Source organism: Anolis carolinensis, chromosome 1 (assembly GCF_035594765.1).
Source record: "Anolis carolinensis isolate JA03-04 chromosome 1, rAnoCar3.1.pri, whole genome shotgun sequence".
NCBI classification, from domain to species: domain Eukaryota; kingdom Metazoa; phylum Chordata; class Lepidosauria; order Squamata; family Dactyloidae; genus Anolis; species Anolis carolinensis.
In genome coordinates this window covers 322,046,755-322,190,933 of record NC_085841.1, presented here as the reverse complement: position 1 = coordinate 322,190,933, position 144,179 = coordinate 322,046,755, and the positions used below count along the sequence as shown (strand labels likewise).

At 41.5% G+C, this 144,179-nt stretch overlaps 2 protein-coding genes across 5 annotated transcripts; one reads left to right on the top strand and one right to left on the bottom strand.

Annotated features, from left to right (window-relative positions):
- Nucleotides 1-78,478: 78,478 nt before the first annotated feature.
- Nucleotides 78,479-80,758, bottom strand: foxg1 (forkhead box G1). The gene has a single exon (XM_003214471.3). It carries the CDS (start codon nt 80,197-80,199, stop codon nt 78,751-78,753), a length of 1,449 nt encoding a protein of 482 aa, XP_003214519.1. The 5' UTR covers nt 80,200-80,758; the 3' UTR covers nt 78,479-78,750.
- A 1,458-nt stretch (nt 80,759-82,216) lies between these two features.
- Nucleotides 82,217-127,140, top strand: LOC134295487 (uncharacterized). 4 transcript variants are annotated; one of them, XR_010002083.1, is made up of 4 exons: nt 82,217-85,451; nt 120,122-120,377; nt 120,878-121,063; nt 123,804-127,140. XR_010002083.1 is itself a non-coding variant. In XM_062968230.1 (2 exons), exon 2 carries the CDS (start codon nt 123,924-123,926, stop codon nt 124,761-124,763), a length of 840 nt encoding a protein of 279 aa, XP_062824300.1. In that variant the 5' UTR covers nt 120,388-121,063; nt 123,804-123,923; the 3' UTR covers nt 124,764-127,140. The 4 variants fall into 4 exon arrangements, 1 of the variants encoding a protein (XP_062824300.1); XR_010002082.1 differs by lacking the exon at nt 82,217-85,451 and adding an exon at nt 95,147-95,999 and having other exon boundaries at nt 120,122-120,381; XR_010002081.1 differs by lacking the exon at nt 82,217-85,451 and adding an exon at nt 95,149-95,999.
- The last annotated feature ends 17,039 nt before the right edge of the window (nt 127,141-144,179 follow it).

Here is a 144,179-nt window from a genome sequence, read left to right as displayed (position 1 = left end):
TTTGGAAAGCTATTGTGCGTTCTGCAAAGCCATAGCTGGAACACTAGTCTACCCTGTTATGTTGCTTGAGATTATTTTGTAGTGGTCATAACAAGGTATCTAGTACATGATGAACTGTGACTATATTTATCCTGCTAGGAATGGAGTTGTGAGAAGAAGACCATGTTCCAGAAGTCTATATTTATTAAATAATATTTTTTCATATCTAAACCAGGGGCTCTAAAACCTTTTCAGATGTGGAGCCCTTTTTGCAGCAAAAGTTTATCATGGAGCCCCAAGAAATATTTATATATTATATTATATATAATTTATATATATCAGGTATGGACTGGGCCAGTGGCAGATGGATGGAGAGTGTTTGTGTGAACTAATTCATACAGTGCAAATTATTATTATTATTATTAATATTATTATTATTAATATCCTGCCTTTCTCCCCATAGGGACACAAGGCAGCTAACATCTATCCACTCTAAACAGTTTAAAAAGAGCAATACAAAAGTTTAAAAACAATTAAATAATAAAGGTGTGGGGAAAACACAATTAAAATACAGCAAATACATTAAATTGATCTTTAAAACTCATATCCGCCCCCAATCCAGGAATACTCCCAAACTGCAAACCTGTGTTTTCAGTGGGAGTGTAACCCCATCTAACACAGGCTGGCTTCCTATTCCCAGATCTGTCTTATGACTGACTAGGAGCACCTCTGTCTTGTCTCGATTAAGTTTCAATTTGTTTGCCCTCATCCAGTCCATTTTAGCTGCCAAGCACCAGATTAGCACAGGAACCGCTTCATTGGAATTGGGTGAAAAGGAGTGAGAGAGTTGGGTGGCATCTGCATATAGATGGCACTACACTCCAAAACTCTACATGACATCTCCCAGCAGTTTCATGTATATGTTGAACAGTATGGGGGACAGCCCAGAGCCCTGAGGGACCCCACCGTCCAATGGCCAAAGAGTCAAACAGAAGTCCCCCAGCACCACCTTCTGATAACATCCCTCCAGGAAGGAACAGAGCCACTAAAGAATGGTACATCCAAACCCCATCTAGGTCCCAGAAAGCTGACCTAGAAGGATACTTTTTTCCAAAAAAAAGGAAAGAAAGAACAATACAATATTTAAAATAAAGAACAATTTTAACCAACATAAACTTAGCAGTATTTCAGTAGAAGACCCCTGGGGCCATCTAGTCCAATCCCCTTATGTTATGCAGGAAACACACAATCAAAACACCCCCAAAAGATGGGCACCCAGCCAGAAGAAGAAGAAGAAGAAGAAGAAGAAGAAGAAGAAGAAGAAGAAGAAGACGACGACTCCTCTGGCACAAGCCAGTAAGGGTGATCCCAGTGGTTATTGGCAGATCTTGGCCTGCACTTAAAAACAATCTGTGCTGACAAAATTACCATCTGTCAGCTGCAAAAGGCCACCCTACTTAGATCTGCATGCATTATTTGCTGACAATTCTAGACATTTGGGAAGTGTCCAACATGTGATCAAATTAAAAAGCCAGCATGGTGATCTTGTTTGCTATGTACAAATCCTGTCCTAGGGGCCATTCAATCCAACCCCCTTCTGCCATGCAGGAAAAACACAATCAAAGCACACCCTGAGTGGTGGGAGGGAAATAGGGTTTTGGAAGCAAAGAAAGCAGGAGGAGAGGATCTGGGTGGTGAGAAAAAAAAGTCTGCACACCATGGGAGAAAGGCTCTGTCTGTGCCCCTGGAGTACACTGCTACTATTTCTATTTCCAGCAGCTCAAAACTTCAATTTCCCTGCATTTCTCAGGAGGAGGAAAGAGAAAGAGGTGGGAAGCAACATGGTGCTGCAGAGCCTCTCACTATCACCCACAGATCCCTAAGGGCTCCACAGAGCACAGTTTGAAAACCCCTGATCTAAACTATAGCTAGCCCTGCTATGCCACTGGGAAAAAAAACCTTGAAGAAAAATTAATGCTAGCCAAAAGTACAAGACAACAAATTCAAAACCATCCTTCAAGGGGCTCTGATGCAATCTGTTCCATTGTTGGTTATGGCAGGTGTTCAAATGGACAGCAAGAATCCTGAAGGTTTACACCTTCTGCAGGTCCAATATGGATTCCAAAATTAATATCTTGTTTCCCTCTGTCATGGTTTCAGAGTTCAGCTGAGAAAGGGCCATATATGTTCTCCAAAGAAACCATTAACAAAATTATTTATTTACAGAGTAATAATAGTAGTCATAGTAGTAGTAGTAGTGGTAGTAGTAGGAGAGCAATAACATTAAAAATAATATATATACAATCAGTTAAAAATAAAATTCACACTTACCGGTATATGTCGAATAGCTTGATCTTACTTTAACTGCTTATCTAAAGAATTCTTGGGATTTGTAGTTTGGAAGGAACTTAGAATTTTCTATTAGACAGAATGCACACTCGTAAATTATAACAATATACTTTTTTATTAGAACCCCTTGACAGTTTACAGTGATATCTGTGTAGTGTGTATACAGTCTTATGAGGAAATCGCTACCCTAGCTTTAGGGCTTATACTAGCAATTTCTTTTATCCAGTTAGTCTACAGGATTCCTTTATGTTTTCTCTGCTTTGTGGCTTGTTAAATAAATTAAATACATTCAGGTGATCAGAGACCTCCCCTTATCTACTCCACCATTCCCTTTTTTATCTCCTATCACCATTAGAACCCAAAATGATGGAGAAGCCATGATAGCATGGCTTCCAGCCACCTAAATAGAAGGCTTCCAATGACAAATCCACTATACCTCCCAAGCAGAAGGAATATTACTTGGCTTCTAAAATTTAATAGGGGTACATCATGATTGTGCAAAATTTATGGAAATGGTAGGAAGGAATTTTTTCCAAATATTTAAACACCTATACTGCTATTTCAAATATCATCTCAACTTGTGGTATAAATTCATTTATACTGTATTCCAAATTAACTAGGTTAAATGACAGCTCATTGGATGATTCATTTAAATACATATGCTTATGTGTCCAAATTCTGAAGATATCCTTTTCACATGATGAATGCTACCTCTGTAACATTACAAACTCAAATGCTTCTTCATATGACATACCTAATACTCTTGTATTCAATTGTATTTTGATAATAATAATAATAATAATAATAATAATAATAATAATAATAATAATAAAAACTTTATTTGTATTCCGCCCTATCTCCCCAATCCTTTTCAGTCAGTAATATATTTGCTCTCCATCCTGTTTCATTCATCACACAATTCATTGCAGTCTCCAAGTTTTCCATTGATTTAAATGGATGAGCTTTGGCATAAAATAGAGACTGTTCCTACATAGTGCCAAAGTAAAACAGTTTAAAATCAAGTCATGTTAAATTACCCCTAAGCGTACAGATGATTTGGTTATTTGTTAACTTAATTGTTCTCCAGCCCAAGTGAAATGTGCTGTATGCAAATTAAATAATACCAAGTGTCAGCACTTTAAAGAAATGCTCATTTAGCTTCCATTGAGGGTTTTTTTGCCTCCATTTTCTTCATTTGTTTTGCAAGAATATTTGTCTCCGCTTCTCCCAGGACAATACAGTGGGGAGACACTCAACCCCGCCTGTTCCTGCTGGCAAAGAGGGAATAGCTGTCAGCAAACCAATAATACACAGTGGTACAATATTTATATTATGGTTTTTTTCTGGGAAAGTGAATGGAGGTTTTCATTTTCATTCCAATGTGAAAATGGGCTATACACAGTGACATACTTGAGTCTGAAAAGCAAGTGGATAGAATTCTAAATGCTATAGTAATTTATCTCCCAGCTATCAGCTACTGGAAGAATTAATAAAAATAGAAAGCTTTTTATAAGTTCCAGTGAAGGAAATTTTAACTGAAGGTACACAGGGCAGTAATTAGTAGCATCTCACATTCAATGTCATTGGAGACCAGTCTGGTAGATCAAACACTTCTGTATGTGGCCTACTTATTTGGTTGCTGGCTCATAATTTTCAATAATGGTCCTGTTCTTGCCAAGGGAGGCAGGCAGTCGTCTTAAGCCACCAAAGTGCTCTGAAGATGGTGATGTTCAAGTACAACACTGTGTTTATGTAGTCCCCAAAGTGTATCAAAGCTCAGATCCACAGAAATAAAAGAAAAGTCAAACAAAACAAGCATTAGACTGCGTAAAATAAGGTATGGACAAGGCAAACAGGTGAGGCATTGTTTAGGTGGCTAAGGTAGATCAATATCTGCACTTGCAAGCCCGGAATTTTGCCCGCTTTCCTCTGGCACTATGCAGATCATCTTACGGCCTGCAGACAGACTGTCGCCTAAATCCAACTGACAGGCAACCTATTTCACCTCTTTAAAAGAAAAAAAGGGGGGCAAATCATACCCATCTTTATTCTTGAAGTGCACCGGAATACAAAGTAGCTCTGCTGATATTAAACCATTCCAAGGTCTACATACAAAACGGCGTCCCCACTTTCATTTTATGAAGATAAATCCATGTTCAAATTGAGCCAGGCTTTCTCTGCTCATTACCTCTTGTGAGCTATCTGTTTTGGAACAGACTGTTTTAGTGAAAGACATGCATTGTTCAGAGTGGACATTATTTCTGTGCCACGTGCTGTCCTGTGCACTGTCTTGAATGTGTTGTTTTGATTAATATCATTGTTTAGATAAGATTGCATCAAAACAACATGACCCCGTTCAGCAGACAAAATCACCTATATTACTGGAATTCATTGTGCACATACACTTATTTTTAAAGTCTCCTGGACCAAGACAGATGAACTGACTTATTTTATTATTTTAAAAATTCTTCGATAGGCTCTTTGGTAAAGATCTCTGCTTTGAATATGACTAGAATCTTAGATGTCTTGTTATTTGCATATTAGAATACTGTGGACAGTTGTAACCATCACATCTCCCAAAATGAGTCTCACTTATCCAACATAAACGGGCCGGCAGAACGTTGGATAAGCAAATATGTTGGATAATAAGGAGGGATTAAGGAAAAGCCTATTAAACATCAAATTAGGTTATGATTTTACAAATGAAGCACCAAAACATCATGTTATACAACAAATTTGACAGAAAAAGTAGTTCAATACGCAGTAATGCTATGTAGTAATTACTGTATTTACGAATTTAGCACCAAAATATCACGATGTATTGAAAACATTGACTACAAAAATGCGTTGGATAATCCAGAACGTTGGATAAGCGAGTGTTGGATAAGTGAGACTCTACTGTATAACTAGAGAAGACACATAACAGTGCAATCAAATACTAGGGGGATGTAGAAACATTGCAAAGTTTGGCACTGTTTAACATAGAAAATAGCAGAGAGAGACATGTCAGATTTCCATACAATTATGTTTGAAGTGGAAAAGTAGATGTGAAAAAGGATTTCTTCATCATTGTACTAGAACCTGGGCACTAGAAACATGGCACTAAAACTAGAATCAAAGTGCTATAACAGTGTAATGTAAATGAACCTGGGCTAGATAGGCCTTTAGTTTCATTCAGTACAAGGCTATTTATTTCTGTATACGTTTACATTTTATTTCAAATATCTATATCCTGCCTTTTAATTACAAAGATTCCTAGGATGGGTTTCAGTTGGTAATTTGGCAATCTTTGCCTTCAGGTTTACAATGTAAGCAAGATATGACATATGAAGGGAAAGAAAAGGAAAGGGAGGAAAGTGACATTAAATTCAGCAACAGCAAAGTCCAAGCATGATGGAGATGTGTCTGTTTGCTCTTCTCCCTCTGTTTCCAGACTAGTGTGCTGATGCATTTATCCATGAATTGTACAATGTGGATGTCAGTCCCAGCAAATCATGGGTCATCTTCTGAAAGTGTTGCTGCAAGTCAGGAAATAACCCTGACTCCTGTAAGAGATTAGTGCAAAAATAAATTTAGCAGAATCCCATAAAACATCATCCTTTTCTTTTCCTGCCTAGTTTCAACATTAGAGCTACTTTCATCCCATCTCAAAAATACATGTTGCTTAAACTAATGGCATCTTTACACTAGACTAGTGCTATATAACATTGCTCTAAGCCTTAGATCCACAAATTTTCTAACAAAAATACTGAAAAAGGATTAACTTGACCCATGTAATGTCAGCAATACTAAGGACCTCATCACAAAGAGATAAGGATTTGCCACACATCATGGCGAATCCACTGGGTCTCTGCAGGGGAGGGGTGTGGAACCCATACCTCCACGCCCTGCATCATCCCACTTGCCTGGGACCCCATTCCACAGGGCACAGCATTGCCACCTGGCTTCCCTTTGTTGATCCAAAGGCAACACAGGAAGCCTCCCATGTTGCTGCCAAGGTGGCATATGGTGCTTCCTCTCCCCTTTTGGCACAGAGTCCGGCTGGAAGTACACATACATCAAGTACTGGGCTGTATGTAAAATTGGAGAGCAAGTGGCATACAACGGGCAAATCAGCCCATCTGATAAGGTGGCCAGAGCTACATCATAAATCAGTCAAGGAATCATGGTGCATTTTACCACCTAGACAGGAATTACATGTGAAGTTGGAATAACAGGGTAATATGTGGCTATATTCATACTGGCACATCCAATTTAGTGTAGTGTGGGTTAGCTACAATTCAATAATGTCTTGTTAAAAAATTACCTTGCCAGTAGAACAAGTGAGTCATTCCCCACCTGTGCTTCTCCTCTATGTCATCTCTGTCCAATTCTATGCCCTGATCAACCTGAACGATACTGATGTAAAGCACTGCTACTCGTGACTGTTATTGAAATACAGTATTACATCATCTTTCTTTAGACTAGTGAATGCCATCTACGGTATATATACTGTTGGGCAGACATGGAAATTACTGAACCACTCTCTAAACACGGTGATTTAAAGGATGAACCCTCTGATACAATCAATTTTATATATCTTAATGCTCATGTCATTATATTTCCAAAGAAATATTTCACTACATTTTGAACACATGCTATTATGAATTAAAGAATTGCTTTATTCCTATCTAGACAAAACAAGCAGTGGGATGAGGAAAGGGATAGGCTTTTAAAATGTCGATGGGCCATCCAGCTCTCAAGAACCATTGTGAGCCACTTTGGGTCCCATTCAAGGAGAAAAGCAGGATATAAATAAAGATGATGATGATGATGATGATGATTATTATTATTATTATTATCATTATTATTATTATTGTGTTCTTTTCTTGATTTATTCAGTTCATAAAATCATCATTTCCAACCTCTAGTCAAGAAGCCAGTCTCTGAATCTTTAAAGATGGAGATTAAAAAAACTTCATCTCATGAGGCATTCTCAAGTGTTAACTAAAACCTGTAAGCTCATGAAGCTTGTATTCTTCAGCTTGGGACATAGTTTAACAACAATCCCCTTACTTAAAACATCTAGCCATTTGCAGGGATTCTGTGTTTTTCTCTTTCTCTCTCTCTCTCCCTCCCCCCCTTCTTAATCACCTATCTTAATGAAGAGTTGTGGAGAACTGGAAAGCTTTCACAGTACTGCTCAATTATAATTGCTCAAAATAAAGGTATATTTGTTATTATTTTCCATCAGTTCTGTTTTAACTTAAGATGGCCATATGAATGAGAGACCTTAAAGATACCCTGTCAGAGCTGTAGCTTTCTTGATCAAGTTTATTCACCCATAATGTGATCTTCCTCTTTTCCTACTGCTTTCTACTTTACCAGACAATCCCATCTATATAAAAAAGTAGTTCCATGATGGGAATAAGCATATCGCCTATCTGAGAGAAGATCCTGTCAATTTGTTGCTAAATATTACACAACAGTGGTTTTCTAGATTAGCAATTATATTTTAATGCAAATGAACACAAAGCTTGCAGTCCATGAGCATCTCTAATGCTATCTCTTTTGTAGTTTCATTTTCCCATTGAAATGTTTCCTCAAAAGGTTTATGTGAATAATTTTAATATCAACCCTGAAGTTCTATTTTAAAGGTGGAAAAACATACTGCTTTAATCTCCCGAGAGTAAAGGTCACCCTTGTCAGCTAATGCATCTCACATCTCTGAATAATGAGAACAAGCACACTGTTCTGAAGAGGAACTGCACAAGTTACAGATGTCGTAATCATTATTTTCTGCTTTACCTCTCTTTATAGCAGAGGAAATGTAATTTACTTGTCAGATTGAAATGTTTGATATAAATCTTTATCCTTCCTTTCAAACAAGTTTTTCTGAAACATTATATTATAAACAACTGGCATGTTTAATTAAACAACTATTTTATTCCCAGCAGAACAAAAGGGTATGATTATATTAATTTAGCACCAGGACCTGTGACCAAATTTGAAAGAAAACACATTCAGCTTCACAAGGTATGATTAGCCTAATTCTAAAACAAGACATGTGACCAGAATTTCAACCCAATATTACAAATCTGTTCCATATCTTGGTTATCAGTAAATAGTGGGGTGTAGGGAAGTATTAAAATTTATAAAATATAACATCCTCCTGTAATTAGCACTTCTAATCTTTAATTGGTTATCAAATGAAACTAGAAGTTATTGTGACAAAGAGAACCAATCTAAAAGTAAACTGAGGCAATTTCAGTAAATTCTTCTATTCTGTAGGTATGGTCTTCTTCTGCTTCAACACTGAAGGGGGGCATGGATGGTAAAATTAAATCTAATCTTGCATATTTTCCCATTGAACGAATAGGACTTTAAAGTGTTTAATTTTCATAGTAATACATACCATGTTTTCTATCTGTATGTATGCGCTCTTGTTTGTGCATTCGTTAGTTTTTCTACAGGAGTGGACAATTATGGGGAAGACAGGAGCCATTTTTCACCCACATAGTTCTACCCCAGCAGACTACAGCAGTACACCCAATACAATTAGAAGTGACCTTTCATTTTCAACTGTTCCACTGCTTTTATTTTGCACTTTAAAAGACTGGGGGGTATGTGGTGTGCATAGGACCATAGGAGCATACTATATTATGTGATGATCTTGAACCATTTGGAAGAGGTTTAAAGCATAAAATTGCCCTAGGTCTGGAGGTGTTGTAGGGGTCTCAAAGGTTGCAGTGTGGAACCCAGAGGGCTACAAGCAGCACTTGGCAAATACTTTACCCACAGTTGTTTTAGTGTTAGGGCCAACCCTACCATTCTGTTGAGTAATGTAACTGTGGAGGAAGAAATTGTAACTTCCTTTCTGTTCTTCATAAACTGTCTGTTCCTCTCTATTTAAAAATGTGTATGTCACACAAACTGTCTTGTATCCCTTAAACTAGCCTTCTTCCCAAACACCTCAGCATATTAATGTAGACTGTTGTACTGCCAGTGTCTAAGTAAAATTAAAAACCATCAGTTCCTCAGCCAACAACTGAAATAAAACATAGGGTAGACATAGGGTTTGTCTACACTGATCTAAAAGCCCACAGTGGCCCAGATGTCACTCCTGCATTCCTACATGACATCCAGAGATTTCTGGTCCTTAACACAGGGAAACGGGTTTGAATCAGCTTAACACCAGGAGGGAATGTTCTGGAGTTTTAGTGATATTCCAGAGTAACTGCACACTTATGACAAAGTGTGGGCAGCATGACCAGCTCTAATGTGAACTGGTCCACTGTCCATATGGTCCAGTGCCACTAGCTCCCTTACCTTGCAATCATCAGAGCAGGAAAAAGGGAAGTGATCAGGCCTGTGTTGCCCTAGTCGCCACTGCCATATGGGGGTTCCAGAAGAGTTCCTGGCCATTGTAGGCATCCTGTGCTGACATCAGCAAAGGTGTGCATGCAACCAGGAATAAGGATGGGGGATTACCAGGAGGTCTCCCTGAACTTTGAGACCATCTGGCAGAGAAAAGGAAGGGAAAATGACAGTGCAGTGGGCTGAATCAGTTTCAGCCAGCTGGACCATGTAGACCAGTGGTTCCCAAATTTATTTGGCCTACAACCCCCTTTCCAGAAAAAACATTACTCAGCGCCCCCTGAAAAGGGGGCATGGCTTAGAGGGGTGGCCGTGGCTCCTGCCCAAGAGGGTGGGGCTGAGCCTCTCCCCTAGTCCAAGATGCAGGGCTGGGAGGGGGAGGTGGGCGGGGCCACAAACAGACAGCCAGGACTGGGGTGGGCAGAGTTACGAGCTCTGAGGCAGGGCTGAGCTGTGCCTGATGGGGCTGAACCTCTATACCCCACCCCTGTGTTCTAACAAGCGCCTCAGGTGAGGTATACAGAGGCTCAGCCCTGTCTCGCGCTCTTGGGAAGAGGTCCCGCCCCCGCCCCTAGCCCCGCCCTTTAGTCCTAAAAGGCCTCTCAGGAGAGGTATAGAGGCTCAGCACTGTCTCAGGCTCTTGGCAGGAGGCCCCTCCCCCGTTCCTAGCTCCGCCCTCTGTGTCCCAACAAGACAGGAGAGGTAGAGATTCTCAGCCCTGTCTCGGGCTCTTGGGAAGAAGCCCTCTTTTCTAGCTCCACCCCCTGTGTCCTAACAGGCACCGCAGGTGCTCAGCCCTGTCTCCAGCACTTGGGAAGAGGCCCTGCCCCTCCTCTGGCCTCGCCCCGTGTCCTAATAGGTGCCATCACCGCCCCCCTGGATCACTCCATCACCCACCAGGGGGCGGTAGCGCCCACTTTGGGAATCACTGATGTAGACACTGCTGCCACTGCCAGTCAGTGCATGTGGCCAGCTCCAAGGCTAGTTTGGAGTATTGTTGCTCCAACCTGGTCACAGATTAAGTCACCTTTTGCAATGTCCATCCAGGCTGCCATTTTGTATAAATTCATTCTCCCAGATCTCCAATAAATCAGTGACTAATCTCATTTCTTATACTTCAGCAACAGAGCTGCAGCTGGCCTGGTTATTTACCCCTTCTTTCCCCCTAGCTAGTAAATAGTTATTGCAGTACCTCTAGGGCTTGAAAACTGCCTTTAAGGCATAGTAGAAGCATTAACAACCGTTTTTATTTCTTTCCATTTATTTTACATCCTTCTTGCAAAGTTGATAAAATATAAAAGTTAACCTTTACCCCTTTCCTGATAACTACTATAGAACTGTAGTTATTATGAGCTACAGTGACAAATCTGCAATGAACTTTCTTTTAAAATCATGTTTCTATGTTATTCTGCCCCGAGGGTACTCAAGGACAAAAATTTGCACCCTTCTAAATCTACATAGTTATTTATTTGTTTATTTATTTGTTTATTTATTTTGGGCATTTCTGTCCCACTTTTCTCTGGTTGGACTCAAAATGACTCAGAACATCCTTTAAAAAACTGTGTAACATAAACCATTAAATTAAAACAAGCCATAACCCCATAAAAATACAAATGATCCTAAATATATGCATAACACACAGTTTGTATGTATTCTAATCTTTTCCTCTACCTTTTGTTGATGGTTGTATGTATTGGCACAAAATCTCTAATGCTCATATAAAATTCTTCCACCAATAATGACTGCCCCATTGCAGCCAGGGCACCACAGATGCAATCTATGGGTGAAAATGAATCTTGTAGCACTTTAGAAACCGAGGGCCCCTTCTATCATGGATTCCTTCTATCATGTATGGTGGACGTGTGAGGAAACTCAAATTTTGGAAAGGTATACATTTAGAAGTTCAAAAAATACTTTAAAAGACCTTTCCCTTAAAACCAGAGTATTACCAACAAAATACCCAACAAAAATGCAGATCTTAACAGAAATGAGGACATTTTATTCATGTATATGAACACAGCGGCGAGAATTGTATTTTCTAAACACTGGAAATCACAGAATATTCCAAGCATTGAAGATTGGCTTGGTAAATTATAAGAAGTATATGATATGGATTCATTAACTTTTTTGGTTAGAAAACATAAAGGAAAACCAACAAAACGTACGGACTGGACATGTTACAAGGAATATAAGGAATACAAGTTGAAGAATCTATCAAAGGACTAACAAAATCTTTGTCGGAACTGACACACAATTTTACAAATCCACCCAGTAAAGAGTGTAAAGGGAATATAAGCGGAATCAGGAAGTGATTATCCGGAAGCGATGAAAATGGAAGACTGATGAAATACCCATCTTTATTTTTACCCAAAACCCCTCCCCTTCTCTTTTTTCACTTTTCTTTATCCCCCCTGTAATCCCCTCTCTTACCCCTCCCTCCATTTCCTCTTTTTTTTACACAATTGTATATAAAATCTTTCAATAAAAATTATTTTAAAAAAAGAAAAAGAAAAAAAGAAAGAAACCGAGGGCCCTTCTACGCTGATCATTTACTGCAGTTTGGATCCAGTTTGTAAGGAACTGGTCTCGCTGTGCAGGTGAATAGATTGACAGATCTGGAACTGGTCTGAGGCCAGGGAGGTGATTACATTAACCACAGAACCTGGCCTCAAATCATTCCACGGGAGCAGGGAGGGTCCCTATTACCAGGAGAGATGCACACCAGCACTCTGGGGGTGTAGGAAGTGGGAGAAAAGGGAAAGTGACAGGTAGGAGTGGAGGTAATCATCAATTACCTCTCTAAGAGATCAATTAGCCCTGTTAGCCAGCCATGCCCTTGGGACATTTTTCAGCAACCCCCTCATCCCTTCATTTCTACAAAGTGCTTTAGCATTTTGTGGAGCCAATTTTGCCTTGGGATCTGTCATATCTGCTGTAATGTAGATATCTGCTACAAAGGGCCTCAACCATCCTCTTACAGGAGACACAAAGCATCATTCTTAAGATACCAAGTCTATGAGCTCCTTTACTTTCCCTCTCAATCTCATTACTCATTACCCAAAGCACTGTTTCCTTTCTTTCTCAATTCCCTTATTCTAGATGGGACCCAAGGCACCATTCTAACTTCTTATAGTTGATATTTTTCAAAAGGAACAAAGAAGTTAAAAATCTAACAATAGATTATTATGAAGGAGAAAATGCAGCTAAAGCAAAGTGGTGATATCTTACAATTGTGCTATTCCTTAGGAATGCATTAATGTTTAAAATATTTCTGTTCCAGGCTCATGCAGAAGGATTTTGTAAAAGGAATGGAGTGTAGGAAACCAGCCATTCCTCCATATCACTGAAAAAATTCAACATGGGCAAATAGGACAGATCCCATCCCACGTGGTTTTAAGTTTTTCTCCCATTTCAAGGGCGCTCAGAAGACCATTTCCCCCCCCAGGTTCAGTTCCCTCAGTTTCAGCACACTTCTGATACAGTTTACTGACAAAATACTGGAAGTCTTTCTGCGACATATAATGAGCTCCATGCTACTTCATCTTTGATCTCTTTTAGAAGTGTGTGGAAATGAGGGAACTTGCATGTGATGAAGTCCTTAATCTACCAAAGTTTATGCAAACAACTTCATTTTCTGCAATATGCAAAGTCCATTTGCATATTGATCCTCAAGACTAAAACAGCTATGGAATTTGTAGAATTTCATATCTGTTGAAAAGATGAAGCCATGGCTTGTACGAGAATCAGAACTCATTAAATCATACGTATCTGGTAACATAACCTCCCCCTTGTCTTTCTGTGTATGTGTGTTTAATAATAAGCAAAACAACCATTACGAATTTGAATCTTCAGGTACCTATTTGATTATTAATGAGAAGCAAGACACTGTTAAGAGAAGCCCGCACTGAGTTTTCATTCCAATTAATCATCTTTGTTTATTTTTGTTTATTCAGATTAAATATTTTTTATTCAGATGTGTCAATTTTAGAACTGTCATTTACTTTGCAGATATGCAAGGTAGTTGTTGTTACTGCTTTTATCACAATCCCCTGAGTATGTTTGTGTTTTCATTATAAAACAGTAGTTGGGGAAGGGAAAAGCTAAGCACTAAATCCACTTTGTAGCAACATAGGGAAACATTGCAACACATTTTTTAGGAAGAAGGGGGCGTTAAGTCAAAGTTCTGGTAATCTTAAATGATTTATTACTGTAAAATATTTGACTTCCAAGTATTATCATGAGAAAGCCAAATAAAAATAAATTCAGAGTAATCCCTTTATCCATGGATACAATATCTGTGGTTTCTTATCTGCACTCCAAAAAATATCTCTCCATCCGGAAGTTTTTGTGGCCTTCTCTAAGTCCTCCAGTTCAATTCCATTGTATACTTCCAGCCCAAGTATAGTCAAAATATAGGGTTTGCTTTTATCGGTGGTTTCAGGTAATCACAGCAGATACAAGGATCATACTGTACCTTCATTTAGTAACAAAGTGAATAATAGAAACAAAGCCATGTCTGTATATATTGGTGTCTATAGTATGTCTTATATGGTATTTATATTCTAATCCTAAATCATTTTATTTGAAAGTGGACACCTCTTATTTTTCATAAGCCACCATCTGTGCAAAAACAGAAGTTCAAAGATAATGGTCCCAATGGGGTTTGGATTTTGATGCCTGCACATGGATGGCAGCCTTTCTTGGGGACAGCTATTAGATAGGAAAGATATGTTCCCATAATGGTCTGTGAGTCAGGTTACATGGAGAATGTCTCACTGCAACATTTCAGCACGAGTCACCGTTCACCCCTCCTCAACCCACACATTGCCACTATTATTTAATTTTATCTTGTCTACATATCAGTTTATGATGATTTCTCATTTTGCAGGCCTTGAAAAATTTTCCCTATCATGTTTCTCATCTTATAATCCTTTGCCGTCCAGGTACATCCTAATGCCTCATGTCTTCAAATCCCATTTTTCTCTCTCAGAAGTACAAACGAATCAGTTTATTTCTGTCATGAATAAGAACATGAGACATTTCAGATAAAATATATACTGATTACTAATTTATAACATTGCTCATGATCCTACAAAATAAGTCAAGTTTCCAGTGAGTTTCATGAATGTGTGGAGTTTTTAACTCAGCTTTTTCTTTTATCTTGTCAAACAGTATAATACCCAACTGCATTTCAGTTTGTCTGGTCTTCAAATATTTGTTGTGGTCCACACTTTTTAAAAATGTGGACCCTCTATTGAATCAAATCATGTTATCTTTGGATAGTTAGATACAAGAGATAGTATGTTATTGTTATATTTGAAGCATCCAATATGTTATCGTGCAACAGGTTTTTCCTCAGGACCTCAATGACAAACTTGATCTTACCTGTTACTTGTAACATGTATTTAAGGTCCACTAATACTATCAGTAGTTGCTCATAATAGAATTCCCTAAAGCAGAGCCAGTGATTTCCTACTGAAATGTAAGTCATATGAATATTGCTTTGTTTATTTTGTATAGGCCATATATTGATTTGATGTTAACATATTGCAATATAAGGGGAACTATGGCATATCTATTTTATATATGTAAATGTTCCTATTTATACATGTAACTGTAGTGCCAGAGACTTAACTCCTACTCAAATACCAAGTAACACTGAAAGGAACAGAGAACTAATTACCTGAGGAAGGTGTTAACACTACAAACACCAAAACAAGGAAATTGTCAAGAGTCAGACGCCAATTAGCGAACAAAAATAGAGTTTATTCAGCAGATAAGCCAAAAGGTAATGTTAACACAGAAAAAACCTTGAAACACTTCACTATCAGTGCTGCAAGAGCAGTTCAAACAAAAATATAATTCAGCAACACAAGCAGGTAAAAACAAAACTAAACAAACTTAGTGCAAACTGCACTTTCTGAGTCCAAGCCCTGCCAGCCGGCTCTGTAGTTTTCAAAGGAACAGTTCCCAAAAGAAAACACCAAATTGGTCAGGAAACAAACAAACAAACTAAGAATGCAGTAGACTGCTTCCACAATGTGGATAAAGCCGAAGGCTCCAAAAGGATGGTGAAAAGACGTCGTCCGGGATTCCAAGGTCAGGTCAGGAGATAACAGCGGTGTCCAAAGAGCAAGCCAGGAGTCAAAAGCCGATAGTAGTCATCAATCACAGGGCGAAGGCAGTAGCAAGGTCAAATTCCGATCCAAGGTCTGAAGAGGGTGCAGTCATCCAAAACAGGTCCACGATAAGACACAGCGAGAGCCAAGCTAGGTGATAACAGCAGATTCAAATCATAGTCCAAGTCCAGTCTTCATGGAAACACAGAGATCCCAATGGCGCCTCAGCAACACCTTGCCACACGCAAAGTGCAGTGGCCAAACATTCCCATTTTATTCCCCTTCCTCCTGGGTGACCAAACACTCACACCCAAACACCAGGTGTCCCAAATCTACTCAGAGTCTGAGCTCCACACAGCTAGAGCTCATGGATCTGGAGTACCTAGCAATTCGTCGGAGTCCCAATCATCCTGCCCACACTTAGCCCCATGAACACTTAAAGAACCATCCTCCCTTCTCCAAGCATCCCAATTGGGATCAGCTCCTGCAGAAACCCCAGGTTCAGAAGTATCCATAGACCCCAAATCCCCAGACATCTCTGGTGGCTGTGCCCATTCAGTGCCCGCTTCCCCAGCCACCACCTGTTCCTCAGCATCCATCTCCCCATCTGAATCTTCCTCAGAAGATCCCCCATATAGCTCTCTAAGTCACTTCCTGTGCAACTCCTCCAGTGAACCCTCATCACGAGGGTTTTTTCTTCCTCTTCGAATTCCATCCCCATCAACCATAATCCCCGAAGGCGCAGTCACAACAGAAATACTACCCGGGATACCTTGTAGTAACCTTTGTAACCTCGCAGAACTCTTCTCTGACACTACTCCAACTTTGTATGTATCAAATGGTCCTCCAAGAAACTTTAAATTGACTGTATTGTCAAAGGCTTTCATGGCCAGGATCACAGGGTTGCTGTATGGTCTCCGGGCTGTATGGCCATGTTCTAGAAGTATTCTCTCCTGATGTTTCGCCTACATCTATGGCCGGCATCCTCAGAGGTTGTGAGGTATAGAGAAACTCAGCAAGGAAGGTTTATATATATCTTTGGAAAGTCCAGGGTGAGGGAAGAACTTTTGTCAGTTGGAGGTTAGCGTGAATGTTGCAGTTAATCACCCTAATTTGCATTGAATGGCTTAATCTACTGGCTACTTTCTGCCTGGGGGCATCCTTTGTTAGCTGCCTCTGGTTCCCATGTCTCAGAATGTTGCTTCTTATTTACTGTTCTGATTTTTGAGTTTTTTAATACTGGTAACCAGATTTTGTTCATTTTCATGGTTTCCTCCTTTCTGTTGAAGTTGTCCACATGCTTGTGGATTTCAATGGCTTCTCTGTGTAGTCTGACATGATAGTTGTTGGAGTGGTCAAGATATAAACCTTCCTTGCTGAGTTTCTCCATATCTCACAACCTCTGAGGATGCCTGCCATAGATGCGGGTGAAACGTCAGGAGAGAATACTTCTAGAACATGGCCATACAGCCCGGAGAACATACAACAACCCTTTAAATTGACTTTTTGAATCATCAGACATATCCTGTCAACATATGGGACTACTGTGTTTTATTAAGAGGAGATTGATATCTCCCATCTGAAATGTATGTGAATACTGACATTTATTTACAATAAAGATAAGATTTGTACCTATATGTTGTGTATCTAAGTAAAAAACCTGTTGCATGATAACATATTGGATGCTTCAAATATAACAATAACATACTATCTCTTGTATCTCAGTTATAGATATGTTTTCTAAGTATATCTTTGAATAGTTGGCATTGTATATTACATAAGAAGAAGAATGTATGAAGATTAAAAATACATAAGACATAAAGATGGTAGTGTATCATTCTAAAAAGTATCCTAAGAATACAAGAAGAAAGAGCTCTTACATTCATATGTGGTAACACTTCCATTGAATGTTCCAGTTCTGGTGTGGAGAGTTTGTTGAAACAGAAAAATCACCAACCTTTTAGAAATTTGGCTCCTGCTTTGGGTTGCTTTACATATGCTAACAAATTACTATTACATGAAGACCTGAGCAATTTTCTTATATAGCAGCAAGAATAATTATTGCACAAAACTTGAGTAGTCAAATGCATTGCCAGTATAACAATGGGGGAGGAATTATGAGCAATTGCATTTCTTATGTACATTTGTTAAAAAATGTGAATGGACACAATTAATTTTTGCCATAATTTCTTAAACAGATAAATCTGATGTACCAATTTCTTGTGTAGATTTGTGAAAGTATCTGGTGCATTAACAAGTATTTTTTATAAATATATTATTATACAGCACCAGGTAGAAAACTGATAATACAGATTGCACATGAAAGATTTATTATTATTATTATTATTTGAAACACAACAAGATGAGTCCACAGCAGACCCTCTGCTGGCTGTTGTACTGGATTACACGCCGGACACTTCCCAAGTGTCTAGGGCTGTGTGATGTATTATTGTATGACACAGCAAACAAGATAGATATGCTGGGTTTCATATCACAAAATCACAAGTCGAACACTTCCCAAGTGTCTAGGACTGTGTGGTGTATTTTCGGATGATGCACGCAGATCCCAGTAGGGTGGCCTTTTGCAGTTGGCAGATTGTAATTTTGTCAATGTCTATTGTTTCCAAATGCCGGCTGAGATCTTTTGGCATGGCACCCAATGTGCCAATTACCACCGGGACCACCTGCACTGGTTTCTGCCAGTCTCTTTGAAGTTCAATCTTGAGGTCCTGATAGCGGCTGAGATTTTCCTGTTGTTTTTTGTCAATGCGACTGTCACCTGGTATGGCGACATCAATAATCCAAACATTTTTCTTCTCCACACCCATGATGTCTGGCATGTTGTGTTCCATGTTGTGTCAGTCTGGATTTGAAAGTCCCACAGTATTTTTGCGTGTTCATTTTCCACTACCTTTGAAGGTTTGTGATCCCACCAGTTCTTTCCTGCTGCAGGTGATACTTGTGACATACATTCCAATGAATCATTTGGACCACATAGTTGTGCATCTGTTTGGAGTCTGTCTGTGCAATTATTATTATTATTATTATTATTATTATTATTATTATTATTATTATGTCACAGCAAACAAGATAGATATGCTGGATTTCATATCACAAAATCACAAGTCGAACACTTCCCAAGTGTCTAGGACTGTATGATGTATTTTCAAATGATGCACGCAGATCCCAGTAGGGTGGCCTTTTGCAGTTGGCAGATCGTAATTTCGTCAATGTCTATTGTTTCCAAATGCTGGCTGAGATCTTTTGGCACGGCAGCCAATGTGCCAATCACCACCGGGACCACCTGTACTGGTTTCTGCCAGAGTCTTTGCAGTTCGATCTTGAGGTCCTGATAGCGGCTGAATTTTTCCTGTTGTTTTTCATCTGTTGTTGTTGTTGTTGTTGTTGTTGTTGTTATTTCTCCTTGAAATTGTTTTTATTGCTTATTTGATGATGCATGTGTGCATGTATTTACTCCTCTTTAAGACCTCAGAGGAGGCATCTACATAGCAGCATTAATACAAAGATTTTTGGAGATGGCCAGGAGCTCTTGTTTCTAAAGCTCTGTGGCCAGTTGCCATAGCAACAAAACACAACAAAGATAAGTTTTATCACAAACAGTAAAAAGGGGATGGTGACACTGACCCTGATAGTGGACTCGTTCAGATTAGAACTGGTCTAGCTGTCCACACTAACCCCCAAGCACAGATTTCACCTTATGGGCCAAAAGTCACTGGATATTGTGTGGACATCCAGAAGCTACTTTTGGGTTTCTGGCCAATATAGACAAGCCCTCAAATTTTGAATACTTCCAGACAAATATTTATTATTATTATTATTATTATTTATTATTTATTACATGCATTTATACCCCGCCCTTCTCCCCGAGGGGACTCAGAGCGGCTTACATTCTGCCACGAGGGCCAGCAACAAATATACTATAAAACAAAACAATTAAAACATGATAAAAAGTATACAAAAATTAAAACGCTGCATTTCTTCTGCTTCCTGGCTGTGAATATGTATTCCTTCTAAATGCTTAGATCAGTGGTTCTCAACCTGTGGGTCCCCAGGTGTTTTGGCCTACAACTCCCAGGAATCCCAGCCAGTTTACCAGCTGTTAGCATTTCTGGGAGTTGAAGGCCAAAACATCTGGGGACCGACAGATTGAAAAACACTCAGATGAAAAAACTACATATCTTCACAGTTGTGAATCTGTCCTAGAATTTTTGAATGATGATTAAATAGTATGTTACCTAATAATGGAATTAGTAATAAATGAAATCTGTGATTTTAAGTTAGCTCTCAGTCACATGGTGGCTTTCTGTACTGTCTTCATTCAGGATGTAACATACCAACAAAAATAAGCCTGTTTGAATTTATAATGTCACATTTCAAAACTTGTTGCTCATTCTTTCACTTCCAACATCGCTCTTTCGTTGGTTCATTGATTCTCTCTCTCAATTTCACTCACAAATTCACACCCATTATTCTCATATTCTTTCTTTCTCTTTTCTGTTTGACATAAGCTTCCATAGGACTCTTCAGGAGGCAGATGTAAGACACGTTTAGCTGACCATTCATCTATCAACAGGCACAACTGAATCTTTCTGTTCTTCTCAAGAAGTCAAGCTGAAATTCTTGAATTTGAACCAATGTAGACTAATGGCTTAAGTCCAAATATTTTAAATAGAATGGGATTGATTTTTTTGTATTCCATTTGGTTTCCACAAGGTCTTGATCCCATGCTGATTTCAACAAAAGGAAGTGAATGAACAGCTCTCAGATGTGCTGTACTCTGAGTCCTGAATGTATCTAGTCTTCCTTCTTTTCAAAAGCCAATACAAAATATAACATATCAAATAATGACAAGGAATTAACTATACAAAGAACAGTTAAATATGTTCCAGTGCAACAAGGGATTAAACAATAGAATACATCTAACTGTATTTAGAATAAGGGCATTTTGGAGATCAAGGTAACCTGTTATCATCTAGCTTTTTGAAATGTTCAGGTTAGTTTTTTAAAAGCTTTGTTGAAATTATTTGCTTTGGATTCTACTGAATCAATGGGCTGGAAATGTCTGTGCTGTTTTACCTGAAATGACAAATGTGAATTGTTCTTGTTTCTACACACACAATCACTAAAATTACAAATATATGAGTATAAATTATCATAACTTAAAACAACAGTGAACAATTTCACACATAGAGATCTAGCACAATATACCTTGTACATGTGCATTCAATTACAGATCACAATGAGCATTCGGTACAGCATTATCTTTGCAAAAAATAAATAAATCACAGCCATTTTTTTTACAAACTTTTCCTCATACATCTTATTTTCTCCTACATTACTACTGCTATATCTTTTCTTCCTCCTCCCCCTCCTCCTCTTTCGTCTTCTAAATAATATTGTGATAAGGCTAGTAGTAGGAAAGAATGCCATCCTTCCACTAAAAATGAACAGGATTTTGGGACCTATCAATAACCTAATCATCAATTCCACATCACTACTGGAATAATTTCATACAATTTTCAAGGATTATTTTTCTCTATATTAATAGCAAATAAGACTGAAATTTTGGACGTTTCTGAAAAATGTTGTATGCATATAAATTTTACTTAAATGACAAGTGCTTGCTTTATATAGTGTGTTGATTATATATGCATTAGAATAGCACTGAGCTTTAAAACTTTCTTTAAAAAATCATTGACATGTTTTCCTGCATTCTCACCCAACCATTCTGAGACTTCATCTAATATACTCATCTTTAAGTATCATTTCCATCCACCCATTTCTTCAACTGTAGCAGGTCATACTGGAAAATAAAAGAAGTACTATGCATATGACTGTTGTTGTTGTTTATTCATTCAGTCGCTTCCGAATCTTTGTGACCTCCTAGACCAGCCCACGCCAGAGCTTCTGGTCGGCCATCACCACCCCCAGTTCCTTCAAGGTCAAGCCAGTCACTTCAAGGATACCATCCACCCATCTTGCCCTTGGTCGGTCTCTCTTCCTTTTTCCTTCCATTTTCCCCAGCATCATGATCTTTTCCAAGCTTTCTTGTCTTCTCATTATGTGGCCAAAGTACTTCATCTTTGCCTCTAATATCCTTCTCTCCAGTGAGCAGCTGGGCATTATTTCCTGGAATATGGACTGGTTGGATCTTCTTGCAGTCCAAGGCATATGACAGTAGGAAGAAAAATTCTGGGAAATTCTAAAGTGTGTGGAAATTTAAAATACTTCTTTAGGCTGCCTTATTTCAGAGTAACACACTCCCAAGGAATTCAGTAAACTCTCAGACAAGTAAGTATAAAAAGAACTTGCAGAGAAAATGTTATGATTGAGCCTCATGGCTCTGTTACTGACAGACGTGGGCGTAAGACTCCTCGAGAGTCAGATACTCTCGAGGAGCGAGAGAGAAAAAGACTGCGAGACATATTTGCAGCACCATCTGACGAGGAGTCTTTCGAAGGGTTTACGGAAAGAATGGAGGAGGGGCTGGTTAGCTCAGAGGAGGATGAGATGGATTGGACTCGGGTAAGGGAGGAAGTGGGTGCCACTGGCCATGATGGGATAGAAGATGAATGGGGACCTTCAGGATTAGACCCATGGTTTAGCTGGAGGGATGGGACGGGATCCACAGCTGGAGATGCTGTTGGGCGTAGTCAGAGGTGTTCCAGCTCTGACGAGGAAAGTGATGAGGAAACGCCCGGGTTAAGGAGGACAGCTGACAGTGATGAAGATTTGTAACTGGCATAAAATGGGGCTTGGGAGCAATTGCAAATTGCGTTGGGCAAGGTAATCTGGGCAAACGCTTGGGATCCGTGTGTGTGTGGGACGCTTCCCTGAAGACTTGTGTGCTTTCCTGTGCTGTGACGTAAGTTGATTGGAATCCAGGGTCAGACGGCGGGAGGGATTGTGTGGGCATTTGTTTGTGCAAACCTGTGCTTACTCTTATTAGCTTGACCCTCCGTCGTCTTCTTGACGGACGCCATCTCCTGCTTTGAGAACTCGGACTGAACTGACCACGGCTTGTCTTCCCCCCTTCTTGGACTTGGAAAAACTACAAACGTCTGCTTCTGGCTTTGATCTACGGAACGGAACTGGTCTACTCAACTGCTACAATCCTTGGCTGATTTACTCGTGTTGGAGATCCTGTCTGCTGTGTGTGTGGGGGAGCGACGCAAGTTACTCTAAGCACAGTGTTGGCAGCAGAGAGGAATCTGCTGCCAATTAGTTGCATTCTTTGTATCTTTTGTTCCTTGGCTTTCGTTTCGTTTATACCCAGGCTGAAGCAAGCAGTTTGTTTTTACCCGGATTAAACTCCGGTTTAATCCGGTTTATCTTTTGAACATTTACTTTTGCCCCTTTTTGCTCCTAAAGGCAAAAACTGCCTGGCCCTTGTGTTTTACGGGCATTTTTGAGTTCTGTAATCTAATAAACTCTGTTACTTTGAATCTTGTGGCGTTCTGTCCTTGACAGATTGCCCAACGCCCATAAAAAGTTTATTGCAGCAATAAACCCGTCAGGAAGACGATGGATGAGTTACGGGCCAAAGTAGACCAATTGCAAATGGCTTTTACCGTTAGCCAAACAGCTCAGGCTGTGAAAGGACATGTTTTGACTCCTGAACGCTTTGACGGAACCAGGTGCAAGTTGCCAACCTTTTTGGCACAAGTGGAGCTTTATTTTTCTCAGCTCAGTGCTCATGCTTTTCCTACAGACACTAGCAAGGTGGCCTTTATTTTGAGTTTGTTGACCGGTCCCGCAGGACAATGGGCCACTAATTTAATTTTGGGAAATGACCCAGTCAAGGACAATTTGAATAATTTCAAAAAGTTGTTAACTGATACTTTTGGGGATCCTCTCCGCACGGAGAACGCTGGGTGGGCTCTGTATCGGTTGAAACAGGGAAAGGGGACTGTTTTGGATTACTTAAATAAGTTTAACCTGTATCGCCACCAGCTGGATTGGGGGGAAAATGCATTCATGCTTTTATTTACTGCCGGGTTAAGTGATATGCTCCAGGATGAATTAGCACGCTTGGAGCCGGCTGAAAGCTGGGACGCCCTAGTAGCTAAGGTGCTGCGTTTAGACGCAAGGTTCGAGGCTCGTAAACACTCAAAAGCAATGTGTGCGCCACCCATGCATGTAACCAGGGCACCTGTGGTGATGGGGGAAGAGCCCATGGAGCTTGGGGTCTTTAAAAAGCTGTCTACAGAGGAAAAGAGCCGTAGGAGGCAGCTGGGCTTGTGTTTGTACTGTGGGAATGCTGGGCATTTTGCCAAAAACTGTAATGTGAAACCTTCCCAGCTTTCGGGAAAAGGCCAGCCCTAGTGCGACGTGAGTCCAACGCACTAGGGCTCCTCAAGCAGTCAACTGAGGGGAGGAAGCATGTTTTCGTACCCATTACATTATCTGTTGGGGGAAGGGAACTTGTTTCTACCTTGGCACTGCTGGACTCAGGGGCTACGGTCTCCTATGTAGATATTGAGTTTGCTAAGAAGCATGGCATTCCTAGAGTGCGCAAGGCATGCGACGTGTGGGTGGAAGGAGCAGATGGGAGACTGCTGGAGACTGGGGTGGTTAACCATGAAACCTCAGCAGTAACGTGGGAGGTGCAGGGAGTAACGGGAACGTTTGTGTGGGATATTACGAGCTTGCCTAGATATGATGTGATCCTGGGGATGGATTGGCTAGCTGTAGTAAACCCACAAGTAGATTGGGCAACACGTAAAGTGATCTTAAAGAGGCAGGATTGTTGCACTCTAAATGTTACTCATTCTGATATGGAGGGAGTGCCTGCTGAGTATGGGGAGTTCTCTGATGTATTTTGTAAAAGAGAAGCGGACAAATTACCACCGCACAGGCCATATGATTGCGCCATCAAGTTGGCAGAAGGTGCGAAACTGCCAGCAGGGAGGCTGTATGCCTTGACTGTACCGGAAAGGCAAGCTTTGCGGGAGTTTCTAGATGAAAATTTAGCCAAGGGGTTTATTCGCCCATCTAGTTCTCCAACTGCGGCACCGGTATTCTTTGTAGCCAAAAAGACTGGGGAACTTAGGCTGGTCTGTGACTATCGGATTCTAAACAAATACACCATTCGGGATAGGTACCCGCTCCCTTTAATCTCGGAACTGTTATCAAGGGTGCAAGGGGCTAAGGTCTTTACCAAGCTTGACCTGCGGGGGGCCTATAACTTAATCCGTATACGGGAAGGGGATGAATGGAAGACGGCATTTAACACGTGTTTCGGATGCCACGAGTTCCGAGTCATGCCTTTTGGGCTTTGTAATGCTCCTGCGGTATTCCAGAGGTTCATGAACGATGTGTTCAGGGACCTAATTGATCAATTTTTAGTGATTTATTTGGATGATATCTTGATTTTTTCTAAGGACGAGAAAGAACATCGTCAACATGTCAAGCAGGTTCTGCACCGACTGCGGGCTAATGGGCTTTTCGCCAAGGCTTCCAAGTGCGTCTTTCATGTGCCTGAAGTGGAGTTCCTAGGTCATGTAGTGTCAGGTAGGGAACTTAAAATGGACCCACATAAGGTTGACGCCGTCAACTCATGGCAGGAGCTGAAGACTAAGAAGGATGTACAAAGGTTCTTGGGTTTCGCTAATTACTACCGGGAGTTTATTCCGAATTTTGCAAAGCTCACGGTACCTTTGACGCAGCTTCTGCGCAAGAAACAGCCATTTGTGTGGGGGCGGGAAGCTCACGAGGCGTTTCTACAACTAAAGTCTAGTTTTCAATCGGACAACATACTAACCCATCCTGATGTTGACAGACCGTTCGTGGTAGAAGCGGACGCTTCTAGTTACGCGTTGGGGGCTGTATTGTCTCAGAAGGATTCCTCAGGGACCTTGCGTCCCTGTGGATTTTACTCGCGGCAACTAACACCCTTCGAGCAGAACTATACCATATGGGAGAAGGAGTTGTTGGCGATTAAGGTGGCGTTTGAGGTGTGGCGGCACTGGCTTGAAGGGGCACGGCACCAGATCGTGGTCAGATCTGATCACAAGAACTTAGAGCACTTGCAAACAGCAAAGAAGTTAAACCAGCGTCAAATCCGCTGGGCTTTGTTTTTCTCCAGGTTTAACTTCAAGGTGCAGTTCGTGGAGGGGAAGGCAAACTTGCGGGCCGATGCTTTATCCCGCAAGCCGGAATTTAAGACCAATGAGCAGGTAGTATGTCAGACCATCTTGCCTACTGCCTCTCTGTGTGTTGTAGATAATGAGCTTGGGTTACATGACCAGATCCTTGAGGCTCAGAAGGATGATGTGTGGACTCAGGAGCAACTGATGCTGCTCTCTGCAGGTAACCGTACCATACTGCCGCATCTCCAGGATCAAGACGGGGTATTGGTGCGTAGGGGGCAGGTTTACGTACCAGTAGGGACCCTCAGGTTGGAGGTGATTAGAGCCCACCATGACGAACCCATGGCTGGGCACTTTGGCAGGTTCAAGACCGTACAGCTTATCACCAGGAGCTACTGGTGGCCAAAGATGCGGCAAGACATTCTGCGCTTTTGTGACAGCTGCGCCGTTTGTCAGCAGAGTAAGACGCCTGTTGGGCGCCCTAGAGGGTTGTTATCGTCTTTACCTGTTCCGGAGAGGCCATGGCAAATCATTTCCATGGATTTTATTTCAGATTTGCCTAAGTCTGGGGGTTATACTTGTATTTGGGTGGTGGTGGATTTATTTAGTAAACTGGCTCATTTTATTCCTTGTTCAACCATTCCGGCGGCCCCTACGTTGGCCTTACTATTTACAAAGCACATCTATCGTTTGCACGGAGCACCCGAGGTGATTATTTCAGATAGGGCTCCGCAATTTGTGTCACGCTTTTGGAAACACTTCCATGAGTGTTTGGGGACTAAGTTAAACGTGTCTTCAGCTTTCCATCCGCAAACGGATGGACAGTCGGAACGGGTTAATGGGCTCTTAGAGCAGTATCTGCGTTGTTTTTGTTTAGATCAACCCACGGCTTGGGTAAAGTGGTTACCGGTGGCGGAATTTGCTTACAACAATGCGGTGCACACGTCTAGTCAGCATACGCCATTTGAGCTAACTTATGGTTTTCACCCACGGGGAGGTGTGGCGCCGTCGACCAATGTGGTCTCTTCGGACCCTGTGTACCGCTCTTCGGAAATGGCTGCATTGCATGATGTTGCCCGTCGCTTACTGTTGGAAGCTAAGGCAACGCAGAAGACTCAGGCTGACCGTCACAGGCAGGCAGGGGAGGAGTTGGAAGAAGGGGATTTGGTGTGGTTATCTTCCAAACATATTAAACAGGCTGGGGGAAAGTTTGCGCCTCGGTATTTGGGTCCCTTTCCTATCGTTAAAAAGATTTCTTCTGTTGCGTTTCGTTTGCGTTTACCGTCTAGTTTAAAGGTCCATCCAGTCTTTCATCGTTCGCTGTTGAAACTTGATACCTCTAGTCGTCGTGGTGCTATAGCGGAGGGTATCACTGCCACTTCTCCGCCATCGGGGGAGGAGGCCTTTGTGAGAGGGGATAGTGTTATGATTGAGCCTCATGGCTCTGTTACTGACAGACGTGGGCGTAAGACTCCTCGAGAGTCAGATACTCTCGAGGAGCGAGAGAGAAAAAGACTGCGAGACATATTTGCAGCACCATCTGACGAGGAGTCTTTCGAAGGGTTTACGGAAAGAATGGAGGAGGGGCTGGTTAGCTCAGAGGAGGATGAGATGGATTGGACTCGGGTAAGGGAGGAAGTGGGTGCCACTGGCCATGATGGGATAGAAGATGAATGGGGACCTTCAGGATTAGACCCATGGTTTAGCTGGAGGGATGGGACGGGATCCACAGCTGGAGATGCTGTTGGGCGTAGTCAGAGGTGTTCCAGCTCTGACGAGGAAAGTGATGAGGAAACGCCCGGGTTAAGGAGGACAGCTGACAGTGATGAAGATTTGTAACTGGCATAAAATGGGGCTTGGGAGCAATTGCAAATTGCGTTGGGCAAGGTAATCTGGGCAAACGCTTGGGATCCGTGTGTGTGTGGGACGCTTCCCTGAAGACTTGTGTGCTTTCCTGTGCTGTGACGTAAGTTGATTGGAATCCAGGGTCAGACGGCGGGAGGGATTGTGTGGGCATTTGTTTGTGCAAACCTGTGCTTACTCTTATTAGCTTGACCCTCCGTCGTCTTCTTGACGGACGCCATCTCCTGCTTTGAGAACTCGGACTGAACTGACCACGGCTTGTCTTCCCCCCTTCTTGGACTTGGAAAAACTACAAACGTCTGCTTCTGGCTTTGATCTACGGAACGGAACTGGTCTACTCAACTGCTACAATCCTTGGCTGATTTACTCGTGTTGGAGATCCTGTCTGCTGTGTGTGTGGGGGAGCGACGCAAGTTACTCTAAGCACAGTGTTGGCAGCAGAGAGGAATCTGCTGCCAATTAGTTGCATTCTTTGTATCTTTTGTTCCTTGGCTTTCGTTTCGTTTATACCCAGGCTGAAGCAAGCAGTTTGTTTTTACCCGGATTAAACTCCGGTTTAATCCGGTTTATCTTTTGAACATTTACTTTTGCCCCTTTTTGCTCCTAAAGGCAAAAACTGCCTGGCCCTTGTGTTTTACGGGCATTTTTGAGTTCTGTAATCTAATAAACTCTGTTACTTTGAATCTTGTGGCGTTCTGTCCTTGACAGAAAATAAGATAATTTTATAAAGAACATTAAAAAGAAACTTTTGTTATGATATTTGGAGAAAATGGAAAATAGATATTATGTGGTAAATTAATTTTCTAGTTCCCGTAAGAACAGACTCATTGACTCAATTGCTGAATGATGACTCAATTCCAGTGACTAAATGGGTTTATTCCAATTGATACTAACAATTAAATTAGGCCCAGCAGTCAAAAAGATCTAATAGTTAAAAACAAATGCAGTGCAAAATGCATTTTAAAGAAAAAGTCATGTTTCATAATATCAGCATTGAACATCTAAATGTGTGTGTGTGTGTGTGTGTGTTCAAATATGATCATTTCTATGTGCTTTTTGAGCTTTATGGGATGGAATGTAGTGATGGTTCTACTGTGATGTTCACATTTTTAACTATCAAATGTGGTGATCTCACCTGAAACACACACACTATGTAAAGGGGTGGAGCCAGCAGGATCTGTCTTGGATCTAGAATCATAGAATTTTAGAACTAGAAGAGAGTCATTGAGTCCAATGACGTGCCATGCAGGAATATAAAATCCAAGCCATCTACCCTTTGCTTTAAAAAGCTTCAGAGAAGAAGACTCTACCCCACTCTGAGGCAGCATATTCCACTGTCAAACAGCTCTTGCTATCATTTTTTTCTTGTGTTGTCTGCAACATGACATTCTTTCAAATATTTAAACATGACTACTATGTCACTTATTAACCTTCACTTCAGGCTAATCATATTCTGTTCAATAAACTATTCTTCATAGGGTTTGGCTTTCAGGCCTTTTACCCTTTTGGTTGCCCTCCTTACTTTTCTCTAATTTCTGTACAAAATTAATTCTGTGATGGTTCTTCTTCTAGCTTTTAGCCTCTAATCCTGCTAGAATACTATGATAGTGACAAGACTGTGGATATATTTACGATGGACAAATTGTAGATTTATTAAATACTATTTAATATGTTTATAGAAGTCTTTTGTAGTCTTAGCTCTTAATACACAACCCGCCTTCACACAGACTCACTGTTCAACACTCAGAAACATGTTCCTGATTTTATCCAACTTAAATCTTATCTGACCCTCATCCTCCTTCTCATCATCACATCATTCTTCCAACAGCACTCACTTTCTGCACCAGTCACTTTCCATGTCAAATTCACCCAATATTCTACTCCTGTCACTCAGCCTTCATACACTCCCGGATTCACCCTCACCATCTAACATAATGTACTACAATACAGAAATGCAAACTGTTTGTACATGTTATGTAATGTCACAGATGCCTGTTAAAAAAGTTGAAGAGTGATGACAAACTTCAGATGGAAAAAATCTCCTTTTGTTTTCATCTTTCATTTGTTCTGCTCTGTCAATATGCTTCCATTTGATGAATTAAGCGTTCATCTTCACTGACCACTTAGGTTGGAGTACCATCAGACCATCCCCACAGCAACTAAATGCCACACAGGGCTAATCCGGCTAAACCTGCAGCAAGGCTGCCTTAATGTGGCCTTGCCCTGGATGAAGACAAGTCAGGAAAAAGTTCAAATCCTGACCCAGGATTTAGGCTTTCCCTAAATTAGAGCCAATAAAGATAATTGGGCCAATTCCTAACTGGGACCAGGTGCAACTATTTTCACTGCTATTCAATTTTCTATGGGCTCAGGATGTCTGGAAACATGGAATGGCAGTTCCCTGTCACCGTCCCCATGTTGTGACTATCCCCAGCTAGAACACTCCACCTATCTTATTCCTGGGTGCTGACTGATATCAGGCAAGATTAATGGGAGGGGAAGAGGTGGATTTCCTCCCTTCCCCCCCCCCCTCCTCCTTTAGCATGATGTCAGGCAGAGTGCCAGGAAGAGGTAAGTGGCATGTCAACACAGGGGAGGAAGGACGCCTAGGGTGGCTGCCCAGCTGTGTTTGGCATAGGTGGGCATTAGGGACCCCCTGCCACCTCTGCAGTGGCTGATGGACTCCCTGTAAGGACACCATGGAGGCCCAATCAGATATCTTGGATGCTGAATCAGGCTCTCATTATGTGTCAGTGTAGAAGGGCCCTCAGTCCAATCCACACTCCTATTAGGATGAGTTTCCGAAATGACAAATAATGCTTTGCAGGGCCAAGTATGACATTACTGAACTAGGATGATGTCCCTATTTGTACTGCTAATACCAAGGGACAATCTATATATTCAGTTGGTGCAAAACTCATGACATTGTGATGGGATAAAGAAATGATGAAGAAAAGTGATATTACTAGGCTTAGACTGGTGATTATATATTTTGTACAGTAGAAGATTGGGAGTACATTTGAGTTGACAACTTCATCGGATACATTATAGTAAGCCACTATGTCTGAGGACAAATTCCTCCTCAGAACTGAGATCAGATTGGAACTCCCTGAGTGCTACAACGTATCTAACTATTGAATTCAAAATTGAGCTACATTAGAGCCTTTTGAACACTCTCCACAAAATAAAGAGCCCAGACACAAAATGTATGTTACAAAGGGTTTTATATTGACCTAACTATTTAAAGCAATGGTGAAGCCTTTGCATGGTAAAAAATTTGGAACACCGCCATGCTACATTAACATCAACTTTCATATTAAATATGTTATCATTTTGGGACAGCAGCATAACAATTCAGTTTTCTGTTTAGTTTGGAAATGCCATTGGTGTCTCTATAATTACAAATATATCAGATGAAACTGCACTTCTCCAAAACAAAAAGAAAGAACTGTGCACCCCAACACTGAAACTGAATTCAACTCTGGCACTACTCAACGTGCCAGACATGTTCATAAGTGAAGTCAATGCTGATTCCATGCAGGGAGTTGACTTATTTGTGTTTTGAATCAAACTGTAAGGGTTCCTTTCAAAGGAGATTGCAGTGCCAAACACCTTCAGAAGTCCTGGGCTGTATTTAAATGGCATGTTGAGCATTCACAAACTACAACTGTGTGAGATAATTGTGCAAGAGCTGAACAGAAACATTGATGTGTGATGTATGTAATTAGTCAGCATGGCATCTACGTGCAAGCACCGCTGATGAACTTTGTGTGTGAGAGAAAAATCTGAGATGGGTTTGTATGAGCATCATGTATCTATTTATCTATACCCACATGCACACACAAACAGTGTGATCAATATTCTTTGTGCAAAACCAAGCATACCATCTTTATAATGCACACACCAGGAAATTTTGCAAGCAGCTCCTACTGTCTCTGGGAAAGAAAGAAGAGGAAACAGATCAGATATTCATTGTGAATTATTTATTCAACTCTGGTTAATGTTATATTGCAGATATTTCCTGTGAGCTTCTCGGTCCTGTAAGGCACTTAGCATGGGAATAAAAGAGGGCCATTTGCTAGCCAGTTCTCTGTATTTCTCCCCCACTTGCACACATGCAGAGCTTCAATGGATTACCCATGCTGTTTACTAGATGTCACATGTATTGCCAATCAAACATCTGTGAAGCACAATATCTGCTAAATGTTAGACAAGGATCATTTACCTTCAAAGAGCTTGTTGATCCACCATTGAAGCAGCTTATGAAATTAACTTCTTCATAGGGGAAGGAAAGCTACACAGTTTCCTTGTACTATCACTGACAATATCTTGTTCAGTAGATAAAAAAGCAAAGAGCAAAAGAGGAAGAGGAAGCAAATAATCTCCAAACAAGCATGATCTTAGCTGGTTTTTTAATGCATAAAATATTAGTACTGTTTGTAATTTTGGAACCAAGCATGATGGTGTCCAAAGCTGGCTTTTAAAACTGTTAATGAGCACTGGCAATGTGAAAAAAATGGATTAGGTAGATGTAATGAGATATGATTAAAGGGTGTAAGCACTGAAGGGTGTTAGAAAATTCTTTTCAGAAAGAATATAATTAGTGTCTTGTAAAAGTACTTAGTAGATAAGATTTATAAAAAAAGAAAAGAAAGAAAGGTTAAAATAAACACATACCATATGACAAACCTGCTTAATTATTTCTCCCCTCTGGTGCTTTTTTGTAACTAATAATATGTAGATCCCTCCCCCCCCCCCCCACATGCGCTGGGTAAATAATGTTTGTTGAATATTTGTTGAAACTTCAACATACAACTCAAGTGATTTTAATTGCAAACCACAAAAAGGCCAAATGTAGAACTGTCCTATTCCATTGCCAATGTAGATTTCTTTGTTGATTTATGTAATGCAGCTAATAATATGTGACTATACTGGATTTAAACAAACAACTGAGCTTCTTTAAAGCAAGCCTACTTTAAGTTGCTTAGCAACTTTTAAAGCAGTTCATTATTAAGCAGACAAACATTGCTTTTTGGAGGCAATAATTTCAAAATACAGACTAGCCGACCAGCAAATGGAGAGGGACTAGTTTCAAATAAAGGAGATTAGAAATTATCACACTGGTATTTCAAAGGATTTATATTTGACTTGACACAAGGCTCTGAATTCTAAATGGTTGGTGAGAATGATATAGACAAACCTATTCAAAGTAATGGTATTTTTTTTTTTAAAAAAGTTCAGCTTTTCAAATTGCCAAGTTCCAGGTTTTACCATAAATAGTGACTTGTAGATATTAGGGTTCATTTGAAATACCAAGAATAATGAGACCTTCCTTCCAAATCTGGTTCATGCAGCTACCCATTTGCATTCCTGGCTTTGTGTGTTAACATTTCATGTATGTCAGTCCTCAATTCTTTGCTCGTTTTTCTGCAACAGAGTAATTCAATTGATTCTTTAGATATACATTTTCCTTCTAAAATGTAGGTAGCTGTAATTATTCACACTGGGTTGAGTTTAAATTGGCAACACATCTGAGATGTATAAATGAACTCTACCATAGTTTTCTCTTATTTTAGTTATTAAAAATGTTTCCCCCATGTGTTTTCACATAAGTGTTAAAAGTGCTTTCATAAGAACATTTACAGCTACAGTCATACACACTAATGGAAGTAAGTGCAATTTAACGGTGGAGTTGCATCAATTGTACTTTAGCACCACAATCATATCCATATCCATTTAGAAGCATGACCAACAGAGGCCTTATCCACACAAACACTATAATCCAGCTGGAAGCTGGCGTGAGGCCTTGCTGTCTGCAAAATGTTCACCCCTAAAACAACCTCCAATCCACATCCAGCTGGAAGCTCTTAGAAGAACTCACCAGAAAGTCTAGATCATACCACAAAATGCACTGAAGTTGATCACTATATAATGCAGTGCTGCAAAGTGGAAGAAGAAAGTGAAGTGCTTGTCAAGAAAGAGTTAAAGCTGCAGCAGTCACAGAAGGAACCCGAATAAACAGCTTCAAAGGAAGGTAGACAAATCGCTCCCATGGCAAGGAAAGGGAACTATTCCCATGGGAACATTACATTGTTCTCTGTTTTCTGGTTCTCTAGCAGACAAACACTGTTCTTGACCAGCAGATTTACTGGAGGAGCCAAGAAAAAAAATATTCCTAGGTTTGAATAACTCTGGAGCATTGGGTCTCTGTGGACTTCATGGCAGCTTGCAGCTGGTTCACAGAGTGCCAAGATCTCTTTATATTAGAATAAATGGTTGTGTGGAGGCATCCTGAGTTAAATTGGACTTACAGACCATATGATATAAGAGCCCTAAAAGACTGGTGGAATGGCTTGGATCCAGACTGCACAAATCAGACTTTCATCCCATTAAAAACAATGTTTTAAATATATACCCCTAACATGTCACACACCCCTGGTATTAGTGACTACAGCAGACAATTCAGGCAAAATATGTTTACAAATCGTACAGAAGAAAAATGGTAGCACTTGAGTTGCAGGCATTCATCATTGCCTGAAGGAGCCAGTGGAGCATTGAAAGCTTGCATGATGTATTTTGTGCATTTTGGTTGACTAAAATGTCACTGTTTTGTGGATTTTAGCATTTGCTTTATTGTACAATAGGTTGTCATAGATGCAAGTAAGACCAACTTGTGAGCATTCACAGCTCTAAATTCTTTCACTCCATCATTGGATTGGTTGTGTTTGTGTGGACAATTCACTAGATGCTTCAAAATCTTTGATTTTTATAGTATTTCCAATGCCACCACCCATTCTTAAACAAGAAACAGACAATGCCATGATTGTTTCTAGTCCTTACATATTTATGTATTTTTATTTCCCTTTCCAACATTCCCCTTGTTCACTTTGCTGTTCGTTTTCATTACCCTCAATCGTTCAAACTTTTGTACCTCAAGTTCTAATGAATTTGTTTGAGAAATTCCCTCTCCTGTTTTTCTACCTAAAGTTTCTCTTGTTCTCCCACTCCCAATCTTTGGAGCTTGATTTTCCCTCAAGTGTCCTATGCTTTAATGTATTGATGGTGCAATTTGGACTGCATAAGCATGAGTCATGGGAAGATTTGGCTTGTTATTCTAAAAAATGATATAAACCATTCTGATTGCAAATATTTCTGGAAGTCACTAGTATTGAATGGGCAACATGAAAAGATTGATGGAGGACATCTCTGCACAGAAGGTCCTTCATGTCAGCCATAAGAAGGCACTGGGGAGATGAGTCATCTTTTTCTCCTCAATGGGGAAATGATGAGGAAAGTGGTCAAAAAACAAGAAAAGGTTAAAAATTGATGTCAAGAAAACTATAATTTTTTAAAATTTTGGATAGAGCATAAGAATCTATGAAATGTCTCAATTGACAAATTTACTTCGGATATATAACTAATAACCACAAAGAAAATTCAGGACTTGTTGGCTAAAAATACTATTATTAACCTACATATACACTTTGTAATACTTATTACCCCCTCACTTAAGAATCTCTGGGTAATAGAGGACTCGGTACCCCCTAATTATTAGATTTTGATTGTTTAGTGGGGGGATAATAGTGATACATAATAAATCTTTGTCTGCACTATGCTAATTTACTAACAGGTTAAATTAAAGCTTTAGATTATTTAGACAATAATGCTTTTTTTAATGAAAACCTGGAGGAGGAGATAAGACGAATATGGAATAATACAGAAAATATAAGATTGATTATTAGGCTTAAAATTAGATGACAGTGGCTCAGCAGGTTAAACCGCTAAGCTGCTGGACTTGCTGACCAAAAAGGTCGGTGGTTCAAATCCAGGAAGCAGGGTGAGCTCCCGCTGTTAGCCCCAGCTTTTGCCAACCTAGCAGTTCGAAATCATGCAAATGTGAGTAAATCCATGGATACCACTCCGGCAGGAAGGTAACGGTGTTCCATGCAGCCATGCTGCCCGCATGATCTAGGAGGTGTCTACGGACAATGCTGGCTATTTGGCTTAGAACTGGAGATGAGCACCAACCCGCAGAATCAGACACAACTAGATTTAATGTCAGGGGAAAACCTTTACCTACTATATCTCTTGTTATAGAGGATATACTGACTTTATAATATTTTAATACTTTAAATAATGTGTGTATGGGTAATAGAGATGAAGAATTAGTTGTAGCAACTATAGATTTGTACAATGTCTTTCCCCCCATCCCCTCAATCCCTTCCCTCTTCCTCAGTGACATACTACATAGTTGTAAAGAGTTAATCAATTAACAATAACTCCATTAACTCCACCCTCCTGTTTTTCCTTTTCACCCAACTGTTCCATTTTCTCCTCTTGTGTGAAAAAAAATCTGCAGATGTTCAATATATATATATATATATATATATATATATATATATATACACACATACGTGTGTGTGTGTGTGTGTGTGTGTGTGTGTGTGTGTATAACCAAGAAAAGGATAAAGGTTAGTGAGATTGTTATCTGATGTGCACAGGAGTCTGATATATGGCATGATTTCTGTGTATCAAAACCTAGAGCTGATAGAGGTGAACTGGTGCTATTTTGGAATTAGCAGGTCAAATATACCCAGAAACAGATCTAAAATTTAAGGCACCAAAATGTATGTTGGCCAGTGTTATTTTTATAAAACCATTAGCTTTGCCCAGCCACACGTTGCTGTGGCTTATGGGCATCCTTTGTTGGGCACGTGGAATAGCAGTGAATAGCCTTGCAGCCTCAAAGCCTGGCCGTTTTCTTCTTATGGGAATCCTTGTATTGGCCCTGGCTTTTTTCCTGTCTGGAATGTCCCTGTTTTCAGAGTGTTGTTCTGTATTCAGTGTCCTGGTTTTAGAGTGTTGTAATAGTGGGAGCAAGGTTTTGTTGATTTTCAATGGATTTCGATAGGTAGGAACCAGACAGAGAAGTGTGGGTTGTATACCTATGGAATACAGTATGGGAGAAAGAACTCTTATCTGTTGGAGGGAAGATTGTATGTTGGAATGAGTCACCAAGATTAGCATGTGAAGGCCTTGTAGCTTCAAAGTGTGGCTGTTCCTGCCTGGGGAATTCTGTTTTGAGAGATGTTAGCTGGCCCTGAATGTTTCCTGTCTTGAATATCCGTTTTCAGAATGTTGTAAGTAGTCACCTTGATTAGTATGTAATGTCCTTGTTAGTTGTGAGGCAGTAGGGGTTTGAGCCTTTTTTTTTTTTTTGACCCTCCAGGTTTTTTGGACTTCAACTCCCATAATCCCACATAGCCATTTTGGGATTGTGGGAGTTGAAGTCCAAAACACCGGGAGGCCCGAAGTTGGACCATGCCTGCTATATATGAATAGTAATCCTAATCTCATTAGTAATATTATGGGAGGATCAGGATGTCCTGGTTTGAGAGCCCCGTCTTTGGAAGTAGTGGCGAACTACAACTCCCAGTGCTGGGCACACCCCTTACTGGCTCCTGGCTGAGCAGCAGGGGTTCCTTCTCCTCCTCTGTCTCCACCTCCTATTTTGGCTGCCATTGAATGGTGCCTCCAGCCAGCCTCTGGGCCCCACGCCTCGGTCCCCCACACTTTTCTCATGTCCAAAGTGCCACTGGGCGGGGAGCCCTCTGGCCATGGTCCCTGTCGGGAAGGCGGCACACCACGGGGTGAGCACCGTAGCCTTCCATCAGCAGGGAGAAGGCCTGCAGCTGATGGGAAGAGCTGGTCCGAGGCGCTGCCTGTCGGAGCGCACCTGGCAAGGAAGTGAGGTGAAACTCAAGCAAAGCTGGCAGTTGTTCCCTCCAGGCTCTTCCATTTTCCCTCCCTCTGCCCACCCGCCAGCCCACCCGCTCTTTTCTGTTTCCCCCCTCTCTCGTCAGACTTGCTTCTCTGTGTTTCCTCCTGTCTGGAGCCATGGAGGCAAGGACAGTAACAGTTTTAACGGCTCTCTTGGGGTTCAGGCAGTGTTGTGTCAGCCTTGGAGTGACATCTTTGTTTCTCGGGGGTAGGGGGGGCTTCTTGGTGCATGAGCACATGGAGGTTTCCTGTTTTTGGGGATTTTGAGGAACTTGCAGTTTGTTTGTTTGTTTGTTTGTTTCATTTTGCTGTCTAAACACAGCGGGGAAGACCATGTCTTTTGTTGCCAAGTTTCGTGGTTTTGGGTTGTGTAGTTTCACTGTTTTAATTAAAGTAGAAATGGTCAGAAACTTTAGATAGATAGATAGATAGATAGATAGATAGATAGATAGATAGATAGATTGATTTAGTTTTTAGAAGCACGAGGTTCCATCCTGGGCCCAGTTCTGTTCAACATCTTTATTAATGACTTAAATCAATGGCTCTCAACCTGGGGTCCCCAGATGTTTTTGGCCTACAACTCCCAGAAATCCCAGCCAGTTTACCAGCTGTTAGGATTTCTGGGAGTTGAAGGCCAAAAACATCTGGGGACCCCAGGTTGAAAATCACTGTTATAGGTCAATCCCAATTAAAGCATATCTATTGGATCAACAGCTGATATGTGAGTTAATCCCATCTGTCTCAGATTTCAGATTGCAGTCATCGTACCTGAATTTTCTTTTATTCTTCCTTGTTTGCTCTTTTCCCCTCTTTACAATGTTTGTTAAATGTTATGTCATAATTCAAAACTGTGATCTGTCTTTAATGTATTGGCAATAAGGTAGCATATAAACACAGTCATCAACAAGAAAAACTGCATAGCTCAGAAAGAAATGAGATGTAGATCTTCTTAATCTAAGTCCACTATGCAATCTTGACTTTCCATTGGAAGAAATTCAAAAAGATTTTAATTCATCCTTGTCTTGGAAACCAGTCTATGAAAAACAAAATCCTGTACCCTACTGTCTGTTCCAGCTAAAACAATGGAATCAATTTAATTTATTTTTATGTGAAACCTACTTTGAATCATTAATTAAAAGGGCTACAAGGACCATCTATTGCAACCCTATGCCATTCGGCAATACACAATTAAAGCATTTCTGAAAAATAGCCAACCAACATGTATAGAAAGCCCATCTAAGAAAGACGGTCTGACATCCTCCAAGGTAACCTTGCCCAATACTAAACAGTTCCAAAGCATAATAGAGTGCTGTTATTACTTTCCATCATGTAGTCATTAAATTACAATTAAAACATCCTAAAATTTCATTGACTTGCATGAACACCACATCACATCAGTTAAGATACAATATGAAGCTGTTTTTTACAAATTAGTCAAGCCCAGTGGTTCTCAACCTTCCTAATTCCATGAACCCTTAATACAGTTCCTCATGTTGTTGTGACCCCCAACCATAAAATTATTTTTGTTGCTACTTCATAATTGTAATTTTGCTACTGTTATGAATTGTAATGTAAATACCGGATATACAAGATGTATTTTCGTTCACTGGACCAAATTTGGCACAGATACGCAATATGCCCAAATTTGAATGGAGGTGGAGGTGTGGTTGGGGGATTGATTTTGTCATTTGGGAGTTGTAGTTGCTGGGATTTATAGTTCACCTACAATCAAAGAGCATTCTGAATCCAGCCCACAATGAATCTGCACCAAAATTCGCATACTACTTACATGGCCAACATTGAATATTGGTGGCATTGAGGGAGCTGTTTTTGAATTCTGGGAGTTGTAGTACACCAACACTCAGTGTTGTATCCCAGCCTGCACCTGAACTATCAGGTGAGCCTGGGGTGGGCCTGTTCAGCCTGTGATTGTACCTGCACCTGACCTGTCAGATGACTCTGGGTTACAGCCTAGGATTCCCATGCAGCCAGAGTCAGAGTAAGATGAGTCTGTTGTTCCTTAGGATTCTGGGAGCAGGCATTCAATGGTTTCAAGATGGCAGTTTAAACTGCATTCCTTGGGAGAGTCAAGGTCATGTTATCCCTTGGCATATGGACATTCCAGTCTTGATAAGAGTAATGAGGTTGACAGAAAGAAAGCAATATGTCAACAGAGACAAGAAAGGGAGGTTTTGAGAAGGAGCAGATGGTTGCTAATGAGAAAGGGTTTTGAGCAAACTTCCCACAGAAAGAGGCCTTGGTTCTAGCTTTAAGAGAAGCTGCTTCTGAGAGAGCTTTCAGAGGTGGTAACTTTGCTCATTGAGGTTTGTTCCAGCTTCATGAACTCCTGTTTGTCACTTCATGGACTCTTTTTTCATGTTATCTTTGGACCCCCATGCCAAGTTCCTGTAAGCCTTGCATCTTGAGTTTTGTCCTTGCTCCTGGGGATTTTGGATTCTCAAGTCATGTTCCTGAAAGCCTTGCAGTTTGACTCTCTTGTTCCAGATATAGGTCCTGTTCTTTGTTTCAGTTTTTGATCCTGTTCCTTGGACTAATGTTGGTTACCTTGTTTAAATTTTATTCTTGTGTTTGGTTTTCATGGACCCTTGCTTCAAGATTCTCAAGTATCTCGTACCTTGTGGACTAAAACCTTGTTCCACTGACTTTGAATTTTGATTTGGTATTACTTACATATATTCTTCAATAAGCAGCTTGCATTGCTTATAGTCTGGGGTTCCAGTGTAGTTTTGAGGTGTCTCTGCAGCCTAGGGGTGAAACACAGAGAGCTCTCTATACCAAACTGGTATACATACCCAACATGCCAAACTTTGACTTCTGATGGGGTTTTGAGGGGACTGACCACAGAGGTTGGGAGTTATAATTTCACCCACATTGACAGAGCAATGTGCACCCAACAAATGGATCTGGACCAAACTTGGCACAAATACCCAAGATGACCAACTTTGAATACTGGCAGGGTTTGGGTGGGAGGCTGGCCCAAAATGACGGTAAATATAGTTCTCCCTGTTACCTAACAGGCAATCACAGCAGGAGGTGGGCTTTTGGTGGGAGGATTTGCTGTCTGTCTCCAAAAAGGAAGGGAAGGACAGGAGGAGAGATCTTTAGACTTCTCTGCCAAAGGGGCTCCTAAGGCCATCAGAAATATGTGTTTTCTGACGGTTTTTGGAGATCCCTCTGACACTCTCTTCGTTACCCCCCCCCCCCCCACAGGGGTCCTGACTCCCAGGTTGAGAAACCCCAATCCAGCCCACTATGTTGCGCACAGACTGGAAATAGCTTTCCAGCATTATCCACAAAAACCTTATCCTAACCATTCAAATGATGGTTCTAGAACCAATTGAAATAGAAGGGACTCTGCTACTGAGTTGTAATTGGTCTCTCCTCAATCAACGGAGAGATTCCCATTTTTCTGCTGTAGCCAGCTAAAAAGGGGATGAAAACAGTTCCTGGAGGATAAGCAACCAAAGATGTTTTACACCTAGTAGGAAATTAATAAAGGGACTGTGGTGGTTCTTTCCTTGATCCTAAGACTTGAATAATGTCTGCATCCATGAAAACTGACTAAGAGGTCCAATGCAGGTGGATAACAGTTTTTTGTATGTACATATTTGAGGCCTATCTGAACATAAGACGTAATAACCTTCTGGGAAATCATTGCCTTTTTCCCCCTTTCCCACTCCCATTGGGGGAAAAAATCATGAGAGAATAAACGTTTTGGCTTGGAACAGACAGCAAATCAATCTTCCTCTCCTTCTTCGACACCCGCTCCCCAATCCCTTTTAAAGACACCTGCCTGAAGTGTTGGGAAAGAGCTTACAAGTTTCAAGTCACAGTTTTCTTTTAGAGAATCAATTTTAAAAGAAAACAATGAACAACCTTTTTTGGAACTGACGTGAGGAGGTGTCTTGGCACGTCTCTTTGGGTTGGAATTGATGGAGGTACATAAATGGAAGGTGAAGTTATGAGAAAGTCTATGGGAAAACAGAATTCTGGTGAAAAGAGAAAATAAAGAAATACACTACTCTGGAAGCAGTCAAGGGGTTTTTACTACAACTCAAATATGTCTGAAAGATGAAGTTAGTGGTCTAAATATTCTAAAAGCACCAAATCCTGTCTGATCTTGGAAACTAGGGACTTCATCACAATGAAGCAGAGAAGTATTTGGAAGAGTAGGTGTATCATTCCTTACCTTCATCAGACTATTAAATCTATCAGTTGTACTCAGTATTCTTTCAGTTCATTTGCCACTACACTGTAGGAAGGAAGGAAGAAGGGAGGGAATGTGATGGTGCACTCCCTCCCCCCCCCCCCTTCAGTCTCTTTTGGCTGCCCCACAGAAGAGAGTGTGGACCTTGGGAAACTATAACTACCAGGACTGCATAGTATGGAGCTATGGTATTTAAAGTAAGGTCCAGCTGCATTCATTCCACAGTGTAGATGCACCCAGAGAAGGTTCATGGACCTTGGAAAACTGCAGTTCCCAAGACCACCTCATGGAGACATAGTATTTAAAGTAAGGTCCAACTGCATTCATTCCACAGTGTAGATGCACCAAGAGAAGGGTTTGGACCTTGGAAAACTATTTTTTTTTCGTGTCAGGAGCAACCTGAGTTGCTTATGGAGTGAGAGAATTGGCCATCTGCAAGGACGTTACCCAGGGTACACCCGGATGTTTTGATGTTTTACCATCCTTGTGGGAGGCTTCTCTCATGTCCCAGCATGGAGCTGGAGCTGATAGAGGGAGCTCATCCATGCTCTCCCCAGGTGGGATTCAAATCTGGCAGCCTTCAGGTCAGCAACCCAACCTTCAAGTCACAAGGTTTTTATCCCCTAGGCAACCAGAGGCTCCTTTGGAAAACTATGACTCCCAGGATTACACAGCGTGAGACATGGCATCATAATAATAATAATAATAATAATAATAATAATAATAATAATAATAATAATAGCTGGCTATGGCTGACGAATGAGACCCTGAAGAAGGAGACAGAAGGCCTGATCCTTGCAGCCCAGGAGCAAGCCATCAGAACAAATGCAATTAAGGCCAAGATTGAAAAATCAGCTGATGACCCAAAATGCAGACTTTGCAAGGAAACCAATGAAACCATGGATCATATCCTCAGCTGCTATAAGAAAATCGCACAGACAGACTACAAACAGAGGCATAACTATGTGGCCCAAATGATTCATTGGAACTTCTGCCTCAAGTACCACCTGCCAGCAGCAAAGAACTGGTGGGAACACAAACCTGCAAAAGTATTAGAAAATGAGCATGCAAAGATACTGTGGGACTTCCGAATTCAGACTGACAAAGTTCTGGAACACAACACACAAGACATCACAGTTGTGGAAAAGAAAAAGGTTTGGATCATTGATGTCGCCATCCCAGGTGACAGTCGCATTGACGAAAAACAACAGGAAAAACTCAGCCGCTATCAGGACCTCAAGATTGAACTTCAAAGATTATGGCAGAAACCAGTGCAGGTGGTCCCGGTGGTGATTGGCACATTGGGTGCCGTGCCAAAAGATCTCAGCCGGCATTTGAAAACAATAGACATTGACAAAATCACGATCTGCCAACTGCAAAAGGCCACCCTACTGGGATCTGCACGCATCATCCGAAAATACATCACACAGTCCTAGACACTTGGGAAGTGTTCAACTTGTGATTTTGTGATACGAAATCCAGTATATCTATCTTGTTTGCTGTGTCATAATAATAATAATAATAATAATAATAATAATAATAATAATAATAATAATAATAATAATGACATTTAAAATGGGTTCCTACTGCATTTATTCTCCAGTGCAGATATACCCAGAGAAGGGTATGGACCTTGGGAAACTGTAGCTACCAGGACTGCACAGCATGGAGACATGGTATAATAAACTTTCCCTAACAAGGGTATCTTGGCTCCTCCCACAATTTCCCCTCCCACTAATTGGGCAAACATCTCAAAGAATGCTGCCCCTCCCCCCCACACACACACACACACACTTAAAATACAGAAAAAATGCTTCACCCTATTCTTGAACCCCAGCTGAATGTGATGTATTTATTTTGTGTCAAAAGCATTGCATAAATAAGTATAAAATTGATTAAAAATAGAGGGAACACAACCGGCTAAATAAACGGGCAGCAACGACCACATTGTCTGTGGGGGTTTTTTAAACTGACTGTGATGAACACAGTGGATTACTGAATTTAAGTGTAGGACTGGGTAGAATTTAGTAAATGTGACGAAGTGGTAGGAAGTAGGTGTGCTTAATATTTGGATGAGAGAGACCCAACAAATAGCTGGTGCTATAGAGGAAGGAACTGGCAAAACTACCTCTGAGACCACATCTACACTGCCATATAATGCAGTTTGAAACTACACTGTATGTTCAGTGTAGACCAGGCATGGGCAAACTTCAGCCCTCCAGGTGTTTTGGACTTCAACTCCCACAATTCCTAACAGCCTTCCTGTTGGCGTGGATACCTTCTGTGAAGCCAAAGACAAACAGCAACACGGAAGAGCTGCACCTCCTTTGCAACTGTTAGGAATTGTGGGAATTGAAATCCAAACACCTAGAAGGCCGAAGTTTGCCCAGGCCTGTTATGTATTTGTAGATAGAGCAGGGGTCCCCAAACTTTTTAAACAGGGGGCCAGTTCACGATCCTTTGGACCGTTGGAGGGCCGGACTATAGTTGGCCACCGAGCAATAATAATTAATAATTAATAATAATAATAATAAGGATTGGAAGAGACCCCTTGAGCCATTGAGTCCAATCCCCTTCTACCTTAGTGCACAAAAGGAACAAGCAAAGCACCCCCTGACAGATGGCCTCCCATCCTCAATGTTAATAATAATAATAATAATAATAATAGACCCTTGGGCCATTGAGTCCAATCCCCTTCTGCCTTTGTGCACTGAAAGAACAAGCAAAGCATCCCTGACAGATGGCCTCCCAGCCTCAATGTTAATAATAATAATAATAATAATAATAATAATAGACCCTTGGGCCATTGAGTCCAATCCCCTTCTGCCTTTGTGCACTGAAAGAACAAGCAAAGCATCCCTGACAGATGGCCTCCCAGCCTCAATGTTAATAATAATAATAATAATAATAATAATAATAATAATAATAATAACTGCAAAAGGCCACCCTACTGGGATCTGCGCGCATCATCCAAAAATATATCACACAGTCCTAGACACTTGGGAAGTGTTCGACTTGTGATTTTGTGAAATGAAATCCAGCATATCTATCTTGTTTGCTGTGTCATACAATAAAATAATAATAATAATAATAATAATAATAATAATAATAATAATAATAATAGACCCTTGGGCCATTGAGTCCAACCCCCTTCTGCCTTTGTGCACCGAAAGAACAAGCAAAGCACCCCTGACAGATGGCCTCCCAGCCTCAATGTTAATAATAATAATAATAATAATAATAATAATAATAATAATAATGAAGAGTGTTGGAAGAAACCCCTTGGGCCATTGAGTCCAACCCCCTTCTGCCTCTGTGCACCAAAAGCACAAGCAAAGCACCCCTGACAGATGACCTCCTAGCCTCAATATTAATATTAATATTAAAAATAAGGGTTGTAAGAGAAGAAGAGACCCCTTGGGTTATTTAGCCCAACCCCCCTTCTTCCCTTGTGCCGTGGGGGCCGGATTAATGGCTTCGATGGGCCGCATCCGGCCCCCGGGCCTTAGTTTGGGGACCCCTGAGATAGAGCCTCAATGTTCCTTGACTAAGACTATCTTATGAAATTCCAATACCCAATCAGTTTTCAACTATGAATTTTAAATTTATTTTTCATTAGTGTTGGTGTTTTGCTCTTTGTTATATGTTTTTAATATATATATATATTATATATATATATGTCGCATTTATGTGACACATAAATATATATATGTGTGTGTCGCATGTCCCGTGTTTTATCTGTTCTATCCTATGTTGTACCTCTCCTGGAGCCATGAGGAGAGATAGGAAACAAATAAAACACATGCGGATTATCATCATTAGTCACCAGGCAGTCTGAAGGCAGATATCAGGGGTCTTACTTCCAGTTGAAGGCGTTCTTATGAGCTGTGGCTACTCTGAGCTTCTCAAAGTGTCTCCCCTGATTTCCTCCTTCTAGTTCTTTACTCTAAAGAGAAATTGTCCACGTCAGGTCGCGAAAAGTTAAGACAAAGTAGGAAGCTACTTTTGACATGCCCCATATTATGTAAACAGACGGGAAAGAGTTCTCCAGCATTTCCCACGGGAGCCCCTCCTCGCCCCGTCGCAAAAGGTGTTGCTGTTTGTCTTTGGCTTCTCGGAAGGGATCGACGGCCAACAGGAAGGCGTGCGCCTCTGGGGTTGCGCTTCATTTGACTCCCGTTTACACTGGCCGACTGGGCTCCTTCGGGATTGCCGGCAAACACAGCAATCTCTCCTGGGCTCACGTCTCCGCTTCTCCTCCGTTAAGAGGTTGAGGGTTGTTTATTTAGCCTCCATCTAATGCAGTCGCCTCTCAACCGGCACCCATTGGGGATTGGTGGGTGCCAGATAAAAATGTAGTTCCTGATTGCTTGAGAGTCACTTACACTGCCATTAGAATGTAGATTGAACTGCATTATATGGTCAGTGTACACTCACGTAATCCAATTTAATTGCATTGAACTGGATTACACTATGTAGCAGGATTTTTGTTCCTGGTTATAAATGTCATTTCCTAATTGGTTCTATCACAAAAACATGAACTACAAAAACGTTGTTTTTGCCGGACATCCTGCAGCAAGTAGCACATTTTGCTATAGTTTTTCAATAAATATCTAACCCAGTCTCAAGCAATTCAACATAGTTTGTGGCAGCCACAAAAGGCTTTAGCCTTAAATCCCTAAACCAATTGTTCTTAACCTGTGGATCCCCAGCTGTTTTAGCCTACAACTCCCAGAAATGCCAGCCAGTTTACCCGCTGTTGGGATTTCTGGGAGTTAGAATCATAGAATCATAGAATCATAGAGTTGGAAGAGACCTCACGGGCCATCCAGTCCAACCCCCTGCAAGAAGCAGGAAAATCTCAAAATCTCAAAAGTTGATGGCCAAAACATCTGGGGACCCACAGGTTAAGAACCATTGCCCAGCTTAGATCTTCTGGGGAGGCCCTGCTCTCAGTCCCACATCCCTTACAAGCATGGTTGGTGGGGACAAGAGACAGGGCCTTCTCAGTGGTGACTCCTCTGCTCTGGAGCTCTCTCCCCAGTGAGATTAGATCAGCGCTGTCCCTCTTGGCCTTCAGAGAGAAAACAAAGACATGGCTGTGGGACCAAGCCTTTGGCCAGTAATGTAAAGTTGGATCATGTGATTTTAATGTTTATATTAGGATGTTTTAATTCTAAGTCTTAATGTTTAAATGTTGCTTATGTCTGTTTATGTCTTGTTTTAATGGTCTTAATGATTTTAACTCATAGTTATATGTTATTGTTTAGATATTATGATTTAGTTTTTACATGTATGTTTAGCATTGAATTTTGCCGCTATTATGTTGTATACCTCTTTAACTCCCCCCAGGGGTGAGAAAAGTGGTATATAAATACCGTAAATAAACAAAACAGTAAATAAATAACACTTTCAAAACAGAAACAATTTTTTTCAAATTTTGTTACATGGTGTTGTATGAGTCTGCACTGACCACCATACCGCGTATTGCAGTTCAGTCTGCATTATAATGGCAGTATAGATGGGGCCTACTACTATAATCCATACCATACCATACCTTCCCACAAACTCTTTTTTGACTTGATATAACTTGATATGAATGTTGAAGTACCACAATTAAAAGGAAATGTATACCTCATACTATATCATGCCATAAACTCAGTGTTGACTTGATATTAATATGGAAATAAGTAATTAACAATATCCTTTATATCCTCTTTTTTCTCCCTCAAAAGGAGACTCAGATCCCATCTACAATGCCATAAAATCCAGTTTCATACATCTGGGGACAGACAGGTTGGGAACCACTGGTATATATATGAATGAAAAGAACTAGCTATACATATCTATATATCAGGTACCTGGATGGAAAAAGCCAAGCAATTCCATTTTTTATGTTGTTGTTGTTAGCTACTTGGCTCTTTCCATTCAGGTGTTTGTGTTTGTGATATGCATAGAGGGAAAGAGCCATATACTGTACACAATATATCTGGATTAGAGAACCACTGATCTACACTGTAGGATTAATGCTATTTGTCACCACTTTCACTGCCATGGCTCAGTGCCATGGAATTAATAGCTCACTTCTCTGCCAAAGAGTGCTGGTGCCTCACCAAAACTACAGCTCCCTGGATTTCATAGTATGGCTCCATGGCAGTTAAAGTGGTGTCAAACTGCATTCTATGATGTTGTTGCACCCTTCAAGACACAGATAAAAACAAAGCAATTGGTGACAACCAAGGCAGGAAAAGTGAGCAAAGGTTTGTAAGAAATTCAGCGATCAGAGCTATTTCTCCTGCTTGTTCCTACAATACCAAAAATAATGTTTATCTAAGGATTCCCAAACTCCAAATCCCAGATTTCCATATAATAGAATAGAACCATGAGAGTTAAGGTGGAAATATAGTGCTTTATTTGTGTAGTGTTTCTCTTGCACACTATATTTGGGATTTGTTACTTGTTTGAATTATAGTTCAAGAATCCACCAGACAGCATGGTTAGTAATTATTGGGATGTCTGAGATCTGTAGTGCAAAGAAGTATCCTTTCTTCACTCTTTGAGAGAAGGTATGTATGTGAATTATAGTCTGAAGGGGAGTGAGAAAATGTTGGCTACATCTGATTTTTCTTTTGTGAACTTTTTGGAGGCAACTACTTAGATTCTGTGGGAAATGAGTGACTGGACTGGACTGGACTGGACTGGACTGGACTGGACTGGAAATCCCTTTCCCTAAATGGTTATCACTCCCATAAGCCACCAGTGGTGGAAATAAATACATGAACGATTTACTTCTGAGTAGCCTGAATTTTCTGTTGTTTTTTTTATTCTCCCCATGGATGCTCTTGAACCATTGCTATGAACAGTTGGATAAAGGTCAACTCCTGAGCTTTACAGTTTGAACGTGTTGGAGTGTATTATATGGGTATACACTGACCATATAATGCAGTTCCATCTGAATTAGATGGTCAATGAAGAATTGACTAGGGTGCATCTATTAATGCAATTTGACTCCACTTTAATTGTCCTGGCTCAGTGCTAGGGAATCATGGGAATTGTGGTTTTATGAAGTCTTTAACCTTTCCTGCCAGAGTGGTAGTGCCTCATCAACACAAATCCCAACATTACATAGCATTGAGCTAACTGCATTAATTCTACAGTTTAAATGCATCTTAAGGAGGATAAAGTTCTGTAATGAGTTTTCCCAGAACATCTCAAAGGTCACTGGAAGTGAGTAAATGAGACAAGTGGGATCAGTGAAGAAGGCAGAGGAGGGCAGAACAGTTGGGCTGAACTTGCAGCTGTTGGTGAGTTTCCAACTTGAAGGAACTTGAACTAGTGTCTCCAGGGAAAATATTATTGAGATTCATGATGGGTTGGTCATATTTTAGGTCATATATATTGTGCCATTTCTTTCAAAATGTATGGACCCAGCCCTAAGGACTTTCTCCTCATTCTGTCCTCATGTTCTTTGCCAAATTCTTACTCCTCAGTTATCTTTGAAACATAGATACACTCCTGAACACTCTGAAAAATTGACTGTGTGATATAACAGAAAGGTTGTCAAAACTTAACAGAGAAAACTGGTTTTAAATCCCTGCCAGCATCTCTAAAAGAAAGGTTATGATGGACACTCCCATTATCAGATCAGCTCATTACTCCCATTCTCATATTTGTGAGAATATTCAAAATGCAACTTAAGCATGCACAAAGGCAGACACTTACACCATGAATTATGATTTGTGGCCATCCAAAATCAGAAAAGCTCCTCTATCAGATGGCATTGACGCCTGTCCAATCCAAAGCACTATGTGAATTCAGAGCACTGCCAAGAATGCCAATCCAAACCAATAGTGAGTCAAGAAAGAACAAGAAGCCACATCTTTGAACCTCCACCCTAAATTTCCAGCAAACCAAACTTTATTGTTATTACAAAGATTGTAAGTGATATTTACTAGGCTTGCTCAAATAATTCGTTTTCCCCGTTTACCGTTATTGATTCGTTATTTTCGTTTGTTTTGAAGCAATATCGAACCTTGGTTGTCCACACGCCTGGATATCGCGGTTTCGAACCGCGATTGGCCGTTTTCCGTTATGGCGCCTTTTTTTTCGTTTTTAAAAAATGCTTTGGCAAATCATCCAAACTTGTTTAAGTCCACTGGGGCAATCTAGCGTGTTGTTTGCACCTTGTAGCCAATCAGAGAGCACGTTTAACCAGGGGGAGGGGCTGGTAGGACGTCCTGAGCGTGCACACGCCTCGTGGCTCAGTCGCACTGGGAATTTTGGAGAGGGTGGAAGGGAGATTTTGGTGCAGGCACTGGCAGGCAGGAAAGATTGCTGCGTCACAGCATGGCTGTGTGAAGACCGGGAGAAAAGGTGGGGTGGCTGGCTGAGTTTGGGTGGTGTGTGTTAGTTGGGTCTTTCTTTTTCTTTTGTTTTTGCAAAGGGCTGTCCTGTGGGTGTTTTTTTCCTGGCGCAGCAATTTTTCTACTGCGCCATTTTTCTTCTTGCGGGCGGGGTGGGCTTTCTCCTTTCTTTTTTCCACGCAAAAGTGTTTTTGGAAACAAGGGATCCGAGCCAGGGACGCTTCCTGATAATCCTAAGCCAAGTTTGGGAAAGAGTTGCATATCCCATACTTCCCTGTACAAAATACAACTCCTTTTGGGGAAAGAAGAGGGGGTGCCTTTGTCCCTTCACTGCTCTCAAACACAAGCGGGGCTGCTTGTGTCTCAGCCAGGGACGCTTTCTGATAATCCTAAGCCAAGTTTGGGAAAGAGTTGCATATCCCATACTTCCCTGTACAAAATACAACTCCTTTTGGGGAAAGAAGGGGGGGTGCCTTTGTCCCTTCACCGCTCTCAAACACAAGCGGGGCTGCTTGTGTCTCAGCCGGGCACGCTTCCTGATAATCCTAAGCCAAGTTTGGGAAAGAGTTGCATATCCCATACTTCCCTGTACAAAATACAACTCCTTTTGGGGAAAGAAGGGGGGGTGCCTTTGTCCCTTCCCCAGTCTCAAACACAAGCGGGGCTGCTTGTGTCTCAGCCGGGGACGCTTCCTGATAATCCTAAGCCAAGTTTGGGAAAGAGTTGCATATCCCATACTTCCCTGTACAAAATACAACTCCTTTTGGGGAAAGAAGGGGGTGCCTTTGTCCCTTCACCGCTCTCAAACACAAGCGGGGCTGCTTGTGTCTCAGCCGGGGACGCTTCCTGATAATCCTAAGCCAAGTTTGGGAAAGAGTTGCATATCCTATACTTCCCTGTACAAAATACAACTCCTTTTGGGGAAAGAAGGAGGGGTGCCTTTGTCCCTTCACCGCTCTCAAACACAAGCGGGGCTGCTTGTGTCTCAGCCGGGGACTACACCAATTTAACAAAGTTTCAGCCACAAAAACAAAGTTTCTGAAGTAGAGCAATGACTTTCACAGTAAAGACAACCCAATTTAACAGGAAATAAGACTTTCAAACCAGGAACAGATTTCTGCAATTATTAAAAAATGGTTTATTATAAAAGCTATGAAAATTTGCCAAAAATCAGAGGATAAGGGAAACGTTCCACATTTTGGTGAGCTATCAGTGTTAAATGTGTTCTACCACTGTACCAAGTTTGAAGAAGATCACTCAAAAAATGAGGGCGGGAGAGCCCCCTAAGTCCCCCCCCTTCGGGCTGTTTTTGGGCCACCGCGCATGCGCGTCCGCCATTAACGAATTAATTTCGAAAATAACAAATTTTCGTTAATTTCGAAAAATTTTGGGGGCCAAATTCGTTATTAGCAACAAAAACGAAAAAATGCCCCCTCTAGTTTTGAAACGAGTTTAGAATCAAATTTTTCATGGATCGATCAAGCCTAATATTTACAGTAGGGTGGGAAAATTTAAAAATAAATAAAAAGCACTGACCTGAATGGAACAGTTAATATGTTTATGAAAAATAGCATGGTTATAATTTGCCAGATCTGAATTGTATTAATAAATATTGTTGGTTATAGAATATGTAGCTAATATGCTGAAATTCAACACAGAAATTATAGCCACTCTCTGGACTGTTGAGATACCAAAATATACATCCTAATGTGGTGCAGTAGTTTGAGTGTTGGACTCCAGGAAACCAGGGTTCAAATCCTGTTTGGCCACAGAAACCTACTGGCTGACCTTGGACAAGTCACACTGAGAGGAAGGCAATGATAAACATATTCTGAGAAAATCTTGCCAAGATTTGGGATCACCATAAACAGAAACTGGAGACATGCAGCAGCAGCAACAAAATGTATTTTGGACAATCTGGGAGTGAGAAAGAAAGATAATAAATACCTAGCAGAAAGTCTTTCATTCACTTCCTTGCTTCTTTCTGTCTATTTGGCCACCCCAACAAAGGATGCTTCCCAAAATTAGGAATCAGTCCACTGACCCTATTACAGATTTCATTTTGAATGCTTAACAAAGTTAATACAAAAAAAGAGGGGCAAAGCCACAGGAAAAATGAATAATACATTTGGTTCTTTTTATTTTCAGCATCTTCAATCCTAGGCCTCAAAGAAAAAGTCCAGCCATGTCCCTTGTATTTGTTGCACTGGGAGTAATCTTCCTCTGCAGGGCATTTTTCCTGTTCTTTTTCCTCAGGGATGTTTCTTTCTTTCCAGATCCTTCTCCTGGATAATTCCTCCTCTTCATTACCAGTCTTGGCTTATCCTCAATTGCCCTTTCCTCCAAGATACCTGTAAGGAACAGAAATCCAAGTAACTTCACAACATTATGTAATATCGTGGAACTCTTTCACATCACACGGTAGCAGTGCTATAGTTCCAACTTGGGCTCATTCACACCATACAATTAGAGTGCTATTATTCCACTTTAACTACCATAGCTGCATCCTGTGGGATCCTGAGTTTGTAGTCTGAGCCACTAGAACAATCTAGCTGAGAATTCTATATGCCCCTCAATGTGCTGCAAATCTCAAGATTGCATGGGATGTTGCCATGGCAGTTAAGGTGGAATCAAAGTACAGCATGTGTGCTTCTGATTAGGGTATTTAGCATACAAGCTACAGAAAGCAGAATTCCATAGGACGGTATAATGGAAGTCAAATGATACCATTATATCCCTGTAGTGTAAAAGGAACTCTTTAACATTCCTTAACATCCTGCTATGGGAGGATAAAACATTTCTACATTTTTCCTGGTTTTCTCATTCTACTAAAAGCTGGATGATGATGATGATGATGATGATGATGATGATGATGATGATGATGATGATGATAGCCGGTAGAAGAATAAGTTTCAAAGAAAAGGAAAAGAGCCTATGACCCCACTAATAAATTTCTCATAGTAACACATACCTCTCGTAATATGTCTTTTTTCTCATTTTATGGGTTGGAGACAGACAAAACTATTCTAAAATATTAAGATCTAGTTCTGGTTGAGAAATGTACATATGCAATCCAGCTTTTACCAGCCCAGGAAGTATATTTGGAAAAGTGGAACTCCAGATTCCAGTCACCAGTGAATACAAAACACTGCCTGCAGCGGAAAGTGAAAGCTAGAGAATCATGGGAGTTATAATTTTGCAAAACTATATAATCAAGCATGACTGGTGGGGATGAGAGACAGGACCTTCACAGTGGTGGCCCCTTGGCTGTGGAACTCCCTCCCTAGCGTCATTAGATCAGCCCCCTCCCTCCTAGCCTTAAGAAGGAAAGTAAAAACCTGGCTCTGACCAAAGGGCCTTAGACTATGATTTCTGGATGGCTGATTTTAACATTGAATGTAATGTTTTTAAATCTTTAATATGTACTAATTTTAATTCAATTTATTTTAATCTTAATGTTTGTTTGTGTTTAAGGCATTGAATAATTGTCATATGTAAGCCACCTTGAGTCCCCTTGTGGTAGAGAAAGGCAAGGTATAAATAGGGTAAATAAATAAATAAATCACAAGAGTTGTAGTTTTACAAGGTCTTTAACTTTCTCTGCCAAAGAGTTGATGCCACGCCAAACTATAAACTCCAAAATTTCATAGCTTTGAGCTTGGGCAGTTAAGGTGCTGTAAAAACACATTAATTCCACAGTGTAGATCCACCTTTGATCACTTAAACTTGTAATAATGTAGAACATAACCAAAGCCTGCGGCTTAAGTAGATTTAAGCCCCAAGCCCCGGATAAGTTGTTTGAGGGTTAGGTTTTGACTCTGGTCAAAACCTAGTAGGTTTTGACTACTAGGGTTAGAATCCCTGCTCAGCCATATAAGGCCACTGGGTGACCTTCAAAAAGTAATATTCTGTTAGCCTTAGAGGGAAGTGATGGCAAAGCCTTAGGGTCTCCATTAATTGTTGTTGTTGTTGTTGTTGTTGTTGTTGTTGTTGTATGACACAGCAAACAAGATAGATACGAAATCCAGCATAACTATCTTGTTTGCTATGTCATACAATAATAATAATAATATTTATTTATACCCGCCACCATCTCCCCGAAGGGACTCTGGACAACTCACTGAGGCTCTACCAGTGCTAAACATAAAATAAACAATACATAAACATGAAGACTATCGCAACATAAATTTACATAAATTGGACACTTACGCTGGAAAGATACCTCCAGTGTGTTAGTTTTTAAACCTATTGCAAGTGGTTTCGGAGCCACAATCACACACCATTTTGCGCCTCAAAGGCATACTACACATTTCATGTCGTTCGATCCTAGGTAATGTGTGTATGGAATTCAAAGCTTAGTCTTGGCCCTCAAATATATGGTCACACAGAACACTTCCCAGAAGATTTGGGATTTGGCACGTTCCCAATGACAGACTCTTTTTCTTTCTTTCTTTTTCCCTTTCGTCCTGCTTTCCATGACACAACAGACAAAGACAATTTGGCTAGTATACACATTCAGTTCCTCTTCCGTTCTCTCTCTTGCATGACAATATTTCCCATTTCAGTACTTTCTGAGCTTCCTTGCCTTGTGGAAAAAAGAGCCCTGACCCGGTTGAACGTTGCTCCTTCTATTCCAGACTCCGGGAACGATTTTCGGCCATTCCTCAGCTGCCCTGAACTCCTCAATGGAGGAAAAAAGGGGGGAATCGACACTGTAGAAGGAAAGCTAAGTGAGGTCGAGTTGCTATGGAACCTCTAGTTGTGCAAGGTCTTTAGCCTTAATGTGTTGTCAATGTGTTTGTCCTCTGCCAAAGAGTGTTATAGGGCGTCATCAAACTACAACTTCCAGGATCCCATAGCATGGAACTCTGACAGGTAAGATCAAACTGCATTCACTACAGTGTTGATGCATCCCGAGTAACATTTTGCGCCCTTAAGAAAGAGACTCGTGTGGAATGGCTTGTTAGATGGTTGGAAATCTTTCTGCCGACCTTATTTGACCAGTTTCCTTATCATGTAGTGAAACTTGCGGTCTGAATTACAAAGAGGGTCTACCCATGAAGGAAATGAGGGCATTAATCTCCCAGTAAAAATTCTGATTTGCCTCTCCGTTAATTTTTCCTTCCAGTTTCTCGCATCGCAGAGAATAAGACATGAAAATAACTTATATATTGAGTTACTGTGAGTTTTCCGAGCTGTATGGCCATGTCCCAACAGCATTCCCTTCTGACGTTTCGCCCACATCTATAGCAGGCATTCTCAGAGGTTGTGAGTTCTGTTGGAAACTAGGCAAGTGGGGTTTTGATATCTGTGGAAGGTCCAGAGTGAGAGAAAGAACTCTTGTATGTTAGGGGCAAGTGTAAATGTTGTAATTGGTCAGCTAGATTAGCATTGAATGGCCTTTTAGCTTCAAAGCCCGGCTTCTTCCTGCCTGAGGGAATCCTTTGTTGGTGTTAACTGGCCCTGATTGTTTCTTGTCTGGAATTCTCCTGTCTTCTGACGTGATTTTAGAGTTTTTAATACTAGTTTTTTTACAGTTTTTTAAGACAAGACCAATCAATACTAATCAACGTTGCCAACTGCAACATTCACACTTGCCTCAAACAAACAAGCTCTTTCTCCCACCCTGGTCATTCCACAGATATATAAATCCCACTTGCCTAGCTTCCAGGAGACCTCACAACCTCTGAGGATGCCTGCCATAGATGTGGGCGAAACGTCAGGACAGAATGCTTCTGGAACATGACCACACAGCGCAGAAAACTCACAGCAACCCAGTGATTCAGGCCATGAAAGCCTTTGGCAACACATGGAAATAACTCCTATATTGACTGTGTTTGCATTCCCTTGATGATGTTGGCGCCATCTGCAGTGCCATATAATGCAGTTAGACACTACAGTGTAGACTCATATAATGCAGTTTTATACATATCAAACTGCACTATATGGCTGTGTAAACGGGGCCTCTGTCTGCTGGTTTTGGATGCCTCCTTTCTAAATCCTCAATAGAAATTTTAAATCAATGCAACGCTTGACATTTGGGGACTAAAATTTCATTGGGAGCATTATTCTTATTTGCTGAACAAGACTCTATTCATGACACAATCCTACACTGCAGAGTTAATGTAGTTTGACACCACTACTTGTACATATGTGCATTTTCAAGCATAAGTATACATGCACACATTCGCATAGATATAAGTGCATGTGAGAGATTGCATGTATAATGGATGAATATGTGCGTGTATCACGATGTGTGTGTGTGTGTGTGTGTGTGTGTGTGTCAGTAGTCCTAATGATCTAGTTCAGTGTTTCTAAGACTGTGCTCTTCCAGATGTTTTGGGCTTCAATTCCCAGAAATCCCAGCCAGGTTACTAGCTGTTAGGAATTGTGGGAGCTCAAGTCCAAAACATCTGGAGGAGCACAGGCTGAGAAACAGTTCTACTTATTCCTACTTTAGAACTTCAAGGTTCTAAAATTGGACAACCATCTGAAGTTGATTCAAGGTTCTAGAACTGGACTACCATTTAGTGAGGATCTAATGTTCAGGAACTGGATAAACCTGGTGTGGTCCTAACTTAGGTCCTAGAAGTGGAAAGCCACCTGATGTGGACTCAAGGTTTTAGAACCGGACTAGAATAATAGAATCATAGAGTTGAAAAAGACCACGTGGGCCATCTAATCCAACTCCCTGCCATGCAGGAAAAATGCAATCAAAGTACCCCTGACAGATGGCCATCCAGCCTCGGTTTAAAAGCTTCCAAGGAAGGAGTTTCCACCACACTCCGAGGCAAATTCCGCTACTGAATAGCTCTTACAGTCGGGAAATTCTTCCTAAAGTTCAGGTGGAATCTCCTTTCCTGTAATTTGAAATCATTGTTCAAGTCCCATTTTCCAGGGCAACAGAAAACAAACCTGCTCCTTCCCCCATGGCATCCCCCCACTATTAATAATAATAATAATAATAATAATAATAATAATAATAATAATAAACAACTTTATTTATATACCGCTCTATCTCCCCAAAGGGACATATTTATACATGACTATCATGTTTCCTCTCAACCTTCGCTTCTGCAGGCTAAACATGCTCCTTAAGACGCTCATGGGCCATAGTCTCCAGACCTTTGATCATTTTAGTTGCCCTCCTCTGGACACCTTCCAGCTTGTCAATATCCCTTTTGAACTGTGGTGCCCAGAACTGGACACAGTATTCTGGGTGAGGTCTGGATCTAAGGTTCTAGAACTAGACAACCACCTGGTGCGGTTCTAGTGTTCTAAAAGTAAGCCAGGATTTTGCTGGGGGGGGGGGGTGCTGGGATTTTGCTGGGGGGGGGGCTGAGTCTTAACAAACCTTTTGTAACGTTATCCCAGTACCCCCATGCATATGGGATGTATTGAGCATGGGGATCAGATCATGATATGAATAAACATAACAGTTTAAATAATACAAGTAAGGTCTTCTCACGGACCACTGAGAATTTGGGGGGGGGGGGGAGGGCTGAAGCCCCTCAAGCCCCCCCCCCCTCCACATGCCTGTACACTGTGGAATCAATGTAGTTTGACACCACTATCAATTATAGGCTCAATTCAATGGAATCATAGGAATTATAGTTTTACAAGAACTTTCGCCGTGGGTTGCTGTGAGTTTTCCGGGCTGTGTGGCCATGTTCCAGAAGCATTCTCTCTTGACGTTTCACCCACAACTATGGCAGGCATCCTCAGTGGTTGTGAGGTTTGTTGGAAACTAGGCAAGTGGGGTTTGTGTATCTGTGGAAAGTCCATGGTGGGAGAAAGAACTCTTGTCTGTTGGAGGCAAGTGTGAATGTTGCAATTGTTCACCTTGATTAGCATTTAATAGCCTTGCAGCTTCAAGGCCTGGTTGCTTCCTGCCTGAGGGAATCCTTTGTTGGAAGTTGTTAGCTGGCCCTATTTTTTATTGTCTGGAATTCCCCTGTTTTGAGTGGTATTCTTTATTTACTGTCCTGATTTTAGAGTTTTTTTAAATAATGGTAGCCAGGTTTTGTTCATTTTCATTGTTTCCTCCTTTCTGTTGAAATTGTCCACATGCTTGTGGACTGTGAATCCGCAAGGCCATAAAATGCTAATCAAACTGCTCATTTGCAACATTTACACTTGCCTCAAACAGATAAGAGTTCTTTCTCCCAACCTGGACTTTCCACAGATATATAAATCCCACTTGCCTAGTTTCCAACAAACCTCACAACCACTGAGGATGCCTGCCATTGTTGCGGGAGAAACGTCAGGAGAGAATGCTTCTGGAACATGGCCATGCAGCCCGGAAAACTCACAACAGCCCAGTTATTCCGGCCATGAAAGCCTTCGACAATACACCTTTCTCCTTCTCTGTGAAAGAGTGTTGCTAGTGCCTCACCAAACCAATTCCCAGGATTCCATATAACAAAGGGCCATGACAGTTACATTGTGGGGTCAAACTGCATTAATTCTGCAATGTACAAGCACCCTAGGATCTCCCACCCACCCGCAGGTACACACACACACACAAAAACACAGCCCCACGTGACCCAATGCAGTTTTTTACTGGCTGTTGGCGGGAGAGGGGGAAGGAGCCAAAGAGCCGAATGTTTGATCCATAAAAGAACCTACACTGCCCAAATAATACAGTATAAACTGCGTTGAATTGCATTATATGTGTCTATATAACCATATAATGCAGTTCAAACTGCATTATTGGGCAGTGGTAGATCCATCCATAGTCTCAATGACATTTCCCGCCTGGTATGAAACCCAACCTCCGTATTTTATCGTTTCTGTTTTTAAACATCATTTTTGAGATACCATCAAAACGTAGGAATCGCCATTCCTTAAATCCAGCTTCCAAAATATCAATGGGGAAGCGCCTCCTCCTTGTCTCCCGCCTAAAAGGGTGCTAACTTTTGATTTTCAGTACAAACACAACAAAATATTTACTGAGACGGGGTCTAAATTCGTGTCCACTGTTTAAGCAGGACAGGGTAAGGAATTGGGAGTACGGTATACAGTAGAGTCTCGCTTATCCAACCTTCACTTATCCAACATTCTGTATTATCCAACGCAGTTTGCCTTTTAGTAGTCAATGTTTTAGCAGTCAATGTTTTCAATACATTGCAATCTTTTGGTGCTAAATTCATAAATACAGTAATTACTATATTACGTTACCGTGTATTGAACTGCTTTTGTTGTCTATTTCTTGTAAAACATGATGTTTTAGTGCTCAATTTGTAAAATCATGAAGTAATTTGAAGTATAATAGGCTTTTCCTTCATCCCGTCTTATTATACAAAATTTTCGTTTATCTAAGGTTCTGCCGGCCCGTTTATGTTAGATAAGTGAGGCTCTACTATATAATAATATCCTAAAAGTCCAATGTGGAAATGGATTCAGCCAGTTCTGAAACGACAACGCAATCCGTTTCTTCAGAAGTTCTGCTGTATTGAGTAGACACCTCAAACACTTGGGTTGTTTCCCACTTTTCTTAGAATTGCCATTTTGAAACGGGACAAAAATAAACCAGCATAAACACCAGTCACAGTTCTAAGCACTCTGTCCAAATTTACTTCCCAATATGTTTGTTTATGTCAAACAACGTTGTGTAGGATGGCGTTGCAGGTGCGCCATAAACTCTTAACACTCCATGAAAATGAACAAAATCTGGCTAGTGGCTACCAATATTTTAAAAACTCTGAAATCAGGATAGTAAATAAAGAACAACACTCAAAAACAGGGGAATTCCAGACAAGAAACAATGGGGACCAGCTAATTACCTCCCAACAGAAGATTCCCCGGGCAGGAAGCAGCCAGGCTTTGAAGCTGCAAGGCATTAAAATGCTAATCAAGGTGGTCGATTGCAACATTCACACTTTCCTCAAACAGACAAGAGTTCTTTGTCCCACCCTGGACCTTCCACAGATATATAAACCCCACTTGCCTCGTTTCCAACAACCTTACAACCTCTGGGAATGCCTGCCATAGATGTGGGTGAAACGTCAGGAGAGAATGCTCCTGGAACATGGCCATACAGCCCGGAAAACTCAGTGCAACCCACCTATTAGCACTCTCATGCTAAACATATTTGCTTGCAAATAACTACTGTGGGGCTGAATGCATGCTTTCTCACATTGAGTCCCGTTGTCTTCAATTCCTTAGTAAGCCTGCATTCGAGTTTGGAGTTCTTTGGAAGGCAATCCTCTTTAAATGAACAAGGTTTTTTTCTATAATATATTTAAAGTCAAGATATTCGTTTGAGGCGGGAGGCGAGGTTGATATTTAAGAGCCCGGCTTGGCTTGGATTCGGTCCTTTCTGGGGTGTGTGTTCTGTTCGCCCGCATTCAAGACGATCCCCCTTCCCTCCCGGACAATATTGTTATTTTTTGTTAATGGGGCAAATTGGACTCCCGCGAGTTAGATCTGTGCTTTTTCGGGCTGGGATGGAAATTGGACTGACACCACTTTGCACTTTAACAATCAGATTTCGTCAGGGTACAAGTTGTTTGTTTAACCCGACAGCTCCGTGCACCCCGTCGCACGCTTTACGCACTCATTACAACGATTATTCACGACCCGTCGAGTGTTTTCTTCGTCCATTCACAGGAAAGGCTTCGGCGAGATCGGATCCGAGCGCAAAAGGCCGTCCTGGGCGTGCGCGGGGATACGGTCTAAAGACGACTTGACTTTGGGGGGAAAGTGATTCTAAACTTGCCACGGAAACATGGAGACGTTTCCAGCTTCGACGCATTACGACCGGGCCGAAAACACACCTAGGTTTGCCAATCGACCCTGAACAGGTTTGGCTAGAAATACGCCGCCGCGTATTTTAAATTACCTGATCTTGAGTTTCCTTGGGACGCTTGCCCCAGCGACTTCAATAGCCCTGACCTAAGGCCTGCTCTATCTCTTTTGGAGATAGCTTTTGACAGCTCGGCGGGACACTAAACAAACGCCCCGGAGTGACTCCATTCCCCAACTTCTCCTGCAAGCTGTGAAGCTTGGGTCGGAGATGAGGCAAAAGAATGAGTCGGGGGCCTAGGAGGAGGGAAGGGTCCCCCGCGAAAGCAGACACGCAGCCTGTCCCTCCTCCTCCAGCGTGGCCATTCCACGGGAAACATTCCGGTGGGACGCTTTGTTCACTTTGTAGAACAAAAGTCGTCCCGATCTAAGAAAGTCACATTTATTCCCAAATATTAATAAGGGAAGATGTCCCACGCTGAAGATGTGGACTTTCCACTGTGGGCGAACTCCGTGGGATATATTTTTTGCAAGAGATCAGGTTGCTGTCAGTTTTCCGGGCTGTATGGCCATATCCCAGAAGCATCCTCTCCTGACGTTTCGCCCACATCTCTGACAGGCATCCTAAGAGGTTGTAAGGTATTTTGGAAACTAAGACAGTGAAGTTTATATATTATCTTTGGAAGGTCCAGGGTGGGAGACAGAACTCTTGTCTGTTGGAGGCAAGTGTGAATGTTACAATTAATCACCTTGATTAGTATTGAAAAGCCTCGCAGCTTCAAAGCCTTCTTCCTGCCTGGGGGAATCTTTTCTTGGGAGGTGTTAGCTGGCCCTGATTGATTCATGTCTAGAATTCCCCTGTTTTCTGAGTGTTTTTCTTTATTTACTGACCTGATTTTAGGGGGTTATTTTTAGTCCTGGTGGCCAGATTTCATTCATTTCCATGTTTTCCTCCTTTTTGTTGAAATTGTCCACATGCTTGTGGATTTCAATGGCTTCTCTGTGTCGTCTGACATGGGTTGTCAGAGTGGTTCAGCATTTCTGTGTCCTCAAATAATATACTGTGCCCAGGTTGGTTCATCAAGTGCTCTGCTATGGCTGACTTCTCTGGTTGAGTTAGCCATAGATGTGGGCGAAACGTCAGGAGAGAATCCTTCTGGAACATGGCCATACAGTCCGGAATAGGAACCCAGAGACTCCGGTCGTGAAAGCGTTCGACAACACACAAAACCTAGTAATAAATAGGAAGAGTTATTCCTCTTCCTTCCTTTTCCGTATATAACTTCAAATAGAAGTGATGGTGGAATTTTGTGAAGAAACGTTTCGCTCATCCCTCGTATTATTATTATTATTATTATTGTTATTATTATTTCCACTAGGCTCAAATATTCTGTTAGAACCCTTTGTGGCGTTTATCCATGGAATATTTTCTACTTTGAAGCCATAGCAATTAATTTTTAAAAGATATTTTGGTGTCTTGTTTTTTTAGGCCTGTTCCTGTTTTGGTATGGTTAATTAATTATCATGGTTTTCTATGGGTGAGCAAATGAAGAATGCTATATGGCTGGCATGTGTTCTCTTTCTCAAAACCTGGAGCTGAAAGGAAAAAGCTGGTGCCATTTTTGTAATCAGCAGGTCGATATACCCAGAAACAGGTCCAACGTTTGAGGCACCAAAATGTGTGTTGACCAGTTGTTATTATTATTATTATTATTATTATTATTAATGCTTTGAAAGCGATTTTTTGCTTCTCGGCAGGGGTTGGACTGGATGACCCACGAGGTCTCTTCCAACTCTATGATTCTATGATCGATTAATCTATTATTATTATTATTATTATTATTATTATTATTATTATTATTATTATTTAATTGATTATACAGGCGGTTTTTCCCAATCCTGAGACACTTTAAATGGAAGTCAAACAGTTTAAAATGAACCCAGTGCACTGTGCCTTACACATTTTCCACGCATTTGCAAAAAAAAAAACAATCGATGAGAAAGGCAAACGTTTGTGGGACAGGAAGTAAAGGCGGATTTCCAAGTAATGTCGTTTGAGTTTTACAGGAACGAACCGATTTTGTTGCTGTGAAGACGCAAGTAGCTGGCTGGATAGGAAATCTTTCCCTCTTTTGGAGAAGACGAGTTGAATCAAAGCAATGAGGAAAATCCCAATTCACTCTCCACTCCTTGCATATATGCGCGTTCGTATTTGTCCGTGTGCATATAATACACAGATTACACGCACAGTTTAACCACCTAGGCCTAAATCCGACCGCTAGTCGCAACTAGAATGGGTTTATTACTGAATTACCTATTATTATTATTATTATTATTATTATTATTATTATTATTATTATTATTATTATTACCGCTCCGCAATTGATTCCATAAGTTTCCTCTGTTTGGAATTGGGTCGAAGTGAGGCGAAATTGGTGGAGTTTTTAAAGTAGAGAGTCCTTGAAATGTAAAAATGGGGAGGCAGAAAACACGAGGGGATTGGCTGGAAAGGCCAGGAGAGTGGTGGGGATTTCTACGACTCCTCCGCCTTCAGGTGCGCTGCAAAGAGCGGCGCTTTCCCGGCAAAGGCCTCTTTCTCCCTTCCCGTCTCCATCACATCTCGAGACAAAAGAGGCCGAAATCTGTCGGGGAAAGGCTTCCAAGTGGACGCCAAGAAACACACTGATCGATACGAAGGGACCCAGTGCTTGTTCTATTGATGGCGACGCCATCGATTGCTTTTTTTCTTTTACCCCGCCAACTTACCCTCCGTGAACGTGTCTCTAGGTCAGGATTAAGCGTGGAAAGTCAGGGTTGGCTTTAATCAGGCAAAAACAAAAATATAACAACAACAAGGTGTTGTCTTTTGCTCCTGGTTCGAAATGGGGACGAAGGAACAAGCACAACATAAATAATACACCAACTAAGCCGGATGGGGAGGAGGTTTAGACTTTCCACGCGGGAGGACTTGCAAAACTTCAACGCCTTCGAATAAACTGTGGGAAAGGCAAAGAATGATTTGACTATTCCGAGAGACACCGTTGCTTCCTTCTTTCTTTCCTTCTTTCCACCTTCTCGGCTTTCTTTCTGATGATAAAACTTAGAGGGGGATCAATGTTTTGTGATAACAGAAATGGGTTTTGTGTTGTCGAAGGATTTCATGGCCGGAATCACTGGGTTGCTGTGAGTTTTCCGGGCTGTATGGTTACGTTACAGAAGCATTGTCGACTGAAGTTTCGTCCACAACTATGGCAGGCATCCCCAAACATAAATCAAGGAACATGGAAGGCACTGCAGACTAACTCAACCAGAAAAGTCAGCCATAGCAGAGCTCTTGATGAACCACCCTGGACACAGCATATTATTTCAGAACACAGAAATGAAGAACCACTCTAACAACCACTATGTCAGCGATTGAAATCCACAAACATGTGGACAATTTCAACAGAAAGGAGGAAACCATGAACATGAAGAAAATATGGCTACCAATATTTTAAAAACTCTAAAATCAGGACAACAAATAAAGAACAACACTCTGAAAACAGAGGAATTCCAGGAATGAATCAATCAGGGCCAGCTAACACCTACCAACAAAGGATTTCCCCAGGCAGGAATCAGCCAGGCTTTGAAGCTGCAAGGCTTTTTAATGCTAGTCAAGGTGATTAATTGCAACATTCACACTTTCCTCCAACAGGCAAGAGTTATTTCTCCCACCTTAGACCTTCCACAGATACATAAACCTCTCTCGTCTAGTTTCTAATATACCTCATAAGCTCTTAGGATGTTTGCCAAAGATGTGGGTGAAACGTCAGGAGAGAATGCTTCTAGAACATGGCCATACAGCCCAGAAAACTCACAGCAACCCAGAGAGTTATTTATTTTACTTTTCCATCCTTCCTTCCTCCTTTCTTTTCTTCCTGAGTATCTAAAATAACAATCACGGATATCTTCTAACTGTGCTGTACATTTATACTTTCTTTCCTGGGTATCTTTAGATTTCCAGTTTAATCGCAAAATAAAATTAAATAAAATAAAAACCCGTCTTACTGTATTTTCCTTCCTAACATAATATATAGGAGCCGCATGAAAGCAAAAACAAGCAAACAAAACCCGATTGTAATCTATGAGGATATTAAAAACCCTAGAAGAGACCCCTAATCTATTTTTTTTCAAAACAAAATTATATAAAGAAAATCCCACAAGTTTAAAACGGCTTGTGAGGGGAGAAAGGTTGTTGTGCACCTTCCTCCTGTTATCTTCGATCTCACATGATCGATCAAGTGAAATGTTTGCTGCTCGAGGGCCGGGAGGGGAGAGGAACTTTTAACTATGCCCTGCCTTTTCTTCTGCTTCGAGTCTACTGATTATGAACAATTCAAAGCCTGGAGAGAACCCACAAACAAAACAAAAACAAAGCAAAAATGCACCTGTTTCTTAAGAACCCACAGAAACTCAAGTAAAGCCAAGCTGCACCCAGAACAGGCCCAAAATGTTAGAATACAGCTGAAGTAAACAATATCTTTGCCAAATGACTCAGATTCCTTCTTGCTTTTGGCCAGTCAAACCAAATATAATATAATTTATACATATTATATTCTTTCCTTGCAATCTATAGATTAAATCAAGACTAAAACTCAGGAGGAAAAAAACAGCAGAAAACTTTCAATAAGCCCATAGGATCTTGGAAACATGAGTTTCAACATTAGGATTTGGTTTAGATTCATGTCCAAGGTACTGGTGCCCATTGCTGAGGAATAACCCAAAGCAATTTCAGAGAGAACTTGGTAACAATAATTTCCTAATGTTTGATGCCACTAAAACTAACATAACTAGCATTTAAGGACTAGAGCAGAAAAGTGCTTTATTTTAATAAATTCAGTCATTCTCTTATATCTGCAAACATTAACATACATATTGTATTTCCTATATATATTTTCATAGATCTTACCGCTGATAGGTTTACTTGAAAATAATCCAGAGTCACACATATGTTTGCAGAGTTTCTTTGTTTTCAGGTAGGGTCGCAAAGCAGAGAGAAAAGAAATCACTTTACTCCCACTCGTGAGCCTGGCCTATTTTCAAATGAACCCATGAGCAATAAGGTCTATGAAAATATATATCGTCCACGTATAGAGTCTACATATGAAGGAAATGATTGCAGGTATTAAAATAAGATACTTTAATACCTCAGTCCTTAAATGTTTTTGCTCTGTATGTATGCACATTTAAGAACTGTCCTTAAATGCCTTTGAGGTGTGAATTGGGACTCTGTTGACACGCATTGGGACACGCATTTAAGACTGAGATAGAAAAGTGCCACATATGTATACACAAACACATATCCATCCTCCTCTTCTCTGGGGATGTTCCCTGCTTCTCCCTCCTGTTTACCTTCTATTATTGTTATCAGTTCAAGCCCTACGAAGGACCCGGACTGCGGGGCTGACTGGGTTTGTGTCACCTATTCACACGTTACTGTCGTCATAGAGACACAACGCCAACCTCCCACAAAGCTTTGGGTTGCCTTTGTTGTGGGAGGGCAGGGAAGCTCCAACCCTCTTCCAGGTTGATCTCTACACAGAAGCCCAAGGGGTAGCAATCACACTGCTAGAAACAACAACAGCAACAACAACTGATGGATTGATTTCCAAGCACTCCCCCCAAATCCTCTTGAATTTAGAGCAAAACGATCGAAAGTGAAACACCACGGGCTGAAGGTGATGCCATCTCATCGAAATGCCCCCGCCCTGCCTCCTCCCGCCTTGACTGGAGAAGATTATAATGCGGAACACGAGTCCATGGCCTAATCGAATCCGGATTTAATCATGCCAAGAGTAGGCTGTATTCTGAGATCAAATACTGCTGCTTTTACCTACAGCAATCGCTGTATTTTATTGATTTTAACCAGGGGTACTGTGAATTTGTGATATGTTGACTTTATTGTTTATATTTGTTTTATACTTGTTGTATTTTGCATGTTACACCTTGAGCGTTCTGTGAGCCGCCCCCAGTCTCTTTGGGAGATGGTGGCGGGATATAAATAAACGTTTATTATTATTATGATTGTTATTATTATTATTACAGGCCCACTGAAATCCAATAGTTATGACTAAGGGTGCATCTGCACTGCAGAAGTACTGCAGTTTGACAACACTTTAACTGTCATGGCTCAGTGCTATGGAATCCTAGGAGCTGTGGTTTTAGAAGGTTTCTGTTGCCAATAGCAAACTCCCAGCTAAGGTGGTGCCAAACTGGATCAATCCTACAGTGAAGATGCATCCTAAGGCTTGCCATGAAGTCCCATCAGTTTTGTTCTTTCTATCTGTGACTAATATCCTGTGGGATTCTGGAACAGCTTGTCTGAATTACATTTCCTTCCCTAAGAGAACAGAGAAATATCCCTATAACTACCACACCAGCAGGGAAGACCTGAACAATCTCAACCATGCAGTGTGGAAATACCAACGATATACAGAAATGTAGACAAGAATGTGTGTGTGTGTATGTATATCTATATATCTATGTCTATATTTCTGTATATTAGCCAAATCTTATGAAAATCGGCCATGTGTGTATGTAAGGGGGAGTGAGTAATTCTTGGGTTTTTTGGCATGGCAACAGCGCCCTCTTCCTGCAGTCTAAAAAACAGCATGATCGCACGTAAACACATAAAAACCTACAGTTTAAGGTGGGATGCCTTCCGCGTGCATCCCACAAGCCATTTCGGCTTCCAATTCACCTCTCTACATTTACAAACTATTTGTATCAGCCAGTACCGCAGGAGGTTCCAGATAGGTGACCAATGAGAGAAACTAAGTGACCAAAACCAGAATCAATTTTTTTCCGTGCTTACTTAGGTGCCTCTTTAAGATCTGCATGTTTTAAAAGCTAAATGAACTCATTTATCCTTCGCCCGATTCCTTTGGAAGATGCGCCCAATAGGTCCACTATCTCGCCCATGCTAATTTAATTGTGTATAAATTGCTGTGTGTGTGAGAGAGAGAGGGGGGGGGGGGTAAAATTCTCCCTCTCTCCACTTCCTGCAAGGGGAGATAAACCTCTCAATACTTCATTACCGCTGGCTCTGATTGCGTTCAGCAGGTGTTTTATCTCCCCTGCATTTGGGTAACTCAAATTGGTGTATTAACAATTAATTATTTTCTTGAGATTACAAATTACAGGAACAGGGGAATTAGAGAAAAAATAATTTACAGAGCCGAGAATAGTTTATTGTTCGTCTCCCCTTCCTCCCAGCTTGTCCATAAAGGCTCGAATTTAACTATTTTGAGATATTGTAGCACTTTTGAGACTAACCTAGAAAAAGGCATTTGTGAACACAAATTATAGTACATTGAGTCTATTTCATCTCTCCATGCAGCTGAGGAAACTGGCACAGGGCCCTTCTACACAGCCATATAATCCAGTATATTAAGGCATAAAATCCCACAATTTCTGCTTTGAACCGGGTTATCTGAGTCCACGCTGCCATATATTCCAGTTCAAAGCAGAAAATGTGGGATTTAATTAAGCTGTGTGGAAGAGGCCTCAGTCTACCAAAGCTTATGCCACAATCACCTTTCTCCCCATTAGCAAAGGTGCTCAATATATAAAACTTTATATATTGATCCCAAATAACAAGGCTATGGCTTTGCATTTTAAGAAATGTGAATGTGAATGATACTCATTTTGGGGCACACAACACAAAGAAACCCTTGACTTGGCCAAAGTTCAAGGTCTGTCTCCTGCATTGCATTCAAATAAGTATGAAGAACCCTTCTACACAGCCAAAATATCAAGGCAGAAAATCCCACAATATTTTCTTTGAAGTGGGTTATCTGAGTCCACACTGCCATATATTCCAGTTCAAAGCAGAAAATGTGGGATTTTATTCAGCTGCGTGGAAGGGGCCTCAGAGGTTCTGTGCTACTCTGTGGGCCTTGCTCCCAAGAGTCAACTTGTAGACAGGCCTAGCCTCAAGTGGAACCTGTTTACAAGTAATTACTATTAGGAAAGCTTTGCTTTAGGTGCCATTGTGCCCCTTCCTGTAACTGTCTACTCAAAAACAAACCTGCTTGTTTTGTACACACCCCCTCAGAGCTAAATCCCACTGTTTCCAATAAAGGCCCATCTCTGGTGAATGAACACAGGTCTGGCATCTGTGGGTGGGGCTTTCCAGTAAATAGAAGTGCTTTGAGGTTCCAGTAGATGCACACTGCAGGACACCAAGGGGTTTATCCCTAATGAAAACATTCATCATAACCCTGTACAAATGGAGTGCCAGAAACCAATGGTAGACATGTCTCTCAACAGTAAATCCCAATAGGATTTACTTAGGTTAAAGGTGTAGACAATTTAGATCAAAACTAAGGGCCATATAACCCAGAATATCAAGGCAGAAAATTCCACAATATTTTCTTTGAACTTGGTTATTTGAGGCCACACTGCCATATATTCCAGTTCAATGCAGAAAATGTAGGATTTTATTCAGCTGTGTGGAAGGGGCCTTAGTAATTTCTTTTGTGAAGAATTAAGAGGTTCCTGCCCCCCCCCTTTCTTTCTCCCCGTTTCTCTCTTCTACAGGAAAAGGAGTTGGGTTGATACCTTCTCCTGGGCCACCGAAACAATGTCATCATTTGTCTGGCTTCTACAAGTGCAGGAACCTCCTTCAAAAACAGCAGTCCCCAAATCCGAATTTTCAGTAATCGCCAAGAATTTTCTGCACCTTTAATCTCCTGCATATTGAAAAAATATCTACAATCCAAAATGGCTTTCTTTTTCTTTCTTTTTCTGGTTTTATTACACCGTTTCAAAGTTAACAGGGGAGAGACTGAACATTTTAAAGAACGTGCTTTGCACAAGCTTGAGTGAAACACCAATAATAAAACGAGAGAGGCACTTGACCAATTTACTGAACAAAACAAATCTGCATTCCTCTTCCTATCCTCTTAATTTCAAAAGGTAGGGCTCCTTAAATTAATATATATTTTACCATAAGGCATATGTTCCTAATGAACCCCGAGGGCCTACCAAGTTCTTAACTTTTTCTAGATCACAGTTCCTAGATCAATTGGGGAGTCCCGCATTTCTCAAAACCCTTCGATGCAATATTGCATTTAACACTATAGAGTAAAAGAAAAGTTGCATTAAGTATGGACCTGAATTGAGCTCGTATTTTTCAGAAGGTAAAGAAAGAAAGAAAGTGAACCAAACGAAGAAAGACCAGACCGTGCGGCCACTGAAAATCCGAAAGGAATGCCAAAGAGGGTTATTATCAGGGGGTTGAAAGGGTTTGGGGAGAAGGATAAAATTCAAAGAAAATCTTACACTCACCAGCTCGGAAAGGGCTTGAAGGTCGGCCAAGCAGATCGGATTGCAGTGGTTCTCCTTTCTGTCGGCAGCAGGTACTTCTTTCTCTCCTCCACCCCTTTCAAAAGACAAGGAAAAGATTTTCGGCGACGCAAAGATTTCCTTGCTTCCTCGTTTGCCCTCTCCTTCTTCTCCTCGAATGGTAATCTCGAAAGGGCCTCGTCCTTCTGTCCATTTATTCCGGGGATCTGCACCAAAGGGGATAAAACGAAGACATTTAACACAGAGTTCGTTTTAAAATCCAAGGAAAGGAGACAGAAGGAGATTAAAAATAAAATACGGATGGATGGATGGTGGTGGCGGGGAAAGTCTGCCCCTTGCGTTCTCAGGTTGCTGAGGTTGTGCCTGGAGGTGTGGGGGGTCAAGGGGAGTTGGGGAGGCCCCACTGGTTAGCTATGGGAGGAAGAGAGGGAGGGAGGAATGTATGTTGCCTGCCTGGAAGTTTACCTGGGTCGCTCGCGTGGCTTTTCCGACGGCTCTTTCTTGCTCTCTCTCTCTTTCTCTGTTGGATGCCGTGAAACCCAGGGCAGGTTCTCCGGTGAGGCGGTAGAAAACGCCAGGAACTCCGCCCTCTGGGCATGGGCCTCCCAAGGCAGCCCAAAAGACCCACCGCCCCGGAGCCCTTTTTTTTCCTTTCAAGGAATTCTACAAACCCAGCCTTCTAAGGCGCTTCACCTTCACCTCTCGCTCAAGCCAGAGCTCTCCCCCACTTGGCCCGGTTCCTTGGCCTACAGACCTCTCAGCCCCACCTCCTCCTGGCCAGGGAACCCAAATGGGCCCTTTGGCAGGAGGGCCTCTCCCTCCCCTTCACCCCAGGCCACTTTCTCCACCAGCGAGAGTAGGCGCCAGACCAGATCCCCAACTCCAGCAGAAACGCACAACCGGGAGGGCAAAACGAGGCCTTCATTCATATGCAAATAGATCCACCAAGAGGAGAAGTTCATCATTAATAGAAAAAGAAAGGCGGAATCTTGGATTATTCCTGTCCCTTTGCCTCACTCTATGGATGTAAACCGGATCCCAAAGCGTTAAAAACAACATCCTCCCCCCCCCCCCCTTTCTCCATACAGTTTCCTCTAGGGTAGAGTTATCCAGGTTGGTTCAGTTTAGGGGAAAGGATGGGTAAAAACGAAGAGGTTAAAAATCGAGAGGAGAGAGATAAATAGAGGGTGAATTTGAAGGTCACCTTCTCCAAGAGCAGCAGATTGATCCAAATGAAAACAGGAGCCTCAAGTTATGGTTTGAAACAAAACAGGATCTCCGGCTGTGTTAAGGAGTAATTTTGTAATAAATAAATAAATCTACAGCTTTAGTGCACATTGAGAATAATAAGAGAACGCACAAAAATATAGACTTACTACCAAAGAAACAAAACTTCAATTCCTGAGTATACTAAAGCTATCGAATATTAGAAAAATTAGGGAAGCAAACTCTTGCAGTACAGGATTATTGGGCATTTATTTCCACACATTGCTTGCCTCCTTAAAGGTTAGTCTGGAAAGTGGGCTCTATCGCATTTATTAATCCAAATCGGACTTCTTTCCCACAGTCCCAGGCGAAACACTTTTCTTCACCTTTTCCAATATTGTTTGCAATGTTAACCTTTTCACAGGTTAGTTTGCGCCCTTTTCCTGGAATCACTGTGAACAAAATGGGGCTGGAAACAAGGGGACGGACTTCGGAGGAAATAAACACCCCTGGTTTTGCGTGAACTCAGAATCAGGTTTGTCATTTCCAGATATTAGAAATGAAGGGCGCTAAATATACCTCCTGGATTCCTTTATGAAACTGTACCATTCAACGCTTTTTTTTCTGTGCAGGGATGGCGTTCATTTTCTCCTCCCTGCTAACTTTCAGAGTGCAGAGAGTTCCACACTGAACAAAATCAAAGATTAAAAAAGAGATCCCAACTAGGTAACAATATATAGAAGTGCATTATCCCTCCAGCCCCTTAAATGGCTTGAAAATATTATAAACCATTTCAACAACAAAAAGGTGACTTTGAATACAGGCGAGGTAAATATGTTGCGAGGCTGGCTATGGAGATAAATCTATCAACCCATTATAAACAGAACTGTAACTGAAAAAAATGGTAAAATATCAGATCATGTTTTGCAAACCGAGTTCTGTTTTTTTTTTCTGACGTGGTTTAAAATGTGAAGAAGAAAATTAAGTTTGTGTCTAAGGTCCTTTCCACATAGCTGAATAAAATCCCACATTTCCTGCTTTGAACCGGGATATATGGCAGTGTGGACTCAGATAACCCACTTCAAAGAAAATATTGTGGGATTTTCTGCTTTGATATTTTGGGACATATGGCTGTGTGGAAGGGCCCTAAACCGGCCTTATAAGGAACAGCAAGAAAGGAAAGAGAAAGTTGGGGCTTCAGGTGGTTATTGTTGGAAGGGTAGCTGGAAAATCCTATTGTTGTGGGAAACCAAACTAAGGCCCCTTCCACACAGCAGAATAAAATCCCACGTGATCTGCTTTGAACTGGGACACATCGCAGTGTGGACTCAGTGCCCTTGCACACAGCCCCATATCCCAGAATATCAAAGCAGAAAATCCTACATTATCTGAGTGTGGACTCAGATAACCCAGTTCAAAGCAGATATTGAGGGATTTTGCTGCCTTTATATTATGGGTTATATGGTTGTGTGAAAGGGCCCTAAGGCTCGCCTTGATCCAAGTAAAATGTCGAGGTTAGAGGATAACTGAATTCTTTCCCTGCGTTTCTTCGCAGCACCACGGCGCAAACAAAAGCAATCCGAGTCGCTGACAGATCAAACAAAACTCCTGCCCTTCTCTTCCTCTTTCCCCCCTTCCTTTCCTTTCTTTACCCTCCCCTTTCCTCCTTCAAGGAAAAAAAAAAGAGGGCGAGGAACACCTGAGTCGCTGAGCCCTGGGAGGGAAACCAGAAGCGCCACATTTGCGCGCCTTTTTCCAGAGCGAAAAAGGCGCCGAGAAAGACTATGCAGCCGCCTCACCTTTTCCTCCAGAACCATTCCCCACAAAAGTTCTCCTAATTAATGCTTATTAGCCAACGGAAGAGCAAAATCCCCTCCCTTGTCTTGCAATTATTGAACCAATCTGTCTGACTTCGCCTCTCCTTCCCGCCGTCCCCACCTTTCTATCCTTACAGAGAAGGAGAATTTGGGGTTCTCACTCGCACACATCTCCTTTTTCGGTGGCTTGTTTTTTTTTGTTGTTTTTTTTTTTTTGCCAGGGCCGCTGAAATCACAGGTTTCACCCAGGAGGTTGGATCCCCCCCCCATCCCTAATAGGCAACCCATAGTAAGTGTTAAATAATACATCAGCCTCTTTGTCAGCTGCAGAACAGCCTCCTTGGTGGAAGGAAGCAAGCACAGATTTATTTTACTCTAAGTTGTTTTAGTTTTGGATGCCAAACAGGTCGCTTTCTCAGTGACTTGTGTGCCTCAGCTATTTTTTGGCGGGAATTTTCACACCCCTTTGCACTGAAGTATCATTTTGACAAACCCTGCCCTCAGGCCTGGGCAAACTTGGGCCCTCCAGGTGTTTTGGACTTCGACCCTTTCAGGAAGGGGCCTGAGGCGGTTAGGAATGGTGGGAGTCGAAGTCCAAAACACCTGGAGGGCCCAGGTTTGCTCACGCCTGCCTTAGCTGCATGGAAAAGGTCCTTAGAAATTCGACTAGAGCCTGGTCACTTTCTTGAGAGGCTGAGGGCGGTAGAATGAATGCACCTTAAGGCCACTTGTGGCTCAAGGCAATAGGATCCAGTTGTCGTTTTCCTCTAAGGGCCCTGGTGCCTCGGCAAACTACAATTTTCAGGATCCCCTCATATTGAGGCATGTCACAAGCACTTTAGAGAGCTGAAATCCCCTCTCACAGTTCCTATTTCTCCTAGTCATGTTGAGAATATCAGCTTTGCGAGACAACCAGCCAGCTTTGCCTTGCCCTACGGATTGAAAGGCGTTTCTTTTGCCCTCCCCGGTCCCCCAATGCCTAGTTTCTCGACCCTCCTCTCTCTCCCCTTTTTCCTTTCCTTCTCTCTTATGGAAATCTCGCCTTTAAAGCGCCGAAGCGATAGCATCTCCGAGTGGGAGATTAATTTTCATCCGCTCATTGTGAGGCGAGAGCCAGCCTCGTTGCCTGGCGGCCAAACCCTTCGCCGGCGACACAATTGCCACAAATGAACAACTTGTCCTCCGCGGACTCTCGGCAGGATCCAATTAGCTGGGCCAAAGCCCTCTCCGGCCGAGGCCAGTCTCCTTTGCCGGCCTCCCCACTCCGCCAGAGATTGGCAAGAATCGCTGGCACTTCTTTGGCCCGGAAATTGCCTTTCAAACCGGACGCTTTCCCCTCTCCCTGGGCCTAGGGGGAATCCCAAAGGCACCTCCTAAAAGAAACGAAACAAAACAAAGCGCAGGACCAGCACTGCAGACCAATTCCCGAGGAAGTTGCCCGGCTTCAACTCAAGGACGGGGGGCCTGTCTGCCTTTCTCTCCTCTATCTGTACCTACAAAGAGATGCATTAAAGGCGAAAGTCAGCAGATAGCCCGACATCAGGCAATATTATCCTCCCGCCTTTTATATATATATTTAAAAAGGAAAAAAAGAAAGGAAGGTAGGTGGGTAGGTGGAGTGGGAAGGAGACGTTATTATTGGGTTGCTGTGAGTTTTCCGGGCTCTATTGCCATGTTCCAGAAGCTTTCTCTCCTGACGTTTCGCCCACATCTATGGCAGGCAACCTCAAAGGTTATGAGGAATATTGGAAACGCAACCAGAGAAGTCAGCACTTGATGAACCAACCTGGACACAACATATTATTTGAGAATGCAGAAATGCTGGACCACTCTAACAACCAACTACGCGGAGAAGACATTGAAATCCGCAGTCATGTGGACAATCTCAACAAAAAGGAGGGAACCATGAAAATGAACAAAATCTAGCTACTAATATTTTTTAAAAACTCTAAAATCAGAACAGTAAATAAAGAACAACACTCTGAAAACAGCGTAATTCCAGATATGAAAAAAATCAGGGCCAGCTAACACCTCTCAACAAAGGATTCCCCCAAGCAGGAAACAGCAAGGCCTTGAAGCTGCAAGGCTTTTCAATGCTAATCAGTGATTAATTGCAGCATTCATACTTGCCTCCAACAGACAAGAGTTCTTTCTCCCACCCTGGATCTTCCACAGATATATAAACCTCACTGACTTAGTTTCCAATATACCTCACAACCTCTGAGGATGCATGCCATGCTTGTGGGCGAAACGTCAGGAGAAAATGCTTCTGGAAAACTCACAGCAACCCAGTGATTCCGGCCATGAAAGCCTTCGACAAAAGACATTATTATTATTATTATTATTATTATTATTATTATTATTATTATTATTATTATTATTATTACTATTATTACTATTATTATTATTATTATTATTATTACATTTCTAACATCAGAATCTGCTTTTTTTCTCCAATTGAGAGGCAAAGGAAACCAAGCTGCATTTGTGTACACGCGCACACCACGCATCCAGACACACACAGAGACACGGGTTTCCCTTTAAGAGGAAGTTTGTTTCGCTCTTTTTTGTGGCGTCGGGCATGTTGGTTTTTAACTTCGAATAAGGGCTTGGAAAGAGAGCGGCGTGGGCTTCAACACAAGCCTGTTTTCTCCTACCGATTAAATAGCAAAAGCGAACACACCGCCGTCAAACGCGAGCAAACCTTTCCAAAAAATAACACATTGGATGCTACATTTCCCCGTCCACACTGGGCCAAACCCTCTCTCTGATAGACACTGAGTAAATACTGTTTTTCGGAAGTAAACTGTAAATATTTACGGTGGTTAAAATCTTTTAAAGCCTCATCGGCTCTAATTGACTAAACGCTTACATCCCGTTCTTCTTTTTTAATCCTCCTCTTTTTAAAAATATACAAGTATTAAGGCAAAACAACTAGCGAGGGAAAGAAAAGCAGGCCCTAAAAGGACACACTCGCTTCGCTTTCTTAGGGATTTAAAATTAGTTTGGAGGTGAAAACGTCCTGACAAAAGAGACAAAAGAACTAAGCGAGTATGTATGAATTTAGCCTATTTTTTATTTCTGTGTGTTCATAGTAAACATTTTTTTGTAAGTGACAAACACGGGCATATGACCACAGTATCACAATCAAGGTTTTTTTTTTAAAGACGACATTAACAATCACTCAAATTTCTGCGGCATTTGCGCAACACAAGGTTACATATTTGCAAGGTTGACCTATAAGTACAATAGGTATAAACATTTCACTACATTTAAAAATTAAAAAATAAAAGTGACCTGTTAGTGACCACATACATCAAAATATACACAACACAAACTGAAGGCAATTCATGATTATTATTATTATTTTATTATTATTATTTTAGTCCCCTTGGATTCATTTGAATGGGCAGTGTTGCCAAACTGAAAGGATAGAATTCGGGCTTTGTTTTTTGAATGTATTTTCAAAGGATGGGGGGACCTTTTAGTACAAGGAATGCATTTGCTAAAACCCAATCTTTGGTCTAAAAGTAAACAAAAAGGAAATAAGAAAAAAAGGTGGGAAGAGGAAGCGAGAGAAAAAAATACGAAAACTACTTCTTTCCAAAAGTGGAGGACAAAAGAATGAATCCACGGCCAAAATGTTGCTTTTGGGCTCCTCTGTCTAATTGTTTGGCTTCCATACAAATGACAATTTGAATCGTGCCATTCAATTCATATTTTTAATTTTATTTTATTATTGTTATTATTTTTCATCGTCTGCACCCACCAACAGATCAATGATAACGTAATAATAATGAAAACATGGCAAATCTGGCGGCGTGGCAAGTCAAAGCGGAGACAAAAAAAAAAACGGCAAAGAAAGAAAGAAAGAAAAGAGCAATCACTCTTTTAGATACACATTCGCCTAGATGTCTTTTTTTGTTTTGTTTTCTTCCCTTTCTCACCTGCACCGTTTACAGTATATCTTCTCTCCATCTTTCCACATTGGTGACTCGCCTCACTGGCTGGATCTACACTGTCAAATAATGCTGTTGGAACTGCATTGTTATATATATGGTCAGTGTACACTCACATAATGTAGATTGAACTGTATAGGCCCATATAGTGCAGCTTAACTGCACTATATGGGTCCAAACTGCGTTATATGGTCAATGTAAAGCCATGCCATACAATTGGAACTATATGGAACTGTATAGATCCACAGAATGCAATTCAATGCAGTAAAACTGCATGGTATGGCTACAGACTGAACTACATGGTCAGTGTAGACTCATATCATGCAGCTTGAACCTTGGTGAACTGTGTTAGACTGTTATAACAGTGCAGTGGAGTTCAACTGAATTATATGGGTCCAAACTGCATTATGTGGCCAATGTAAAGCCATGTAATACAGTTCGAACTTTATGGAACTGTGTAGACCCACAGAATGTAGTTAAACTGCATGATATGGGTACAGACTGAATTACATGGTCAGTGTAGACCCATATCATGCAGCTTGAACCTTGCTGAACTGTGTTAGACTGATATAACACAGTGCTGTGCAGTTCGACTGCATTATGTGGGGCCAAACTACATTAATTTGTCAATGTAGATCCATATAATGCAGTTTGGACTGTATATGGGTCTACACTGATGATATAATGCAGCTCAAACTCCATTATATGACATTATAAATCCAGCATTTTTGTTGAGAATCATAAACTGCATTATCTGATCAATGTAGATCCATATAATGCAGTTTGAGCTGTAAATGGGTATACACTGATGATATAATGCAGTTCCAACTCCATTATATGGCCGTATAAATCCAGCATCTTTTGTTGGGAATCATAAACTGTACTATGGTCAATGTAGATCCATATAATGCAGTTTGGACTGTAAAGGGGGTCTTATACTGATGATATAATGCAGTTCCAACTCCATTGTATGACAGTATAAACCCATCATCTTTTGTTGGGAATCATAAACTGGTCAATGTAGATCCATATAATGCAGTTTGGAGTGTAAATGGGTCTACACTGAGGATATAATGCAGTTCAAACTCCATTATATGGCCGTATAAATCCAGCATCTTTTTGTTGGGAATCATAAACCACCTTTAAAGAGACTGAACAAACATACAGAAAAATAAAAAAGAGGAGAAAGGAGGAAGAAGGCAAGGAGGGAAACTGAATAAACAATACCTGGACTCTTATTGTATTTTCCCCAATTTTTGTTTTCCTGGGAGAGTTTTTTTTTTTGTCTTTTCTTTCGGTTTTGTTCCTTTTGTTGTTTTGTTTTCTAGAGATAGATATAGATATGGCCTGGCGCTCTCTCGCTCGCTCGCTCGCTCAGTCGCTCGTTCGCTCGCTCTCGTCCCAATTCGCATGTTTGTTTTTTTTAATTATTTTACTTACAAGGCGGGAAAATGAAGAAGTGTGTAAAACGTTCCAAACTTACAAGTCCCGGGCCTGGGCCCCGCCGGAGGGGATGGGGGGAGGGTTAATGGATGAGCGGGTTGGAGGAAGCGCCCTGGTTCTGGTGCGTGAAGTAGTCGGAGAGTCCCCCCGAGAGTCCGGTGGAGAAGGCGGGCGGCAAGGTGGGCCGGAGCGCCTCGCAGGAGAGCGGGCCCGAGGCCGAGGAGGGCGCCTGGGGCGAGCTGGAGGCCGAGGCGGCCCGGCCCACGGCCGCCAAGGAGGCGCTGCTGCTGCTCTGCGAGGAGGAGGAGGAGGAGCTCATGGAGGGGTGCGGGACGTGGGGGAAAAAGTAACTGGTCTGTCCGGCGGCCAGCAGGTTGACCGAGCAGGGGTTGAGGGAGTAGGTGGCGCCCGAGCAGGGCACCGACAGGCCGCAGGGCACCGAGGCGGCCAGGGCGGCGGCGGCGGTGAGGTGGTGCGTGGCGTAGGGCAGCTCGCCGTTGACCAGCCGGTCCACGCTCAGCCCGTTGGAGGGCGCGAAGGAGTGCTGGTTGCTCAAGGAGTTCTGCGCCAGCACCGAGCTGTAGGGCATGGGGTGGCTCGGGTAGGCCGAGGCCGCGGAGTTGTAGCCCAGCGCGCCCCCGGCCCGCGGGTGGTGCAGCGAGAGGAAGGGCGACATGGGCCAGTACAAGGAGCCCGCCCGGTCCATGAACGTCAGGCCCGTGGAGGTGAGCCGGGCGCCCCGCTTGAAGGCCAGCTTGGCTCTCGAGGTGGTGGAGCGCCGGCGCAGCTTCCCCGTCGTGCCCCCGATGAAGACGTCGTCGCTGGACGGGTCCAGCATCCAGTAGTTGCCTTTCCCCGGATCGTCGTAGTGCCGGGGCACCTTCACGAAGCACTTGTTGAGCGACAGGTTGTGTCGGATGGAGTTCTGCCAGCCCTGCTTGTTCTCCCGGTAGTAAGGGAAGTTCTTCATGATGAACTCGTAGATGCCGTTCAGGGTGAGGCGCTTCTCGGGGCTCTGCCGGATGGCCATCATGATCAGCGCGTTGTACGAGAAGGGAGGCTTCTCGTACTTGCCGTTCTTCTTCTCGCCCTCCTTGCCGCCCTCGCTGTCCTTGGCGCCGTCCGGAGAGGCCTTCTTCTCCTCCGGGGAGCCCTTCTCCTTCTCCCCTTCGAGGTCGGAGACCGGATCTCCTTTGCTCACCACCGTTTCTGAGGAAGGCGCCCCCGAAGTGGCCCCGCCGGCCCCGGGCGGCTGCAGCAAGAGCTGGCCCTTGTCCTCCTCCTCGTCCTCCTCCGCCGTGGGGGCCCCTCGCTGGGGGGCTTGCTGCTGCTGCTGGTGGATGTGGTGGTGGTGGTGGTGGTGGTGGTGGTGCGGGTGGTGGTTGTTGTGGTGGTGCTGGTGCCCGTGGTTGTGGTTGCTGCTGCTGCTGCTCCCGTTGTCGTTCTGCACTGCTTCGGGCACCAGGCTGTTGATGCTGAAGGAGGACTTGGGCAGCATCTTGACTTCCTTCCTATCGCCCATGTCCAACATCCCCCAGGCGAGGCGGCGGGGGGAAGGGGCCCGGCTGGGAAGAAGAGCTGCTGGAGGAGGAAGAGGAGAGGCTGGGGCTGGGGCTGCCGACGGGGGAGGCTGCTGGGTCCACGGAAAGGCAGCAGCAGCAGCCAGGCGCTTGGACCACCGGCTCCAGAGCTTGGCGAGGAGGCATGTAGCAAAAGACCGGAGCTGACGAAGGGAGGACGGGAAAGACAAGAGGGAGCCGGCAAAGCAAAGGGAGAGAGTGAGGGAGAGCCAAAAGGCAACAGGAGGAAGGGGAGGGGAGGATGGGGAGCAGGAGGGAGGGAGGGAGGGAGGGGGAGAAGGGGTAACCACGCTCAAAAAAATGTCCCCTTCCAAAAGAAAGCTCAAAGGGGGGATGTTTCCAAAGGACAAGAAAATGTGGGTCCTTTTTTCTTTCAAAAATAAATAAATTAGGAACTCCCTTTCTACTTCATGGTGGATTTTTTTTAAAAAAAAAAAAAAAGGGAGGGGGGGCAAGCAAACCAGCAGCCCCAGCAGCGGCGACGGCTTTTCGCGACAATTAATTTCCCCAGCTCTAGACACACACACTAGGGCTGTAAAAAAATAATTTTTTTTTGGTTTAACCTTTTTCCCACCGGTTGTCCAATCAGAGCGCAAGGCGTCCGGGGACGTCTCCCTTCCGGGCGGCCAATCAGCGCGGGGCTTCGTCTCCTCCTCTTCCTCCTCGTTGGCGCGCGCTCTCTCTCCTTCCTTTCACCCTTCGCGGGAGGGAGGGCGCAGGGATACCGAGCGGGGAAGGCGCATCACTGCGCGGCGGCGGCGGCGGGGGCTGGCACTCCCTCCCTCCCATCCACACCCCCTTCCCATGGATATATATATATATATATATATATATATATATATATATAAACATATATGATATTAATATATATATATGAATGAGTGCAAGTATATGTCAATATAATATAATACATGTACATATATAAACATATCTTATATACTATTATATTATTTCATATATTATATATGTGTGTATGTGTATGTATATGTATATATGAGGAGGGGGCTCTTTTATGCTGTTTGCCAAAGTGTAGATCCATATATATGTATATACAATATAAGTTAATATTATTATATAAATTTATTATATATATATATATATATATATATATATATATATATGCTTATTATATATCAGTGCAAGTATATGTCAATATAATGTAATATAATACATGTACATATATAAACATATCCTATATAATATTATATTATTATATATTATATATTATATATATTATGTGTGTGTGTGTGTGTGTATGTTTTATATGTATATAAGAGGAGGGGGCTTTTTTACTCTGTTTGCCAAAGTGTAGATCAATATATATGTATATATAATATAAGTTAATATATTAATATATATATATATATATATATATATATATATATATATATTATATATCTAACTTATATATATATAAGTTAATATATATATACATACATATATATATGAGTGCAAGTGTATGTATATATAATATAATATATGTTTATACATATATAAACATATGTTATATTATAATCTTACATGTTATTTTATATGTAATAATATATAATAATATATATATTATATATATAAGAGGAGGAGGCTCTTTTATGCTGTTTGCCAAAGTGTAGATCCATATATGTATGTATATATATATATATATATATATATGTAAACATATATTATATTATACTATTGTATTGTTATATATTGTATCATACGATAATATAATATATAATATATATTAACATGTATTATAGTATATAATAATATAATATATATAAGAGGAGGGGGCTCTTTTACGCTGTTTGCCAAAGTATAGATCCATATATATGTATATAAGTTTATGCATATATATATATATCGCGTAAAAGAGCCCCCTCCTCTGTAGTCAATGACGTAGAAGATCTCTCCCTCTCTCACACTGCTTATATATTTATAGCATAATAAACTTTCCTTGTGTGTTTATTTGAAGAGAGAATGAGGCGGGCGGAGTAAGAGAAGGAAAGGAAATGGTGGTTGGGGGAAAGCGAGGACTACTTTGCAGCACTACAAGCTTGTTAGGCCTTTCTCATGCCGGCTTTGGATCTTCTTTTTTTTAAGGGAAGGAAGGAAGGAAGGAGGGGGAAGTGCATGGCAGAGGAGGAGGAGGAGGAGGGATAAAAGAAACCACCCTTCACCCCCCCCCTTTTTTGGCGATGGTGAGGTCCTGTTGGCCTCTAAAATAGCGGAAGGAGAAGGCGGTGGAATGAGCCAAAGGGGTGGGAGGCGGGGGAGGGGGGAGGGAGAGAGAAGCCTGGGCTGAGGGCGCTGGCGACAACCCCTGGGCGCCCCCTTGACTTGGAAGCGGAACTATGGATGGGCAGCCAGAGACGAAGCCGAACCGCCTCCCAAGACTCCCAGGCGGCGCTGAAGAAGAGAAGAAGAACACATTGGCGGAGGAGCGGGCGTTTCTATTTGGCTTGGAAAAGAGGGGGTTGTAGAGGAGGGGGAGTGGGTTTTAAAAATAATAATAATAATAATAATAATAATAATAATAATAATAATAATAATAATAATAATAAACTCGAATAAACACGAGGTAATAATTCTTCAACCCTTCCCCCCTTTCTATTCTTTCTCCCCTCTGTTTTAACCTGGGGTTTTTTTGTCCATCTTGGGATTTGTTGTTGCTCTCCTCCCCCCCTCTTTCCCCAACATCTGACCTCTGCATGGCATTATTTCTGAACCCGGGGATTTCTTTCGGGGTCGGGAGTGGATCTATCCTCAACGACCAAGAGGACACACTAAAGCTAGGCTTCTTATCGTGGCGGGAAATAGTTGGAATGGAAGAGAGGATCCTGTTCAGGGCTTACTTGGGAGGAAGGCGTGCTTTGAACGGGGAGGAAAGTACTTCCGCAAACTTAACATGCATGCGTTTGTATATGTGTGTATAAATATGTGCGTCATGTGTGTATAAATATATGGAGAGATAAGTGGTATTGCTGGCAGGAAATGCATGCTATGGGCCAGAAAGAGAGACGCAATCCTGTTGTCATCATCCACATAATATTGATGATGGATGTTTCTCTTTCACGGATAGATAGATAGATAGTTAGATAAGATATGAATATGTGTATATACACACTCCTCGAGAAAGAAAAAAAAGCATTCACCCATAGATATAGATGTACGTGTGTGTATATATATATATATATATATATATATATATATATATATATATATATATAGCGAGAGAGAGAGAAAGGTGAGACGATTGGAGGTGCCTCTTTCATAAATAGATAGATATGTGTATATTTGTGTGTATGCATGTGTGTGTGTATACTTCTCTCAGATATGTGTACATTTCGCTCATACATATGTTTATATTTGTGTGTATCTCTCATAGATGAGATATGTGTATATTTGTGTGTGTAGGTATGTGTGTATATGTATACACACACACACATATACATATATACACACACACACTTCTCATAGACAGGATATGTATACATATCTTTCATAGATAAAACAAGTATATATTTGTGTGTATGCATGTGTGTGTATATGTATATATACCTCTCATAGATATGTGTATATCTCTCATAGATGAGATATGTGTATATTTGTGTGTGTGTATATGTGTGCATATGTGTATATATATATATATATATATATATACACACACACACACACACACACTTCTCATAGATAGGAAATGTATGCATATCTTTCATAGAGAAGACATGTGTATATTTTTGTGTATGCATGTGTGTGTATGTGTATGTATATATATATATATCATAGATAAGATATGTGTATATTTCTCTCATAGATAAGATGTGTATATTTGTGTGTATGCATGTATGCATATGTATGTATGTACATACACATACACACGCATATCTCATATTATCTGACAAGATGTTGACAAGCTGGAAAGCGTTCAGAGGAGGGCGACTAAAATGATTAAGGGTCTGGAGAACAAGCCCTATGAGGAGCGGCTTAAAGAGCTGGGCATGTTTAGCCTGCAGAAGAGAAGGCTGAGAGGAGACATGATAGCCATGTACAAATACGTGAGGGGAAGTCATAGGGAGGAGGGAGCAAGCTTGTTTTCTGCTGCCCTGCAGACTAGGACACGGAACAATGGCTTCAAACTACAGGAAAGGAGATTCCACCTGAACATCAGGAAGAACTTCCTCACTGTGAGAGCTGTTCGACAGTGGAACTCTCTCCCCGGGGCCGTGGTGGAGGCTCCTTCTTTGGAGGCTTTTAAGCAGAGGCTGGATGGCCATCTCTCGGGGTGCTTTGAATGCGATTTCCTGCTTCTTAGCAGGGGGTTGGACTGGATGGCCCATGTGGTCTCTTCCAACTCTACTATTCTATGATTCTATGATTCTATGATTCTATCTATGAAAGAGGCACCTCTAATCCCATCATCTTTCTCTCTCTATCTCTCTTGAGATATATATATATATATACACACACACACACACATATATATACATCTATATCTATATCTCTATATCCATGGGTGAACGCTTGCTTGTCTTTCTCGCGGAGTGTGTATGTGTTTGTATGTATATGTGTGTATGTATATGTATATCGGGAAGGTGAGTTTCCCTCTCTTTGTGGGCCAGAGCATGCATTTCCAGTCTTTTGATATATAGTCAATTATATATCACACTTTACAAAAAAGAAAGAAGTCTATTTTAGTTTCTAAAACATGTTTTGCGGTGCAAATTGCTTCAAGAGGATTCTTGATGGGGGTGGGTTGTGATGGGGGGTGGTTGGGAAAGCGAAGCTGGCTAAAGTGGATCAGCGATCTGCTTTTGTCACCCAGGCGATCCCCCCTAATGTGGTTTAAGCTCCTCGGAATGGAAAGAGGCGAGCTTACGGGGAGGATTTCCTTGAGCAGGGAGTTCAGTGTTAATCATCCGGATCAAATCCTGCCCTTCCCACCTGCACGAGACAGGCAGAAAGGAGGGGAAAAAAGGGGGGGAGAGGGAGAGAAATAAGCCTCTCTAAAACCAGAGCGCAAGATGTCACCCGGGGTGGGCGTGTAGAGGCGAGGAGGAGAAGAGGATCCGGATCAAAGTTAAAGGAAAGCTGTCAGCGCTTATCCATCCCCAGCGCGGCATCATCACCATCGCTGCTTTCTGAGGGGCAACGAAGGGAACAAATCAAACCAAGTGGGGCCGTGAAGTGATGGACGATGGAGGAAAGGAGGAAGAGAAATATGGTGAGAGTCTAAAGAACAGATCGCTTTGAGGTCCCTGCTCTCCTGAGGACAAGAAAAGAACTCAGCAAATCAACGTGAACTTTGGGTTGTTGTGAGTTTTCCGGGCTGTATGGCCATGTTCCAGAAGCATTCTCTCTTGACGTTTCGCCTACATCTATAGCAAGCATCCTCAGAGGTTGTGAGGTCTGTTGGTAACTAGGCAAGTGGGTTTATATATCTGTGAAAGGTCCAGGGTATCTGAAAGAAGTATTGTTTGTTGGAGGCAAGTGTGACTGTTGCAACTGATCGCCTTGATTAGCATTGAAAAGTCTTACAGCTTCAAGGTCTGGCTGCTTCATGCCTGGTGGAATCCTTTGTTGGGAGGTGTTAGCTGCCCCTGGTTGTTTCATGCCTGGGATTCCTCTGTTTTCAGAGTGTTGTTCTTTATTTACTGTCCTGATTTTAGAGTTTTTTTTAAAATACTGGTAGCCAGATTTTGTTCATTTTCATGGCTTCCTTCTTTCTGTTGAAATGATCCACATGCTTGTAGATTTCAATGGCTTCTCTGTGTAGTCTGAAATGGTGGTTATTAGAGTGGTCCAGAATTTCTGTGTTCTCAACTAATATCCTGTGCCCAGGTTGGTTCATCAAGTGCACTTTCTGTGTGATGGAAAGGAGAGGAAGACCAGGCGCGATTGGGGGAAGCCATGAACTCCGTGGATTGGGTAACCTCAAATGACCTTGTTGTGTGTGTATGTGTTAGAGAGAGAGGGAGGGGGGAGATAGAAAGGCGCACAGTCGCACAAAAACTGGTGGGGGAGTATGAGGGGCATAATAGTAATCAGGAGATGCAACTATCTTCTCTTGAACATGAAATATGCAGGAATTGTTTTCAAAATATTTTTAAATGACTCAAAGGGGGAAGGGGGGATAAGAGCCATAAAAAGGTATCAGAAGCAATAAATATCGCCTCTCGAACTCAAAATATGCAGTCCCCCCCACAAAATTGTTTAAAGAGATTAAGGGGGAGGGAAGGAGGAAAGTCAAAAAGGGGATCAGAAACAACAACAATCTCCCCTTGAACCCCGAATTCACAGGTTTTCCTCCAAAATATCTGTAAAAGACTGAATGGGGGGAACGATCAGAGACATAAAGAGGATCAGAAGCAATAACCATATTTCCTTATAGATTACCTAAATAGGCAAGATTTTTTCTAAAGTATTTTAAATATAGAATTGATCCTTCAAGTATTATTGATGACTTTTCTAGTCACATTCGAACATATTTTGAGACTAAGTGTGGAGCGTAGAGTAGTTATGGCTGCTATTGCTGTTTTAGCATTATTACTATTAATAATTAACATTACTATTATTACTATTAATAATTTCCTTTCTGCTGCTTGACCCTTTCGGGTTTCTCCCTTCGTTTCTCTCTGGACTGGCCTTTTCCTTCCCCAACTGGGGATCTGGGGAGGGAAAAGGATCGCTGAGGTAAACATTTACTGATGCGGAGCCACGATCCTATAGGCTCTGCAGGAAGGAAAGTGTTGATTAACACAGAAGGGGGAAAAAAGCGAAATTAAGCTGATTGCATGCTCATAAGTGCAAGCTGTCATTGAACTGCTTTTAAAATAGACACAGCTGGGTGTTTGTGTTGCAAAAATTCTTGTGTTTTTGCTAATACTGAAATAAGCATGATTTTGTATACCAAACATTTTCGGTTCATTAAAATGTGTAATCTGCTCTGGTTGCGAAACACAAAGAAGGAGCCACCGATGCCTTTGGCGGTCGGATTCGCTGCTATGATATTAACTCAATCAGGTCTTGACAATCGGGGCCATTGTGGCTCATCCAAGCTGTGGGTGCCATCGGAGGCGCAACATGCCCAACTTGGACGTTGCCCGTTAACGCGGGATATCCTATACAAAGCGGATTGCGGCTCACACAAACACACCCCAAAGTCCTAGACACGGAGGGAGGAGACAGGCGAGAACTCTTTGACATAGACCAAGAGGAGGACATTTGAGGTCTGTGGCACTAAAATGGCTTGCTGGAATTTTAATCCCTTTAAGGGTTGCTTAGGTCAGAGTGGCGTTTACACTCTCCTGGGTCCGGCGTGAAAACGAAGGAGAAAAAGCCTACAGAAACAAAGCAAAGCCCCCCAAACAAGCCATTCAAATTAGAATCTACCAACAGATCGCCTTTCCCCAGAGCCTAAACTTTCTACTTTCTCGATCAAAGCCCTGAAATATCTATTCTTAACTTCCCTACTTCCATGTGTTGTCGAAGGCTTTCGTGTCCGGAATGACTGGGCTGTTGTGAGTTTTCTGGGTTGTCTGGCCATGTTCCAGAAGCATTCTCTCCTGGAGTTTCGCCCACATCTATGGCAGGCATCCTCAGAGGTTGTGAAGTATATTGGAAACCAGGCAAGTGGGGTTAATATGTCTGTGGAAGGTCCAGGGTGGAAGAAAGAACTCTTGTCTGTCAGAGGCAAGTGTGATTGTTGCAATTAATCACCTTGATTAGCATTGAAAAGTCTTGCAGCTTCAGCCATAGCAGAGCACTTGATGAACCAACCTGGATACAGCATATTATTTAAGAGCACATAAATTCTGGACCACTCTGACAACCACCATGTCAGATTACACGGAGAAGCCATTGAAATCGGGACCATTTAAACAGAAAAGAGGAAACCATGAAAATGAACAAAATCTGGCTACCAGTATTTTAAAAACTCTAAAATCAGGACAGTAAATAAAGAATAACACTCTGAAAACAGGGGAACTCCAGACATGAAACAACGAGGGGCAGCTAACACCTCCCAACAAAGGATTCCCCCAGGCAGGAATCAGCCAGGCCTTGAAGCTGCAAGGCTTTTAAAGGCTAATCAGGGCGATTAATTGCAACATTGACTCCTGCCTCCAACAGACAAAAGTTCTTCCTCCCACCCTCAATCTTTCACAGATCATATATAAACTTCACTGACATAGTTTCCAATATACCTCACAACCTCTGAGGATGCCTGCCATAGATGTGGGCGAAACGTCAGGAGAGAATGCTTCTGGAACATTCCTTACTTCTATCTCCAAAGGTGGAAACAGGTCAATTCGAAATCATCTTAATTCAAACAACAACATTGAAACGGTTGTTGCTGTTTCCCTCTCTTCTTGCTGAATTTGCTCTGAGGTTGGATCGAAGCCCAGCGTGGCTAGAGAAGGAGCAATGGGATTATTATTAGCCCAACAAGGCCTCCTTTCCGATGCTTCCCCTCCGGAAGGTGTGCGTAATGCAGGAAAGACTGTAACAGGAGGTGAGGCTCCTAAATCAGTAAATCCCTCCCTCGGCCCCACCTCCGCCAATGACTGAGGTTGAGACGTTGTAGCTGTCGATTTTCCACGAATCCTTCCAGGCAGACAGAGACAAAGGATGCATCTAGACTAGCATGAATGCAATTTGGTTCCACTTTAGCTGTCATAGCTCAATGGAATCCTGGGAATTGTAGGTTGGTGGGGCAACAGTGCTCTCTCGTAGAGAAGGCTAAAGACCCTGTAAAGCAACTGTCATGATTCCATAGCACTGAGCCATGACAGGCTGGATATACAGTGCCATAAAATCCAGATTATCAAATCAGATAATCCATATTATCTGCTTTGACCTGGATTGTATGAGTCTACACAGCCATATAATCCAGTACAAAGGAGATAATCTGGATTTTTTATGGCAGTGTAGATGGGGGCATAGTTAAAGAGGTATCAAACTGCATTTATCCTAGTAGGCAACAACTTTGTGGAGCCCAACTTCCTGGAAAAAAACAATCAAATACACTGTGTGCAAAGTAACTGAAAACTCTGGCATCCTAGGCGCTACTTTAATAATTTTCAACTTTTCAGTTTAACAACTGAGTTACCTGTGTGCCAATACATGCATGCATTGCTAGACTAGCTTCAGTTCAATATTGGAATCGAAATGATATTTGACCCCTCTTTTTTAAAACAATGGCTACATCTACACTGTAGAATTGATGCAGTTTGAGGACACTTTAACTGCAGTGCTTCAGTGCAATGGAATCCCGAGGCCTGTAGTTTGCTACTCTTTGGCAGAGAAAGCTACAGGCCTTGTAAAACTACAACTCCCATGATACTATAGCAGTGAGCCCTGGCAGTTAAAGTGGTGGCACAGTACAGAATTTTGTAGAACATGCGAAAGGTACTTGGAGTTATTGATTCGCATGGATTTCTGCGACAGATGATCTCAATCAAACCTCAGCCCTTTCACGGGGCCATCTAAACCGTACGGAGAAGCCCAACATCACTTTTACTGCCAGAGCTCAATATTGTGGAATTCTGGGATCTGTGGTTTGGTGGGGCACCAGCACTCTTCGACTTTGTAAAACTACATGATTCCATAATATTGAGCCAATGCAGTTGAAGTGGTATTCACCAGTTACATTCATTCTACAGTGTCAATGCAAGTGCCCTTCCCGAATCTACGGTCTAGGACTTGTGGGAAGGGACATTGATTCTGTGGAGGTCTACACTGTTTCCCTCGAACTGGAGCAAGAGGTTCCGGAGATGGCGTTTGGGCCTAAAGGAGAAGAAGCATAGCAGTGTGGTCCCTTCAACTGTCCTCCTTGGCTCCCGGAAATGGATCAACCAAATGACAGAATGGCTTACTCCTCTTTTAGGATGGCGAGGGAGAAAACATTAGGTCTGGGTTTCCTGCCCTACACATCACTCTTTTCTTTATGACCTCCCTCGCGCTTCAGAATTCTTCTTGGTTCTCTTTAGAAAATTCCCCAGTCTTTAAAAAAATCCACCTGTATTGGAAATAACTGCACTCAGTCTCTGGGCACACATCCCTTTGGAAATAAATGGCATTCATAACCTTACTGGAAAGGAAAAATGATGTCATATCCATTTGGCAAATGTGAATCTCTATGAACATGTGGAGACCACGTTTTGAAAACCATTTGTCAAGAAAAGCATGCATGCAATGGCACATAGATAACTCAGCTGTTAAACTGAAAAACCATGTCTTTAAACTGCCAAAGCTAAAGACATGCCACTACAAAAATATATTTGGTTAGCAGAATTTTAAAGATGTTTCTTTGCAGTTGTAGTTGTACAAAAGATACACACTCCCTTGAAACCTCTTAGTTTAAAATATGCACACAGAGTTAAAAAAGTCCTATTTGAAAAATAACTAATTTTGTTTACTCACAAACATCTTGTATTAATTCACCATATGGGCACATTTCTTATTAAAGTACAGTTATAGATAGGATGTAGTTCTCTCTGTGTTGAGTACACAGGGTATCATTCTTAATCAATAGTCCATAGTCTTTAGGTCTAGTTGTACTCACTGAAGTCCATAAGTCATATTTCTCTACTGAAGTTCAGAACAGCAGCATGTATCCACCACCACTGAGGTGTAAAGCAGACTTAACACATTGAGGTCCATAACCACACGGAATAAAAAATGGAGTCCTGAGTCTGAATATGCTCAGTATTATCACATGTCTATAACTCCTCCCACACCAAAGAGGTACAGTTAAACTGACAAATCAACATACACATAGAATACAGGTTAGCAAATACATACATTAACAAATAAATATTGAAAGTCTTGGGAGACTACTCTTTCCAACAACATATTCATCAAGTGAATTTCCAAGATCTTGCACTGAAGAGTTTTGGAGCTTCAGTTTGTTGTATTTTTGGTCTGGAAATTTTATTTATTTATTTATTTACAACATTTCTATCCCGCCTTTCTCACAGGAGGGGACTCAAGGTGGCTTATAAAATCTGGCAAAATTCAATGCCAATAACAGAATTCAATAAAATAAAACATAACACATTTAAAACAGTTGAGCATTACTTAATAAAAAAGTATACAAAGCTTAAAGCATATAAAATGCTTAAATCCATTCGTCCAGGAACCTTTTGCATAAACCTTTATTGGGACCTTGTGGGGTCTAGAGCTTATTCATTAAATGCTTGCGCTCTCTACATTCTTCCTGAAGCCCAAAAGAGATGGGGCCTGCCAAATGTTGCTAGGGAGGGTGTTCCACAGCTGAGGAACCACCACTGAGAAGGCCTCGTCTCTCATCCCATGTTTGGACACGTAAGTTGGACCAGAACCAGGGCTTTATAGGTCAAAACCAGCACTTTGAATTGGGCTCGATAGCAGGATTGTGGAGCTTCTCTTGGGTTTTTCCAGAACAAGCAGAGATAGCTTTCCAGCACTGTCAAGTAAAAGAAGGCTTCCTCAGCCATACTTAAAGAACCACAAATGGCAATTGGAACACTATGGTACTACCATCCCGCCCCCCCCCCAAAGGAACAACTTCCGGAAGAAGGGCAAATACACCTAAGAACAGGAAGTGGCAGTCCAAATCCTGGTCCCTGCTTTGTCCTCTCTGCCCATTGAAGCCACGTGGAAGGTGCGGGAGTGAAGTGGGCAGGAAGGTGGCAAAGGGCAGGGGGAGAAGGAGGAGAAGAGAAACCACCCGGCTGGCAGGGGATGAAAAGGAGGGTTCAACTTAGGTGCATATCTCCCCATACAGGTACAACAGAATAGGGAGCCATTAGCTAGATGATCCATAGTTAGGTGTATGGGGCGGGAAATGTTGGGTTTCATCCATGAACTAAACAAGTCTCTTCTGTTATCAAGTTTTCAGTCCTCTATGAGTAGCTAGGCTAGAAACAGGACTAAGCAGAGGGATTCCTTTTCCCCACATTCCTAAGCCTGTTTTCCCCAAAAAGAGATTTGGGTTTACTCTTCCTGCTAGCCACTGTCTCCTCCCCCCCCCCCTTTGATGATGTAGTAACGAAATTATGTGAGGGAATTTGCTTTTTAAGTTTTATTGTCCTTAGCCGGCCATGTGGCTATTCCTCATTTTTCAGTCTTCTGCTTTTCTTTCTGTCTATGAGGCATTTCTCTCTAGGCAAAATGTAGCTGCATGGACTTTTTACCTCTTTAGAGGAGTTAGCTCCAAGACCTTTTCTATCAAGAATGTATTTCTTTTGCTTCATTAAATATTTTTGAACCTAAAGTTCTGACTCTGCAATCCTAAACCATCCAAAAGAATGGAAACTTATCTTACCTCACCACACATAAGTTTCTGCTGGTTATGAAGTTTACTTCTGGTACTCTGCTATATTTATGGTGGAATCACCCCAACTGTGGGTTATTTTGAGCCTAACAACTCAGATTCCCCAACATAATTAATGTAAGGGAGGGAGGATTCTAAACAGTCAAATGCAATGAAAGAAGGAAAAGAGAAGAGAGAAAAAGAAAATAGGAGGGATGGAAGGAAGGCAGAAAGAACACCAAATTCTTGGAAGAAACTGGTTTTCTAGATCCAGTTTGGCTTCAGGCAGGGCCATGGAACTGAAACAGCCTTAGTCTTCTTTGTGCAGTGGTTCTCAGTCTGTGGGTCCCCAGGTATTTTGGCCTACAACTTCCAGAAATCCCATGCAGTTTACCAGCTGTTAGGATTTCTGGGAGTTGAAGGCCAAAACATCTGGTGACCCACAGGTTGAGAACCACTGCATTAGTGGGTGATCTACATAGGGAGCTTGACAGGGGGAGTGTGTCCCTGTTGGTTCTCCTGGATCTCTCAGCAGCCTTAGATACCTAGACCACGGTATCCTTCTGGGACCCCTCACAGGAATGGGGCTGAGGACACTATCCTGTCAAAGCTTGGGAGTTCTCCTGGACTCAATGCTCCTGTACCTTGAGAAGTCAGACTTGGCCACAGCAGTCCACATGCTTGTTACATCCCCAAATAGACTACTGCAACGTGCTCTAGGGGTGGTCTTTGAAGACTGTTCAGAAGCTTCAAGTGGACAGCGCCTTCTCAATGGTGGCCCCTTGGCCGTGGAACTCTCTCCCCAGCAAGATTAGATCAGCCCCTTCCCTCTTGGTGTTTAGAAAGCAACTAAAACTTGGTTATGCAAACAAGCATTCCATGAGTGACAACGGTAATGTAGCAGATGGATGACAGCCTCAGGATCAGTGCAATGTTAAAATGTTTTATGTTTTGCTTTGATGGCTTCTAGTTTTTAATGGTTCTATTTATAGTTATATGTTATTCTTTTAGATGTGCAACATAATGTTTTTACTGTATATGAGGTGTTGAATTTTTGCCATTTCTTTGATGTGAATTGCTTTGAGTCTCCCCCCAGGGGTGAGAAAAGCAGTATATAATAATAATAATAATAATAATAATAATAATAATAATAATAATAATAATAACTTTATTTTTATACCTTGCCTCTATCTCCCCAAAGGGGACTCGGGGCGGCTTACATGGGGCCAAGCCCGAATAAAAACAGTAGCAGTATAAAACACAGCAATAGACAAAATGCAATAAATAAATGCAATAAATAAACAAATATAAGAAAGCATTGGTAGATACTAAACAGATAGATATTAGAAAAAAAGGAAGGAAAGAGAGAAAGAAAAATAGAACATAGAAGATTGGACTAACCAATGGAAGGAAAGAAGGAAAGAAGGAAGGAAGGAGAGAGTGGGAGAGAAGAAAATTGGACAGATGGCTGGAAGGAAGGAAGGCTGGGTGGATGCTAAACAGATACAAAAAAGAAAGAAGAAAGGGGGAGGGAAGATGAGAGGAAGGAAGGAGACAGAAAGGCCACAGAGAACAAGAAATTGCACCAACCGGTTGAAAGAAAGGAGGAAACCAAAAAGATACAAAAAAGAAGGAAAAGACAGAAGGGAGAGAATTGTTGAGAGATCTGAACTGTTAGGCTTGAAATAACCCTCAGCTGAGGAGATTCCACCACAGATATACCAGAGCACCAGAAGTAAACTTCATAACTAGCAGAAACTTAGCTGTGGTGAGCTAGGATAAGCTTCTATTCCTCAGGATGGCTTAGGATTGCAGAGCCAGAACTTTAGGTCCAAATATATTTATTGAAGTAAAAGAAATACATTATTGATAGAAGAGGTCTTGGACCTAACTAGCTTACTAAATCTCATCTTCTAAAGAAGTAAAAGGGTTTTAAAAACATCAATGCAGCTACATTTTGCCTAGAGAGAGGCAAAATGTGCATCCTCATAGGTAGAAAGAAAAGTAGAAGACTGGAAAAATGGTGAATGGCCACATGGCTATCCCAGGGCAATAAAACTTAAAAAGGAAGTTCCCACACAGAATTCCATTACTACATCATCAAAGGGGGGAGGAGACAGTGGTTAGCAGGAAGAGGAAAGACAAGGCCCTTTTGGGAAACACGCATAATAAATATGTGAAGACCCATAGAGGTCACGAAGCACTTTACATTACTAGATTGACTATTGTTGTTTTATATCCGCAGCTATTGCTGTTTTTTATTGATTTTAACCAAGGGGTTTTGTGAAAAGAGATATTTATGTTGGCTCTTATTGTTTTTTGTTATTATTTCTGCCATTTTGTATTTTGTATGTTGCGCCTTTGAGTGCTTTGTAAGTCGCCCCTAGTTCCTCTGGGAGATGGTGGTGGGGTATAAAGTTGTTGTTGTTGTTGTTGTTGTTGTTGTTATTATTGGAATGTGGGGAAAGGAATTCTTCATCTTAGCCCTGTCTCTAGCCTAGCTACTCATTGAGGACTGGAAACTTGATGACGCCAGAGACTTCTGCAGTTCAGGGATGAAACCAACAAGAATATATACTTGAATACTGAGAAGCTAGGCGGGGTCACGGACGAAAGGGAGGGAGGGAGGGAGGGAGGGAGGAAGGAAGGAAGGAAGGAAGGAAGAAAGGAAGGTAGGAAAGAAGGAAAGAAGGAAAGCAAGAAAGAAGGGGAATGGACCGATAAACGGATACAAGCCAGGCAGGAAACCGGTCCAAATGAAATGGGCCTAAGGGCCCGAAGGAGGAAACGCGACCTTTAGCGAGGAAGAGAAGTTTTCCCCCTTTCGCGAGTCTACGGGAGCTTCCTTCCTTCCGTGGGTTTTGCTTACAGGTTCTGCGATTAGGTTTGCGAGCACAGTGGTGAACTAAACTTCCCAGCGAGAGGTCTTCTTCACACCAGGGAAGTGTGACTTTCCCGCCCGGCCTCGTCACTCATTAGGAAGCCGCAGGTTGTCAGCGGCTTCTCCCTTCGGCGCGCGCGCGCGCAGCAAATCCCCTTCCATGAGTGCGCGCGTCCACACACATACGCGCGCGCGCGCGCGCATACACACACACACATCCACCAGCAGCTCTCGGCGCTGAAACTAAATTAAGAAGCACATGATTAAGAGACAAGCGTCTACGGGGCCTGTCATTTCAGCATCCTTCCATCATAACATTGTGGCACGGGGGAAATTTGCTTGAAAACCCTTGGAAGGAAGGGGGAAAAAATCGAGGGAGAAGAGAGCTTAGGCACAAAGAGCGAGAAGGCGAGAGATAGATAGATAGATAGATAGATAGATAGATAGATAGATAGATAGAGAGAGAGAGAAAGAGAGAGAGAGAGAGAGAGCCTGCTTGCTCCGGGAGAGGAAAGAGAAGAGAGGCTGGCAAGAGCCCAGAGGTCTCCAAGAACTTGGAAAAGCGTGCACGGATCTCTATCTTGGAGAGCGAGCAGGTACGTGGGCAAGGACAACCCGCGTGTGCCGTGCGCGTGTTCATGCGCATCTCTATCTGTCTGTCTGTCTGTGGACAAGACATCCTCAATGATCCTTTTAGAGGGGAGGACGGGGACGGGGAGGGGGAAGTAACCCAACCCACCCAACAGCCTTTCTCTCCAGCAGGCTCCGGGGGAAGTCCTCGTCATGCGCGAGCTGTCTGGAACACGAAGTTCCCACCGGATGACTAATGTTTCTTGGCGGGAGGGGGGAGGAGGAAGAGGAGGAGGAGAAAGAGACGGAGGCCCATGCCGTTTGTCCCAGACCTTGTTGCCTCCGACCCTTTCTTCCCCTTTCCAGGTTCTCGAGAGTTCACTCGAGGCGATCGCCTTCCCTTTTGCTCAACCTGAGCTGCCCCTTTTCTCCCTCTTCCTCTCTGAGAGGGTTCCTCGCTTCTAGGGTCTCCCCGCCTTTGCCCACTCGCCCCCACTCTCTCCACAAATGTAGGTTTCGGGAGCCCAAGGAGGTCCCACTATTTGCCCGAAAGAGACAGGTTGGCCTGGAAGTCTAGCCTCTCTTCTGCTTCCTTTCAATGGAAAAGGCGATCATTTGAGGGGCGGAAGAGCAAAGGGGGAAGGAGGTGCGTGGGAAAGTCACGGGCTTGCCTCTTCCACCGAAAGACGCGGACAAGAAAGGAGACTGAACCTTCCCAAAGGCTTGAGTTCAACTTCACCTTCGGGAAGGTGAGAACAGCCTCCGAGCAGTGAACATGTTTTGTCGAAGGCTTTTATGGCCGGAATCACTGTGAGTTTTCCGGGCTCTATGGCCATGTTCCAGAAGCATTCTCCCCTGAGGTTTCACCCGCATCTATGGCTGGCATCCTCAGAGGTTGTGAGGTCTGTTGGAAATTAGGCAAGTGGGGTTTTTATATCTGTGGAAGGTCCAGGGTGGGAGAAAGAACCTCACAACCTCTGAGGATGCCTGTCATAGATGTGGGCGAAACGTCAGGAGGGAATGCTTCTGGAACATGGCCATACAGCCCAGAAAACACATAACAACCCTGTGATTCCGGCCATGAAAGTCTTCCACAACACAAAGAACTCTTGACTGTTGGAGGCAAGTGTGAATGTTGTAATTAATCACATTGATTAACATTGAAAAGCCTTGCAGCTTGGCTGAAATCCACAAGCATGTGGACAATTTCAACAGAAAGGAGGAAACAATGAAAATGAACAAAATCTAGCTACCAGTATTTAAAAAAACAAACAAACTCTAAAATCAGGAGAGTAAATAAAGGACAACACTGAGAAAACAGGGGAATTCCAGCCTTGAAATAATCAGGGCTAGCTAACACCTCCCAACAAAGGATTCCCCCAGGCAGGAATCAGCCAGGCTTTGAAGCTGAAAGGTTTTTCAATGCTAATCAAGGTGATTAATTGCAACATTCACACTTGCCTCTAACAGACAAGAGTTCTTTCTCCCACCCTTGGACCTTCCACAGATATATAAACCTCCCTTTCCTAGTTTCCAATATATCTCACAGCCTCTGAAGATGCCTGCCATAGATGTGGGTGAAACGTCAGGAGAGAATGCTTCTGGAACGTGGCCATACAGCAACTCGTGTTCGCTCTAATTTTTAATCTAACATTAGAACCTCAGTTATTTTCAGTTTGTCCCAATTTGCCCTATTTTAGGGAGGGGATGGGTTGACGCAAGAGTGGGAGAAAAAAACAACCCTATTTCTCCATATCAAACCCCAGAGCAATTATTTTAGATTCATAGCTCCCCAAAGGAAACAAGAGGAAAGTTTTTGAAACGAAATCAGAATAAAAGGAGATAGTGCCTGAGTATTTATTTGCCTTGCCTCGGGGTTCACACCCTCTAGCTATACACGCTTAGCACTTCCCTCTGGCCCGTTAGTGTGAAGGAATTCGTTACTTCTCCGCCAAGTAACGCTTTACAGACAAAGGCGCGCCAGCCTAGCGCTTTGTTGGGAAGCAATCTTCTGCAACCGAGATAAACCTCCACGGGAGAAAAGTTTAGCTTTATTTACACGATGAAGTATTTATTTAGAGTTATTTGCATTATTGATGCCTCGGTGTGTGTTTCCGTCTGCATTTGGTCTTATTCCAATGGTAGGAAAACAGAAAGATGGGAGCTTCGGGTTGCCAAATGGTGTCTCTCCCTCAAAGGGCGAAACAAGAAAAAACAGCTTCGCTATTCTGTTCCTCGTCGCTTTCGCGCGAAAGCTTCGACCGAAGCGGAGAGATACAATCTTGTCTAAGGAGAGAGAAATGATGCCTAGAGAGGCAAAGCAGGAAAAAAAGAAACTTTTGGAAATACCTTCCAGCTCGTAAGTGAGAAGCACTGCTCCCAAGACGATGCCTTAAAACTATGAATTTCCCGATCGGGAATAGAGAAAAGAAAGGGTGGAAAGGGTTTTTCCAACGAACGCAGTGAAAGGGAAGAAAAATCAAAACCCGCTTCCCATTAAAATAGCAAACAAAATCCAAGCCTTTAGTTTTGGAAAATCTGGAACAGAGGCAGGTTTAATGCAACCCAGGAGACGCATTCTTTCCTCTTTGGGAGTCAATGCCCTGGGCTGCAAGGGCTGGAGTCAGGCAGCCTTTGTCTGGCCCGGTGGCCGAGAAAAGTTCAAGGAAGGAGGTCCGGGGACTAGAGATCTCTCCCCTTAGCAGTAGCCCGCTTGACACACTCTGAATTAGGAACCCTTGGGTTGCGTGTCTCGGTACCCACGAGTATGTATTTTCACGCAGAGCATGAGAAATTGCAGTTTCCTTGGGCCTGGCTGCGAAGCCCTCAAATGACCAGCTTTGCCAGCCCTCCAAGCAACGACTCAACCAAAGAACTGCTGCTGCTGCTGCTTCTGCTTCTGCTTCTGCTTCTGCTGCTGCTGCTGCTACTACTACTACTACTACTATTATTATTAATAATAGGGTTGCAGTACATTGCAGAATTAATGCAGTTTGACCCCACAATGTAACTGCCATGGCTCTTTGTTATATGGAATCCTGGGAATTGGTTTGGTGAGGCACTAGCAACACTCTTTCACAGAGGAGAAAGGTGTTGGCTTTCGTGGCCGGAATCACTGGGTGGCTGTGAGTTTTTCGGGCTGTATGGCCATGTTCCAGAAGCATTCTTTGCTGACGTGTCCTCTGCATCTATGGCAGGCACCCTCAGAGGCTGTGAGGTCTGTTGGAAACTAGGCAAGTTAGGTTTATACATTCGTAGAAGGTCCAGGATGGGAGAAAGAACTCTTGTCTGTTGGAGGCAGGTGTGTATGTTGCAATTAATCCCCTTGATTAGCATTAAATAGCCTTTCAGCTTCAAGGTCTGGCTGCTTGCTGCCTGGGGGAATCCTTCGTTGGGAGGAGTTAGCTGGCCATGCTTGATCTATGTCTGGAATTCCTTTGTTTTTTTTAGTATTGTTCTTTATTTACTGTACCGATTTTAGAGTTTTTTTTTAAATACTGGTAGTCAGATTTTGTTCATTTTCATGGTTTCCTCCTTTCTGTTGAAAGTGATTCTGGCCATGAAAACCTTCCACAACATAATAATAATAATAATAATAATAATAATAATAATAATAATAATAATAATAGTAATAGTAATAGTAATGGCCCTACAACACTGTAAAGCTACTAGCCAAGGGAAACCCGTGGGTTCCTTTTTAGAGAGGCAAGCCAAGATGGGAAGGCATTGAATGCGGGATCTTTGTGTGTCTCTTGAATTGAGGAGGAGAGAGGCGAGGGGTTTGGGAGCTGCCTAAGGTGGCTTTAGTTCTCTTCACACTTATTCACTTTCTCTGACTAGGATCCACTTAGGTGAGCATATTTACCAAGGGAAGGACAAAACTCCCTGGAGTGGGAAATAATTACAACTGGGTGGCCGCTCCAATAATATCTATATGTATAAGGGCCTTTTTTCTTTCTCCTCTCTTGAAACACTCCCTGTGGAACTTCCATAAACATATAGAATACTTATGTATACACAGAGCGAGCGTGTCTCCGTTGCCACTGAAAAATTGAAATTTGGGGGTGAGGGGACAAAGAAAACCAGTTTGTCCCAAAGTTAACTTGTCCCCTTAGTAAAGGTTTGGACACTTCTCTCCCTCCAGCCCCAGCTCTGCTCTCTCTTGCTACACGTCTGGGTAGATTTTTTTCTTCCAGATAGGAGTTTTCAAAGAATGAGGAAAGGGAAGCGGAAGAAGGAAAGAATCTGGTAGCACTTCTAAGGCAAACTGGTTTTTATGTTAGCAAGAGTTTTTTTGGATATAAACCCACTTCTCCAGATGGAATATGGAGTGATGCTAAGGCCTTCGATATGAAGAGACCTCAAAGAGGTTTTTCTGGAGTCCTGATTTTCTTTGGCTCTTTTTAGTATACTGGTGACAATAACACATTAAACACGAAGTGTGTGGGTGTTTGCATGTGGACAACCCACGTCGCCGGCTATTCTTTTCCAAATGGCAACCGAACTATGAAATCCATTTGTAAGTCAGCAAAGCCAAACCAATGAAGTAATCCTCAGGGGCCAAGTATACTGTGTCCTACTGTATGTGTGTGTGTGTGTGTGTGTGGGGGGGGGGGTGTCCCAAGTCTACGACATAATTTCACGTCCTATCCCTTCTGGATCTTAAAATCTTTCAATTGGCTCCACTGAATTCAAGTTTGGGGTGAACCCTTTCTGCTTAAAGTGTCCCAATTTTGGTGGATTTTTACGGGATAGGTGTTCAGGAAAATTCGAGGCATGCATTCAGGACAAAGTGAAACTTACTCAGAGATAAGCGTGCATAACATAGGATAATTTCCTCAGGGTAAGACACAGACACGTAAAACGTGGTTTATTCTTTCTTCCTTTCCCTAAACGAGCCAAGCTTTTCTATGTGTGAAATTCAATAGTGGTGATTCTGAATCTTTCTGTCCAAGCACAATTAATTTATTTAAGAATAGGTTGCTGTGAGTTTTCTGGTCTGTGTGGCCATGTTCCAGAAGCACTCTTTCCTGACGTTTCGCCCACATCTATGGCAGGCATCCTCAGAGGTTGTGAAGTATATTGGAAACTAGGCAAGAGAAGTTTGTATGTCTGTGAAAGGTCCAGGGTGAGAGAAAGAACTCTTGTCTGTTGGAAGCAAGTGTGAATGTTGCAAATAATCACCTTGATTAGAATGGAAAAGCCTTGCAGCTTCAACGCCTGGCTGATTCCTATGTCAGACTACACAGAGAAGCCATTGAAATCCACAAGCAGATGGACAATTTCAACAGAAAGGAAGAAACCATGAAAATGAACAAAATCTGGCTACCAGTATTGAAAAAAACTCTAAAATCAGGACAGCAAACTCACAAGCAAACTCACAGAGTTTGTGAGGTGTTTCCAGTACACCTCACAAACTCTGAGGATGCCTGCCATAGATGTGGGCGAAACAGAAGAGAATTGTTTGCTAGAACAGGAGAGAATGCTTCTGGAACATGGTCATACAGCTCGGAAAACTCACAGCAAGCCAGCGATTCCGGCCAGGAAAGCTTTCGACAACATTTTTAAAGAATCAATCGGTGGAACTTGTTTACAAGTCAAAGCATTTCGGAGGCAGCCTTGGAAAAGGGGCGAAATTAGGCCATGGCTTCCTAAATGTGAATTCTGCCCTCAGATGAAATTTCCCTTCACATTTCCAGCAGGGTAGTATCTTAAAACTTGAGCTGAGAAAACGTTTAATCATCCATAGAAAAGGGAAAGGCAAAGTGGCCAAGGGAACGGGAAGTCAGCAAACTGGAGGAAGTTCTAGATGCGAAAGATTTGCAATGCCTCACTCTCGCAGTACTAGAAATGTGAGGGCGGAAGAAACATTTCATGGAGGGGGCAGGATTTTGTATTTGGAGGGCCAGTGTTTTCCTTTTGGCACTAGGTCGCTATATTCCTAAGCTTTGATTCTTGCAAGAGCAATAAGATCTGCAAATGTTGCTCCTACATCGAATAGGGCCAACGAAGGAGGAAAATAAAGAGGTTTCTTTCTGCCCGGTTTATGAAAAAAGGACGTCGCAATATCCCCTCATAATAATTCTGCCCCTCAGAGAAATCCCACGTTTCTACCTTTGCAGTAATGTAAGCATTTTGAAATACAATTGAGGCATCCGAAGCAAAGTGAGCGAAAACTATAGAATTTTTCGAGGTGTGAACGATTTCCAGCATCTCATTCTCTCCAAGGCTGGAAATTTGGGGATTGAAGGAACATTTCGGGAGGGGGTATCATTATTTTTTTTTGGGGGGGGGCGCTCTCCATTAATCCCCCACCATCACTGGCGTGGGAAACCGTCTCGTTTTTGAGATGAGGTAACAAAAGAAACACGGAGTGTTTTGTGATCCCTCCGAAAAAAACAGCCGCCCTGCCTGCAGGAATTGGTGGCCCCTTCTTTGTGGCTTCCAAAGTCTCAGACCTTGTCCGGGGTGTTTGCAAAAGGGAAGAGGAAGGGAGAGAGCGGAAGGCTGTCCCGAGCCAAGCTCAGAGGTGAAGGCAGGCTCCGGCCAGACACAGCTATATCCTTCTGAAAAGTCAGTCTGAAGTTCGCGCTACACTTTACAGTTAATGTATTTCAGACAACCGTTTTCCATCTGTGCCATGGAATCCTTGGATCTGTCGTTTGGTGAAGCCCCAGCAGAGAAAGCTAAAGACCTTTCAAGATCCCAAAGCATTTAGCTTTGGCAGTTTTAAGTGGCGTCCAACTGCATTAATTCTACGGTGTGGATTCGCCTTGAGTTTCAGAAAGACTTCTGTAGCTGGACCCGCACTCCTGGCCTTCAAAGAATGGCCAGAAAGGTTAGGATCAAAATTAAATTCCTTTTTTTCTGTATCCATTCAAGTACAGTCTAACTCAGACATGGGGAAGCTTAAGCGGCTGAGGGGGAAAGGAAAGGGCTGAGGCTGTTAGGAATTGTGGGAGTTGAAGTCCAAAACACCTGGAGGGGCCCAAGTTTGCCTATGCCTGGTCTAACCTCCCCATCGACTGAGAAAGCTCTTTTTTGGACTACAGTTCCCAGAATCCTAGCTCCATTCTGGGCTGAGCACCTTTGGCTGGGGATTTCTGGGAGTTGTACAGTTTCTGGCAGTTGTACAGTAACTTCTTCAACATCCTCATAGGAACATGGCAAACCTATAACGTGACCCAGTAGAAGGTGTGATTTGCGTTTCTATCTCGAAAGGAACGCATTTCTTTTTTGAAATGTAAAAATGTGATGGAAATCCCTGGAGTTGGGAAGCCAACTGAAAAAATAGATTTAGGAACCGGTGTGGCTCCATGCAACCAAAGTTCCTCCTTGTAAATCAACTGAGGTGGAAGGAGACTTGACCTTGACTCTGTATCTATATATATTGTAGGATTCATGCAGTGTGACACCACTGTAATTCCCATGGCTAGATACAATGGAATCATGGGGGGTGTAGTTTTACAAAACCTTATTTGCCGAAGAGTATTGGTGCCTGTGTTGTCCAAGGCTTTCATGGCCAGACTCACTGGGCTGCAGTGTTTTCCGGACTGATTTGGCCATTGAAACAGAGAAGCCATTGAAACCCGCAAGCATGTGAACAATTTCAACAGAAAGGAGGAAACAATGAAAAAGAACTCTAAAATCAGGACAGTAAATAAAGAACAACACAGAGAAAACAGAAGAATTCCAGACAGAAAACAATCAGGGCCAGCTAACACCGCCTAACAAAGGATTCCCCCAGGCAGGAAGCAGCCAGTCCTTGAAGCTGCAAGGCCACTCAATGCTAATCAAGGCGATCAATTGCTACATTAACACCTGTCTCAAACAGACAAGAGTTCTTTCTCCCACCCTGGACTTCTGACATATAAAATTTTCAACACACCTCGCAACCTCTAAGGATGCTTGCTATAGATGCAGGTGAAACGTCAGAAGTGAATGCTTCTGAGACGTGACCATACAGCCTGGAAAACTCACCCAATATTGGTGCCTCACCAAACTACAGATCCTAAGATTCCATAGCATTGAGCCATGGCAGTTAAAGTGGTGTCAAACTGCATTAATTTTACACTGTAGACCAGGAATGCGTCTACAGCAGGAATGGGCAAGCTTCGGCCCTCCAGGTGTTTTGGACTTCAACTCCCACAATTCCTAACACCCGGAGGGCTGAAGTTTGCCCGTGCCTGCTGTAGACGCACCCTTGGTTGGCTCTTGGCCCATTTTAGAGGAAAGGCTCTATTGCAGTGGTTCGCAACCTGGGATCCTCAAATGTTTCTGGCCTACAACTCCCAGAAATCCCAGCCAGTTTACCAGCTGTTAGGATTTCTGGGAGTTGAAGGCTAAAACATCTGGGACCCCTGGTTGAGAATCACTGCTCTACTCTTTGGTTCTTTTTTTTTTCCCCCTTCGAAACCGCCAAATCCCTGTTGATCCAACGGCTCCGAAAAGAACATAGGAACAGTTTTATCGGTAATTAGTCTAATTGCTTAGAGGGACGTAATTGGCGCTCTATTTTTTTCCTGGAGCCGTTTGTGTGTATACCTCTTCTCCCTTGATAAAGAGATATATATATATATTTTAAAAAGAAGCCTTCATCTGCTTGTCTCGACATGTTCGTCTGTTGTGAAAAACGAGAGAGGAACAACAAACTCATTACAATAGTCAGTCCATCTGAATAGGCGCGTAATTTATTCTCTCAGAACCTCTCTCACCTTTAGAAATGTTATCTCTTTGTCTATTTATCTACCTTTCCCCCTATCCCAACACATACATCCGTGGCTCCTCTTTTCCCCCCTCTTTCGGATTTCGTAATCTCAGGCTCTAAAAAGAGGGGGAGTCTTTCCAAAGAATGAATGAAAGAAAGAAAGACCCCCCCCCCTTTCCCTTTCTTTCCCACTGGCACCGCTGCCAAAAGGACCAAATTCTATTTATACATGTTGGGGAAGTGTGCATTAATTCCTCCCCAACAAAATAGGAACGGAGCGGCAATTTCCCAGCGAATGGGATTCGAAAATATAGATTAAAAAGAGAGAGAGAGAAGGGTAGAGGGAGAGAAAAAATAAAATCAGCGCGACAAAGTATAATTCAATCAAATTACATAAAATTGCTCGGGAAAAAAAATCCAGAGCAGGAACGATCCATTATGTCTGTTTTATTAGTGACAAGTACAATTACTCGAAACGAAAGAGGGAAGAAGGAGGAGAGAGAGAGAGAGAGAGAGAGAGAGAGAGAGAGAGAGAGAGAGAAGGAACACTGGTGAATATATAATTGGTCGTAATCATGTTAGTGTTTGAATCAAAATGACGGGCACGTTTAACACTTTGACAACAAAAATGTTCGAGGGAGAGAGGCGCGCGTGGACGGGTTGGGCGCGCGCGCGTAGTCGGGGAAACTTATTTATTCCAATAGTCCCCCCCCCCCCCCCATTGGTAACACTAACCAGAAGCATGTGGAGGAGAAAAAACACACATTTGGTTGTTGTTGTTTGGAGAGATCGATGGTTTCCCTCCGCCCCCTTCTTCCTAGCAAGTCACTCTCGGCTTAGGAGGTTTCCACTCCACGCCGCGCGTGGAAAGCGAGGTGGGAGACCCCTTTCACGCAGAGTGGGGAGCGACACCGCCTCAAGGGCGCCACCTGCCGGGCTGAGATTTTTCCTCCTCCTCCTCTTCCTCCTCCTCCCACCCGCGACCTCTCGTGGCAGCCAATCCCTGCGAAGGGCTCCTCCACCGCCGCCGCCTCCGCCTTAATATTCCGCTCGGAGCGGCGCGCCTAAACAACGACGATCACAATATTTGCTTTGGAGTTGCCTGAGTTTGTTAACACTTGACGTGATCTACGGATCCGCTGGGGAGAGGAGTCCCCTCCCGGGTTGTTTGTTGCGGAATCTGAGCTGTGAGGCTCAAAATAACCCTCAGTTGGGGATGATTCCACCATCAATATAGCAGAGTAACAGAACTTCAAAACCAGTAGAAACCTACCTAGGATAAGCTTCCTCAGGAGTGGGGAGGCATCAGACATCAGAAGAGCTACAAGGCCAGGAACAAGCCTGGAGAGTAAAGACAAACATCCACCCAGAGGAAAAGTGTCTCTACCATACATCAAGGGAACCACTGACCGCATAGGGAAGCTGTTGAAGAAGCACAACCTACCAACTATCTACAGACCCACTAAGAAAATCCGACAAATGCTATAATCAGCAAAGGACAAGAGGATCCTCTAACCATTGCAGGAGTCTCTCCTATCCCTATATCTACATAGGGACCACCAAACGCAGCATTGCCCAGTCACCAATAAAGGAACATGAAAGGCACTGCAGACTGGATGGCCATCTGTCAGGGGTGCTTTGAATGTAATTTTCCTGCTTCTTAGCAGGGGGTTGGACTGGATGGCTCATGAGTTCTCTTCCAACTCTATGATTCTATGATTTAAACTCAACCAGAGAAGTCAGCCATAGCAGAGCACTTGATAAACCATCCTGGGCACAGCATATTATCTTGAAAACACAGAAATGCTGGACCACTCTAACAACCACTATGTCAGGCTACACAGATAAGCAACTGAAATCCACAAGCATGTGAACAATTTCAATAGAAAGGAGGAAACCATGAAAATGAACAAAATCTGGCTACCAGTATTTAAAAAAACTCTAAAATCACGATAGTAAATAAAGAACACCACTCAGAAAACAGGGGAATTCCAGGCATGAATCAATCAGGGCCAGCAAACACCTCCCAGCAAAGGATTCCCCCAGGCAGTAAGCAGCCAGACCTTGAAGCTGAAAGGCTATTCAGTGCTAATCAAGGTGGCCAATTGCAACATTCACACCTAACCTCTAATAGACAAGAGTTCTTTCTCCCACCCTGAACATCCACAGATATATAAATCTCCCTTGTTTACCAAATATTCATAGCTTTGAATACAGAATCCTGGGAGTTTGACAAAGTCTTTTGCTTTCTCTGCCAAAGAATGCTGGTGTCTCAGGGCCCTTCCAGACAGGCCCTATATCCCAGGATCTGATCCCAGGTTTTCTGCTTTAAACTGGATTATATGAATGTGCATTGCCAGATCATCTGGGATAAACAGAAAACCAGGGATCAGATCCTGGGATGTTGGAGATAACAACTTCTCAAGCCTCCTCAATTTGATGTAGGCCTGTTTTGTATTATGTCATTTTCATATCCCGAAGTATTTGTTTTGTTTGGTTTTGCAGTTTCCTTGTTTCTTTGTACTAAAGCAGTGGGAGGAGCTTTGAACCATGTGACTGACTCAGTGACAGTTTAGAATGTTCAGTTTTAAAAGGGATGACAGTTAGAAGTCAGTTGAGCCTTAAGTCAGCTTGAGTGTAGAAGTCAGAGTGCTGAAGCTAATGTTAGAAGCTAGGAACTGTTGAGGCTTTTGTTTTCTTTCAAAGTAGACTCATACTAAAGGGAGCTGCATAAAGCAATATAGGTTATGAAGAGACCATTAAGGAATATGTTTAAATATACAGATTCTCTGTATGCTTTGAAGTGTTTATTCCAAAAAGAAATGTGCCTGTATCATTAAATAATAAATACATGAAGTTTATTGGAAATAACAACACCCAGTCTCTGGGCACATATCTCTTTGGAAATAAATGGCAATCATATCCTTATTGAAAAGTAAAAATGATGTTATATTCGTTTGGAAAATGTGAATCTCCATGAACATGTGGAGACCACCTTTTGAATACCACTAGCCAAGAAAAGCATGACCTTGTTAGAAATCAATCCTCTGAACAAGTGATATTCATAAGCATTCATGTAATGGCACACAGGTAACTCAGCTGTTAAACTGAAGAACCATGTCTTTGAACTGCCAAGGACAAAGGTATGCCACTACAAAAATATATTTGCTTACAGAGGATGGTTGATCATTTGAAGTTGCAATTGTAGTTGCAATTGCAGTTGCCCAAAAGATACACTCCCTTGAAACCTCTTAGTTTAAAATATGCACTCAGAGATAAAAAATAAAGTCTACTTTGAAAATAACATATCTTGTTTACTCACAAACATCTTTATTAATTCACCATACAGACACATTTCTTATTAAAGTCCAGTTATAGATAGGATGTAGTTCTTTGTGTGTTGAATATACAGGGCATCATTCTTAATCAACAGTCCATAGTCTTTAGGTATAGTTGTACTCACAGAAGTCCATAAGCATACTGTACTTCTATACTGAAGTATAAACAGTATGTGCCCACCTTCACTGAGGTCTGAAGCAAAAGGCATCCACCTCCACTGACATCTAAAGCAGACTGAATACAAAATGGAGTCCTGAGTCTGAACATGCTCAGTACAATCACATGTCTATAATCCCTCTCACACCAAAGAGGTACAGTTAAACTGGCAAATCAACATACACATAGAATACAGGTTAGCAAATATATACATTAACAAATGAATAGTGAAAGGCTTGGGAGGTTGCTACCCTGTTTTCCTGAAAATAAGACATCCTCGGAAAATAAGACCTAGTAGAGGTTTCGCTGAATTACTAAATATAAGGCCTCCCCCAAAAGTAAGACCTAGCAAAGTTTTTGTTTGGAAGCATGCCCGGTGCATGCCAAACAGAACATCAGAGCATGCAGAATTGGTAAATGTACATACCAGTTGTACATGGAAATAATGGTAGTAACAGGACATTCTTGATAGGATTCACAGTTTGTCTGGTTATGTTGGTTTGTGATGACAACTACTGTATAGTATATAATACAATAGAGTCTCACTTATCCAACACTCGCTTATCCAATGTTCTGGATTATCCAACGCATTTTTATAGACAATGTTTTCAATACATCATGATATTTTGGTACTAAATTCGTAAATACAGAAATTACTACATAGCATTACCATGAATTGAACTACTTTTTCTGTCAAATTTGTTGCATAACATGATGTTTTGGTGCTTAATTTATAAAATCATAACCTAATTTGATGTTTAATAGGCTTTTTCTTAACCCCTCCTTATTATCCAACATATTCGCTTATCCAACATTTTGCCGGCCCATTTATGTTGGATAAGTGAGACTCTACTGTATATGTTCATTTTTTGTTCAACAATAAATGTGAATTTTTCTTCATGGAAAAATAAGACATCCCCTGAAAATAAGACCTAGCACATCTTTGGGAGCAAAAATTAATATAAGACACTGTCATATTTTTGGGGAAACATGATATTTCCAACAAAGTTAGAAGTAAACAACAAAAAAATTATTTCAAAAGAAGCGTGCTTGAATCGTTGCTTGCCTAAAGCAACAAATAAGCTCAAGGAACACTCGTCTTAAACTCTGCTAGCCCTGATGGGTTGCTATTCCATCCCAATATGAGAGATGGGGCCTGTCTGGAAGGGCCCTCAATAAGCTACAGCTCCCATGATTCCATAGCATTGAGCCATGGTAGTTAAAGTAGTGTCATTAACTGTGTTTATTCTACAGTGTAATGCACGCCTAGGAAAGGAAAGATTTGGAAAAGTAGAGCTCAGGATGTCATAGCATTGAGCTTTGGCAGCTAAAGTGGTGTGCAACTCCATTCAAGGGGCACCTTTCCATCCATTTAAGTGCGCTGGTTTTAGGAGGAGGAGGCCAAAAGTTTTGGTTTTTTAAAAAAAATCCAAGCCCCTTTTGTCTAAAAGAAAGGGAACCCTGGCTTTCCTCCACTTTGTCTTTCTCCCCCCAAAGGACCCAAAGCGAGGTTGTGTCAAGTCCTGTCGCTTGGGAGGGGTGGGGGTGGGATCGCGCCTGGGCCTCCTTTGTCACGAGCAAGACGTGCCTCTCGTTCCCCGCCGGCAGTTCAGGCGGCCGCAGATGTGAGTCCGCTCCCTACGTGTCCAGGCTGCTAATGCCACCAAACGGGGGCCCGGTCTTTGGTGCCAAAGCGCGCTAAGCAACTGGGGAGGCAAGGGAAGGGGGCGGGAGAGGAAGCCACCTCGGTCTCCCGGGTCCTGGGGTTCCTTAGGCGCCCCACTGCCCCTTGTCCTATCGCTCCCTGCCTTCCCAAGGAAGGCCAAGGAGAAAAATAAGGGTAGGAGTTGGGTTTGCTTCCCTGGGGGCTGCGGGATTTCTCTGCTGTTTATGGACAGGGGCACAGGTTTGCTCCTATATGCATGAGGTACCTGGGTGGGAAAAGCCAAGCAGTTCCATTTTATATATTACTAGCTTGGGGACCCGGCAGTGCCCGGGTCATTTGAGAAAGGCATTGTTTGCCAGTGTTCGAAGTTTAGTGTAGATCCAGTGTCAGCTGGGTTCAGTTGGTGCGGGGAACTGAAACTCCCATATGCAATAATAATAATAATAATAATAATAATAATAATAATAATAATAATAATAATAATAATAATAATAATAATAAAAACTTTATTTATACCCCGCCACCATCTCCCCACAGGGACTCGGGGTGGCTCATATGGGGCAAGGCCCAACTAGCACAATTTACAAAAACAACAGCATAAATACATTAAACAATATACAAAAAATAGTAAAACACAGTAAGACAATAAAACAAGAGTTAATACAGCAGTAAATCAATCAACCACCAGGTACAATTCAGTCGACTTCTTTGGTGGGGGGGACTGCAGCAGCAATATAAAATAACATCATCACTTAAAATACCAGAATAAAAGGGACCTAATAAAATTCAGGATAGAGTTATAGTGCCAACTGAGGCTGTATGCAAGTTCCTTCATACACAGTCCATCCTCTTCCCAACACCACCCGGATGCAAAGTAAGCCATGGGGGCTCTATTTCTGTGGATGCAGGTGAACTATAACTCCCTTTTCCCCAAACTTTGCAATACAGTAGAGTCTCACTTATCCAACGTTCTGGATTATCCAACGCATTTTTGTAATCAATGTTTTCAATGCATTGTGATATTTTGGCACTAAATTCGTAAATACAGTAATTACTATATAGCATTAATGTGTAGTGAACTACTTTTTCTGTCAAATTTGTTGTATAACATGATGTTTTGGTGCTTAATTTGTAAAATCATAACCTAATTTGATGTTTAATAGGCTTTTCCTTAATGTCTCCTTATTATCCAACATATTCGCTTATCCAACATTCTGCTGGCCCGTTTATGTTGGATAAGTGAGACTCTACTGTAATTAGATTTAGATGAGATAGACTAGCTTGGGTACCCGGCATCGCCCAGGTTATTTGAAAAAGTCAAATTTTAATTGCACGAAATGCATAAGGTTGTGGATTAACTACAACTGAAATCATGGCAGATGAAACCCTAGAAACTCCATCAGTAAAGTTTGTAATGTTCTTCAAGTTTGCTCTGGATGCATCATGGGTGGGGTTCAGTGTGCTCTCTGGCTGTAGGGTGAACTACAACTCCCACTATGGTGAGTCAGTCGTCTCAAACCCCTCTAGTAGGTTGAGTTAGTCATGGAGGTTATGTGTGCCAAGTTTGGACCAGGTCCATCATCGGGGGAGGTCACGGTTTCCCTGGTTGTGACTGAACTATAACTTCCAGAAAGGAAGGTCCGTTTCCCCCAAACCCCTCCAGTAATCAAATTTCAGCCTATCAGGTATGTGTGCCAGGTTTGGTCCAGATTCATCCACGTTTGGGTTCACAGTACTCTTTGGATGTAGGTGAACTACAACTCCCCCAAATCAAGGTGAATTTTCCCCAAAGACGGCCAGTATTTTTTTTGCTGGTCATGGGGGCTCTGTGTGCCAAGTTTGGTCCAATTCCATCTTTGGTGGAGTTCAGAATACTCTCAGATTGCAGGTGAACTATACGTCTCAGTACCTACAACTCCTATAAACCTCTCTAGTATGTTCAGTTGCTGATCAATTCCTCTGTTTGCTGAGTACCATAGAAAAGAATACAGGAACCCACCCACTCCACCCCCCCCCCCCCCATTTCAAACTCACATGACACCCCGGCGTGTTTCAAACCAAATGCCTCTATTCTGCAAAGCTTTGGAGGAAAATAGCGGCAGAAGCAACCAAAGCAGAGGCTTTTCCCTTCCAAGTGCCTGGCAGGCGGCTGCGGGCAGGTAGAGCAGGACTCATTTGAACGGCAGCAGCGACATCTAGTGGCAGAGAGAGGCCGGCTCAGCTGTGCGCTTCCAATTTTCCGGAGGACAAAAGGACGGGAGAGAAGCCGAGCCCGGTGTGGATCCGATATGGGAGCTTCCCTTGTCAATAACTCCGTTATGAACAAAAGGGAGAGGTCTCTGACTGCATTGCGATCCGAGTCTAAACTAACTGAAGAACGATTGAAATAACCCCTGATACAAAATGTAGGGCTCTGGCTTCAACCCCGCCACTTTTCTTCTATTGCATAATTTTTCAAAACATCTCGTGCCGGAAGAAGCCCGATAGAGCTTTGGAAACCTTCATGGATTTTTGTGCATTGTAGTATCACTCTTTGAGATGTTGCCATATTATCCCATAGGACTGGAATCCTATGCTTTTGTCAGCCGACCATCAAACTTTCATGAGAATACCTTCTGCAGAAAACACATAGCCTGGAGGTCCAAGAAGTTCCTCTCCTCCCTCCAAAAGAGAGTTCCATGGAATCTGCCCAAAGCTTTGATGAGGGACAGAAATCTATGGTTTTTAGGGCCCTTCCACACAGCCCTATATCCCAGAATATCAAGGCAGAAAAGCTCACAATATCTGTTTTGAACTAGGTTATCTGAGTCCACACCCAGGTAATGTGGGTTTTTCTTCCTCGATATTCTGGGATATAGGGCTGTGTGGAAGGGTTCTTAGTCCAAATGCAAAGACTCTCCAAGGTGCTGAACCTATTGTGAGATTAGTACAGCAACTTGGATGGTTCTTTTGAAATTCTGACTAAAACCAGCAATGGATTTATCACCACCAGTGATGTAGTTTTGAAAGATCATACTAATCAGATCAAATCAAAAGATTTTGCTAATTTACAATAAATAATAAATAAGAACATGAAAGGCCCTGCAGACTGATTCAACCAGAAGTCAGCCATAGCAGAGCAGTTGATGAACCAGCCTGCACACAGCATATCATTTGAGGACACAGAAATGCTGGACCACTCTTACAGCCACCATGTCAGACTACACAGAGAAGCCATTGAAATCCACAAGCATGTGGACCATTTCAAAAGAAAGGAGGAAACCATGAATATGAACAAAATCTGGCTATCAGTATTAAAAATACTCTAAAATCAGAACAGCAAATAAAGAACAACAGTCTGAAAACTGGGGAATTCCAGACATGAAACAATCAGGGGCAGCTAACACCGCCAAACAAAGGATTCCCCCAGGCAATTACTAGCTAGGCCTTGAAACTGCGAGCCATTACAATGCTAATCAAGGTGGCAAACTGCAACATTCAGGCTTACTTCAAGCAGACAAGAATTCTTTCCCCCACCCTGGACATTTCACAGAGATATAAACCTCACTTACTTAGTTTCCAACAGACCCCTCAACCTCTGAGGGTGCCTGCCATAGATGTGGGTGAAACGTCAAGAGAGAATAGCCATACAGCATGGAAAACTCACAACCACCCAGTGATTCCAGCCATGAAAGCCTTCAACAACACAATAAGCAAGTTGCATTTCAACAATGCAACCATTGCAGGATGACACCTTTCTGTAGTATCTTGGATAAACTGAGTATTGGGCTTTTTAAGACCACACTGTATACTTAAAGTAGAGCCACCAAAATGCACTTTATTTTTGCTAGTGACACAAAACTCATTGCTTTAAGTAGCTCTGCTTCAAGACTACGTTTGGATGCAATCTAAAAAATCATTTGAAATATTATCAATTTTAGTTGAATTTAGCAATAGGTTTTAGGTCATTTCTCCCTGCTACTTTCAAATTATGAGCGTTTTGAGTTCAATAGTGTTCCAACTGTTGTTGTTTTAAATCTTTGTTTTAATCCATTCTGGTTTAATCTGGTTATGTGCACTATGTATTCTTGTGAACTGCTGTTTGCATTAAATATTTATGGGAATGCTGATTTGATTAGATGTCATTAATACCAGCTGATTTTTCCTGCTGGCTCACTTTTATTCTGCCTTCTGAAGGCCTTGTATCTTGAAGATTAGGATCTTATTGAATGGGTGGTCATTTCATCACAGAGAAGGCATCTTTCATAGCCACTCAATTTATGGAACTCCGATAGAAGATTCTAACTGACGCCAATCCACCAGGCAAAATCTGAAGGACTCTAATCAGCTTCAAACATCTCTTTCTCATCTTTTGTACATGAAGAAAAATGGCCTATAGCACACAAATATAGATTTAGGAGTGGCTTGTCCAGGTAACAAAATACAATAAAATTTAAAACTTTATCAGGTCACCAAAAGGCACATAGTTCTTGAAGCTCACTGACTTCTTCACCTGACAGTGATGGTAAAAAGTCACATAAAAGAAGAAAAGTGATTTGTCAGTGTCACAATCAGCATTGTGTTTGAAATTGCAGAACTGAAGATAAAGGCATTAAAAGAAAGGTCATACAATTTCAGTCTCCATAAGCAGCATAAAGCATCTTCCTTTGAGGTGTAAGTAAGCCACTTTTTAGACCACTGCAGGAACAAAAATCTGGTCCATGAACCTCCTTCCTCTTTATTATTTATATTAGTTTATTAATTTTATTACCACTCCTTTCCACAGAACTGGTCATTGCATTGGATTATTAAATATGTTTTTCTGTGGGCAAGCAGATGGCGACTACTGGATGCCATATGTTCTGTATCTGAAACTAGAGCTGATGTGGTCTATCCAATGCAGTTTTCTGAATCAGCACCCCAAATAACCAAATCAAATCTAAAGTTGACCAAAAACTGATTTGTAACCCTTTTCGTACTAATGTTGGAGAGTAGTCCTTGGTCAAAATGGTCCCTGTTCAAGTTGGGCCCTGGTCAAAAAAAAAGGTTGGGAACCACTGTTTAAGACAGAGTGCCTTCAGTTTCTGAATAAGCTTTTGCAATATAGCATCTAGATAACTGTTTGTGTTGTAACAGGTAATCTATGAAAGCAAAATTCAGATTTTACTTCTGTTTCTCTCTCCCCTTCAGCCTCAGTTCCTCTTTTGCACATGAAGAAAAATGGCCAATAGCACACAAATCCGCACTGTTGGGCAGCGGGGATTTCCTCCAGCCTCTGCAGTGCCTTGGGGAGTCCTTATGTGGATGAAACCTGGGGTAAATCTGTTGTTGGTTCAGTATATATCTGCTCCTGGACTCTGAAGAAACAAAACATTTACAAGAGTAGTCTGGATGGGTCTAAATCACTGGTGTATGATAAAAATTTGGGCCACCTCATTTTTATCTTTCTCTCTCTGTATCTGGGGGTGGTACAGTTAGGGCAGAGAAAGCCCTCAGGTCATTCTCTCCCCCCTTTCCCCCATTCTCTTTCCCTCCCTTCCTCTGGTTTTGAGTCTAATTCTGGTTCTCCCTCTCACAGTGTTGGGATCTCCAGGATCATCAATTGAATTTAAGTCCTAGGAGATTCAGGACCTTTCAGAGGACATGCATCATTCCACAGGCACCAAGTTTGTCAGTAGAATTCATGGTCACTGGATATAATAATGAATGGAAATTTTAGGATTGGGGGGGGGGGGGGCGTTCTGAAGGACTACTACATACTTCCAATGTGAGTGATAGTATTTTTCCCTATTGAAATTTCTGGGAAGATGGCCTTATTTCTGCTGGTGGGTTTCTCATAGGCAAGTGATCAAACTCTGGGGATCAAGATAATCACTAGAGAGACTTTTATTCTCATTTAGCAATGGTCTTCTTATTCCCCACTCTCAAGTATGTTCTTCTTCTTCTTTTCACCCCATTTCTACATAGGCAACATAGGGGAAAGGAAAAGATGTTGGTATTTGGGTGTTATGCCCTCAGAAACTGTTTATGTGTGTCTTCAATTTGCCTGTCGATTAATGGAGGCCCTAGACATTTTCATAGGGTTTTTGGCTAGTTTCTTTCTCTGAAATATAGCCTACAGCATATGGTATTCACTGGTGGTCTTCCATTCAAGTACTAAACCAGAACTGACCTTTCTTAGCTTCCAAGGTCAGGCAGGATCTGGTGCCTTTAGGGTAACTGTGAGGACAGTGTCAATTTAAATAGGTTTTAATTCATATTTATTTCATATTTATATGTTACTGATTTAGTTATGTTATCTATTCCTTTTATATGTATGTTCAGCATTGAATTTTTGCCATTTTGATGTGTTGCACACTGCTCTGAGTCCCCCTAGGGTGAGAAGAGCAGTATAGAAATGCAATAAATAAATATTCTTTAACTTTCCCCTGATCTGGGATCCAACCAAGACCTTGGCTTATAGGGCACACCATGGTGGGGACAGAGGTTACAGACATCCTGCCTTCTATTTTCCCTCCATTCTGCACACTCATGAGGGCACTAGGCACACACCAGGCAATCGTAGTTCTGGTCCATGTCATTATAAAACATGGGCATGGATGAGCAAAAAGGGTATGGTTCTGGGGGAAAATTAGGATGTTATCTCTTAGAATAAAAAGCTCTGCCCTCTCATGACATTATTCTTTAGTCTCCAAATTCATAGCATTGCAGTAATTTCAAATTTCAGCCAAACATTTAGAAATAGTTTAGAGAGCAAAATAAAAGACAGGTAAAATGAACAAGCGAACACAAAGAAAGCACATGTAAGAGTTCTAGGTGGACAATATTTTAGCCTTTCAATTTCTGTGATGTTTGAAATTGGGAGACAAAAGGAAGATGTCATGGAAGGAGCCAACATTATTATTTGAGGGAGACCATGGCCTCATTTTTTCTCCCTCTTCATTGTTGCATCCCCTGATCTTTGTTTGGGATGCCAAGGCAGTTCTAAATGTCCATCAATATTCAATCTGTGGTGTATTTGGTGATGGGGAGAATATTTTTTTATTATTGTATAATTTTTTTATTGTGGTGTATGAATAAAAAACCCCATTCAAAATTCAACATATTCTTTTCTAAGCCAGAGAAGTTCAAGGAGGGTCTAGTTTCTCTCCTTGATTCTCCCCATTTTCACTTCCTCCATTGTGGCATGAAAGCAGAGGGCAGTCAGTTCAGTTTGAACTGCAAATGCTGTTGGGTTCTGCCAAAACTCTGGCTTTTGTCTCCCAACATTGAATTTTTGTTGGACTGAAAAAGTGCGGAACAAAGTACATCTGCTCTTCCAGTTCCTAACCCATGACAATAAAACTACAAGGAAACCAAAGCTTGTTTACTGAGAATTAGATCATAGGTCTTTCTTTCTTTCATGTACAAAATAAAGGTTTTTCCTTCATTGGACCAGCTTTTATGAGTCCTCAAATGAATTGGAGGATAGATCTGCGTGGGCAGAAAGTCAAGTGGCTTCTTTATTTAGGAAGTGTGTTGTTCCTTGCCTCAGCTACCAAGAAAGCTAGACTAATGAAAAGTAATGAAAGTGGAGTGAAACAACTAACTACCAAACTTCAGAATAGTCTAGGACATTCAGATATGCATTGTACAAGTACAAAGTGGGAAAAACTCCTGCAGGAGATTTGAAGGAAAGTTCTGTTAGCAATCATGCATCTCTGCAGTGCTAAAGCTGCAAATCATCTCTACACATGTACATACCTGGAAGTAAGCAGAATTCAGTTCAAGAGGACTAATTTCTGAGTAGCCCTGATTAGGACCTGATTGTAATAAAACCAAGAGTGCATCTACACTGTAGAACTAAAGTTAAAGTTAAAGTGGTGTCAAACTGCATTACCTCTATAGCATAGATGCATCCCATAAGGCCTGCAACATCACAATGATTTGTATCTATCTTCTGATCTTCCTATCTGATCTTGGATGCTAAGCAGGTTTATCCTGAGTTAGTACTTGAAAGGGAGACCACAAGGGAATACGGGGGCCATTGACAAAATTTCAGAGGAAGGCAATGACAAACATCCAAGTAAGATAATTCTATGAAATTTATTGAGGGCACATGTACTTTAACTGTCATTGCTTAATGCTATGAAATTACCAGAGTTGCATTCTTCTGCCAAAGAGCGCTGATGCCTCAGCAAACTATAACTCCTATGATTCCATAGCATTGAACCATGGCAGTTTAAAGTGATGTCAAACTGCATTAATTCTACCGTGTAGATGCAGCTTGAGCTTCCATAAATTGATTGGCAACTTGAACCACATAGACACATAGACCAACTATGTGTCACTTGTTAAGCTGACACACTAGCAAGGAAGAAGTGGGTATGATCTGTGTCAGATTATAGGCATATACCTCTGCTTTCACAGATATTGTCTTTCCCAATGCTTTTGGGATATGTCCAAAGTACAAAATCCTCAATTTAGCCATAAGGTTCATAGCGTCAGGAAATCATGTGTCATCAGCTCATTTCTCTACTAAGAGATGTTCACACATCAGAACTTTAAATGAGCATGCACTTGTTTTCCCCTACTGTCCCTTTCTTCTTATCTCATACCCCAGGGATCAGTAAAAATAAATTTACAACTATTTCACCCTACACATTTATAGCACCGTGAGTGCACTTTAATCGCCATGATATCATCTTATGACATCTTGAGGTTATAATTTAGAAAGGGGTATTTAAAACAGAGGCTCCCAAATCTGAGTCCCCAGATGTTATTGGACTTCAGCTTCCATAATCCCTCATTAGTGAGTCCAAGTTCAGCCATATCTGAGGACCTGGGCTTGGGAAGAGATGAGCACAGTCCACTTTTTCTCCTACTTTTTCCTGCCATGGCTGCATGCTGTGGATTCTTGTGGTCTGTAGTTTGGTGATACCATCTGCTTGGCCACATTTGGATGTAGATAAGGTACACTTCTGATCTAATCCATCATGTCTCTTCTTGTTGAAATACATGATAGGTACTCCTTGCTATCTTTAATACAATCACAGTACTGTTTCAAGTAAACATGCTTAGGAACCAGTCTCACTTTGATGAAAGCACCTCTGGTTCCAGCTACTTCTCACCTGCAAAAAAGGCACTTTTGCTCCAGATCTGTCATTGAAAGTGAAACTTATTCACTTCAATACAGCTTCTATTTTCAGAGTTTGGACTGAAAGGTGCAGTGTAGACCTGAGCTAAAGTACATGAGAGTAATTAAACTAGGCCAAACTGACAGACATAATGTAGGCTGACAAAGCAAGGCATTTTGTACTTATATATTCCCACTGAACACACCTGCCCAAGGAAGATCAACGAGGCCTAAAAGTGCCTGGTTCTGGCCAGATTATTCCCAATATACCAAACACATTTGGAGGGATACAGAAATAAATGCAGGGTGATAAGTTTTATTCAGGATTTCAGAAAGGTTTTACTTACCTTCTATTATTCAGCTGGGAACTTACTTTTCTTTCACCACTTCAATGCATGACACATGGAGGAATATCATACCACTGCAGCAGGTTTTTGTTTCTGTTTTATTGTTGCATTTTAATTTGTACAGTGTATTGCATTTTTTTAAAAAAGGGATTGCTTTCTTTATTTTTGTTTACTTGGTTTGTCTTTAAATGATTTAGTGAATACTAACATGATTTTCTTTTTTAAAAGGTAACATATATTGCCATGTACTATACAACTCTGTATAAAGTATCTGGATGCTGTAAGCTGCTGGTATACAAGGACCAGCATGGGGTGCAGAATGAACCATCACTTAAACCATGTGATTTTCCTCTTCTATTATTTAGAGAGACCTTGCTGTACTTATGAAAGTAAATAAAATTACAGTGATATTACAAAAAGAGTGGCTTTGTTCCTTGCTAGGTTAGAATGCTGTTATAATGTAGTTATTCTTTCTTTTCTGGGAAAAAGGAATTAATAACAAGGGATTTATTATATATAACTAGTTGCTTTCAAGCTCTGGGAAGGAAATGGAGCAGGTACCCAAGGTAAAGGTGAATAAAGGCAAAGATGGGCAAAGCCATTCCCAAGGTAAAAAAATCATCTGGTAATCCAGGATCAGTGCTGGAGCTGAGTACATCTCCAACCATTGAACTTGGTCCTTCAGACAGAGTGCAAACCTATCAAGAATAAGCTATCCTCTCAATCTCAGGCTGGCTAATGTACTGATCGCCAAAGTAGCCCTCTATATACTTATTATAATCATTCTTCTTAAAAGTATATTACAGTTCAGCTACTGCACTTCATTTTTCTCTCTTCAGGAATGAATGATAATATTTTACCCATAAAACGGAAACTAAAGTTTGGAGAGCTGGAGTGATATAATATTGGATTAGAACTTTGGAACCCAAAGCTTGAATCCCCACTTGACCATGGACACCCTTTGGAAGACCTTGAACAAGTCTTAGTCTCTCAGCCTCAGATGATGGCAAAATTTCCTCCCTGATCAAATCTTGTTAAGAAAATTTCATAATAGGGTCACCAAGCTGGAGATGACTAAAAAGCACATAATAACAAGTAAGTAAGTATCTTTATTTATTTTTTATCCTGCCACCATCTCCTGGCAGGGACTTGGGGCAGCTAACACGGGACAAAGGCCTGAAAACAATTTTAAAAAATACAACAATTAAAATATATTACAATGAATAAAAACACAGTAAAATTGACATTAAGCAAAACAATACATTAAACTATAAAAACTCATTTAAAGCATAAAATGAGTAAAAATGAAATAAAATAAAAATGAAATAAAATAAGATGGACCACCGGGTTGGTGGAGGGGAATAGAGTAGAGGGGCCATTTGAACTAAAGTGCAATAGTATAGTTATAAAGTGCTTCGGGGCAAGAGCATAAAGTGCAAACATTTCTCAACCGTTGGGGTGGGGGACGGACGTCGAAATTAATTATAGGGAAAAGGAGCAGTGCGAAGAAAGTGTATTAATTCAAATTTCGGTCAGGGGACTAAATTATTCAAATGCTAAAGTGAAAAAACCAAATTTTAATTCTTTTTTAAAAGATGCAAGGGTGGGTGCCTGCCTGATCTCCCTAGGGAGAGAGTTCCAGATCCGGGGGCCACTACTGAGAAGGCCTGCTCCCTCGTCCCTGCCAACCAAGCTTGTGATGGAGGCGGGAGCAAGAGAAGGGCCTCCCCGGATGAGCGAAGAAGTCATGCAGGTTCATAGGGAGAAAGACGGTCACGAAGGTAAGCGGGTCCCAAACCATTTAGGGCTTTATAGGTAAGAACCTGCACCTTGAATTGGGACTGGAAAATAATTGGCAGCCAGTGGAGCTCCTTAAACGGGGGGGGGGGGGGGGGGGGTAGACTGCTCCCTGTAATTTGCTCCCGTTAGCAACCTGGCTGCCGAACATTGGACTAACTGTAGTTTCCTGGCCGTCTTCACATAGAGTGCATTGCAATAGTCACATCTAGACATGGACCAACATAGTTTTGGGCTCATTACCACTGAGATAGCACTTATTTACCATTCTTAATGATGATGGAATAAGAAGCAAACTTACTTCAGATCATTGCTTGCTTACTTTACCCTTCAGTGCACAGTGGATGCTTCTGAGGCCCAAATTAATTCTTACCTGTAGTGTCTTCTACTGGGACTTGTTTGTTGGTCCATATGACCTTTTAAAAAATGTACCACTGTGGTGTAGTGGTTTGGTGGTTAGCCTAGGACTCTGGAGACCAGGGTTTGAATCACCACTCAATAATAGTAGCCCTGGTAGGCCACATTCTCTCAACCTCTAAGAAAGACCAGAAAAAAACCTTTAAAAAAAATCTTGCTAGGAGAATCTTTGATAGATATATCTTGGGGCTGCCATAAGTTGAAAGGATTTGAAGGTACATAAAAGCAAACCATTATGGTATTTCTGGACATCAACACTCATAAACCTCAGCTAGAGTTTCTGTTGGTCAGAGGTTATGTGAGTTGTGACCTTTAAAATATACTAGAGAGGATGGAATAATCATAACTAAGTTCTGCATGTAAAATTTATAGGTTTTTAATAAGTGGCATAAACTAATTAGGACTAGACAAAGACATTTTAGAACCTGAAGTCAAGCAGCAAATGCCTGTGGCCAAGCCAGGTACCTAGCACCTAAAACGAGCCAAGTTATTTTGGCAAAAAAGATGTAAAATCCCACAAGTGCTCATAAATATACAATAAAAACAAAGACTAAGGTTTTGCATTGAGAGAGATAGATATGATGACATAACTCTATCATCATAACTATGCCCCTTGATGCTCCCCTCAAAACCCACTTCTGAAGTGGGGACCCATCTCGGTTACTTGTCAGTTCAAACATTGCTGCTAGGACAAGACAGAATGGATCATTGATCAGCACCCAGCTCTCCACCCTTCTCAAGATCTAAGGTAGATTTTGGAGGCACCGTTGCTCATTGTGATGGAGCAACAACTGGAAATTGACATTCCAAAAATTGAAATGGTGTGTGTCCAAGTTGTGGCATCATAAACATTGAACAGGATGCTAATCAAAGTAACAATTTGCTGTTTTTTTAATGTCATCCAAAATCTTCTTGAGGCCTCAATTTCCTTAATATTAGGCCATTACTGAGCCAGCATGGTGTAGTGGTTTCAGTGTTGGATCAGGATTCTGGAGACTAGGTTTTGAATGCCTTTCAGTGCTGTATCAGAATTCTGGAGACCAGGTTTTGAATGCCTACTTGGCCATTGAAAGTCACTGGGAGATCTTGGCCAATTCACACTCTCTCAGCCTTGGACGAAGGCAAAGGCAAACCCTCTCTGAACAAATCTTGCTAAAAAAGCAAGGTTTGTCTTAGGGTCACCATCCTTTGGAAATGACATGAAGGCACACAACAATAAAGTCAGCCACATATATGTACCTTAGTACTGGTTGTTACTTTTTTTGGAGTATTTACAAGGTTTATCGATATAGCAAATCTTAACAGTTTGACACTACTTAAACAGTCATTATTCCAGTTTAGGGAGTTCTGAAGAGGAGAAGGAAAGGGCAAAAGGGAACTAGAGATTTCTAGCAGAGAATTCTAGGCACCTCACTAAACTAACAATGTCAACATTCCATCAGATGGAACCATGCTAGGTAAAGTGTGATGATCGCATTATAGTTGTATAGTGTGTACATGTTCATGATCATTCTTAAGAAACTGCATGTTTTATCAGTTTCTCCATATTTTCCCCTGTGATCTGCAGCCTGCAGGCATTCATTTTCATCTTGATTTGTGTATGGAATACAACATTAGTGAAAAAAAATCTGGGACTCAGAATTCATTTCTAAACCAAGCTTGATTATTTATATGATAAAAATTGTTTTCCCATCAAAAACAAGGGTCAATCAACATTTTCAAATAACTTGCAACTGTAGCCATTTTCATAAAACTTCTCTCTGCTAACATTTTTTATGACTGTTCAAGAAAATAAGCTTGGATAATAACAGGAATAAATTGTCCAAAGAATAGTAATTTCTTTAATCAAGGGAACATGATGATTAAATCAAAAGCTTTAGATAGGTCTTTGGATATCATCAATGTTCTTTTGTCCATTAATAATGACATATCATTAGTGAATTTTAAAAAGGCATTTACTATGGTGCACCATGTCTAAATCTAGATTGGAGAAAGGTCAGAACTGTATTCTTTGTAATTAAATCCATTAACTGTAGCGTAGATGGATTTTTCAAGTGATTTGGATTAAAATATATTACTGGAATGAGACAATACCTATGAAAAAAGATACAATTTTCTAATGCAAAAATACAAAGCTCATATAATTTCTAACATACACTTCCTAACACTGGAATCAGTGTTATGATAAATGAATGCTAACATTGAATTTGAAAAGTGAATGGTATATATAAAAATGTAAAGAACACAAGAAGATCCCTTCTGGTTCAGTTCAAATGAGTATTTAGTTTAGCTTCCTTTTTTTTTCAGTGACAGGCCACATACTTATGAAGAAGGATTTGAGGGCAACTTCACCCTCAGTGCTGTAACAATTTATATCAAGAGGTCTACCAGTACGAGTGCTACCAGTACGCTGATGACACTCAGCTTATGTTGAAGATGGAAGGCCGACCGGACTCTGTACCCGATAACTTCCATCAATGCCTCAAGGCTGTTACTGGATGGTTGCGTGCCAGCAGGTTGAGGGTGAATCCAGCAAAGACGGAGATCCTATGGCTGGGTCAACCGGGCAGTTGGGATATCCAGTTGCCTAGCCTGGATGGCGAAGTGCTATGCCCGTCACCATTGGTAAAGAGTCTGGGAGTCCTTTTGGACCCTCTGCTGACGATAGAAGCCCAGGTCTCCGCCATTAGTAGAACCGCCTTCTTTCACCTGCGGCAGGCTAGAGGGCTGGCCCTCTATCTGTCAAGGGATGACCTAGCTACAGTGATCCAGGCCATGGTCATCTCAAGACTGGACTACTGTAATGCCCTCTACATTGGCCTTCCTTTGTCGGTGATCCGGAAGCTCAAGTTGGTACAAAATGCAGCTGCTCGACTTCTTGCGGGAGCCCTGATGAGATGTCATATAACACCAATCTTACTACAGCTGTACTGGTTACCAATTGAGCACTGGATCGCTTTCAAAGTGATGGTGCTTACTTTTAAGGCCTTACATGGTCTAGGGCCAATGTACCTGAGGGACCGCCTCACCCCCTACCAACCCCAGAGATCCCTCCGTTCTGAGGACCAAGATCCATTGGAAGTTCCCAGTTTTAAGACCTTGCGTCTAACAGCAACTAGACGTAGAGCTTTTACATCAGTGGCGCCATCACTCTGGAACACTCTGCCGCCTGAAGTTCGTGCCTTGCGGGACTTATCAGTCTTCCACAGGGCATGTAAGACATATCTGTTTCGGCAGGCTTTTGATCTCCGTTATTGCTGTTTTTAAATTGCTTAGATTTTAGCTTGTTTTTGTAAGCCACTCCGAGCCTTGGGGGAGTATTTTTAAGATTTTTTAAAAAAGATATTTTAAAGATGTTTTTAAATTGTTAGATTTTAGCCTTTCTTGTAAGCTGCCCCTAGGGGAGTGGCGGCATATAAGTTTAAATAATAAATAAATAAATAAATAAATACTGGTTATAGTACAAATTGGTAGATAGTACAAATATAGTAGTGATTGGTAGATAGCCTTATTGTCCCCAAGTCTGTAGAGTGCCTTTTAGTTGGAAGCTGTTATCACATCTTCTCGAAGTAAGTTCCATTATTTTATCATGAACAAATACTGCTTCTGCCTATCTTAACTCTTCCATAATTCAACTTCATTGAAGGCTATAGTATTATAACAGAGGGGAAAACTAACTACCTGCTTTCTCACACCACATATACTTTTACACATCGGGTTGCTGTGAATTTTCTGGGCTGCATGGCTATGTTCCATACATGCTTCTGGAACATGGCCATACAGCCCAGAAAACTCACAGCAACCCAGAGATTACGGCCATGAAAACCTTCGACAACACTTTTATACATCGATGTCAATGTGTCCCCTTACTTGCTCTTCTCTAAGCTAAAAAATTCCATTGTAAATGTTGTTTTAGAGATCATTAATTATTATCATTAATTTTGGTTTTCAATTTTGTTTACTCTTCAGAAGAGTCTCTTCTGCATTCTTGCTCTGTAGTATCTTTTTTTGTTGTTGCAGTGACTCAAATTATACAGAGGAGTGTATTGCATCACAACATTAGCTGTTAATTTTTTATACCCCCCCCCCCCCCAAAAAAAAAAAAAGAGAGATGTGCACAAGAGTGATGTTTTTATAAAGCCATCCATGTTTAGCAACCCCAGTATTCCTTTCCTGGACAGTCAACCTGCATAGATGCGTATGAAAGATGAAGCTGGGATTTTTTTTTTTGCTCTAACATGAACCCATTAGCTATGATAATGGACACCCTCCAGTTTGGAGAAATCTTTTTGGAGTGCTTGGTTTTAACTGCTCTAAATAATAATTTGACATTTTCTACAAACCTAAGCACCTCAATATTCACTTGTAACCGGATAATTCATCAACAATTTGAAAACAGCACTGGCATTAATGCAGATGAGCGGGAGATTTTGCATTCTTTTATTATGAGAATTAGTTCTTTTCTTCCTTTCTTTCCTCCATAAATAGTAAATTTATTCACAGTCTTCAGTGTGATTCATCAAAAACTTGCTTATCAATTGCAACTACAGTAGACCTATCGACTTTCTTACATACTGACTTACCACTCAACAACAGATTTAAAGAGTCTCTTCTAGCTGGAAAAAAACTAATAGGATTCTGGCCAAGGTCTAGCTCAATGATTCTCAACCTGTGGGTCCCCAGAAATTTTGGCCTTCAACTCCCAGAAATCCTAACAGCTGGTAAACTGGGATTTCTGGGAGTTGAAGGCCAAAACACCTGGGGACCTACAGGCTGAGAACCACTGATCTAGCTGATCAATCCTGTCCGCATACTTGTTGGCACTCTCAAATAACTCTAAAACCTTAGCAAGACAAGGACTTGCCTTTGTAGAAGTCATATGGTTCCTGCCTTTCTATATGCCTAATACATTTAACATTGCTTTCTACTAAGTTACCTGAAAGAGAAGTTATGCTAGCCTAGTCCATCATATTCCAAATTACTTTTTCAACATCTGTGGGAATCCTGTATTACCTTTAACTTTATTTTTGTATGTATTTTATAGAAATATGTTTTAATATGTGTATTTTATAGAATGTTTACAATGGTTATGTATTTTTAGCTATGTTGTAACCCGCCTCAAGCTACAAGGAGAGGTAGGTAAGATTTTTTTTTAAATTACTTAATGTATCTTTTAGTATATTTAGCTAAGAAGTAGAGATGCTAAGAAATCTTGCTAGTGAATTGTGGAGATGTGTATCGGGACAATAGCATTACTGCCTAATGCACAATATCTTCATTTTACTCCCTACTGTTGCACACTTGTGTCCACAGCCCTAAGTGGGTGGAACTGCACTCTTGTAGGCATGTGAGCCTGAACACAGATCCTTCTCAAAGATTTTGATGTCTTCCTGAAAGCACTTTCTCTTTCCTTCATTTAGGCTTTAAAAGGCCTTAAGTATTTTATATTGTATTGTTTTAAATGTATTTATTGTATTATGCTAAACTGTTTAATTGTTTTAATTGCTTATGTTTTATCTTTTGTATTGTATATTGGCATTGAATCTTGCCAGACTGTGAGCTGCCCTGAGTCCCTTCAGGTGAGAAGGGTGGCATAGAAATTATGGAAATAAATAATAAATAAATAATTCACTGGTTTCTGAAACCTAGTGTAATGGTGCATTTTGTTTTGAGAGAGCAGGGTTGCCAAGCCATCTCCCTGTTGCAATTATCCTTCTTAAAAGCCTTTATTGCCATCAAATGAGTTTTTTTTTTAAAAGCCCAGTTATGTGTGATGGTAAAGTCTTTGAATGTTTGTGGTTCTCTGTGCATAACATGGCAGAGGGTTAGTTTTCCCTCTCCCAGAAGCAACCTATCCAAAGTGACCCCAGTGTTGCCATCAGACTTTTAAAAGCTTGCATTGGCACTAATGGAAGCTTTTTTAAAATAAAAAAAATCCCAAATGCAGCCTGATTGGGAAGAAGGAAGCAGGGGAAAATATCTTAAAACTGTGAAGCCAGGCAGAGAAGTGTCTGCTTCTTTTCCTGACTTTGCCATGTCTCAAATGGCCACATAATATCTCCTCACAGTCGTGAAAATCTTTGAGATGAGAGCTGTTCTTGATGAAAAATAATAATCTCTGCTTTAGTTGAAGCTTTAAAAATTAATGGAGTGTTTGTGCATGTGTGTGTGAGGCATTATCAAAAATATATTTATATTTATCGTGTCAGAAGCGAACCGAGGGTACAAGTTGTAATGTATTTGCAAACATGAAATTAAACAACAACAACAACTTGGTGTTATACTAAATGTCCTTTGACTACTAGCTGGCTATTTGGAGTGCCTCTAATGTTGCTGTAAGAAGGTCTTCCATAGTGCATGTGGCAGGGCTCAGACTGCATTGTAATTGATTGTAAGCAGTTGGCTTACAATCAATAATAATAATATGTATATGATTAAAATTCTTCCTGAAATCCAAATTTTATTTGGGTCCACCAATTTCTGATCAAGGGATGGATCCTTACAAGGGATGACAGGACCAGTGGGGAAAAAATGATGGCTATCATGGCAGTGTTCAAGTGTTGGAGGTTTCCCTTGCAACTATGCTTTTACTTTTGGGATGCATCTACACTGTAGAATTAATGTAATTTAACACCACTTTTATTGCCATGGCTCAATACTATGGAATTATGGGCGCAATAGCTAACAATAGCTAACAGCTACCGTTCCTATGATTCCATAGAACTGAGCCAGGTTGTGAAAGTGGGATCAAAGTGCATTAATTTTACAGTAATTTTACAGACACCTTTACTGTGACAGCAAGTCACATTGTTGTATTAATCTACAAGGGCGTATTTGCATGCAAAACTCTTCCCTTGTCAAAGTAGTTTGAAAATGATGAACCATCTTCTGCTTCTTTAGAAAAATGCTCTGGAGTGGTAAGCTATTGTTGTAGTTCAGCCTGATGAAGATGTGGGGCTTGGGGTTTCAGGGCTTGAGAGAGTGCTGGAACCAGATGCAGCCAAGGAGGGGGAAAAGGAGGGAGTTTTAGAGCAAGATGCTGTCTCCGAGACTCCATGTGAAAATAGAGCTGTTTTGGAATCCAACAGTCAGGGAGGTGATCTTTCACCTACAAGCAGTCCTGATAACGTTAGCTCACCCGAGAGCAATTGGCTTAGATACAGATATGAGACTGCTTTTGAGGGGGGAGAGATTCAGGTGCAGGAAATCAGATAGAATCCATGTGAGAGAAAGGCAGAAGTGGGCCTCTCAAGGTCAAAGGAATGTGTTCATGTTTTGCAGTCCTTAAAGCAGATGTCGCTATCCATGTGAAATACTCCTGTCTTGTTCCCAGTGTAGGCCTTAGTTCAAGACCCAGGATTCGAACCATGTTTTGATCCTAGTTTATGAATATACCTTTGGATTCATGCGCATGTTTTGCTCCTTGTTTTCTGGCTTTACCTTGGGATTCATGTTCATGTTTTAAGCCTTGTTTCTTGGATTTATCTTGTCGTTGGATTGTTTTTCTGTGGACAGTTTGACTTGGCTTTTTGCCTGTGAGACTTGCCTTCTATATTAACTCTTAGATTTTACCCTTTTACTTCCTTCCTGGTGTTTTCCCCTTTATATGTGTTTTCTTCAATAAACTGTTTGGTTTGGTTTCTTGGTGGGTGCTGTGAGCTGAGGCACAACAGCTATAAGTCTGAGCTTTTCCTATGTACTTGCCAGAGCTTGGGACAGTTACTCTTTTGCATTATCACCCCAGGGTCCCCCAGTGGCCATGTTGGCTTGTGGATTCTAGGAACAGTGGCACAGAGGAGTCTTGTATCCATTGTGGTTAGATCCCTGAATCTCCTTTTGATACTAAAATCTATGGATGCTGAACTCCCATTATATGCAGTGGTGCAGTAAAATGGTGTCCCTTATAGAAAATAGCAAAATCAGAGTTTGCTTTTTGGAATTTCCTTTTGAATATTTTCAGGTCATGGTTGAATTTGTGGATACAGGATCAGTGAATACAGGATCTGTGGATACAGAGGGCCAACAGTACAGAAAAGTAAACTTCCTAAGCTCTAGTATTTGCATCTTCCTTTCCCCCACCCCTTCTCATTCTCGCTTTACCCGATACTGCTGTCTACAAGGCCCCGTTGGATTGGACCCCTGTGTTTCCAACAGCCATTACCAATACTCCAAGGGGAACAGGGAATTATTTTAAAAGCCTTGTTCACTGTGTAGATATGGTTGTTAAGTTTCTATTGCAGGAATTAATAATTTCATGATCAGTGTTTCAGGTCTCCCTAGTGATTTGCATGTATAATCAAATGAAAAGACCTCTGAAATATTGAAACTCTTTCGACAAGAAAAGTGAGTTTCAGATTAACAAGGTGGAAAATCCATTTATAGCCCACTTCAAGATCAGTCTAGGATATATACATATTTGTTACTATTATAAAAGTGCAGGTCTGTTCATCCTACCTTTGATGTAATTATATAGAAACAGGGGCATTCAAAATATGCACAGAGATAGCTGGACCTTTTTTAAAAAAATACAAGCAATGTATAATTAACAAATGTCTTTACACCTATTGAAAAACGAAAGCAATAAACCACTTGTAAATAATGGCAGACATGTATTCTTTACAACTGAACATAAATAATCTGAAGGGCGTTTCTTCTCTACTTAGTCGCAGAAGTACATTTTTGACATATTATGCAGAAGCAGGTATGATTAGCAATGGTGCATTACAATTTTCTACCGACCAAATAACATTAATATACAGGCATGAACCAAAGCTTCCTCCTATAAAAAGTTGGTGAACACATTAATTAAAATGTGACATGACTGGCATACAGTGCCACAGCTCCAGTTCAGATATCTATTTGTACAGTAGTGGTTCCACACATTTGCACATCTGTTCCCTCAAAATCAGATGAGCATCAGAAGGGTTGGTTTTGTTAAAGATAGGCTTGATCGATCCACGAAAAATTTGATTCTAAACTCGTTTCAAAACTAGAGGGAGGCAGCTTTTCGTTTCTGATGGTATTTCCGAATTTGGCCCCCCAAAAATTTTGAAATTAACGAAAATTCGTTATTTTCTAAATTAATTCGTTAATGGCGGACGCGCATGTGCAATTCCCAAAAACAGCACAGAGGGAGAGGACTTTACAGGACTCTCCCACCCTCATTTTTTGAGTGATCTTCTTCAAACTTGGTACAGTGGTAGAACACATTTAACACTGATAGCTCACCAAAATTTGGAACGTTTCCCTTATCCTCTGATTTTTGGCGAATTTTCATAGCTTTTATAATAAACCATTTTTTAATAATTGCAGAAATCTGTTCCTGCTTTGAAAGTCTTATTTCCTGTTAAATTGGGTTGTCTTTACTATGAAAGTCATTGTTCTACTTCAGAAACTTTGTTTTTGTGGCTGAAACTTTGTTAAATTGGTGTGTGTGTGATATATACTGTGTATATAGTCCCTGCATAATGTGTGTGTGTGTGTGTATAGTTAAAGGTAAAGGTATCCCTTGACGTTAAGTTCAGTCATGTCTGACTCTGGGGGTTGGTGCTCATCTCCATTTCTAAGCCCAAGAGCCAGTGTTGTCCATAGACACCTCCAAGGTCATGTGGCCGGCATGACTACATGGAGTGCCATTACCTTCCCGCCAGAGCGGTACCTATTGATCTACTCACATTGGCATGTTTTCAAGCTGCTAGGTTGGCAGAAGCTGGAGCTAACAGCGGGCACTCACTCTGCTCCCGGGATTTGAACCTGGGACCTTTCAGTCTGCAAGTTCAGCAGCTCAGTGCTTTAACACACTTCGCCATCGGGGCTCATGTATATATAATATACATACACATACACACAATGTGGAGAATATGTGGAAAGGTAGATAGATAGATAAGTTGGGAGCCACAGCGAAGGCACCTTCCTGGGAGCAAGGTCTAATAATAATAATAATAATAATAATAATAATAATAATAATAATAATAAAAAATCCCTTACAATATCCAAGATGGGTACCACTATTGGCAGAGAAAGCCAAGCTGTAGGAGTTGAAATCCAATCATTTATCCTCCCTATAGAATCAATTTTATATGCATTTTTAGCTACAGAAAAGCTAAAATCAGGACAGATTAAAAGAACAACACCCAGAAAATGGGAATTCCAGACAGGAAACAATCAGGGCCAGCTAATACCTCCCAACAAAGGATTCCCCCAGGTAGGAAGCAGCCAGGCTTTGAAGCTGCAAGGCTATTCAATGCTAATCAAGGTGACCAATTGCAACATTCACACTTGCCTCCCACAGACAAGAGTTCTTTCTCCCACCCTGGACCTTCCACAGATATATAAACCCCACTTGCCTAGCTTCGCACAGACGTCAAAACCTCACCGCCGGGCCCCTCTCTGTCTCTCTCGGTCTCGGCTCCATCCGCCGCCTTCCCGCCTCAGAGAGACACCAGGCCTGAGCTGAGGCGAGGCGGCGGCGGCGGCGGCCATTTCCCCCCTCCGTCTTCCTCCTCCTCCTCCTCCTCGGCCTCCTTCCCCCTCGCCCCCTCCCATTGGCTGAGCCCGTGACGCCCCTTTTGCTGAGGGGCAAAAGGAAAGGGCCTGAATGGTTTGGGTGATTTGCAAAAGCTTTTTTTTCCTAACGAAGAAAACGACGACATAACGAAAAACGGCCTCTCGCGATTCAAAACCGCGATATCAGACGTGTGGACAACCAATGCTTCAAAATTGCTTCAAAACAAACGAAAATAACGAATTAATAACGGTTAACGGGGAAAACGAATTATTTGAGCAAGCCTAGTTAAAGATAACTGCTTCAGGTAGCAGAAGTTTGGTCAGGGCAACAATGACAGTTCCCCAACCACTTTCCCTAAGTGTTCTGATTATTCCTCTTTCTCTTCACCATACACAACCTATATTCACCTCTGGGTTGGGTTCAGGAATGGAGATGGTACCTGTCTACCAGTGATCCAAGATTCAATTGCTTGCCAAGTGAGGTTCCATGTATGGAATGGAAGGAAGCACTATTTTATCCTTTATCTCAGGGAGCAAAATGTATTTGCACTGCCACAATAATTTCAGTCAACTTTGGTGATATCGTCTGTCTTGGCCACTGAACACTCAAGTTAATTTTGTAGCATGGTCTTCGCAAAGTCAGCTTATGGTCTTTCCTGGTCAGGAATAAAAGCCATAGTAATCTGCGCATTGCTTACCAATTTTAAAAGAATTTCACTGGCTGCTAATATATTTCTGATTTAAATTTAAGGTACTAGGAATGACATTTAAAATCCTAAATAGCTTGGGACCTGAAGGAGCACCTCTTCCTAAATATGCTTATCTGAAGTCTGAGTCAAGGCAATAGGCTGTCAGAAAAAATGGGAGATAGTTATTTGTGCTGCTGTACCCCAGTTATGAAAGGCCATTCCTTTAGAGGCTTGATTGGCATCTACAATGCTGGCATTTCTACACTAAGTAATAGAGGATTTACACAGTGTGGATTTCACAAATTTTATGGTCTTACAACTTGTCCTCTTTTAACTTTTTTAAATGCTCAATGTTTTAGCCTTCTAAAATATATGTATTGCGTATAGTGCTTTAGATTGTTCATTATTTTTGGCCTTGTATTTTCCCCTTGAGATATTTGGATATAGGGTAGAATATATAAACAAATAAGTAATCAAGGTTAAATGTAATCTTCCTATTTCCCCAAACAGGTAACAGCACAACCTGGTTATTGGAAATAGTAAAGAGACCCGCTTGTTGATACATGTTATAAATGTGGATCCAAATCCATCAATTCATGCACAAAAGCCTGCTACTGTGCTTTGACAACCACACAGCTATTTTTCTGAAGTTTTACAGATTTTCCATCTAGGAATACCTCTACAAGGTTTTCAAGGACAACTCTACACACAGCACATTTCAATTACTATGTAACCTAATCAAGTGATGAGCATTAAGCACTATGACTAAACTCTTTCTGCCAGAGGAATGAGAACAGCTGAAAGTGAACCAGCCTTTGGTGTAAATAGGGACTCAGTACTTTGCACAAACCCTTAGGTTTCTAGTGCAAAAGTGTTGTTATTGTTGTTGTTGGTATTGCTGTTATTATATTTGTACTTTGCTATTTTGTCAGGATTGAGAACCTAAGTAGTTGTTAAGGGTTCCATCTCAAGAGTACATCTCTACCCAGAGCAGACAGTTTATTTAATTCCTAGTCCCAATAATCCCTTCCTCATTCCCAACATAATTGTTCAACCAAAGACATTTGAATACCAAACCAAGGCTTGAACCCAGATTGGCATAGACCTATCTGCACCTGGAGTTAATAGTTGAGGACCAGCATGGTGTAATGGTTGGAGCACTGGACTACAACTATGCAGACCAAGATTTGATTCCCTCTCAGCCATGGAAAGCTATTGGGTGACCTTGGGGAGTCCCATACTCTCAGCCCCATAAAACTCTGTGATAGTTCTGTCTTCGGATTTCCACAAATTGTAAATTACTTGAAGGCACACAATAACAAATGTAGTTGTTAAAATCCAAGGGGTCCTCATAAAACCAATGAAGTCCATTAGAGTATTGACAGCATCAATGAAAACATCAGAGCCAGCAACAGCAGTAAAAGACAACAGCCCACTGGTCTTTATCATATATATTAGTGCTTCCCAAGCTTTGGGCCTCCATGTGTTTTGGACTTCAGCTTCCACAGTTCCTAACAGCTGGTAAATTGGCTGGGATTTCTGGGAGTTGAAGTCCAAAACACCTAGAGGCCCAAAGGTTGGGAATCACTGATATATATGAAAGGCAATAAAGGTGAAGCCTTATGGATGTGTGCTTAAGGAAGTATTCTACAAATGGAATGCCAACACGCAGCAATAAATAAATACTTACTGAGCCACTAAAAAAAAGAAGAAGAAGGGGGGGTATGTGGAATAGTCATAGTTGCAAATGGAAGATGTTTTTAAAGATAAGGAAGTTTTTTTAATGGAAGAAATCTAGTATATTTATTTAGATTGTAGGTACCATTAAGTTCACTGGATCTTACTATTAGGTGAGTACAGGATCACAATGTAAGCTTTTTATCACTGTTTAGATTAAGGCCAATATTGGAGCCTCCGGCGATGCAGCGGGTTAAACCCTTGTGCCAACAGGACTGATGACTTGAAGGTTGGGTTGCTGACCTGAAGGTTGCCGGTTTTAATCCAATCCATGGACAGTGCTGATGAGTTCCCTCTATCAGATCCAGCTCCATGTGGCAACATGAGAGAAGCCTCCCACAAGGATGGTAAAAACATCAAAATATCCGGGCGTCCCCAGGGCATCGTCCTTGCAGATGGCCAATTCTCTCACACCAGAAGCGACTTGCAGTTTCTCAAGTTGCTCCTGACACAAAAAAATGAGGCCAGTATTGAATTTATCCAGAAACAATTTGGGAGTCAATGAAGATCTTTTAATGCTACAAAATATGCCCAAAACATGTACTAATACTTGACATCCTAATGGATATATTTTGGATTCTTTGGAGTTTGTGAAGGCTTTTCAAAGAGAGCACATTGAAACCATCTCAGTTGAATGCTGCTGGTAGAATTATCTGTGACACAATTATCCTACATAATATAGCCTTAAGGCAAAACTGCAGTGGCAGGTCCTGGATCTATAATACAAATTTTTTTCCATAAATCCCTTTGGCCCCTTCTACACTGACATATAAAATCCAGATTATCTGCTTTGAACTGGATTATATGGCAATGTCGATTCATATAATTAAGTTCAAAGCTGATAATGTGGATTAATTGCTTTGATAATCTGGATTATATGGCAGTGTAGAAGGGCCCTTAATTAAGAATATATCTGCACTACACAGTTATGTAGGTGTCTTACTATTTTAACAGGCATGGGCCTCTCCTGTAGAACCCTATGCTGTATGGATATATATTGTATGTGCATATATCTATTGTATGTGCAAATAATTCGTAAGCCGCTCTGAGTCCCCTTTGGGGTGAAAAGGGCGGGATATAAATGTAGTAAATAAAGTAAGTAAGTAAATAGTTTAGAAAGGTATTGAGCAGACAAAGACTCTAAGTGGTATCTATAAAGTCCAAGACCTTCTAATTCCAGGATTCTACAGGACAGAGCCACATCAGTCAAACTGGTATGAAATGTATAGATTTGTGAAATCTAGATACAGACTAAAATGAGGTGAGCAATCTTTTTTGCTCTTCAGCTATGGCTGAACTGCAACTTTGTCACCATGGGCTGGTGATTTCCATGGCAGTATGAACTGGAAAATCCACTCTGGGATTTAGTTTGAATTGTAATAGTTATCCAAGTATCCCACAGCTGGGATCATTTTCTTAAAATTCGAACTAAAACCTACAGCAAATTCACTACCCTAATGAGATGGAAGCCACCAGCCCACAATTTCTTGCCATTGGCTATGTTACTGCAACTTCCGGCACGGCTCCATTGTAAAGGAGAAGGCGAAACAGCCTATGCCATGGTGACGGGAGGCTTCCTGTGTTGCCCTGGATCAACAAGGGGAAGCTAGGAATAGGATGCTTCCTGCTGTGGGATGGGCATGCGGGTGAGTCAAGTGATGCGGGGTGTGAGGCAATGTCCCCAAATGGACATGTCCCCAAATGGGTACCGCTGGAATCATCATGATCCATGGGTGAAGAGGTCCTTAGTTAAATCCAACTGATTTAGTTGCTTTACTATTGCCAGGGCTAACAATAGGATTTAGATCAATGTTTCCCACCCCAGTTTAAAGACGTTGGTCTGCCCATTTTAGAAGTCCTAAAATGAATCAAGCCATTAAATGGACATAATTTCAAACAGCACTAATTTTTGTGTTGGCATAGAACACTTGTAACACCTGATGTTATAATAAATACCTTATTTTATGATATAGTCCAAGCTCACTTAAAAAAATCCAGATATCAAGTTGTATGGGTAGTTAGAAATGAGCTCCAGTTATTCAGGCAGGCACTGCAATGTGACTATGACTCAGATGAACCAAAAGCCTTCTTAGAGATGAGGACGCCTTCAAATTAGTACAGTGTTGCAGTATGACAACTGTTATTCCTGTGCAGTACAGTCTTTTTTTCTTTTAGATCTTCAGTTGTTTGTGGAAGTCATTCACCAACAATTGCCTGGAAAATGTCATTGGCTGGTTGTTGAAGAAGGCTTTGCCCACCTCCAAAGCTCCTTTGATTGTCCTTTAATGGAAGTTTCAGATGCAACAAAAGTCTTAAAAGAGCTTCTCCTGTCAGAGGGGAGGGAAAGGTCTTTGAGACCCTTTTTGAAATACAATTTATCACTGTGCTTGAAAGAAATCGAATTCATCCATACCCGCTGTAGAAAATGACCTTTCTTGTAGGTTTGATAATAACTTTATGGTAATGAGGTTGGAGAACCATTCCCTCTGCTGGTAATTTTATTTCTAATTGAATAGCTATGTTTGATATAGGATGGTTTAATATATTCGGAAACTGCGGAAATATGATGTGTAAGGGAAACTGTAGGATGATAGAATATGAAATGAAACAAGGAAGCAATGCTTCTCCACGACATTACAGCCTGAAAATGAATCTGGGGTTTTTTTTTTCATACAAATTTGTTTTAATGAAGAAAGACAGCTTTGGATTGCTGGATCCTTTGGCTCCTCTTCGGGGTAATTCAAGACACTTTGCTGCCTGAAGTAAAGAATGAAATGGATGTTCATGCTGAAAGCAGATTCATAGTTCCCACTTTATGTGTCAATGCATACACCCCACATTAAGGTGAAGGGTGTGCGTCGGGATATTCATATAATGGATATCGAAGATGGGGCCCTTTCTGTGAAGGCCTCATGATTCTGGAACTCTCCTGCTATCACAATCTTCCAGCAGACATGTGTCCCCTGTCATGTCCAGAAACAGATGAAACCCTTATTTTGATGGGTTTTTTTTAAAAAAAATGTATAACACTGAGTTATATTGCAGTTAGCTTTCGTATGTAACATTTTAAACTTTGTTGGTTATTTTATTTCTTCTTAACTGTTGTCTTTAGAAGTTTTTAAATATAAATTGTACAGTAGAGTCTCACTTATCCAACATAAACGGGCCGGCAGAACGTTGGATAAGCGAATATGTTGGATAATAAGGAGAGATTAAGGAGAAGGCTATTAAACAACAAATTAGGTTATGATTTTACAAATTAAGCACCAAAACATCATATTATACAACAAATTTGACAGAAAAAGCAGTTCAATATGAAGTAATGCTACGTAGTAATTACTGTATTTACGAATTTAGCACCAAAATATCATGATATATTGAAAACACTGATTACAAAAATGCGTTGGATAATCCAGAACGTTGGATAAGCGAATGTTGGATAAGTGAGACTCTACTGTACTTATACTTTTATAGTTATATTAAGAGACAGTTGGTGGAGTGATTTGAATCCTGAAGTGGGAACCAAACTAAAGGTACATCTCAAGTTTAAAATTCCTGGATGATCTTGGGTCAGTCACTCTCTCTCAGCCTGACTTTGCTCACAGGATAGTTTGGAAAAAATAAAGCCATGTAGGCACCATGAGCTAGATGGAGAAAATGTGGAATAAATGTCATTAATTGTCTAATAATATATAAAAACAGCAATGTATTATGTGTATATGCCATCTTTGTAACATTTAGAAGAAGAGTACTTCTTCAATCACACATTCGTTTCCGACTCTTCGTGACCTCATGGACCAGTCCACGCCAGAGATCCCTGTCGGCCGTGTCTGCCCCCAGCTCCTTCAAGGTCAAACCAGTCACTTCAAGGATATCATCCATCCATCTCGCCCTTGGTCAGCCTCTCTTCCTTTTTCCTTCCATTTTCCCCAGCATCATGATCTTTTCCAAGCTTTCCTGTCTTCTCATGATGTGGCCAAAATACTTCAACTTTACCTCTAATATCCTTCCCTCCAGTGAGCAGCCAGGCATTATTTCCTGGAGGATGGACTGGTTGGATCTTGTTGCGGTCCAAGGCACTCTAAGGATTTTCCGCCAGCACCAAAGTTCAAAAGCAGAAGAAGAGTACATGATAAATTAATAAACCACCACCATTGTTTAATTGAAAATGATAACAGGTAGTGGTGATAATGATGATGGCATGGAAAGATGGAAAGAAATGAAATGGAAGGGAAATAGTTTGCAGAGCACATGATAGATCTCATGTCCCAGGTTCAATCCCAGACAGTGTCAAATAGGGCTGGAAGTATTAGCTGAAAGTCAAGTGATTAGCTGCCAGTTGGCATCAGTGATACTAGGCTAGATCAATAAACAGTTTGATTCATTACTGTTTCTTTAGAAACTAGGACCCTAATCAATGGATTACATTTACAAGAAATATGTTTCTGACCAAATTCAAGAAAGACCTTCTTGGCTTTCTTGACTGTTCAACAATGGAATGGGCTTTTGGAAGGTAGTGGAATCTTTGAATAGCACAGCTGGGGAGAACCAGAAAGGCAATCTCATACAATTATCCTGCCATCCAGGAATACACAGCTAAATCACTCTTGAAAGATGTTAATCCAATCTCTGTTTAGAGATCTCAATAGAAGAAGAGTCTATCATGTTTCAAAGCAGCCTATTCCACTACTGAGCAGCTCTTATTGTGAGAAAGGTTTTTCTAGCAGTAATTTTAATTCATTATATTTTTTTCTTGTATCTTGAATTCACAGGTTCATGTTCTAGTTCTGAACCAGCCCACTCTCTCTTTTACATGACATTCCTACAAATAGTGGGCTCCTTAAGCTATTCCTCATAGGCTCCTAGACATTTTACCAACTAGGCTGCCTTCTTCTGGACATGTTTCAGGTTGTCTTCTTGAACTAAGTTGTCCAGACATCGTATTCCAGGTAAGGTATGACCAAAGCTGAATGGAGTGGTGTGGGTTGGCTACCCTCTGTCTTGACATAATACTCCTATTGATACATACCAGAACAATGTTTTTTGTGGGGGAGGTGGTGTGACCATCACATCACACTGTTACTCATATTTAGCTTGTGGTCAATATCCCTTTCACACATACCACTTTCAAGCCAAATGTCATTCATCCTACATTTGTGCATTTCTTTCTGCACCTCACTAGAATACACTTTACCTTTATATCTGATGACCTTTTTTTAGGTTTGCCAAAATCTACAATTTTTAGCTCAAGCTGACAGTTATCTTTTTGTAGAGGTGCTTCTTCAAGTGGTGGAAGAAGTCTGTCAAGGCACATGAATTACCTCACCATATATCATTCATTTAGCATACTTCATTTTGTGAGCAACCATCACAAGGTAAATTTGCCATTTTGATTTCTAAAGCATGATCTCCCTGAAGAACTCCCACTGTGAATGGAAATTTGGGTTAACTATAGTAAGTGCACAATATATTTAGTTTGACCCTATATTTACCGTTGATAAAAACTGGATAGCACACAGCACCCCGTGTATGCACATGAGCTATTGGATAGACAAAACATTGTCTATGAAAGGCTCATTATAAATCTCCAATATGTTTTTCCATGATAAGAAAAAAATCATTCCAACTCTTAAGTTTGTCTATTTTAGATTTACAGTATATTCAGAGACACTCACTGTTAGATAATTCCCACCATGTCTTTTTTCTTTTCTGAGAAGCGAATGTGCTCATCTGAGGATCATAAATTGTTGGAAGCTTATTTTGAAGCTCCCTTTCCTTTGCTACTTCTGATTGCCTCACACAACAGACTGATCTGATCAACTTCCTTAATCAGATTACATGGCCGACTGATTCTGAATATTACCCAATTCACTTCTCTAAATAAGAGCACACAATGCTACGCTTCAAAATCTTATATCAGAAAGAAGAGTTAGGCTGACTCCTGACTGTAAATGAACCTACCTGCATTTCTTGCTGAGAGAATTCGCTTAATTGGCCAGTAATTATCTCTCTCTGCACCTGAGTATAAATATATTGCAAAACACTCCAAGTCATTTAAGAATTCCAAGTTTAGGAAATTTCTAATAAGCAGAATAATATCTAGAAGCCAATTCCTAAAATGCTTTTTAAAAATTTATTGAAGAAGAAATTATTCTTAATGTGACACCAGCATGATTTCTGCACTCATTGTGGTTTGCTAGCAATAAGGAGGTGCCAGTGGACAGCTTTTAAACTCATAAAGGTATTGTTCAACAGTATATTGGAAAAAGACACAGGCTGGCACTTTGTTAATTAATCTCAACTAAAGTCGATCTAGTCAATCAATTGCTGAATGGGTATTCAGCACATAGATAAATTCCATTGATTCAATTGGTCTAATTCAGTCAGGACTAATAATGTGTAAACAAATATTGCAAAAATTGATTTGTAAATAGAAGTAGCAATTCAGTCAAGGAATGGTTTTACCATCTTGTGTGCAAGAACTTTCTCATCCTCTCTTTGCATTCAGCCTGTATTTACAAGCTATGAGGATTTTAAAATGTTGCAGTGTCTTTGGGGTTACTTCAGGCTGTTGAAAAATAGATATTGCAGTCATGCCCAGCTATGTGGGGTATCAGCTAAGTAGGCCCTTGCTATGTTATAGATTTTGATTCCAGTACTCCTGTGACTAGAGACAGTGGGTAGATGTTGAGCATCCTTTATCAGTAATTCCAAAATCCAAAAATACTATAAAATTGTCCTTATGGATTTTTATTTCCCATACTTGTATCCTGCCCTTCTTACCTCGAAGCAGACTCAGGGCAGCCTCACAACCAACAGCAATTCCAAAAATAACATTAAAACATAAATTAATTAAAACAACAATTAAAATTCTGCAAGTGGATGACTAAAACAGTAACACCTTTGTTTTCTGATGGTTCAGTGTATACAGACTTTCATGCACAAAATTATCAGAACTATTGTATAAAATTATATCCAGGCTATGAGATCCATGTAACTCATAAATGAATTTTGTGTTTAGACCTGGGTCCTGTATCCAATATATTTTATTATCAACATATATGCAAACACCAACCCCCTCCCCCCGAAATCCCAATTACTTCTGGTCCCAAACATTTTGAATAAGAGATACTTAACATGTACTGTATTTAGCACTTAGCTGGTGTTTTCCGGAGCCAGCTGAATCCCAGTCTGGGATTTAAGTGACTCTTGTTAGGTCCCTTTTAGCATTCTTCATGGAATGAGAGCAAGCTGGCTGTCCCTTACCAGAACTCCTGGGAATGGTGACTGAAAATATTCTTTATTTCTCCATGTAGGCAAAGAGGAGAAAGTGCAATGCAGTAATTCTTAGGTAGCCCTCCCAAGAGTCCTGGAAAAGCTGACTAAGAACATATCACTGCCCCATGGAACATTTAGGGTGATAAGATCCATATTTTCCCACTCCTGTTGTAAAACATTATTACCTTTACTAGGGACAGTTCTCTTGCTAATGGTTATGTACTACAGATGCAGAAGGAAGCATCATGCAAATGTACTTCAGTTATTGCTCTGTTCCACAGCATTTCATATTCCTTATGTTACCTTTCTTCCAGTGCTGGTTAAATGCAGTGATTTCAAATTCCAAGCATTTTAGTATATCATAGTTTCATTCATTTGAATGCCTGGAAACCAGCTGAGAAAAACAATAAATATGTAAGAACTTTACCCTTCTCCCTACCTACTGTACTCAGGTGATTTTTTTGCCAACTGACTGTCTAAAAAAAATAGCTTTGGATTACATGCAGAAATGGACCAGTAGTTAGTGCTGTACTTTTGATACATTTTTAAAATTCACTCTGTTTTGGATGGGGTGACATTCCCTCTGAAATCTGATTTTGGGTGGACTCTGATCGGAGTGTGATAGTGGCCGGTACCCCAGCTACACCTGTGCCTGGAAATCTCTGATCTGGTTATGGTGATAAATGACTTAATTGCATCCCATTTGGAATGTTGTGACACATTTTACAAGGGACTCCTATTGGAAATTTCTCAGAAACTTAAGCAGATCCAAAATACTGCAGACAAATTATTGACAGGGGCAGATTACAGAGAACACATAGCTTCCATACTGCAAGAGCTTCACTGCCTCCTGGATTGTTTCTTGGCTCAATTAAAAATGCTGGTTATGGTGTTCAAAATCTTATACATCTTGGGAGTAAGCCATCTGAAAGACTGCATCTGACATGAACCTGCCCAACTTTTAACATCTTTGGTGAAAAGCTTTCTCTCTGTTCTGTCACCATCACAGGCATGTTTAGTGAGAACAGAGAAAAGAATCTTCTTGGAGGCTTCCAGATGGTGGAATTCCCAAGACTCAGCAGATCCCCGATATATTCTCTTTCTACTGACAAAGACTTTATTTAATTTAGGCAGACCTTTGGCTTTTAAGGACTTAATAACATGGGGACTCTCCCTCCCCCCGTGCCATTTTGCCAGCCTCCCCGACAAAATGGCAGGGATAAGAGGCAACTCTGTCGCCCCAAGGATCACTTGCTCTAGCATGCAAGTGACTGAGAAGGAGGTATATTGTCTTCTGAATGTGCATGCTAGAGCAAGTGATGATAATAATAATAATAATAATAATAATAATAATAATAATAATAATAATAATAATAAAACTTTATTTATATATTGCCCTATCTCCCGGATGGGACTCAGGGCGGTTTCCAATCATAAAAACAACACAAACATTACATAACAAACATAATAACACATTATTAAGCAAAGTAAAAATACAATTATAGAAATAAATAACACTTAAATGACCTGATCAAGGGGACGGGAACCATAACCCAATATATTAAAATGTATCATTTTAAGTTAGAGAAATCTTGTGCAATATATTCAGGCCCAGAAATCGGCGGTATTCCAATGTAATTACTGAAAAACCTGCCGACACCACCAGGTCTTCAGTTCCTTACGGAAATTGGATAATGTAGGAGATTGCCTGATCTCTTTTGGCAATGCATTCCAGAGCCGGGGGGCCACTGCCGAGAAGGCTTGTTCCCTCGTCCCCACCAGCCGCACTTGAGCCTCCCTGGATGATCTCAAGGTCCGCACTGGCTCATAGGGGGAGATGTGATCACGGAGATAGGTAGGGCCTGAGCCGTATAGGGTTTTATAGGTCAAAACCTGCACTTTGAATTGGGCCCAGCAGTTTATCGGCAGCCAGTGGAGCTGCTTTAATAGGGGCATTGTGTGCTCCCTATAGCTGGCTCAAGTTAGAAATCTGGCTGCCGATCTTTGAACCAGTTGGAGTTTCCGGGCCGTCTTCAGGGGCAGCCCCACGTAGAGAGCATTGCAGTAATCCAGTCTGGATGTAACTAAGGCATGGACCACCGTGGCCAAGTCAGACTTCTCGAGGTATGGTCACAGCTGGTGCACAAGTTTTAAATGTGCAAAGGCCACCGCCGACACCTGGGCATCAAGCGCCAGAGATGAATCCAGGAGGACCCCTAGACTGCGGACCTGCGCCTTCAGAGGGAGTGCAACCCCATCGAGCACAGGTTGCCACCCAATACCCCGATTGGTCCCACGACTGACCAGGAGGGCCTCTGTCTTGTCTGGATTAAGCTTCAACTTGTTAGCCCTCATCCAGTTCGACAACTGCCAGGCACCGGTTTAGGGTCTGAGCAGCTTCCTTGGAGTTTGGTGGAAAAGAGTAGTAGAGTTGGGTGTCATCTGCATAAAGATGGCACTGAACTCCAAAACC

Coding starts and splice junctions, on each gene's coding strand:
- foxg1 (XM_003214471.3), bottom strand. CDS start 80,199: ATGTTGGACATGGGCGATAGGAAGGAAGTCAAGATGCTGCCCAAGTCC.
- LOC134295487 (XM_062968230.1), top strand. CDS start 123,924: ATGTTGAAGATGGAAGGCCGACCGGACTCTGTACCCGATAACTTCCAT.